Source organism: Podarcis erhardii (genome assembly GCF_964252035.2).
Source record: "Podarcis erhardii genome assembly, chromosome: 4".
Taxonomy (NCBI): domain Eukaryota; kingdom Metazoa; phylum Chordata; class Lepidosauria; order Squamata; family Lacertidae; genus Podarcis; species Podarcis erhardii.
This window is the reverse complement of record NC_138508.1, coordinates 97,949,170-98,093,348: the sequence shown is the minus strand read 5'-3', so window position 1 is coordinate 98,093,348 and position 144,179 is coordinate 97,949,170. Positions and strand designations below refer to the sequence as shown.

General features: G+C 43.5%; 1 protein-coding gene across 2 annotated transcripts; it reads right to left on the bottom strand.

The window, feature by feature from the left end:
- Positions 1 to 49,282: 49,282 nt before the first annotated feature.
- On the bottom strand, positions 49,283 to 140,685 carry TBC1D4 (TBC1 domain family member 4). 2 transcript variants are annotated; one of them, XM_081857982.1, is made up of 20 exons: positions 140,074 to 140,685; positions 100,228 to 100,824; positions 96,462 to 96,551; positions 93,254 to 93,358; positions 91,322 to 91,454; positions 88,265 to 88,356; positions 87,735 to 87,845; positions 86,115 to 86,237; positions 80,164 to 80,238; positions 78,151 to 78,377; positions 72,564 to 72,713; positions 64,934 to 65,094; positions 62,054 to 62,263; positions 60,252 to 60,410; positions 59,534 to 59,692; positions 58,027 to 58,271; positions 56,088 to 56,247; positions 55,270 to 55,439; positions 53,009 to 53,185; positions 49,283 to 51,772 (listed from the first exon to the last, which is right to left on the bottom strand). In XM_081857982.1, exons 1-20 carry the CDS (start codon positions 140,521 to 140,523, stop codon positions 51,560 to 51,562), a joined length of 3,807 nt encoding a protein of 1,268 aa, XP_081714108.1. In that variant the 5' UTR covers positions 140,524 to 140,685; the 3' UTR covers positions 49,283 to 51,559. The 2 variants fall into 2 exon arrangements, with proteins under 2 accessions (XP_081714108.1, XP_081714109.1); XM_081857983.1 differs by having other exon boundaries at positions 86,115 to 86,234.
- Positions 140,686 to 144,179: the final 3,494 nt, after the last annotated feature.

Sequence of the window (144,179 nt, the reverse complement as noted above, 5' to 3'; positions counted from 1 at the left end):
CCTTTGAAGGTGACCCAGATACTACAACTAATCCAGAATGTGGCAGCTAGACTGGGGACTGGGGGCGGCCGCTGAGACCATATAATACCGGTCTTGGTACATTGGCTCCCAGTACGTTTCCAAGCACAATTCAAAGTGTTGGTGCCTTGGCCCAGTATACCTGAAGGAGTGTCTCCACCCCATCATTCAGCCCGGACACTGAGGTCCAGCTCCGAGGGCCTTCTGGTGGTTCCCTCCCTGCGAGAAGTGAGGTTATCGGGAATCAGGTAGAGCGTCTTCTCGGTGGTGGCGCCTGTCCTGTGGAACGCCCTACCAACAGATGTCAAGGAAATAAACAACTATCTGACTTTTAGAACCTTCTGAAGGCAGCCCTGTTTACGAAAGTTTTTAATGTTTGATGTTTTATCTCTTCTTCTTCTTCTTCTTCTTCTTCTTCTTCTTCTTCTTCTTCTGTTGGAAGCCACCCAGAGTGGCTGGGGAAATCCAGCCAGATGGGCGGGGTATAAATATTATTATTATTATTATTATTATTATTATTATTATTATTATTATTATCCTCATCAGATCAATCCTGTCTTTGCATGCAGTGGGAGTCCTTAATTCACTGAGGGGTTGAGACCCATCGGCTAACCTCACCTGGTTTAGTCGGCCAGTGGAAATCATTCTTAAGTATGGCTGCTGTTGCCTGCTGACAGCTTCTAGGAGCCACAGGTGAGTGCTGATTACAGGATGGGGTCAAAAGTGGACAAACAACCCCAGAAGGATCATGACCCACCAGAGGTACTACCCCTCCCCTAACACCCCCCACACCCCCAGATCTGGAATCAAATACTTTTATCCACATTACACCAAAATTAAAAAAAGTTCCAGGTCAGGCTTGATTATTGATTTGAGCTACTAGAGGTGGCACATCATGGCCGTTAAGTCACCTCTGTCTTGCTTCAGCTCTCGCACGACTTGACGGAAGCTGCGTCTGAGTCTCTGCTTCCTGGAAGGTGAGAGGAGTCATGCGTCCCCTGGCAATTTCCACAAAAAGGCCAGCGCCATATTTTGAGAACCTTTGGGCTTCGGCCAGCTCTGTCCATGGCTCCCAAAGAGAGGATTCTAGGAAGTGTAAAACATAGGCAGCATATAAAGAAATGTATATTTCTGCGAAAAGCCAAGGAACACCTGTTATCCCTTCCTGGCCTTTACAGGATTCATGAGTCCCCAGTGCATAGCACAGAGGAAACTCAAGGTGTAAGCACAGGTTTTGCTGATGTAATAGTGATTTGGTTTAGTGTGACTGAGAAAGAGCAGAAGGAGGAGAGAGAGAGAGAGATTCAGAGACTTATTTACATGCCTTGTTTGTCGGAAGTATTATTAGAAAAGCACCTAAGAATGGGCATTAAAGGCCTAAAGGAGGAAAATCAAAACCTATCTGTAGGTAGCTGGGTAGGTAGAGATGAGCTTATATAAATTCTACAGATCAATGGGTTGGACAAATGGTCTTTAGTTAAACTTTTTCTACAGCAGTTAAGAATAAAGGGATTATCCAGCTTTGGGAAGTGGAAGACTTAGCTGAACTTTGACTTGGGAAACTTCCATAACTAGCACACACACACACACACACACACACACACACACACACACACACACTTGGGGTGCTTGACATGTAGATCAATCCAAGTATGTATGCTTAGTGTCTGGAGGCGGTTGGAGGATGGATGACAGCTAACAGATTGAAGTTGAATCCTGACAAGACAGAAGTACTGGTTTTGGGGGGTGGGCAGGTGTGGAGGACTCCCTGGTCCTGAATGGGGTAACTGTGCCCCTGAAGGACCAGGTGCGCAGCCTGGGAGTCATTCTGGACTCACAGCTGTCCATGGAGGCGCAGATCAAATCTGTGTCCAGGGCTGCTGTTTATCAGCTCCACCTGGTACGCAGGCTGAGACCCTACCTGCCCGCAGACTGTCTCGCCAGAGTGGTGCATGCTCTAGTTATCTCTCGCTTGGACTACTGCAATGCGCTGTATGTAGGGCTACCTTTGAAGGTGACCCGGAAACTACAACTAATCCAGAATGCGGCAGCTACATTGGTGACTGGGAGCGGCTGCTTGAAAGACCTACATTGGCTCCCAGTACATTTCTGAGCACAATTCAAGAGTGTTTGTGCTGACCTTTAAAGCCCTAAACGGCCTCAGCTAAGTATACCTGAAGGAGCGTCTCCACCCCCATCATTTTGCCCGGACACTGAGGTCCAGCGCCGAGGGCCTTCTGGTGGTTCCCTCGCTGTGAGAAGCCAAGTTACAGGGAACCAGGCAGAAGGCCTTCTCGGTAGTGGCACCCTCCCTGTGGAACGCCCCCCCCCCTCGATGTCAAAGATAAAAACAACTACCAGACTTTTAGAATACATCTGAAGGCAGCCCTGTTTAGGGAAGCTTTTAATGTTTGACGGACTATTGTATTTTAATATTTTGTTGGAAGCCGCCCAGAGTGGCTGGGGAATTATTATTATTATTATTATTATTATTATTCTCAAAAGCAACTCCCACTTAGTTCAGTGGGCATGATCCTGAGGAAGGGACATACCTGCTTTGAGCCAGCCTGGGGGGTGGCGTTGAATTGGGGATTGGCTGAGGCAGATTTAGGGGATCGCAACTGGTTCACCTGCAAGGGGCACGAAGCCTTGGGGATGCTGCAACTAAGCTTTAGAACGGAGTGCGAGAGGCTGGGGCACCAAATTTTGCCGTCACACAGGGGACAAGTCCCAAAATTCCACCACTGGGGTTGGATTGGGTGAAGGCTGATCTGCCAGCAGTAGTCTTCTGACATCAGGCTTGGAAGAAGGGCTACTCTGCCGCAGGATCCCAAGTCAGCCTCACTGTGGGCCTGATCGCTGCACCGGCTCAAGGCTGAACCAGCTAGGGTTGCCATATTTCAAAAAGTGTAAATCCGGAGCTTTTTGGGGGGGAGTTGTTGAAGTTTTCTGGCAAAATCGCCCCCCAAAATTTGACGTTTTTGAGCTATTTTTCAGGGAAATCGGCAAAAATGATACTGCTGACATGGGTTGCCATATGTCCAGATTTCCCTGGACTTTTTGCCAATTCCCACCCAGACACTGCTTCCGACTGCGATATTCTGGGTCGGGTGTATCCAGGAACCTTTGGACGTATGGCAACCCTAGGACCAACTATTTGCCTGCTCCCACCAGTTTGGACAGCACTTTTTGATAAATATATAGAACCATTATTTACTTGGGTGTGAGTGTCTACTGAAGGCATATGGCAGGGGTCAATAAGTAGGAAGACCTCTTCATGTTATTTCCACTATAACACATTTATTTAAAGTATAAGTCATTTATGTGATACTTTTCTTCTGTGGAATTCAAGAAAGCATGCACAGGGTTTCCAGATATCCTCTCATCCAGACGCTGAAGAGACCTAAGACTGTATAGTTTCAGAAAGATCCCAGATCATGAACCTTCAGACCATGCCTGGGAGGAAGACCACTCATAGTTTCATGGCTTTCCATTTCCACAAAAATAAGAGGTTGTACAGCGTAGTTTCTTCTGCCGGGTCTCTTCTGTGGCATTTGATATTTGTTCAACTACCCACCAGTGGGTATTGGACAATTTGCACCTCTGTAGCTCCCCACCCCTCTGTGATGGCCTGGGAATCCGATTCAGAGGCTGAACCGGAGGAATCCCAGCCTGCACAGGAGTCCCCGCCTCCAGGGCCGGCTGAACTGGGGCAGGGCCTTGATTCTGAAGCGCTGCACCTGTGCCGGATCCTCAGGAGCAGGCACCAGGTGAATCCACTCTGGCTCCAGAGGTGGTTGAGGACTCAGTGCCTACTGGTGAGTCTCCCCCTGGGTCCAGTAACCCTTCAGCCTCTCCTGAACTGCAGAGGCTCAGGGCAGAGAGGCGAAGGGAACTGGTTTCTCCCAGGAGGAGTGCTCGCCTTAATGCCAGGAGAGGTGGGTCTCCTGGGGGCCGGGACTGCCCCTGGCCTCAGAGAAGATAAAGGCCAGTCAGCCCGGTCCCAGGTTGCGGTAGCAACGTTGTTGAGCTGTTTCGGCCAGCATCCAGTCCTGTTTCCCCCAGAGTTCCTGTCCTTGCCCGGCTTCCCTCTGTGGACCCCGCTTCGCCCGAGGAGGACTGTCTGCCGACCCTCAACTCAGGTCCTGGACCTCGCCCCACGGTAACCTCCCCCCTGGACCAGCACACCCTCAAAAAAAATGGCTCCTTGTTTGTTGATGCTCCTTCTGCATTGTCAGAGCGACAGTTTCCAGTTGCTCTATTAATAGTGCTACTCAGTAGGTGGCTGTGATGCTGTCAGCAGCCGAAGACTAACGATAATCAATGAATCGTCCCAGGGATAGCTGAGAGCATTGCACAGGGATATGCACTGCAACCAGCGCCATCCATTTTAAACTCAGCAATAAAAGCAGGCAGCACCAATACTGCAATGTTTAATAATGAAAGCATTGGTGAGCCAATTGCCTCTCGATCTGGGGGCACTCGAGACGCAGCTGATGCAAGCGAAGAGGTTGGAAGGCAAGGGAACGACTCTGCAGGGAGAGGAAAGAAGTAAATTAAATGAATGGCGATGGGGGACAGAGATTTAAATCTCACCCTGGAAAGTTAATGGGGTGGATTTTGAGGGACCTGTTTTGGTGGGAAACAGATAGCATAACACAATTGGCTTGGAAGTTGATGGGATAATTTTGGGTGGGGGGTGGGGAGAAACAGCCAGATTTAATTCTTGATTGAATGAAATCTTTGAGCAGAAGAAGCAACACAAATTTATGTCATCTGAACCTGTAGAAATGAATTTGAGGGAGCTTGTTCTTGAAGGAGAAAGCATAACCTGATGAGATTTGATTGTAACAATTACAATTGATTGGATTTTGATGGGAAACAATACTGGTAGTATTAATTTGCTACTTGAGCCATGTTCCATTTCCATATTGAACACACCTAATTTTTCACCTCGGCCACATGTACTTTGATATGTGGCTCCCAGGGGGTTGGCGGCCCTCAGCCCCCAACCCCCCCCCCACGCTACATGTTGGTATAACCTGTGTTCTATGCTCTAGAACTGTGCACTGGATCCAGCCAAGCCAATTTGGGTTGCCCCATGAGTCGACTGAATTGAGCTGAGGCAGCCACAGATCACCTTGGGTCAAATCGAGACCACGCGGTGGGGGCCACTCTGACAACAAGGAGAGGAGGGAAGAAGGAGACATGCTGTCAAGGCTTCAGAGAATCCTATCCCTCCCACAGTGGAATGCCAAGAAGCAGAAAAAACAAGAAGAGTTCTTACCAAGTAGTTTATTCAATATGCACAGCAAGAGGTGAAGGAATCGGAGATAATGGCATTGCTCCAAGTAAAATTCCACCCCTTCAGTCCCTCCTTTTCTACGTCACCCTCGCCGGCTGATCTGTGCTTACTGCCTCTGAGTTTTCTGTTCTATTACTCTCAATGCACGTCTTGTTTTGGGAGGGGGGGTCAGGAATGCTTTCAAGAGACACTGAGTCTGTTAGCTGTCTCTCCCCGGGTGCTTCTTCTTCCAGCTGCTCTCCCAATATTGTTGGTGCTGACCTTTAAAGCCCAAAACGGCCTTAGCCCAGTATACCTGAAGGAGCATCTCCACCCCCATTGATCTGCCTGGACACTGAGGTCCAGTGCCGAGGGCCTTCTGGAGGTTCCCTCACTGTGAGAAGTGAAGCTACAGGGAACCATACTGAGGGCCTTCTCGATAGTGGCACCTACCCTATGGAACGCCCTCCCATCAGATGTCAAGGAAATAAGCAACTATCCTACTTTTAAAAGACATCTGAAGGCAGCCCTGTTTAGGGAAGTTTTTAATGTTTAATGTTGTATTGTATTTTTAATATTCGATTGGGATCCACCCAGAGTGGCTGGGGAAACCCAGCCAGATGGGCGGGGTATTAATAAATTATTATTATTTATTATTATTATTATTATTATTATTATTATTATTATTATTTCCCAGCTTCTCCTGTCTGCAGCCTCTGAACTAGGACCTTCTGCAAACCACCGTTCTAAATCTATACTGTCATCCTCTTCTCAGGAAGGTGCAGAAAGAGGGGATGGTGGTTCCCACCATTCCTCCTCAGTCCAGCCCCTGACACATGTAGGCAGCCTGTGTGCATCTCCCCACCCAGGAGGGAAGAATGAGATGTGTGTCCCCCTTCTGATTTCATGTTTAATTAGGGTTTTGAACCCCGATTAAAGATATGGTGGGGAGGCAGAAGAGATGCATATCTCCTCCCCTCTCCCAAGCACATGAATGTGCAGGGCCCCCAAATTGCTTCAAGGTCCAGATCCAGGTTGGTTCATCCTGGGTCACATAAAAGCCACTTCGAAGTGTGAGATCAAGGAGTGTTCACAACCCTTCTAGAAACCTATACTAACCGTGCCTAAATGTAAAGGTAAAGGGACCCCTGACCATTAGGTCCAGTTGCCGATGACTCTGGGGTTGTGGCGCTCATCTCGCTTTATTGGCTGAGGGAGCCAGCGTACAGCTTCCGGGTCATGTGGCCAGCATGACTAAGCCGCTTCTGGCGAACCAGAGCAGCGCACGGAAAGGCCGTTTACCTTCCCGCCAGAGCGGTAACTATTTATCTACTTGCACTTTGACGTGCTTTCGAACTGCTAGGTGGGCAGGAGCAGGGACCGAGCAATGGGAGCTCACCCCTTTGCGGGGATTCGAACCGCCGACCTTCTGATCAGCAAACCCTAGGCTCTGTGGTTTAACCCACAGCACCACCCATGCCTACTGGATAGCAATTAGGCTATACAAAATGTTGTAATCTTTTCACTTACGCATAGCAGTGGGACATGTCCCAATTATTATATCATGCAGCAAGAATCCCTGGACCACTGCATAAGATATATATATAGAGAGAGGGGGGGGAACGCGGGTGGCGCTGTGGGTAAAACCTCAGTGCCTAGGACTTGCCGATCGTCAGGTCGGCGGTTTGAATACTTGCGATGGGGTGAGCTCCCGTTTCTCGGTCCCAGCGCCTGCCAACCTAGCAGTTCGAAAGCACCCCCGGGTGCAAGTAGATAAATAGGGACCGCTTTATAGCGGGAAGGTAAACGGCGTTTCCGTGTGCTGAGCTGGTGCTGGCTCACCAGAGCAGCTTCGTCACACTGGCCACGTGACCCGGAAGTGTCTTTGGACAGCGCTGGCCCCCGGCCTCTTAAGTGAGATGGGCACACAAGCTTAGAGTCGGACACGACTGGCCCGTACGGGCAGGGGTACCTTTACCATATATATATATATAAACTGCTACATTCGGATGTTATTGGATGAAGTGTTAGGAATAAAAAGGGGGTGGGGGGAAACTGGAATTGTTGGGGCTTCCAGCTTCCATCTCCTCTTTCCTGCCTGTAGCGCATATATATATATATATATATATATTTATTCCTAACACTTCATCCAATAACATCCGAATGTAGCAGTTTTTCAAAGACAGATTTATTGGCTGATAACAAAAGTCTGTGAGGGTGAGACGAGCAAGAAGGCTGACAAAACCCATAAGAATTGTGTTTTTGGTTACAAATATTGCATCCATATGGAAAATGTCATTTTGCTGGATATTTTCCCCATGACTCTGAGGAGACTTGTCATTGATTTAAGAATCTGCTGGAATGAAACAAAGGGGTGTGTGGAATGGCACAACTGGATAACAGGAAAACACTTTGCTGTCGTAATTCCAATTAAGTAAATAATAATATTAATTAATTACTTCCCTTCTTAGCTCATACTGTTACAAATAGTCGCATAACTGGTATCTAGCTTCTGAAACTCACCGCCATATGATACTGTCAATGACAAGTCACTTAGATGACTTTAAAAAGGGATTAGACAAAGACATGCTAAGCCAAACCTTGTCTTACTTTCAGCATGGCAGACACAGCAGGAAAAGGGATCTGTGAGGAGCAATATGTCTCCAAGAATTTGCATGTTTGTTTGTGCAGGTCTCATTAAGCCAAGATAATGAGAGTGAGAGCGTTAGGATTTATAGAGATATAGAAAAGGAGTGTTATCAGTACTAAAATAATTTGTAATAACCTGTTTGGTTTGATTGACGGATTTTCACACGCAACAGCAAACCATCAGGCTTCTGTGTGCCCTGCAAGGATCTTGACACAGCCACAAAATAGATGGCTTGTGGGGAGGGGAATGGCCCAGAATGCAGAAAACAGCCCCATGCTCAAGAAATGGGAGAAACACTCTTCCAGGGCAGTTTTGTGATTCTGTTGCTCTTGCCGCTTCTTTTTCTTTTGCATGCTGCATCTAGAGACTTGTTTATGCTAAGTTCTCAAATATCTGGACCATTTAAACCAGGCCGGCACCGATTTATGTATAATCCAGAACAGGTACACAGAAGAACAAGGAGTAGCAAAGCTGCTCAAGATCATAGCTGCCAACCTTCCCTTTTTTTGTGGGAAATTCCCTTATTCCAGCGCCGTTTCCCGCTGCTATCCCGGATTGTTAGATATCCCATAGACTGTCCCCGGGATAGGTGAGGCTGCTGATCCCTTATTTTCAAATCTGAAAGTTGACAGCTATGGTCAAGATCATATTGCAGATATTAATATTGAGCAGTTTGAAGCAGCTGAAAGCATAAGAATCGACTCCTTGTGGAAGAAATAATTGTCCAGACCCATAAAAATATTATTCAAAGTTTACTTACAGAACTCCTCGAAAATAAAACAGAAACATCAAAAATACATTTTTAAAAATCCATACAATAGATTGTGTAGTCCAGCATCTTATAAAATATGAAGTCACCCAACAGGCCTATACTGTAAGCAAAGGTCTCTCTCTCTCTTTAACCGGCTTCCATTTCACCTGGAGCTGTTTTCCTTGAGAGCTTCATTTCCTTGAGAGTTTCATTTAGATTTTCACCCCACAGAGTCTTGAGACAAAGGACTAAAGACAACGCCCTTCAAAACGAAGAATTTGCAATTCACCCCCCCCCCCACACACACATGTTATCTAGCAGAGAACAACAATCTGTTAATTATCAATTACCGGTAGTTAAAGCTCAGAGGCAGCTCTTTTTGCTTTTCTAAAGCTTCAGTGTTCCTGTTAAACCCTTTCACCAGTACACAGGCATTCCCATTTTCAGTGTGAATTAAACCAATTATAATTAACAGATCTTGCATAGACCTGTCCTAATGGGACCTCTCAAGCAAGTAACTGTGCAATGGGAAAAACCGGATGTTTGAATTTTCACATATAGGCTTGGGCTATAAGGGAATAAGCTGTTGGTGTTGATCCAGAAAGTAATATAAAATCAATGTGCACACTTAAGGAAACACAATCATTTGGTGAGAGAATGGGAGACTACAACCTGAAGCGCCATCTATACCCATATAAGCCTACCTGTTAATTCAGATCAGCATGAAAGGCCTTGATCACCGTCCTGCCTCTAAGGCTGATTTGACTGGCAGGAGCAAAAGACAGGGGTCTTCTCAGTGGCCCCCAAGTTATGGAACTTGTTTCTCAAGGAGCAAAGTTCCAACCTGAAGCACATTTTCAAAACCTATTTATTTCAAGCTGCCTTTTCTTAAACGAGGTCTCTCAATGCTGCATGTTTTAAATCATGGGTGGAACTGTTTTGAGAATGTCACAGTACTCCTAGTATATTCCGGGGCACTGTTTTATTCATTAAAAAAAACACAGTAATAGCTGGCTGCCAGGGACTGGCTGGACAAGGAGTGGTGGAAAACTCCAGCCAGAGAACCCCTAGGGAAACCTCAGAGGAGGAAGGAGTAGTGGTGGGATACAGGTCCGAGGGTGAAGGGGGAGCAGAATGGATGGATGCCGAACAAGCAACAGGCTTGAGTGAGAAAGAGGAACCAGAGGCAGAAAGCACTGCAGATACAGGACCAGCAGCTGAGGAGGAGGGGACAGGGGATATAGTAACTTCACAGGAGCCTGCTGGTCCTACTATATTCAACTCCCCTCCTCTCTTACCTCCAAGAGCACAGAAAGCCTTTCATGTAGCAGAACAAAGAGCACAGAGAGCCTTTACCCAGTGGAGTTTAAGGCTGCTGGGAAAACATCCAGCCAAGGAGAAACCTAGGCGGAAGTGGGAGGCACAGATCCTCAGTTGTGGCAACTGCTTTACTGCGATCTAGACTTGCCCATAGGTTTCTCTCTGTGTATTCTGTTTCCTTGAATAAAGAATTAACTTTACTGCTCGTCTCTAAGTCTCTGTGCTGACCTGCAGCTGAACCAGCCCTGACACTGACCCATGTATTCAAAGATTTTATTCTGGTTTCTTTCCTGCTGGTTTTTCTTACGCAAGCCCCGTTGTGATGGACAACACCTAAAAGGCGGCCTATAAATAAGGATTTAATTACACTCATCACCACCATCTTGGGAGACTTTAGTAAGATAAATCAGCGTCAGTCTGCGGACTCAATGACTGCGATGGCAGCAAGGGGAGCTGCAAGAGTTATTGTCGCAAGGATCACTGTGAGTCTGATGATTTTCTTCTACAGAGCAAGGATATTTCTCAAGAAATGGAATTTGCCACCTGGATTGACTAGAGATTCTACAGCTTTAAATTCCATAGCAACACATAACAATTAAAGCTATGGGGACAGAAAGGTAAATCCAGAGTTGTTTACCTTCTGTGGGTGTAGACATGTTGCTATTTTATGAACAGAGAGCGGCCTCTTCGAGGCTAGCACATTTATTACAGCATAAGCTTTTGTGGCCTGCGGTTCACTTCATCAGATATACGGTGTTATCTTGCATTTCAAGTATGTACACACAGCGGTTGTGGCAGCTGCATTGTAGATGGTGAAGTCAGAGATCGCTGAAATGAAGAAAAGGACAGACCATGATCATTACATAATTAAGAGCAGGAATTCACAAAATAGCTGTTTCATTTCTTGTGGTGCTCTGCCACCATTCAGATTTTATTTTTATTATTATTATTTTTTGGCTTCTGACATCACAAAATGCAAAGGAGGTTAAGCCAATTTAGAAATAGAGTAAGTCACATGGGAGGCGTGACCATCCCAGTCGAAAATAAAGGGATACATTTACAGCACTTGGAAAATTGTTGAAGAGGAAGTTTTTCTAGTTCTGATGAAGATTTTCAGAATATGTCCTTCAGCCTATTCCCGGCTCAGCCCAAATTTAAATTATATTTCAAACGCTGGACAAATTCAGAGACAAATTCAATTTTTTGCCTGGTTTTTCTACATTGCAACTTAGTGTATATTTGGATGTTGACATGTTCTTTGCAATGTCTCACATATCAATTACATATATTTCCAAAGGCCAGATATATCATTTTACATATAGAGTCATTTTAAAGTGTGAATATCCCTGTGGTTGTAGCTTTGATTGGTGTTTCAGTAATAGGCTTACTAGATGGTCCTGGAGGGCAAATGATGTCTTCAGACTCAGTTTTCCTATCTGTAGTAATGGCCTCATTCATAAGAATGTTGCTGCACAGATCAAAGAAATTAACATCCATATTCCTCAACCAAGTGCTGTAGAGACAATAACAATGGCCACTGAAGGAAACTGGGTCAGTAAAACATAGTAACCATATTACATCTTTCAGCATGGAAGAAATTGGGACAAATCATTATGATTCACATGCGTATCTTAAGCAAACTCATTGGAATGATTCTTCTGCAGGGTCTGAAGTGCTAATTTGGCCAGATTGTTGCAAATTGAGTTATAGCTAAATCGGATCTGAAAATATCCGAATCATTATTTAAAAAAAAAAAATCCATGAAGCTAACTTCTGTCCATTCAGTCTTCTACCCAATCAGAGTCTGCTGTTTTTCCTCCTGGCATTTGAATTTAGAATCTGCAGTAATGCCTACGAAGCAATAGTTTATGCAGAATAATCCTTTTACCACAGAATTTCAAAATCTTTTATTCCTGCAGGTTCCCAGAAGCTCAGTGCTGTAAAATTGGGATATGTTCCTTATTTAAAGGATTAAAGGATTTAAAAGATGTTGAGGGAATGAAAACCACAGTGCTGTATGAAAACGTCATATATTCTCTGATGGACTATGTGTTTATTGTTTAAAGAGGAACAGCGATTCATGAATGAATGAATAATATTGCTACAGATCTGGGGTAACGGAGTTTAGAGGTGCAACGGCATCCATAACTGTTAGTGTTATAAATTAATAAATGGTAGAATTTAGTCAATATTTCGGATACTGAAGGGGAAATACAGCTTCAGCGGTTCTCCAGAAGTGTGCCAAACTTGACATTCCTGGTTTAGCCTATGCAAACTAGCCTTTCTGGCCTCAATGAATGCAAGGATCACTGAGTTGAAAATGCAGAGAGAAGAAGGTATCACCAGAGCCAGGGCCTTTTCAACACTGGCCCCGGCCTGGTGGAACGCTCTGTCTCATGAGACCAGAGCCCTGCAGGATCTGATTTCTTTCCGCAGGGCCTGTAAGACAGAGTTGTTCCACCTGGCCTTTGGCTTGGAACCAGCCTGATCCTCTCCCCCTCTTTCCTTTTCCTTCTGTGATGGAACCCCTATTTGGGGACTTCCTTGGCTTTTCTGGCCCATGTAGGGCTAGTCTGGATAGTTGGCCTTGGTGAAGATTTGACGTTTTCTCCCCCCAAACAGTTTTTTTATCTGGGCTTCCACTGAAATGAGGCTGCATTTTAAGTAGTATTTTAATCTTGTTTTTAAGTTGTATTTTAATCAATTGTTTTTATACCTGATGTTAGCCGCCCTGAGCCCGGTCTTGACCGGGGAGGGTGGGGTATAAATAAAATAAAATAAATAAATAACAGCACAAAGTCAGGCTCGCTGAATTTAGTTTATACTTCGGCCTTTCTAGTAGCTCCATGCTTCCCTGCATGCATGTTGCCTCCCCATCCTTTAAATATAGATTAAGGCAAGTAAGGTTGAAGCCCCCACCCAACCACAAAATGAAAAACTTGCTTAGGGGCCTTGAGGCAGTCACGTCTGCTCAGCCTGACCTACCTCACTGGGTTGTTGTAAGGATAAAAGAGGAGGTGGAAGAAACCACTTCCCCCTGGCTCCTTGGAGGAACAGCAGGATAAAACAGAGACGCAAATAAATTTTCTTGAGAACATGAAAAAGGAACCTGTCCTCTAAAATTTATTACAATCTAGAATGCTTTTTCCAGTGCCCAGTTCCGTTTGCTATCACTCTATCCAAAGTCTTGAAACACTGCCATGATTAAACATCTCTTAATATCGTCACATTCTTGTCACAAGGTTCAGGCAGCAATCCTATACCTTCCTACTTGGGAGTAAGCCCCAAGGAATTCACTTATTCATGTCGACAAGTGGAGGATTGTGCCGTCAGCGTTCTGAAAACTTCCCTCACTGTTGTTGATAAATTCAGAAAGACTATTTTATATCTTTTCTCCCCTCCAAGAAACTATTCATTACAGAAGTTAACGAGCACTCGCTTAGTAAACTGCCTTTAAGACAAAGCTGAGGACATGTTAATGGTGTAATGAATCAGTTGTTACATTCAATGATCAGTTTTCACAGTAAAGTACTATTGCTTTATTGACCCCCGCATCTAAAGATTTATCACAGTGGCGTTTTATAGTGGTTACAGGACACACAGTTATAAGGCAACAGGGTGCCGTTTATTTTATATGGTACTTTTTATGTTTCACTGTATTGTGAACCTGTTGCGTTCTGAAATCCCAAATAACGTTTGGCGGGAAATCATTAAGTATGTCAGGTTTCTCAATGACAATGTGGAGCTTCTGTTGCAACTAGGAAGAATCTTCTCCTCTTCCTCAACCTGTTTCAGTTCCCTAAGAAAAATGTATTGAAGTCCATTTAAATATATGGCAGATATATAACTTGAAAAAAGAAATGAAGAACAGCACTATATATATATGGCTTTTGCCAAACAGCATCTCCAAAGCGGAGCCATATATTTGGTCCCAAACCCACCATCAGACCAACTTCCTGCAAGAATTGCATATTGGAGAATTTCAAAGTGGGGTGACCCAGTTGTGTAGAACCCCTGAAGGTGAGTTGTTGCTGTTGTTTAGTCATTTAGTCGTGTCCGACTCTTCATGACCCCATGGACCAGAGCACGCCAGGCACTCCTGTCTTCTACTACCTCCCACAGTTTGGTCAAACTCATGTTAGTAGCTTCGAGAACACTGTCCAACCATCTCATCCTCTGTCATCCCCTTCTCATTGTGCCCTCAATCTTTCCCAACATCAGGGTCTTTTCCAGGGAGTCTTCTCTTCTCATGAGGTGGCCAAAGTATTGGAGTCTCAGCTTCAGGATCTGTCCTTCCAGTGAGCACTCAGGGCTGATTTCCTTAAGAATGGATAGGTTTGATCTTCTTGCAGTCCATGGGACTCTCAAGAGTGAGTTGGGTTGGGTTTTACTTTCTCTGCAGGCACAATGTACATTGCAGGGTTGTTGCCAAGGCTTCAGGGAATCCCATCCTTCCCATGGTGGCATACCAAGAAGCAGAAAAAACAAGAAGAGTTCTTACCAAGTCGTTTATTCAATATTCACAGAGAGAGACGAAGAAATGCGGTCTCTCTTCGATAATGGCATTGTTCCAAGTAAAGTCTCACCCTCTCAGTCCCTCCTATTCTACGTCACCCCTGCGCCAGCTGATCTGTGCTTTCTGCCTTTGAGTTTTCTATTACTCTCAAGGCACGCTTTGTTCTGGGAGGGAGGGGGGTCAGGAATGCTTTCTAGAGACACTGAGTCTGTTAGCTGTCTCTTCCCTGGTGCTTCTTCTTCCTGCTGCTCTCCCAATATTTCCCAGCTCCTCCTCTCTGCGGCCTCTGAACTATGCCCTTCTGCAAACCACTGTTCTAAATCTATACTGTCCTCCTCTTCTTGGGAAGGTGCAGGAAGGGGTGGCGGTCCCCACCATTCCTCCTCAGTCCAGCCCCTGACAGTTGTTCCAAGAAGACCCAGGTATATTCCCACTCTGTCATCAATGTATACCCTACCAACAATGTATCAGGTTGGCATCAGGCCAGTGAAGGATCTCACATCCAACATCTGCCTTTTCTAAAGAGGTAGGCAACCTGGGGGATGCGGGTGGCGCTGTGGGTTAAACCACAGAGCCTAGGACTTGCCGATCAGAAGGTCGGCGGTTTGAATCCCCGCGACGGGGTGAGCTCCCGTTGCTTGGTCCCTGCTCCTGCCAACCTAGCTGTTCGAAAGCACATCAAAGTGCAAGTAGATAAATAGGTACCACTCCAGCAGGAAGGTAAACGGTGTTTCCGTGCGCTGCTCTGGTTCACCAGAAGTGGCTTTTTCATGACCCGGAAGCTGTATGCCGGCTCCCTTGGCCAACAAATCGAGATGAGCACCGCAACCCCAGAGTCAGTCACGACTGGACCTAATGGCCAGGGGTCACTTTTTAGGCAATCTGGAGACAAAATATGGTAGCATGAGAATGTTTCACCACCTACTACTTTTCAACTGCGATTTCTTCCTCTCTCTTGCTGCTTTCCTCTAGGCTGTGTGGTATTCCAGACAGACATCTGGGCCGTCATGCTATGTGGTGTCAGAAGAGGCTAGCATTTGAAAATCATTGTTATTTCTTTAAACAAACCATTGTTGTTTTCTCAGCAAGCATTCTGAGTTTCACTTATACGCATGCCGTTGCAGAGCAGTTGCAAATAGAATATTTCCATAACAACCAGGAAAAGATATCTTTCCTTAAAATGAAGAGGCAAAGGGAATCACCGTGAACATCGGCTCATTGCCAAATAAATTATTTGGTGTGTTTTTTCTACTAAAGTTTGAAAAGCATGCACATAGGACTGATTAGAACACAACTAGAAAAGAACAAATATTTTGTGACATTTCATTTGTAGGAATGTTCCACGTACATTCATGCTAAAAGAGCATCTTACTATGCCAAGATACCTTCAGTCATATTTAAAAACATTATTAAAGTACTTTAAAAAGCCAAATATGGTCTCATGGAAAGTGTTGGGTACGCACCAGGATTAAATCCCTGGGAATAGGCTAGAATAAGGGTGGGTGAGAATGTCAGTTCTCATTTAAAAGTGAATTTACATAACTCCCACTTTCCGAAACAAAATGCAAACCAAAACATAATCCGTCCTTCAAAAGTCACACTTCTCTGAGTTTTGCAATGCAGTTCTCCAGTCAAATAATATATACAAAATGCATATATTGGGGTAAAGAATGGATATCAGTGTATATATTGTTGAAAATAGCATACAAGCAAGCATTAAATTAGGGGAAATTGCTTTGTAATAGTGCATTTTATTAGGGAAAATTGTGCACATCAGAAAATGTGCACATCAGAAGAAATTCATGCTAAAATGCTAGTGAATTTTCATGAGGGGGTGGTGGAAGAAGAAGCAGATGAAAGAAACCAAAACTGGCATATTAATCCATTCCTAGTTACAAGTTTCTGAAACTTAAAAATGTTGTCCTATGAATGGCTCCTCAGGATTAAGACCTACTGAATTCTACTACAGTGATACCTCATGTTGCATCCGCTTCAGGTTATGTCTTTTCAAGTTGTGTCCCATGGCAACCTGGAAGTACCAAAACAGTTACTTCCAGGTTTCGCCACTCGCGCATGTGCAGAAGCACTAAATTGTGCCGTGCGCAGGCACAGATACGGCGCTTCTGGATGTAAACACTTTGAGTTGCGGACGTACCCCCGGGACGGATTATGTCTGCAACTCGAGGTTCCACTGTATTAGAGTGAGAAACTAAAGATGAGGAAGTCTAAAGTGTGATGATAAAGTGGGCAGAAGACCTGGGACACAACAAACAAATGGAAGATTGGGAAAAATTATGGAAATTTAATTTAAAGTTTACGGATTGTATATTGTTAAAAGAGAATTTTATGAAAATGATGTATAGATGGTATATTACACCTGTGAAAATGGCAAAAATGTATAGAACAGGCTCTAAAAATGTTGGAAGTATAAAGAAAAAGAGGGTACGTTCTTACATATGTGGTGCGATTGTAAAGCAATTAAGAAATACTGGGAAATAATATATAATGAAATGAAAATGATGTTTAAGATAACTTTTGTCAAAAGTCCAGAAGCCTTTTTACTAGCCATCACAGGCCAAGATCTGCCAAAAGAGAAGAAGAAAATCTTCATGTATGCTACAACAGCGGCCAGGATACTCCTAGTCCAAAAATGGAAATGTGACGAGATACCAACTAAAGAAGAATGGCAAGATAAACTTATGGACTACGCCAAAATGGCTAAACTGACAGAGATTAAGAGATAAAGACAATAAAGACTTCAAAAAGGAGTGGGAACCATTTACAATGTACTTACAGAAATATTGTAAAGAAATGAACTCACTAGCAGGATTTGACTTCGGAAGAGAAGCTGAATTTACAGGTGTACAGTCTCAAAAATCTAAGACATAATGATGGAAGATCTTAACAGCTATGCATGAAATGGGCAGCCAGCATCAAATTGCTGGTATGAGTACACAATATTTAAATTCTAGGCTGGGGAAAAGTTGAAATGTCTATGCACCTAGGTAGCCAGGGACCTGGGATCTTTTTTGAATCTCTGCTCATTCATTTTCCCAGCCTTCCCAGACACAGCTATATATTAGACCTGATCAGAGCTTCAGCTGCGACTGAGGGGCTAAGGTTCCTGATAATAATAGTCTTTTGCAATCACAAATCAAGCAAATCGAGGCTTTCCGTAAAAATTATTAGTGAAATCCATTACGGTCAAAGGGGGTCGCAAAAATATCTGCAATAAATGTCGAAAACATATAGGGCATCATTTGATAAACTGTAGTATAATTTTGTTTGATGTTTACTTTGAAAATTGGTGGCTCTGCACAGGGTATTTTCACTACAGCATATAGTCATTTCGGTAATAGTGATTCTCCATTTCATGCCTGATGGCTTTCTGGACATAAAGGTAACATGTTTTTGCCTTCACCTATCCGTTTTTATTATTCAAAACTACCCAGAGATCGCTGAAGGGGGATAGCCTTAGTCGCAAGATTAATTTGCTTTCAGTGACGGCCTGGTTTATTTAGGATGGAGGACATAATAGAAGAAAGAAGGACAGCGTGCGTCTCTGAGCTACAGGTTGAATCTGCTTTGTAACTTAAATTTGTTTGTTTGTTTGTTTTGTATACCACATTTCATCCAAAGATGGCAGAGCAGCTCACGAGATAAAAATACAATGTGAGAACACAAAATGCATAATAGAAGAAGAACAAAAGCAAACCAATAAACGTCAGATCTACATATTAGCGAAACAAATGCTGACTCAGGCATCTGCATGAGGGCTGCTTGTCTTTTTTAACTGTTAAGGCTGAAACATGAATGTTCATGCTTTTTTCTGTTTATCTGTTATAGTATTTGGGTGGGGGGTGTAGTTAAAAAAAGAGAGGACAGAACTTGCTTTTAAAGTGCAAAATGACACTTTAAAAGAGGGAAGGTGTTTCTTACTGACATCATCTGGTGTGCACTGCACTGCTACCTCACAGAATCTGTTTGTTCCCCTGACCACAACTGTGGGAAGGAACAGACTGAAAAGGTGGGAAACTGCTGACCTAGTAGGCAAAAAATTGTGGCTGGTGGAGCTAAGTTCACCTTGGGATGCCACAAATTTTGCAGGCATGCCACACTACCGTTTATAAATAGGATCATCAGCAAGCACACAGTTTTTACATATATCTCTTTGACAATTACGAGAGAGAGGGAGAGGCCTCCTTCTCTGTTTTTTATTATTTATGTTTGGTGCCATTGATTTGTGCAATTAGGCAGATTACAGAGAATCATGGGTTCGTACATAAACAGGTGAATTTGAAATAGCCACATGCGCAGATGATTTATTATTCGTAGGCCCTAATTGTTTCTATCAGAATTAATAAAATGGATGAAAATTTTTGTTGAATTTTGGCTATAATTTTGGTGCAATTTCTAATTAGGTAAAGGGACCACTGACCATTAGGTCCAGTCGTGGCTGACTCTGGGGTTGCGGTGCTCATCTCGCTTTATTGGCTGAGGGAGCCGGCATACAGCTTCCAGGTCATGTGGCCAGCATGACTAAGCCGCTTCTGGCGAACCAGAGCAGTGCACAGAAACACCATTTACCTTCCTGCCGGAGCGGTACCTATTTATCTACTTGCACTGTGATGTGCTTTCAAACTGCTAGGTTGGCAGGAGCAGGGACCGAGGAACGGGAGCACACCCCGTCACGGGGATTTGAACCGCCGACCTTCTGATTGGCAAGTCCTAGGCTCTGTGGTTTAACCCACAACACCACCCGTGTCCAATTTCTAGTTAAACCCTGAATTAATGCCAATGAGCAGTGTAAAGTCGTCTAATTGGCAGTTTGGTTGGAGTCCAGAGGCTATAACATATTTAGGTGTTTTGGTTTCTAGACACATTTCTCAAATGATTAAATTGAACTTAAATAGACTGGTGACAGAGGTATCTATTGATTCAGAAAGATGGGCATTCCTAACAGAAAGGGCTCTGCCACACTTCAACTTGTTCTGTGCCTTGAAAGTACAGCTCTGTTTGCCTTGCCACTTTCCCCAGGAAAACCCGCTCTTTAGCACTGAATCTGAGCAAACGTCAATCTGCAGAAAACCCAGCTGACGTTTCCTCCAATTCAGTGGTTAAGATAGGGTTTTCCCAGGGGAAAGCAGTGGGGCAAGCAGAACCCTTAGTAGTGGGGGCAAAGTTAAGACACATGGGGTGTTAGGGGAAGGGTAGTACCTGTCATGGGCCAGGAGTCAGCTTCACCTGCTGAACAGCAGCCTGAAGGGGGAGAAGGCAGAGTGACTCCACCTGGAACTGATCAGCCTTCAGTTACACAGAGGAGAAGGCACTGATGAGAACCAGCTGGCTTCAGCCTTCCGAAGCAGAGCTTCCAGCAGCAGTCAGATGCTGGCAACAACACTTGTAGCTCCTGGCCTGACCTTCCTGCTTGTCCGTGCCCTTGACCCCACGATCATCAGATTCCTTGACCCCTGGACCATCTGACCACGTGAACTGCTATTCACCCAACCTTAGGACTGGACCTGGCTTTGCTTATGGACTCTGTTTCCAGGCAAGTACCCCTCTGTAACTCTACTGGTTGGCTGGCCTCTCACTCCACTGGGCTGTGCTTGTGGGTGTGCAGCACAGGACTATGGCAGTACCTCTTGTGGGAGAAATGTTGTGCTCCTTCTGGAGTAGTTTGTCCACCTTTGGTCCCCATCCTTCCCTCAAGGCTCACCTGTCACTCCTGGAAACTGTCTGTATGCGACAGTGGCCACACACCAGGAGACGGTTTCACCTGGCTGGCTAAACCAGGTGAGGGTAGCTGATGGGTCTCAAACGTTCTGTGAGTTAGGGACTTCCCCTGCATGAGAAGACAGGCTGTGGCAAATTGAGGGGACAAGACCAATCGTGGGTTCAGAAATCAAGGTGGTTTCTGCATGTGCTGTAGAGGGAAGTGAGGGGCAAATGTGATTCATCAACCTGAATGGTACATAGGCCATCTGGGAGAAGAAAAAGTCTGATTCTTAACCTCCACTGCCTTGCAGAACATCTTTGAGAAAAGAAAAGGCTACAGCAGGCATAGGCAAACTCTGCTCTCTAGATGTTTTGGGACTACAATTCCCATCATCCCTGACCACTGGTCCTGTTAGCTAGGGATGATGGGAGTTGTAGTCCCAAAACATCTGGAGGGCTGAGTTTGCCTATGCCTGGGCTAAGGAATAAACCCTGCACAAATTCATAGTGGAGTCCCTAAGATGATTGGATGGCCTGTTGTCTGCCTCCTTCCAGCAACTTCTGCAGCCAAGTTGGTGCCAAACATACTGCTCTTTAGACCAAATCATTGAAGCTGAGAGGGGGGGGTCTTTCCATCTGAGCAGCCCAGGACCTCCATACACACTGGCCAGGCTTGCACCTCAGGGTGGTTAACTTTGTCTTCACTCCCGGAGGCACACTCCATACTTTTTCGAGACAGATGGATGCCAACCATACACATAAGAGAAATATTTCTCCACATATAATTTATGTGCTTGTGGTATTCCTTTATATATTTCCTGTGTATTTTCAAAGATTTAATGCAGCATTTTGGAAGTTTTTGGGGGGAACCTCTAGACCAGGCATAGGCAAACTCGGCCCTCCAGATGTTTTGGGACTACAACTCCCATCATCCCTAGCTAACAGGACCAGTGTCAGGGATGATGGGAATTGTAGTTCCAAAACATGTGGAGGGCCGGGTTTGCCTATGCCTGCTCTAAACTTTGGTGTGTGTTTTTTTACTTTAAAAGATGCAGTTGTCAGTATTGGAAAGAGGGTTTAATTTTACAGATCTCTGACTATATCATAGGCCATGCCTTTTAGCACACAGAATTGATTGGCAAGTCTGCCTTTTTTTCGCAAATAATCCTGCCTGCGTAGTCTTGGAGATGACGTATTCGGCACCTCTCTACAAATGGATGGCGTTGGGGAAATTTCCACTTGTGATTTCAGTCATGAGGGATCTGTGGCTTATAGTGCCTTGTCAGGTACACTTTGACCCATATGCTCATGCTAAGATAACTTTATGAGGTAATCCAGATTTGAAAACAGAGACTGAGTCCTTTTTTTATGGAAGAAGCGGGTTGATAGTGGGATTTATACATTAGATCAGTTAACAGGATGGGATGGAGAACTCTCATCATTTTCAATCTCGTGGCTTCAATACCACTTACCTGCTAGTGTTGAATGGCGGTATCTTCAACTGCAGAACCTTTTAAAGATCTGTTTGCTATTTAGTGTTAGCTTTGAGGGCCTCAGTATCTCTGCTGGAGTACATAATTATTTGCAGAAAGTGAACCCTGTATTAGTTGCATATAAACATTTTTTGGAATGTAGTAGGACAGAGAGTTCCATTCAGCTCAGTCTGTTTGTAGTGCTTCTTTAGATTTAAAATTGAGATTGAATGAACAAAAAATGGATGTTCCTGGTATCTTGGGATTCTGCAACCGATTGGCTAGTTCAAATAGACGCTAGTGACTTAATGCTGAAAGTGCCTCTTTGTGTCATGGACTGGTTGGTGGGAGGCACCAATGGAACCCCCCAAAAAGATGCTCAGAGTCAGGGGATTGGTGGTGGTGGGACAGTGATGAGTGGTGCAATGGATAAGACAGAGCAGACTCAGAGGAGGAGCTGAAGAGGCAACAGGGTTTAGTGAGCAGAAAGAGGCTGTGCCAGAGAGCATTCCAGAACTAGAGGCAGAAGAGGAGGCTGGAGAGGAGGATGGGCAAGAGGCAGAGATCATGCAGGCTGCTGAAGAAGCCAGGAGGTCTCCCCCTCCTTCTGCAACCAGCTCCCCTCTCCCCTGGTCTCCCAGGACCAGAAGAGATATGAAGTGGGTGGAGCAAGGACAGAACAATGCAGCCTCAAATTCCTTGGGAAGAAACTGGGGAGGAGGAGCCTTAGGGAACTGTGGGAGCTTCAGTCTCCACAACCGCCTCATAGGGGAATTTCTACCAGGAAGAGTTGCTGTGCTCACTAGCCCTGGCCTCCTGAGTCAACCTTGTTTCCTTGAATAAAGAGTTTTCACTGAAGCAGTGTGATTTATTGCTGACCGCCTCCTGGCACCCACCCCAGTGGTGTCCTCCTCCTGGTTGTAAATTATTGCTTGCATTAACTGTGTTTCGGATAAATCCTTGCTATTTGTGGATGTTCATGGACTCTTAGATTGCAGTCCTGTGGTGTGGGGACCAACAAATGAACAGCAAAAGTGGATTCTGTTAGCCCTTTTGGTGGCAAAAGAGACCTATATTGCATTTTGTTGTTGTTGTTGGTATTTGTCTTAAGAGACCATGGAGTGGGCCTCTGTGAGGTAAAACTGCAGCATTAGCAGCACTGATACGCGGGAGCTAAAAAAGCCAATGCAATTCTGGGCTGCATCAATAGGAGTATTGCATCTAGATCAAGGGAAGTAATAGTGCCACTGTATTCTGCTCTGGTCAGACCTCACCTGGAGTACTGTGTCCAGTTCTGGGCACCACAGTTCAAGAAGGACACTGACAAACTGGAACGGGTCCAGAGGAGGGCAACCAAAATGGTCAAAGGCCTGGAAACGATGCCTTATGAGGAACGGCTAAGGGAGCTGGGCATGTTTAGCCTGGAGAAGAGAAGGTTAAGGGGTGATATGATAGCCATGTTCAAATATATAAAAGGATGTCACATAGAGGAGGGAGAAAGGTTGTTTTCTGCTGCTCCAGAGAAGCGGACACGGAGCAATGGATCCAAACTACAAGAAAAAAGATTCCACCTAAACATTAGGAAGAACTTCCTGACAGTGAGAGCTGTTCGACAGTGGAATTTGCTGCCAAGGAGTGTGGTGGAGTCTCCTTCTTTGGAGGTCTTTAAGCAGAGGCTTGACAACCATATGTCAGGAGTGCTCTGATGGTGTTTCCTGCTTGGCAGGGGGTTGGACTCGATGGCCCTTGTGGTCTCTTCCAACTCTATGATTCTATGATTTCTATGATTCTATGATACGACCTCCCTGGGGCACAAGCCTGGGCATTGTGTATGAGATCCTAGGCTCCCCAGATGACAAGGCCTCACTCTTGGCCTTGCTGGAAGGACAGATACCCACCATCCATGACTCAGTGGTCTGAACATCTCACTGCCTTTTCTATATTTTAGAACATAATTGTCAGTCTTGGTTTAGATAACTGTCTGGACATATGAAGTGCTTATATTGCTTCATACACTTAAATTAGGATTGATGGAATATTCTTATTGTTAATGTCATCTGCAGATTAAAAAATTTAAAAACAAACACACATACACACAGAGAGAAGGAGCTTTTACAAATAACTCTTTACAATTCCGGGTTAGTTGCTATCCCTAAGCATGTGTATACCTCTTGGTTATCAGCAGGAACACAGAGTCCAGCTGATAAGAGAAATCCTTGGAGTGGTGTAATAGATAACTGAAATCTTGCCATTGAAATATTGCAGGACTTTAAGGCAAAGAAAAAGTCAATTGCATTTCATCGAAAAGTTATTATTGTAATAGATTTTCTGCTGAGGTAAACTAATCCCAGGCATTAGAATTGTAATATCTCTATTTTCTCTGAGCTTTGCTACTTTGGAATCTTAAAATGAAAGGCTGCCGTGTTGTTTTCTTCCTGCCACCTCACATAATGGTTAGAACTATAAAAAGATGTTCACAGGGGACTCAAGCATAATATAGTAGTGGCAAATGTGTCGTCCCGTGTTGGCCGCCTTCTGAGAGACGGATACCTGGGGGATACTGTTGGTCTCTTCTTGCTTGAACTGAGCCCAAATCTAGATTTCGTCAGAAAATGAAATAATTTGGTGTGGTGTCAACTGTGTTTCTGGCAGGCAAAGTCTATTCCATTATCGCTTGGGGCCTCCTGGCAGCACAGTAAGCTCCCATAATCCTTGCCTACACCGAAGTTGATCGGGAAATAAAGAGGCGGCTTTTCAATGTTTACTGCAGCGTTTATAGACCTATCATTTTTAATACAACAGTGCAATAGACAGTTTCATCCATTCGAGCTTGAGTGGTGGCAACAGGTGAAATGATGAGGCGAGCCTGATTCTACTACACAGCATATACTTTTAGATGATTAATAAAAACTAACTGCCCAGTGCTCTAGGAAGAGGGCTGCTGCAAACCGGCTGTTTGCCAAATGTGGTATTATGCCAGACTGAATGGATATCACATTAACAGGACACACGGAAAAATCCTTTAGAATGGGGTGTGAATTAAAGTGGATAGATGGTAACCCCCCCCCAAAAAAAATATGTGAAAATAAGGCCTGAGGTTAAACACACAGAGACACTGCAACTTGTTTCTTGAAGACTGAGAATTTTGTCCAAGAAACTCTGTTCTACTTTCATCCATAATACATTGCCTTTTGCACAGTCTTATCAGAAGGAAGTGAAAGACAGAGGGAAATCCTATATAAGATTTCATACTATTAAACTTCTTGTTTATATTTTTACTATTGAAAAACAGGCCAACCTTTTCCCATCTAATACAAAATAATAATACTCTCACAAGAAAGCACTGAGAAAGTGAAGTTTAAAAAGAAAGTACTGGTCAAACGGAACCATACGGTTGCACTTTTACTTAAGACTTGCCTACTCATAGAAACTGTCCCAATTTAATGAAATTAATTCCTTCAAGTGAGATATAGTCAACTGCTAAATCAGATTAAGTATAGCTTGTGTCAGTTTAACAAAATTATTCTAAACCCTATGTGCCTGCATTGGTGGCTTACACCAAATTAAGACAGGAATCAATTACAGAACTGATTTAGTTAGATCAGAGCAATTTCTGTGTGGAGAGACCTGGTCACCCAGCCACTTACAGCCCAGCCCTGTGCATTTTGCTCAGAAGTAGCCACCACTTGAAATTTAATGGGACTTATTCCCAAGTAAGCACACTTAGGATTGCAGACTTTATTAGACACACTGGTAGATATACTACCTTGCTAATATAGTGAAAATTTAGGGGCATTCTTCTCCAATCACTGTTTTAATATGGAGGAAGTAATATTTAATTGTATCTTTGCACCAAGCTAAATCAATTGCTATTTATTTGCCATGTGAATTTAGACAGCCAGCTTACCATATACTATAGAAAATGTGGAGAGGTTTGCCTGTTTCATTAGGGTGTGGTGTGCTAAAGTGCAGCGACGCATGAGGCTACATACATAGATACTAACTTTGCTGTGGAGTGGAAAACCCTCTTCTACCTCGGGATGAGGGAGGAAATTTGATTTAATTCACATGTAAAGGTGATGCTCTCCAATCCACCCTTTCCAAAGCAAGGCATGTTGGGGAACAAGTGAATTGATTTTATGTATGTGCAGTTGTTGATATAAACGGTTTATATATCTTTGTAATTGCTTATATAGATGCAATTGTTTTTAACTATTTTGAGATATCTAACTGTTTTAGATATCTCATCTTAAAAAGCAGAGACATCATCTTGCCAACAAAGGTCCGTATAGTTAAAGCTATGGTTTTCCCAGTAGTGATGTATGGAAGTGAGAGCTGGACCATAAAGAAGGCTGATCGCCAAAGAATTGATGCTTTTGAATTCTGGTGCTGGAGGAGACTCTTGAGAGTCCCACGGACTGCAAGAAGATCAAACCAATCCATTCTGAAGGAAATCAGCCCTGAGTGCTCACTGGAAGGACAGATCGTGAAGTTGAGGCTCCAATACTTTGGCCACCTCATGAGAAGAGAAGACTCCCTGGAAAAGACCCTGATGTTGGGAAAGATGAAGGAGAAGGGAATGACAGAGGACGAGATGGTTGGACAGTGTTCTCAAAGCTACCAGCATGAGTTTGACCAAACTGCGGGAGGCCGTGGAAGACAGGAGTGCCTGGCATGCTCTGGTCCATGGAGTCACGAAGAGTCGGACACGACTAAACAACAACTGTTTTAGATAGGCTTTTATTGTATTGTATATTGGGTCCTCCCTTAAAGAGGGCACATGTTGCGGTGAGACCTCAATGGGGCATACCAGGAGAGGCAATCCTGTAGGTACGAGGGTCCTGAGATAGCTCCTAAGAAAGCTGAGCAGGCTGGCAAAGGAAGTTTTCCTTCAATGCTGGAAACATGGTAGGGTCCTTTGCTTTACCTGAGAGCAGCAGGCTGGCTTGACAAATGACATACACCGAACCTCGCTCCCTGCTTCTCCCCATCCTTTTGTCACTGCCATCTGATGCAGCTGCCTCACTTTTTCTAATGATAGGGCCGGACCTGGACATTTTTTCTGTCTTAACTGGTGGTTCTTGGCTCAGCTGCTACCACTGTGAATAGGCCAGGCAGGAAGAGGATTATTGTTTGAGCTAAGCTGCCAGGCTGAGAGAAGAAACACACAGAATTGCTCTCTAGGAGAATCTTGTAGCGCAGTTCAAGAAACCTGATGGGGGAACAGAGCGCTAAAGCTGTGAACGATCTGTCTTACGCTCAACCCTGAATGTGTATGTACAGTGTAAATAAAGCCTTACATAAGAAAAGCGCCATCAGGCTCCAGTGATCTTAAGTTCATGAAAACCAAGGTATGAGTAGAAACCCCTGCAACCTCCATTATGAAGCCACACGTCATGTAATTTTCAAGTATACACAATGGTGTTGGAATGAGCATGCTGATTACATAGACTAGAGTTGTTGAAAAGTTGTCACTTGATGGTCACGCAGAAGCGTAAAATGTTGCTGTGTCCTGAGGAAGATTCTCTTGTCCCGCTTGTTTCCCCTCCTTCAGTTGGATCGTCTCTCGCTCAGGGAACTCAAGACCCAGAGACAGGAATCTCTCATTTAGTTTTATTATAGTCATTAGAAAGGTTTGCTTCCCTTCACCCCTCCCACTTCAGTGTCTCTTTTTAAAATAATTTTTAAATCAATTTTCAAATATATAAACATATAACACAAAGCAATTCAAGATATCGAGATTACTCTGAATCTCCTGGCTTCCCCCCATCCATTCCAGGGGTCCTTTTGATTCTATTTTCAACTGCATATCAATACTTTTCCGTTTTTTTCATCTTCCTAAATTATCTATAAGTTGTTACATTACAAGTGTATTTATTATCCTGCTAATGTTTTGACCTGTTTACAATGATTTTGTATATACATTATAAACATTTCCCATTCTTCTTTAAATTTATTGTTGTCTTGATTCCTGAGCTTCCCAGATAGTTTTGCCGTTTGGGCATAGTCCATCAACTTGGTTTGCCAGTCTTCTCTGGTCAGGGCTGTCTCTTCCTTCCATCTCTGGGTTAGTAACATCCAGGCAGCTGTTGTAGCATACATAAACAGTTTTCTCTGGTCCTTTGGTATCTCAGTCCCTATAATCAGTGCTTTTTTCTGGGGGGACACAGGGGTATGCATACCCCTAAACATTTTGTGAATGTTTGGCCTCATTGAGGGGCAGTATTTCAATATGAGTAGGAAAATGTGGGTACCCCTAAACATTTTTTTTAGGGGGGAAAAGCATTGCCTATAATGCCTAATAAAAAAGCTTCTGGTTTTTTAACAAAAGTTATTTTGAACATTTTTTTCAATTCAGTATAAATCATTTCCCATAATTTTTTGGTTATGTTACAGATTCACCACATATGATAAAAGCACCTTCTTTTTCTTTACATTTCCAGCATATATTGGTACTTGTTCCATACATTTTTGCTAGTTTTACCAGAGTCAAATGCCAACTGGTACATCATTTTCATATAATTTTCTTTCAATAAAGAACATGCCGTAAATTTCAGATCTATTTTGCATAGCCTCTCCCAATCTGTCATTTGTGTAATATGTCCCACACCTTTCACCCCCAGTTCAGTGTCTCTCTTAAAAGGTTCCTCCCCCAATGCATCATTTGCAAGCTAGCACCTTTGGGTCTTGGCTGCATCCAGATTGTGGTGCAAGCACTACAGTACACAGGGCATAGGGGGCTTTGCAGCACAGGGGTTTTGAGCAACACACTGGATCATGCCTGAAATGAGCCCTAGGTCAGGTTAGCTAACGACAAGGTAGCTGTGAAAAGCTTCTGGCCTGCATAAGATCCAGCCAATTAATAGTGACTTGTAGCACGCCATCACTAACCTAAGCAACTGACGTTTCTCCCCACAACTTCTGTGGGCTGAGATGGTTGTAGCAATGGGCCTTTGCTGTTGTGTCTTATGAACATTTTCCCTCGAGCCCAGAGGGAACGAGTGAGCGTGGAAAAGCAATTTGCCTGTTTTAGGATGGGGGAATTCAGTTCAGACCTCCACCATTTCCCTAACCTCTTACATAACGGGTGATTTTTCTTTGCTCCCTCCCTTGCCCTTACGGCCAGCAAGCGCCAGGTATAAGTCACCCCGGTATTCCGGTTGCATCCTGCAGTATAGGCCCTTGCCAGAGAGACATTTACCACACAGAACGACAGCCTCACCGAAGTCCTGAAGTGGCCAATCCCTCAGCAGGGTTTGTGGGAGTAATTTCTTCTGTTCTTTCCCTAGTGCAACTGGCCATCATTGCACGATGAAAGCCAGTATGTTGCCTAGTAACAGAAGTCCCTTTTCCATCCTTCCCAGAGCCAACGACACGGGTGGCTGACACAGAGATAAATGGCTGCCAAAGATCTCTTAGCTGCAGGACCCAGCCCAGAACAGATGCCCCACCCAGGCTGCAAGGCAATAAGGAGAGGACATGCAATCCATTTCCAAGGGTTTAAACAATGCTCCAATTTATTAGCTTTGCCTCAGTTTCCAGTTTCTGCGACATACATATTTAAACAGGCCATTTTTGCTGCAGAATTGAGCAGCCTCTGCCTTTTGTTTTCAAGCTCTGGAATTACTAAAAGCCTAATTTGTATGCAATTTCTTCCAGGACAGTGTTATAATACTCAAAGAATAGTGTCAGGTCTGCCTTCCTTCTGTCATCTATTGAGCTATGATTTTGCTCATTCGATATTCCCTTTTTTTATAACTATGCTGAGTCTTGTTCAACAAATTAGTAAGCTGTGTCATATTGTACTGCTGCTTAATTATGCATGTGAGCATTCATTTTATCAGAGCTCTACCTTTCTTGCGCAGGTGGCAGAAAACCAAGTTATGGTTAAAATTAAACATGAACTGATGTCTTGTTTGGAAGCAATGCCTTTGCTTATTCATGCGAGCTGATAGCCTGTGGGTTTCTGAAGAACCATCATTTGGTCATTTTTAAGAGCCACGGGAGACGAGATTCTGCTGGAATGCCCATGTGGGCTTCTCCTCATGTGAAAAATTGCCAGGAAATTTCATGAGAAGTCAAGCCCAGGGTAACTGAGCTTGTTTTGAACTTGGTGAAAACAAATGTGGAGGTTCTTCTCAAGGTGCAATATTTGAGGGTGGTGGTCCACTTAGATGGTTATTTCCAGAGGGCGATGCTTGGAGAGTGCTCTTTGACCTTGTGAAGCCTTCAGTGTGGGGTTCCTCAGGCTTCAGTGTTATCCCCCATGCTGTTTAACATTACATTAAACCACTGAGTGGGGTCACCTGCAGTTTTGGAGTACAGTGGTGCCTCACAAGATGAAATTAATCCGTTCCGCGAGTCTCTTCGTGTAGCGGTTTTTTCGTCTTGCCAAGCAAGCCCATTGACGGCTTAGCAGTTTAGCGGCTTTTAGCGGCTTATCGGCTTAGCGGATAAGCAGATAAGTGGCTTAGCAGCATAGAAAAAGGGGGGGAGGAAAAAAACCCCGCAGGAACTCGCAAGACATTTTCGTCTTGCGAAGCAAGCCCATAGGAAATTCGTTTTGCGAAGCGCCTCCAAAATGGAAAACCCTTTCGTCTAGCGGGTTTTCCATCTTGCAAGGCATTCGTCTTGCGGGGCACCACTGTACGTTGTCAGCAATATGCTGATGAGAGACTGCTCTACTTCTTTACATCTGCAGGTGAGGCAGTGGGTGTGTAGGACCATTGTATTGGTTATCGACCAGATGAGAGCCAATAAACTGAAGCTCAGTTCAGATAAGACTGAGACACTGTTAGTGGGTGGTTCCCTGGACCGGATGGTTGGGAGGTTCCTAGCTCTTGATGGGGTTATACTTCCTCTGGAGGAGCAGGTTTGTAGCTTGGGGGTAATCCTGGATCCTTTGCTGTCGCTTGAAGCTCAGGTGGCCTCAGTGGTGTGGAGTGCCTTCCATCAGCTGCACCTCTATGTGGACAGGGATAGCCTAACTTCTGTCATCTATGCTCTGATTATTGCAATGTGTTCTACATGGTGCTGCCTCTGAAGATGTTTGGATACTTCAGCTGGTGCAGAATGCAGCAGCCAGGTTACTCACTGGGACAAGACAATTTGAGCATATAACACCAATCCTGGACAACCATGGGGCCATCATGGAAAAGGCCCTACCATTGTTGCCTGCCGGAATAAGTTCCCTCCTTCATGGGCATGGAAGTAGAGCCTTTTAAATCTTAAATAAAGCTCTTTGGAACCCAGAGGCGGAGCTAGCTGCTCCGGCACCTGGGGGCGGGCGAACGGCGAGCGTCCCAGGGGGGCGGGCTGGCAATGTCAGCCCTCCCTCAGGGATGACACGCAGGGCGGACCGCACCTACTGCACCCCCTTCCTCCGCCAGCGCTGTAACCTTAGCTATTCTGGATGCATAATAACACAGCCTGTGATCATTGCAAAGGTTGTTTTTTCCATCAAATAGCATTTAAACATTGTTGGTATTCTTGCCGGTTTTGCCATATGAACTTTGCTATCAGTTTCTACCATGTCTGTATTATGTTCCAGAGGGATACTGGTAGATAAAATAATAATAAACTCTTTACAGAGTGCACCCTGTTATCTTTCAAAGCCAAGTTTGATCAAAAGAACCCTACTTATTTCTGAAGGTAATGTATTATGAGGATTACATAGATATATCCTTGTGGGATTAGATCCCCAGGTATTGAACTGGAGTCCGTTTAAATCACTAATTTAAACTACCTGCATATGTGAACGTTACTTTGAATGACGGACAAGAGACAGTTAACACTGTTATTATAGTTTCTAGGCAATGCCTACAAGTTGCTGTTTTCTACACCCATTGTAATGTGGGCTTCAACCACTCTTAAGTGCTCTGAGGTGTACATAACCTGCAAAGTACAATCTTGAGAAAAGTTCCTACTAAAATATCGTTAGTAGACTGATGTGTTAAGGGACCACCTAACTTTCCCAAACTGGAATTCCAGAAGTTTGTAGTGCACAAATTATCTGCGTCCATATAGCATTAGCTAGGAGGGAGAAGGCATCTCCTCTTAATATCTGTGCCATAAACAATCACTTTTGTAATGATCGCAGTTATTTGATCTTTCATTTTAACTGCATCATAAAAACCTATTTATTATCCAAGCAGCCTGGTTTATGAGATCAGCCCTATGATAGACTTGGCCTATTCAAAGGGACCTTGCAGCACATTTTACTAATTTGTTCAGTGCGCTCTGGGAATACGGAGCAAAAAAAACCCCACCCTGCCTCAAACCACCCCCCCCCCCAAAAAAAACCCCCACCTTAAAGCCAAGACAGCTCTGTAAGCAAGTTGCCTTGAAGAAAGGCCTCGCCCACTGGCAGCGAGAGAAAGAGGGAGAGCTGCAGAGGCTGGAAAGAAAGGAACAAAGAAAGATAGAAATGTACATCGTAATCTAATGGAGCCGAGGCAACAACTAGACTGTCAATTTACTGAGCTGGAGAGGCAAGAGCAGGCTGGGGCTTTTCAATTCTGCTGTCTCCTCCCTGGGGTTAGAATCGAGACTGGTTGCCATGGATATCCTGGATTCCTGCAGCTAATGGGAGGGAGTTCTGAAGCCGTGGTATCCTGGGGACTGTCTAGGGCGGAAGATGAAATGGAGGCCTGTGGGTGTGGTGGTGCGGCACCGGGGAAAAGGAGGTCAAAGGGTCGGCTTCCAACCGCGTTAAAGCTGAAATTTCATTTCAAGTCACATTCATCCGGCAATCTCCGTGTCAGACCTCGTTTGTCCTCTTCTCCTCTCTGTCCTTTTCCAAGGCTGCCAACATTGTTGCCTTAAAACGGCTATTATCAAAGCACTTAATATTGCACATAATTGGATGCATGCCGACAGTTCGGGGGATTTCCATCCCCTCCCCTCCCTCACACACCACATACCTCCAGTATTTGTATAATTTGAGCCGGACTGGGATTTAAAACCTGAATTTCCAATTTCTAAACATGAGGCAGTAGCAGTGCTATCTGGATTTACATCTGCTACGAACACAGAAGATTATTTTTTTTAAACAAAAAACAAAAAACCCACACCACACCATCTGGAGTTTCTGGGTGTTTTCACTTTATAATGATGTATCGGTCGACTTTTGCAGAGTTTCGTCTGCGAGAGTTTTTTGTTCATGGCTATCCGTAAAGAGGAAGGCCATCTGTGGGCGTGTCATTATATTTTGCCAGTATATTTCTCCTCTCCTTTGATCTGTGACAACATTACTGCGTCAACCTTTCCCCCCTCTGGATTTCTCTTCAGGAAAAGGGCACTCTTCCATTGGGTAGAATTAAAGGAATCTCTTCCAGTCCCATAAGGCATCCGATATACCTGAGGAAACAGGCTTTGATGCGCACAACCCTAGTTAGCCTGGATGGGGAGTTGTGCGAGGCAGTTCTGCACGTGATTCAGCAGCATAACTTGTGCACAGAACAATTTTTTAAAAAGAAGTTTTTCTTCCTTCCCTTTCAGTAAATCAGCTGGTTCAGGAGAGGAAGCAAGGGCTAGATTCATTCCTCCTTTTCCACTATTTCCACTTTTCGCAGCTGTCCGGCAGGACCACAGCTGCCCAAAATGGCTACATGCACTCAGCCCTACCTGTGCCACAGGTGCTCTGTTGGGGCAGAATCGCAATGATGTCTTTTTAAAAAATTTAAAAATACTGATTTTCCTTCTTAAGACACCACCATGGGATTAAAATCAATCACAAGGAAACTTTTCCATGATGAATTTGCACATAGACATCCGACAATGTAGTTTTCCTAATAGGTAAAGGACCCGTAGACGGTAAATTCCAGTCAAAGGTGACTATGCGGTTGCGGCGCTCATCTCACTTTCAGGCCGAGGGAACCAGAGTTTGTCCACAGACAGCTTTCCGGATCATGTGGCCAGCAGGACTAAACCGCTTCTGGTGCAATGGAATACCGTGACGGAAAGCAGAGCGCACGGAAATGCTGTTTACCTTCCCGCCGCAGTGGTACCTATTTATCTACTTTCACTGGCGTGCTTTCAAATTGCTAGGTTGGCAGGAGCTGGGAGCAACGGGAGCTCACCCTGTCGCACGGATTCAAACCCCCAACCTTTCGATCTGCAAGCCCAAGAGGCTCAATGGTTTAGACCACAGCGCCACCCGCACCCACACAGTTTTCCGAATAGATTATCACCTGCAGAGTAGTAAGCAAATGTCCCTGAATTTTAACCCCATACCAGATAGGGTTTTCTTCCTGAATATAAAAGAGCCTAGGCAATATAAGCTGATCAGTGCCCTTCTTTTGATGCTACAAGCATGGCTTTGTTGGGGACATATGACTACCCTGGGATACATTGGAAATTGCCTTGGGGTAGTAAAATGTTTTTTTTAAATTGCTTATGTCAGCTTCTGACATGAGGCTGTGATGACACTTTCATTTACCTCCATGCCCTCTTAGCTTCAGCAGTTCTACAAGGTGTATGAAGTGCTCCTAGCTAATTCAATAAGCCCATACTCATTAGAAGTTACCTGTGGACGTTACCCTAAATGACTGTAGGATGGTAGTTTGGGATGCTTCATATTAGGCAAACCTGAAAGCATGTTCAGAGTTGTTTATTCCAATATCTGCCTCAGGACTTGCATAGACAATGTCTGCTCGTGGTATCCTTCTGGAAATCGCTGATATTATAAAAAATACTGTACATTGCACATTCATATTATTACCAATTATTATTAATAATAATAACTGAGGAAGCTCTACAGAGACTCATCAAACCTTTCCCCCAAGCCTGCATGGAGTTTCGCCTCGCCATCCGTTCTACCAACATATTGGGTCAGGATGTTGCCAGCACTTCATGTATTGTCATGGTGACCACACGCGTGAGGGTAGTAGACACTTTTGCCTTCCTAGGTTCCACCATAACTAGCAACCTTTCCATCACCACGAAGCTTGAGAAGCGTATTGGTGCGACAGCTACGGCAATGGCTCGCCTCCCCAAAAGGGTATGAATGCCAACAACTAATACCAAGATCTACCAGATTTGCATATTAAGTACACTGCTTTATGGTAGTGAGACGTGAGCATCTTACACCAGCCAGGAGCGACACCTTAATGCCTTCCATGTGAGCTGCATGGGGAAGATTTTGGGCATCAGATGGCAGGATAGTCTCAAACAAAGATGTGCTCCTTCAAGTCAACTTTCCCAGCATGTTTGCACTTCTGTCTCAGCAACATCTAAGCTGGCTTCGTCATGTCCACAGAAGATGGCAAGATCTCCAAAGATGTGTGCTTTATGGGGAACTGGCTTCAGGTACCAGGCCTGTTGGCAGACCAACTCTACAATATAAAGATGTCTGCAAACTTGACATGAAGGCTGGCAATGTTAACCCCACTGTGTAGAAATCCCTTGCAGACAACCACAGTGTCTAGAGACAGGTTGTGTATCCACAACAGTGACCAGAGGAGAAATGACCACTGGGAAGAGGAAGAAGAGGAAGAGGAAGATGATGAAGAAGAAGAGGAGGAGGAGTTTGGACTTGATATCCTGCTTTATCACTACCCGAAGGAGTCTCAAAGTGGCTAACATTCTCCTTTCCCTTCCTCCCCCCACAACACTCTGTGAGGTGTGTGAGGCTGAGAGACTTCAAAGAAGTGTGACTGGCCCAAGGTCACCCAGCAGCTGCATGTGGAGGAGCGGAGACGCGAACCCGGTTCACCAGATTACGAATCTACTGCTCTTAACCACTACACCACACTGGCTTGCATCTGTAACAGTGAAATTGCATGCCTTCGTCTGCCCCAACTGGAATAAAACATGTCCCTCCCGTATCAGACTACAGCAGGCTCTGAAACTTTCCAACAGTTTGACTTTACTCTTGATACCACTGTCTCTCAAGACTGACGTATGCCAACAATAAAGAAATACCGTACATTGCACATTCATCTTATTAATTATTATTACACAGTCTAGTTTAAGCAGAGACCTGCTTAAACAAGGCAAAATTTCCCATGCTGCTTGCAGCGGAGCAGGAAAGCTAAGTTGGTGTGTAGCCCCTTTAGGAATGACAAGCCATAGAAATATGGTTGCAGGCTGTTTCTCTGGAGAAAGCCACTCCCCGAGGGTCAGTGAGCACCAAGCAGGCAGGCACAACAGAAATAAATGTTCCCTTCTCTTTCCTTAACAGGAAAATGGAGAGTTGTGATTTACCTATTCACAAAAGAGAAGCGGCAAGATTTCATGAATTCAGCCTTCCAGTTGAAACACTGCTCACACACATAGATACCTCACACAAACAATTATTGACAGGGGCACGACAGCTGCAGCTACATCTGGAGAGAGTTTTCTGAAGGAGAATTTGCTTTGGCCCCGTGGGATCTGGACACTTCCTTATGGAAGTTGTTGGCCAAAGCAGCTGGAGGACAGTGGGCCACCCACACCCATTTACCACCCCAGGCCTGTGACACTCCCGGACCAGATGAGAACTGGACTTCAGAGGCTCTTCAGCTGTACATCCCTCCGCAAGGACACCCAGGATCCATGGCTATGATCCGCCGAAGACATTTTGGCACCTGAGGCGAAATGCAAAATGGCATCTCTCCTCACCAGGGAAGAAGGGGTGAGTGAAGATCTACATCAGGAAAGAGGAGGGAATGAAGATCTATCTCAAGAACAAGGCAGGACTGGAGACCTACATGGGGAAATCAATCAACTGTACCCATAATAGGGGGGAAAGGGGCATGCCCTGAATCATGTAGGATGGGTGCAGAACCCAGGGGCTCCCAGGAGGCAGCCCCCCACCATTTCCTCCCTCAGCCAGCAGCACCTCCTGAAAGGATGCTGTGGAGCTGGTTTGAGGCAGGGGCTGTGGAGAAGGAGGCACATCTTGGCCTCCAAGGACCACACGGCAGTCACTGCTGCTGCAAGGGCAGCAAATAATGTGTTTCCTCAAGGCTAGATCTGCCGCCCCTGTAGATTCTGCCACCAGAGGCAGTAATATTCCTGGGGATGTTGTTCTAGGGTTTCACAAATGCTACAATAATTACTGCGAACAAAATTTGCCAAGCGATTTAGGAAAGCTTCTATATATAAGTTAATTAACCAATCACTTAATTGAGTAAAATGCTCAATATCGCTGAGTCTCAATAGACCCCCCAGGAGCTTCCTGCTGTAAAGACACAAAACCCCAGAGAATTTGTTCCTCTCTGCTCCTCCAGTCCTAAACAAATTCCCACCTTTCCATGCAGACAGACACACAACCAGTCTGCAGTCTGGATTACAATATTCCTGCAGCATCTAAGCATGAAATGCAAAGTGCCAGATGCCCCTGACCTTAGTGTTTGTTTTTTGCTTTTACATTTTATTATAATGTTTTTAAACTGTGCATGCGTATAAGAAAATAATTACAACGGCATATGACATATATCACCCCGTGGTCAGTGTCAGACCACTTCCTTGAGAATTTTGGACTTAAGTGTTCGATTCTGCAATCAGGGATGGTGGACTAAATATCTGCCCTAGGAAACAAATGGAATCCAATGGATTTCTGAATGCTCTTGGTTTCTTTCCCAGTGGATAGAACAGGTGACCCTATTGAAGCCCACACTGCAGAATACAGTGGTACCTTGGCTCTCAAACTTAATCTGTTCCAAAAGTCTGTTCCAAAACCAAAGCGTTCCAAAACCAAGGCATGCTTTCCCATAGAAAGTAATGCAAAATGGATTAATCCGTTCCAGACTTTTAATAACAACCCCTAAAACAGCAATTTAACATGAATTTTACTATCTGACGAGACCATTAATTCATAAAATGAAAGCAATAAACGATGAACTGCAGTCACACAATCAATCAATCAATCAATCAATCAATAGCTGAACTGGGTTCCACACAGTCACCAAACAAAACAAAAAAACAAGAAAGCAAAATAAATAGCAAAAAGAGACTGACCTCAGCATAACACTCAAAACGGAAGTGTGGCACTCAAACCGGAAGCGTAAGACTCAAAACAGAGCACGTTTGACTTCTGAAAAAAGTTTGCAAACCGAAACACTTACTTCCAGGTTTGCAGTGTTTTGGGTTCCAAGTTGTTTGAGTACCAAGGGGTTTGAGAAGCAAGGTACCACTGTACTGAGACGCTTTGAGCTCTTAGCAGCACCCTTGAGCACCCTCTCCAGCACAGTGGAACACATTCTGCATTTTGGTGCACCATAGAACTAAGGGTGATTAAACATACCAGAGAATGGCTAGAACCCATGTGGTAAATGAGGCACTGAAAAGTCTGCTGAGCAGGAGGGAGAGCTCACCATCATGCCTGCTGCATGACCTCAAGGGTGGCAAAGAAGACTGCCTGCTCTCCCTGCCTCATATCCTTAAATAGCCATCCTTTCGTATTGTCCCAAGTCTGTTAACAATGGTGTTTTAGACCCTTTGGAAGCCCATGGAGATGTATTTGCAAGGCATTTTGAGGGTAAGATTGCTTGCTTCCATCGCAGTCTTGACCCTAAATCCACGTTCACTTCCGTCTCTTGTGAGGTGCCCAGTACGTCTGCTGCAACATTGTGGGATCAGTTTCAATGGATGTGTCTTGATAATGGGGCGAAAGTGCTTGCGACAATGTGGCCAACAAGGTGTTCTCCTTGGTTCATTAAAGCTGACAGACGGGGTGCAATCAGGTGCATTTAGGGTGTGACATATACACCCCGTTCCAAAACATGGCAGCAATTCTTCTTCGGAAATAGGGGAAAAACTTTAGTCAGGCTAATTGCAGGACAACCTCAGCAGCAAGGTCCATAAGTTCAGATTCCAAGGTTCTTGAGCAAGGCAAGAGATTCAGAACTCGATGGAAGCTACATAGGAAGATGTCCCAACACTTGGACATACCCTTCCTGCCAAGCTTCTAAAGATGGGGAGGGGCAAGCTCTCCTGCCCTACAAGTCTCCTGCAATTAATCAAAGGCATCTACAAGAAAGATACCTTTGACACGATCTGCTCTCCCTTTTTATCTTTTATTAAAGAACAGGATATTTCAATGCCACCATCATCACCACAGAGGTGTCTATGGAGGGGATATATTGGTTGAAAATGTCAAGCTAACCAGATTGCTAGTTGGGTTCTTATTGAGGATATTCGGCCAGCCAAGATGACAGTGATGTGGGGTTGAGGATTATGGAAAGGATTATGAACAAAGCTGTATTGTAACTTTTGAACACACACACACACACGTGTCCCCTGTATGTGCACACACATGCGTACTCCAGCTGGCCCAGGTGCATTAGATCCCATGTATGTAGGCGGTGCCAGTTTCTAAGCAACATCATCTCTTGATTCAGCAAATCACGGTGCAGTTAAATCCATACCTGGCTGGTCTTTATTCTGGCCCTTGATAAGTTCTTACTAGGGAGAGGAGAGTGTGGCTTTCACAGTAACCACTTACTTTCTTCTTTTATATAATTCTGCTTTGTATGATAGAATTGTAAAGTTGGGAAGGACCCCGAGGGTCCTCTAGCCCAACCCCCTGTCACTGAAATCATGTTTTTACAAGCCTACAGCCTGTTGCCATGCTAATAATTGAAATGTCATAAATTCACCATGGAAATGTTCCTCAAAAACAAAGGAGGAGAAAACGACAAGTGTACTGGAGCGAAACAAATAAGTTGTGAAGTATGGAGAGAACTTTGCTAGATAATCAGACAAACGCCCATCCCAAAGGGAGCAAAATAGTTATGGAGATTTACCAATGATGCACATTCTCTCCGCTGAGGGAAGCGGGACATTGGCACTCATGTGGAAAACCAACCCAAGGCTTCTTTCACACATGTGGGTGACATGGCTGCTCCCATTTGCTGTTGGGAATGTATTGGAAACTTCCGCCCACATGGCTGAGCTTCCACTCGGATACATAACACAGAAGCTATGTTACAGGGACGCGGGTGGCGCTGTGGGTTAAACCACAGAGCCTAGGACTTGCCTATCAGAAGGTTGGCAGTTCGAATCCCCACGATGGGGTGAACTCCCATTACTCAGTCCCTGCTCCTGCCAACCTAGCAGTTCGAAAGCACGTCAAAGTGCAAGTAGATAAATAGGTACCACTCTGGCGGGAAGGTAAACGGCGTTTCCGTGCACTGCTCTGGTTTGCCAGAAGCGGCTTAGTCATGCTGGCCACATGACCCGGAAGCTGTATGCCGGCCCCCTCGGGCAATAAAGCGAGATGAGCGCCGCAACCCCAGAGTCGGTCACGGTTGAACCTAATGGTCAGGGGTTCCTTACCTTTACCTATGTTACAGTGGTGTAAATGCACGAGGAAGCCCAGCCATCTGGGTAGACATTTTATATGATGCCGTGTTGGGGCAAATGCGTTAACATCTGTGTTGCCCCAGAGCGTGCAAGAGGCTGTGGCGGTATTATTTGAGGACCAACCAAATGCTCATATCCACAAGGAAGACTTGCGCTGTGCACATACAGTACAACTAAAGCACATTTAAAGTACCTGGCTTCCCCCAAGGAATCATGGGAACCGCCCCTCAATGAGCTACCATCCCTGGACTTCTAGCAAATTACAGTTCCCAAGGTAGTTTGGAGAAATCTTTAAATGGCACGGAATGAAAAGTCTTTATTCTCTTCGGTTTCAGTGCAACTACGAGAAGCTTCTGAACTGAAGGGGATCTCTTGTATCATGTCTTCTTTGATCTTCAGACGCAAAATTAAAAAAAACACACAAGGATCTTTAAATGTGACTGTTGTCTGTGCAAAGCACTTAAATGGCGTTTTATTCTATGATAATCACCTGCAAACCAAACCTGCCTCAGGAATTAGCCTGTAGTCTACTCCTCTGGCCAATAGTCTCAATGAAACTATTCGTACAGTAATAACTCAATAGCCTTTCTCAAGGGACATGTCCTGCATTTACAGAGAGATTGCCACAGTCTTAGAGAGTTTTTCCTGGAATCATCTCTCTCTCTGTCTCAAGAACTCTCTAGTATGTTAACCTTTCCCCCTCTTTTTTTTAGAACACCCGCCTTAAAAAAAAAAATCAGCTTGAAAAGGTGCATTTTTCTATAATCAGGAGGGTGGGGGGGAGGGGGGTCTGCTCAGAAGAACCAGAAGACAATAGAAGAGGATGCAATAAAATAGATGAGGAATTTCACTTGATTTGATTGCCTGCTACTGCTTGGGAATCTAGCGAAGGAATGCCTGAGCTGAGAAGGTGACCAAGGTGATAATAAGAGCAATGTGCTATCCCTCTTCCCCCGCCCAGCAATTATTTTGTGCAAGAGAATTCAAAGGTCCAGGGGAGATGGTCCATGGAAGACCTCATTCTGTAATATCTGGAACAAAGCCAGCAATCAACCACACCCCTGCAGGGCTCACATGCTTTTCGAAAGAATTATTTCTCCTGCGCTTGTGCAATGTTTACATCTTTACAGAGCGATAATCTGAAAAATCACCTTGGGAAACAAGTTGCCTTGGGAATCCTCTGTATCAGGCTAGGAGCATTAGTCGCCTGGAAATTCTTCTTCGGAGATGGGGCGCCATCTAGTGGCATCTCTGCAAAACACAAGATTAAGGTGGCTTTTTTTAGAAGGGTGGGCTTGCTGAAATATGGATTATCTAGCCCAGGTTTCTGTTCACACAGTGGCCAACCAGGTGCCAATGGGGAGAGCGCTTTCCCCACTTGTTTCCCCCAACAACTGGCATTCAGAAGCATGCTGCCTCCAACAGTGAAGGCAGCACATAATCTAGCAATATCAATGTCTATGAAGTGCTTTTGTCTGTCCTGAATTTTCTCACCCCTTCTCACCCCTTGCTTTTTCCTGTAAGACCTATTGCAGTCGTTAAGAGTCGTCAACAGGCTCATCACAGCTATCTGCCAATCAGCCAATCCCACCACCCTTCCGAGTAATACCCCACCTTCTCACTATATAGAAGGGTCTAGTGACTTCAGTGTATCTGAAGAAGTGTGCATGCACACAAAAGCTCATACCAAGAACTAACTTAGTTGGTCTTTAAGGTGCTACTGGAAGGAATTTTTTTATTTTGTTTTGACTATGGCAGACCAACACGGCTACCTATCTGTAACTGAATTTTCTGACATTCAGCTTCACTGAATAGCCGTGAGCCCGAATAACCCTGTACATTGTCTTGAGGAAAGGGGCATAACATATTTCTTTCCAGAGATGGAAAGAAGAATCTGTACAAACTTAGGAGGAGTGGCAGACTAAACTAATGGACTATGTCGAAATTGCAAAACTTACGGAAGCAATCAGTAACCAAGAGGGAAACAGACTTTGTCAAAGACTGGGGGAAATTTGTGGATTACCTGAAATGTTATTGCACACATATAAGTTCATTAGCAGGGTCAACTTAAACCAAGCAGTTAAATTAATGCTAAAAGAATTAATAATTGGAGTAATGAAGGAAATTAAGTGTTACAAATTGAAAAGTATGAAGCTCCGCCACTGGTCAAAATATGTATGTTTATTGGGGAAATATTGGGCTTTTCTTTCTGTTAAAATTCCTTTTTTAAAAAGCTGAAAAATAAAATTTATAAATAAAAAGAGAAAAGGCGCATAACCAGCACTTCCACATAGACCTTTTCCATCTATTGGGGCACTTGCAATGTATCAGGACATCCGCATTTTTAAAACCCAGCTTGATAAAACAAGACAATGACCGCTTTCTATTTTGTAGACAAATTTGTCTGTTTTTCTCATCCAGCAACACTTAGGTGTGCTCAAGTAAATCACAGCTAATGCCTATGGAGAGCAAAATTAAGGGGAGATTTTCCAGCGCTGGGTAGTTATCGTACAGCTGTATAGAACTGAACAATCAAGTAGAAAATCTCTACAGGTAGCTGGAAAAAAGAAAGAAAAAGGAAGAGCAAGAAAAAGGAACCACAGCCAGATTCTGTGTGCAGGAAAGGCTTGTAAGTCACATCAGTGTCTTTAGAGGTGGGGTTTTGAAACAGGGTTTGTAGTGAATTTACTTTTCTCCATAGGAGTGAATTTTTACCTCTTACTTATTTGGGATAATGTAAAGGGGTTCACTTGGAAGTACTATATAGCATGAAGGCGAAATCCAATTTTTGCCCTTGGTGAGCCCAGCAGCTGAGCTTTGTTTCTTCGCTGCACAAAGTGTGATGAAATATTGGTGATGAAATCCAACCGGCCAGCTATAGAACATGCTGGAATGCCTGCAGATTTTATTCATTTGGCATCAAAAAGACATCAAAAGTGGGCAAAAGATTTACATTCCATGCACAGGGTACCCCAACCTTCTACCTGGGTACCATACACCTATATTTAATGGCAGGCAGGCCTACAGAAAAGCTTCAGATGACTTGGAGTTTGTGGGTGTAAAGTTGTTTTTATTAAGTTGTCTAAATTTCACACATGCATTTCAATACATAATAAAATCATCTTCTTTTTTAAGACTTCCCATCCCCTTTTCCATGATGTTTCTGTTTCTCTCTGCGTCACCATCTTCTCTCTCTTAAACCTTAACAAAACTATTCTAATCTTTAGTCCCTTCTGTTGCTCATAGTTCAAATCCTGCTAGGGTGTTTGTCATACAATAATATCTCTTTAAATAATTCGGAAAGGGTTCTTCCAAAAAAACCTTCGTCATTAGGTTCTCTTCTTCTTTTTTGTTGTTGTTTAGTCATTTAGTCGTGTCTGACTCTTTGTGACCCCCTGGACCAGAGCATGCCAGGCACTCCTGTCTTCCACTGCCTCCCGCAGTTTGGTCAAACCCATGTTTGTAGCTTCGAGAACACTGTCCGACCATCTCGTCCTCTGTCGTCCCCTTCTCCTTGTGCCCTCCATCTTTCCCAGCATCAGGGTCTTTTCCAGGGAGTCTTGTCTTCTCATGAGGTGGCCAAAGTCTTGGAGCCTCAGCTTCAGGATCTGTCCTTCCAGTGAGCACTCAGGGCTGATCTCTTTAAGAAAGGAGAAGTTTGATCTTTTTGCAGTCCATGGGACTCTCAAGAGTCTTCTCCAGCACCATAATTCAAAAGCATCAATTCTTCGGCGATCAGCCTTCTTTATGGTCCAGCTCTCACTTCCATACATCACTACTGGGCAAACCATAGCTTTAACAATACGGACCTTTGTTGGCAAGGTGATGTCTCTGCTTTTTAAGATGCTGTCTAGGTTTGTCATTGCTTTTCTCCCAAGGAGCAGGCGTCTTTTAATTTCGTGACTGCTGTCACCATCTGCAGTGATCATGAAGCCCAAGAAAGTAAAATCTCTTAACTTTGTCAGTTCTGCATGATCCATCGCTTTGCTTATCGATTCTTCTTCAGTGGCTATTTCTGCTTCTTTCCATTTTGTGTGTGTAGAGAATCCTAGCTGCAGTTGTAACGTACATAAATAACTCAATCATCTTTTGGGGGACTTCTGTCTCTATAATTCCTAAAAGAAAAGCTTCAGGTTTGTCGTCGTCGTTGGTATAGATTCCTGAAAGCAATTTGTGCAATCTTCTAACCCAACCCAATCCCTTTTCAGGGCCCGGTTTTCCAGCATGGTCCAGCTCGAAAGTCTAAGCCCCCCCCCCACATTTAAATCTCATGCTCTCTCATGCCATGTACCCAGACCCCACCTGGGCAGGTGCACTGTTGAGGGGGAAGGGAGCCAGCCACTACGAACCATCCCGTCGTTTTACGAAATCGCTAACCTCCATTAGGGCAAGACCATAGAGATGGGCCAGTCCCAAGCCATAGAGGCTGCTGTAACTCATATACACGAGAGGATGGCTGCATAAAAGAGCTCCCACTTGGAACGACTCAAAAACATTGTCCTGGTTTTCTACAGGGCTTAGGAATTGCTCCCTTTTGTGGAGTGAAGCTTCTGTGGGGAATGGAGGAGACAGCAGCGAGCTCTTGGGGCTAGCCCTGCGGGGGGGGGGGGGAGAGAACAGCCTATTTTAAGCTTGCTTGAAAACCTCTCCCAGCATTATGTGCTCCAACTTCACGGAAGAACGGTTTAATCTCCGTTGCCATCATTAATTTTTGACGGAGGGCACCGCTCAACATCCTGTTTACAGCCCACTAAATCTCCATTTTGAAGCTCCGGCTTTGCAGAAAGAGGAACCCTATGAAGGGCTGCGTTAACTTTTACGATTGCATTCCAACTCTGAAACGCACAAAGGAAGGGGATTAAAATTGCCGCGATTTCTTTCTGGGGGTGGGGAAAACAGCAGCCACACTTTGGGATACAGCAAGAGAGATTATGAGCACGCTGTTCATCATTATTGTCACAGTTGCCATGGTTACTGTATGCTCTACGACTGCCAGGAAGGAGCTGGTGGCGCTGTGGTCTAAACCACTGAGCCTCTTGGGCTTGCTGATCAGGAGGTCGGCCGTTCAAATCCCCACTAGTGAGCTCCCATTGCTCTGTCCCAGCTCCTGCCAGCCTAGCAGTTCGAAAGCATGCCAGTGTAGTAGATAAATAGGTACCACTGCAGTAGGAAGGTAAATGGTGTTTTCATCCGCTCTGGTTTCCGTCACGGTATTCTGTTGCACCAGAAGCGGTTTAGTCCTGCTGGCCACACGACACAGAAAGCTGTCTGCAGACAAATGCTGGCTCCCTCGGCCTGAAAGCGAGATGAGCGCCGCAACCCCATAGCCGCCTTTGACTGGACTTAACTATCCAGGGGTCCTTTACCTTTTCTATGCTCCACTACTGCCAGGCTCTGGCAGAGCAGCAGCAGCAGTCACCCAGCCCCCAATGAACCAGCTGGGTCTGGTGTAACTTTACTCTGGCTTAATTTACTTGCTTTATGCCTGTTTCTTGTGCATAGATAGCTCCCTTAATAAGTATGAAACTATCAGAGAAAGAAAGGTGTTTGAATGCCACATATGGCAACACATCTATGCTAAGTTAAGATGCACTGCTGTGGTGTTACGTTGGTCACACAAAAAACGCTGCATGTAAAACATATTACAGTGATACCTCGGGTTACATATGCTTCAGGTTACATACGCTTCAGGTTACAGACTCTGCTAACCCAGAAATAGTACCTCGGGTTAAGAATTTTGCTTCAGGATGAGAACAGAAATCGTGCTCCGGCGGTGCGGCAGCAGCAGGAGGCCCCATTAGCTAAAGTGGTGCTTCAGGTTAAGAACAGTTTCAGGTTAGGAATGGACCTCTGGAACGAATTAAGTACTTAACCCGAGGTACCACTGTAGTTAATATAGCACCACATTTTCTTAATACTATGAACCTCAAAGAATAGAAGGTTAAAACATATAGATTTGTTTTTTTTGGGGGGGGGCACTAAGTGTTTCTGTGACTAACGTAACACACTTAAGCAATGAAGTTTTAGTGCCGTAATATTGACTCCATATTGGTTCAGTAATCACAATGCTGGTGAATATGTATTAACACTTCCAGTGAGAAGGGAAATGTCTAGGAAATTTCACTAGGGTATATGAAAGGTACAGGGCCATCTAGCGGCTAATACAGAGCGAAGAAGAAATTGTTTTAACCCCCTGTGTGCCAGGAGCTCCATACCAAAGGCAGATTTTCAGAGAAATATCTGCAGATATTCATTTTTTCCACTCAAACCAGTTTTGCAAAAATCTCCATCTCTTGTCCACAGTATGGACAGTTTTTCAGGTACTTACAATCAAGTTATCATGTAAGCTATCATTTCCCCCACAAGCAGCCAGTCTTCTTATGTGGTGTACAGCAGTTGGTCCTTTCAGAAATGTGAATCAGAGAAACCCCAGAGGTCCTGACTGAACAAATTAAGTCAACAATTCCCAAGAAGAGATTTTTGGCAGAGATTTGAGGCTGAAACCTATAATTGTATGTTGCTTTGAGACATTCCTGTCGTGAGCAATGAATAAATGCAATAAAAATAATAGCAGTAATAATTACAGATAAGGTTAGATTTGGAGAAAATTCCATCCAACTGTCTAAAACAATGGAACCATGTACATAGGTGAGATCAATGAAAGTTTGTTCCAAAGAATATGTGTGTGCTTAATAATGCTGATTTTCTGGACATAATTTCTTCATGTTGTGGAGTACACAAAGCAATAACCATTGTTTATCTTTTTTAAAAAATATTTTACTGTATTTTATTTTATTTTTAAAGTGTAGCTTTCATAACACAGTCTCTAGTCTAACCTAGTTAATGTTGAGTATTGACTTACTTTCTTTTTAATGGCTGAAGGAGCTTACATGTTTTTTCTACAAGATTCAGTTAGAAAATTTAAACTTCTTTTTACTCCCAGAGACTCCTAACAGCTCATAATTTATCTTAATGCAGAAGACAATTGCCTAGATGAATGTTTTGAAACTTTTGCTGGTGCCCAGTGTATATTCATAGTACATTTCTCCTTTCAGAGACCCTGCTGTCAGCATTTCCTGCTTTTTGAGATTTTGATCTTTTGTATTATTATAGTTTACTAACTAAGGCATAGTTTTTATTTTTCAGTGCAGTAATTTTTGGTTCACATTAAGAACATAAGGGCATCTCCCCTGGATTAAGTCAACAGTCCACCTATTTTTTACCCCCCCCCCAAATTTTTCAGAAACAGTTTGACATAAATACAATCCAATATTTTCCAACTAATATATGTATTTTGAACTCCCCCCCACTCCTTTTGGGGTTTCTTATATTTTTAAATTTATAACACAGCATCTCCTTCACTACTCCCATTATTAACTGCTTCCTAGTTATCTTTTAACATTAAATACAACTGGTTGGTTTAAATTAATCCTTCTAATGAACTGATATGTGTACAGTAACATTTCAGATAATCCACAAATTTTCCCTAGTCTTTTATAAAGCTCCCCCTGTCCCACGGTCTCTTGGTTCCTTATTGCTTCTGTACGTTTTGCCATTTTGGCACAGTCTGCAACGACTACTTGGCTAGTACTGAATCTTCTTTCCATTCCTGAGCATAAATTATCCTGGTTGCGGTCGTAGCATACATAAACGGTTTCTTTTTTAAACATATTTTGGTAACTCTGTACCAATTAGCCTAAAAGAAAAGCTTCTGGGTGTGTTTTTTTAGTAAAAGTTATTTTAAACATTTTCTTCAATTCATTATAATTTCGCAGAAAGCTTACACTGGTACCTTGGTTCTCAAACATCTTGGTACTCAAATGCCTTGGTTCTCAAACGCCGAAAATCCAGAACTAAGTGTTCCAGTTTTCAAACGTTTTTCAGAAGCCGAACATCCGATGCGGCTGTCAGCTATTGTTTCTGGGGCTCCTGCACCAATCAGAAGTTTCTTAGTTTCTGAACATTTCGGAAGTCAAACGGACTTCCGGAATAGATTAAGTTTGGCGCTTTTGTTTTTGCTATTTAATTTTTGTTTTTGAGACCTTTTCGGTTAATTTGTTTTTGTGACTGTGTGGAACCCAGTTCAGCTACTGATTGATTGTGTGACTGCATAAATGGATAAAAGCCCCCCATCCAAACAATGACTATCATCAGTGCAGGTAAGAAAAAAAATATTTTTAATTTTTATCATCTAGAATGCTGTCTTATTTATTTTATTTTATAGTACAGTACATTGATTATTGCTTTCATTTTATGGATCAATGGCCTTGTTAGAAAGCAAAATTCAAGTTAAATTGCTGTTTTAGGGGTTTTTTTAAAAGTCTGGAACAGATTAATCCGTTTTGCATAACTTTCTATGGGAAAGTGTACCTTGGTTTTGGAACACTTTGGTTTTGGAACGGACTTCCAGAATGGGTTAAGTTTGAGAACCAAGGTACCACTGTACACTCTTACAAGACCACCACATATGGTAAAAGTACCTTCTTTCTCCTTAAATTTCCAACATATATTTGATTTTGAGGTCAAGGGTCCATCTAGTTCAGCATTCTGTTTCCCAGAGCAGCCAGGCGGTCAGGTGTCCTGAGGATGTTCATATACCAGCCAGGAGGTTGGCTTGTTTATAGCCACTGCTACAGAGAGGTCTACTGCCTTTTAATATGGAGACTCCATTTAGCCAACAAATTTAGCCGCCAATTTCTTCCATGGATGTGTCAAATCTAAGCCACTCCCTTTTGGCAGCTAATTCCATAACTTTTTCCGTTAAAAAGCAGTTTGAATACAGTGGTGCCTCGCAAGACGAAAAGAATCCGTTCCGCGATTCTCTTCGTCTAGCGGTGTTTTCGTCTTGCGAAGCAAGCCCATTGACGGCTTAGCGGATTAGCGCTATTAGCGGTCTAGCGGCTTTTAGCGATCAGCTGTTAAGCGGCTTATCAGCGGAACAGCTGATAAGCGGCTTAGTGGCTTAGGAAAGGGGGGGGGAGCGAAAAAAACCCCATGGGAACTCGCAACCCCATAGAGAAATTCGTTTTGCGAAGCGCCTCCAAAACGGAAAACCCTTTCATCTTGCGGGTTTTCCGTCTTGCGAGGTGTTCGTCTTGCAGGGCACCACTGTAGATGCTCTCTTTTGCCAGTCCTGAGCTTACTGCCAGTTAATTTAATTGGGTAACCCCCCCAAGTATGAGTTTTGCTGATACACAAGAGGAACAGGAATTCCTCTTTTCACATGCAAAAGATCTGTATCGCGAATGAAAACAACCAGAGCAAATGCAGCAAGGACATTTATTGGAAATTCTCCAAATGATACATGTGAATAAGTCCAACTTAGGGTGAAACTTTCTCTGCCTCTAAAAAAAAAAAAAGTTCTGAAAAAAATTGCAAATGTGCGCCTTAACAAGTTGATCAATGCAGTACACAGTTCAACGGTTCTATGGGACGGGTTCTGTATGCACAATATTGCTTTAAGTGAAATTGCAAAAAAGAAAGAATTACTTTCCCTCTTCCATCTGGGAAAATGCAATTATTAGTATGATTTCACCGGATTCCATGTGAGTTTATTCATTTGGGTAAGAGGCAACAGCTGCAAGAAAATAATGCTAGGCACAATCTATTAGAAATCTGTCTTCCACAGTGGAATTTCCTACAATGTCACCTATTTGTTTCATCCACTCCTGCTAGACTGTGCCCCGTGATGATCACACCATTGTTATCAACTAACAAGAAAAGACTGATACTGCCGTTTTAAATCAGCAAACCAACTTTGTTGTTCCTCGGATTTGCTTGTCGCTTGCATTATGCATTTTACAAAGGAAACATTGGCACTCTCTCTGGCTCACCCCACACCTATGAGTAAGACACTTGGCTGAATTTGGCACTTGGCTTATTATTATTTTTTTAAAAAAAACAATACCTGGAAAAATATAACAAATAAATCCCCACTGGATGTTACGATAATTCGATTCAAGCATGTTCCCACAAATGCAAATTTCCTGCGCATGATTAACTGCTATTTTCAGAGCTCCCTCAGATCAAAGACTGACTTCAGGGTCGTGTCTACAAGACAGAAATGGCTTCCAGAAACGACAGATCTTCAGCGCTGTGCAAAAGCAGAGACTGATAAAAGAATGGAAAAAGCCTGGAAAAAGCATTGAACTGTGTCTATTGGTATTGAATCCTGCTTCTAAACAAAACGAGAAAAGGTATGCTACAGAACAGATATCGTAAGCTGAAATGTACTAACCACTAGATTTGGACGACGAATTCCCTGCTTCTCTGAGGCAAGGGCATTTTTGAGGCATCGTAATAGTCTACATAGAGAATCCTGAAGGTTTGTCAGTGCCCATATCCCAATAAGGGAAAAAATCTGGACGGGTCATTGGCCCTCTGCACAGAGAGAGGTTGGGGACTCTTACAAGGTTTATTTAGCTCGTTGAAACCATGTATTCATCACATATTAAACTGCAAGAAGCAGCATTCAAATCAAAGGTTATCTTATGTGCCAGCAGGCAGGCAGGAACTCCATGTAACGTATCTGTTGGTGTGCCTAATGTGAGAAAATGGGTGAGAAACAAAAACTTTGATTCTTTCCCCCCATAAAATAATTCCTACACCTACAGAGCTAGTGCGTCATAGGGAAAAGCTACCTTGGAAACACGTGCTAGTTCTGTATATGAAGGGAGTGGTTTATTTCAGGGAACGTTCACACATTTCACAGCCAACCGGCTATTCATCATGGTGTATTTCCATCGAGATACATCATGCGAGATTTCCAAGAGCCTGTTTCGGCTCTTAATTTCACACCACAGTGAACGGGGGAAGAGGAACGGCTTCCGACCTTTGCTTTTCCTGCCTCCGTTGGGGAGAATAAGGCATGGCCAGTTCTCTACATGCAGGAGAAACATGGCCCCGTTGAACTCTCCTCAACAGCTGAGCCGCAAAATGACAGCCGGTCAGGGTTATTCTTGGACGTATGTGGAAGTCAGCAGAATGAACTGCAGGCACGTAAGAGCTTACAGGGTATGTCCTCCACAAAAATGGCCAGACACACACACACACAGAGAAAAAAACCTTACACGAAACACAAAAGAAATCCCCAACTAAAATGGAAAACATGCTGTTCTTTGGAGGGGAACAATTACATTCTTGTTTTCTTTTCAAGTATTGATCAATGTATATAAAGACAACAACATGTTCCTTTCACTAGATCCAGAGAACATATTGAAGTTGACATTTAAGTTACCAGCGGTCCAAAAGGGTGGACTTTCATCTCTTTCCCTTTACACCAATCCTAAATATACATCTAATTGTCTTCTTTAGATCCAATCTTCTTTTGCTTTCCTTTTTTTTGCATTGCTATTTATGTACACCCATTATTAAAAACATTTAACCTGGGATTTGCATATCAAGATTTTAAAAGGCCTCTCCGCTGCTAGAAGAATCCCAGTACCCGTGTGTGATTATGCAGATACCTTCTATGTTTGTCATTTTCCCTTTTCTTTATTGTTCGAAACCGTGTTGCCTGCAACGCTTCACTTATGGCTTATTTCTAAATTTTGCTTGGGTTACAGTTTGCTTCCTTTAGCAGCTGTTCACAGTCAGGCAGCACCTCTTCTGGCAAGTATTTACAGATTTTCTCAATAGTCTTTCTATAGAGTGCCTTCTCTTCTTCCAGAGACTGAATTAAGCTCTTCATCTTGCTCTCCCTTTCCAAGACGTCTTCCAGGTTCGATTCCACACTCTGGATTTTAGCATGGGCTGCCTAATCGGAAAGCAGGAAAAGGATTTTTTAAAACGAGTGTCCTTGAGAGCAGAAACACACAGCAACTACCTGCATAAATTGCTTGCAAATACGTTATACAAATTGCTCACTGTTCCCTTCAGGTGCATTGGGGATAAAGCATTTCCTGTTTGCTCGCTGTAGTTCTTGTGATACAGGCATATCTAATTTCCAGCTTACTGAAAAGAACTAGTTGCACAAAGCTATTTTATTGTGGATCTTAACTTCTAGTCATAGTCTACTGCACTTTGGCAACAGCCATTCCAAAACTGTGTGCTGGGGTACCAGTGTCTAAAGGTAAAGGGACTCCTGACCATTAGGTCCAGTCGTGACTGACTCTGGGTTTGCAGCGCTCATCTCGTTTTATTGGCCGAGGGAGCCGGCATACAGCTTCTGGGTCATATGTCCAGCATGACTAAGCCGCTTCTGGCGAACCAGAGCAGTGCACGGAAACGCCGTTTACCTTCCCACCGGAGTGGTACCTATTTATCTACTTGCACTTTGTGCTTTCGAACTGCTAGGTTGGCAGGAGCAGGGACCAAACAACGGGGATTCGAACCACCAACCTTCTGATCGGCAAGTCCTAGGCTCTGTGGTTTAACCCACAGCGCCACCCGCCTCCCTACTACCACAGTGTCTACCCAGCTCCATATTGTCTACACTGACTGGAAGCATTTCTCCAGGGTTTCAGGCAGAAATAAGTTCCTCTCAGCCCTCCCTGGGGATGAACCTGGGACCTTCTGCACACAAAGCAAATGCTCTCCCACTGGGCTATGGCCCTTCTACTCTGGCATGGATGGATACAACCTGGTGTGTTTTCCTATCCTACCTCAATGAACCTGAAGACCAAACGAAGCTTTCACCATCAGATCTAGATGTTTGACAAATGTGTAAAAAAAAACGGGAGAGGATGGAATTTGAAGAGAACTGTTAGCAGGAGCGGCTCACTCTTCCTCCATAATCCTCTTCCGCAGCCACCAAACAAAGGACTGGGAGTTTTCCTCTGAGGAAGAGAGGCTGGAATTTAGGAGGGCGTCAAGTACCCGCTCCTGATGTTTCTCCTTTTGTTTAGCCCAGACCCAGGTCTTCTGCTAAACATTTAGAGAATCAGAGAGCCTGAACAGACCTATTAGGTTTCCTAGGCCAACCCCATGTGCCACACTGGTTCTACAATGCAGGATAAAGTCACAACATGCAGCTTGTTCCTTGGTAGTTTACCTGTAGTTTCTCCAGGAGGTCCATATTCTGCCTCTTCAGCTGATTGTTTGCCCTTTCGAGTTTCTCGGGAGCCTCCCCATCATCGCAGAGATTTGAGTTCTCTTGCAGTTCATCTTGCAGAACGTGGTACTCCACCTCATAGGCGTGCAGCTGTTTGGAAATATCCATCTCAAAGACCTACCGACAGAAGAGAAAATATTTGGAGAATATTTAAGGATTATATGAGATCATATTGTACCAAGCACACCATATTAGCAGAACTTGAGTGATACTTGTAAACACAACGAATACCGTTTGTGGAGTAGATGGGAACAATATTAAAGAATATAAAACTGTGCGGGGAAAACGACGGTATAAACAGTACAATGAGAATGATTGGAAGACTTATTTAAGTGCTTATTTAAGCATTAATTAGGAAGATTAAGTTTTTTTATGCACATAAATCTGCTTTTTCTTCTTTCTTTTTTCTGTATTGACTTCTTTTCTTTATTGTTTTTTCTTTAATTTTCTTTTTGCAGTATGAGATTGTAAATTCTTTGTATATGTGTGTAATTTGTAATGTGTGTAAAAAAGAAAAGAAAACCAGTTTCCTTATGAGAGGTCTCACCGTGTTTAATTCAGGCAAATAGGACCATATGAACTAAACAAAGCATGCCTAGGAGGATGCCTCATCCAAGTGGTTACATGAGTCAAGGAGGTGTTTGCACTTCTCCCCCAGAAGGGATGACTCTCAAGACTAGAAGCTGCTTCTGGATAATGAGCCTGAAAGATGGCAATCTTGAGGAATCAGCAGCATGCATGTTCCAAACTGAAGTTTGGTGGAACCTGTGCAACTTGGGTTGATGTGGCTACATTAACACACTTTCTGGACAGGCCAATGAATAGATGAATCTTACCAGAGGCAGAGACTAACATCAGTAAGATAGCTGGGGAATTTTCTTGACCTTTTGCCAACATGCTAACTCAAAGAAGTTTCAAGGATTAGCAGCTAAGTACAGGGACTGGGGTGGCGCTGTGGGTTAAACCACAAAGCCTAAGGCTTGCTGAACAGAAGGTCGGCAGTTTGAATCCCGGCGACGGGGTGAGCTCCTGTTTCTTGGTCCCAGCTCCTGCCCACCTAGCAGTTTGAAAGCACGTCAAAGTGCAAGTAGATAAATAGGTGCTGCACTGGTGGGAAGGTAAACAGTGTTTCCGTGCGCGGCTCTGGTTCGCCAGAAGCGGCTTAGTCATGCTGGCCACATGACCCAGAAGCTGTCAGCTGTCTGCGGACAAATGCTGGCTCCCTCGGCCTATAGAGCGAGATGAGCGCCGCAAACCCAGAGTTGTCCAAACACCCACCCAACCAACCACACACACATTTGTAATTGCACATGTACATTTTTTAAAACGCACACACATTTGTGATATATTCCGATGACATTTGGAATGTGTGCATTTGTTTGTTTAAAATGTATTTTGCTGTTAACCTTTGACATTTGTAAAACATTTATACAAAATACAGCAGGCTAAAAATATACATGTATGTATTCGGATGATAATAATAATGCCTATACATTAGATAGGCATATATGTAATTGGAATTGCTCACTTCTATAATGATATAGTATACCTTTTCTTTTATCCTGTTCAGTTAAAATGTTCTTTAAATATTAATTTAAAAAATACCTCGAATATGGCAATATCTTGAAACTGCAAGATAAAGTTATAGCACTGACCCACAGAGAGTGCTCTTTTCAGTTAGTCCTTCACAGAACAGAGTTTTCAGTCTCCTCCATTCACCCAGATATAAGCTAACCAGCCAACTCCTTAAAGATGGCTTCACACCAGAGCTTTGCACTCCCAGGATGGTGTCAAAGGCACTAACAGCTTGTACATGATATGGCTCACAGCAAGCACCCAGTCTGCTGGCTTGAGGTGGAAACTGAAAGAGCCAGGGTATGAGCAATATGACTCACAGCGTTGGGATTACAACCTAATATTTCTCATTAGAACAACAGTGAACTTTACAGAGTGCTTCCTGTACATCAGCTCAGTAATCCTTACAAGAAAACCCTGTAAGGAAGGCCAGATATTATTCCCTGTATCCTAGACAGCGGCTTCCCTCAAGCCACCTGGTGAATTTATGGGAGAAGCGAGGTTCAAGCCAGGGCCTTCTGGTTCACAGCTCAGTTCTTTAGGCACTATCATATAACTGAATGGCCAAGTGGTGCATTATCAATGCATTATACTGTTTGTGTGGGGGTGGAACAGACTATTATTACCTGCATCATAATCTTTTCCATTTGGAGCTTTGTCATGTCTGGTAGAGTGTTTTTCAGAAACTCGACGATGCTTTCAAAAGCCTCACACATCATGATGTGTTCCTCTTGGCTGCTTAGCAAACTTAATGCTACTTTAAATATGACTTCTGTTCCCTGAAGAAATATAATGTCTAGGGCAGAGAACAAAACATAGATTAGATCGTGTTTCCCATTTAAAACATTGTTTTCTATACATATTTATGTTGAAGATTCAAGGGGATAAAAAAGTCATTTTTTGTGTTCTTACACTTATCTGTTAAAAACATGTTTTATAATTAACATATACATCACAAATGCTTTAGTATTCCAAGTCAAGAAAACGTGTCGTGTCTTCTCAAGTAAAATCCAAGCACAAAACATGGCTTGGTTAGCATCAGTGAACCATCACCATGGCCCAAGATCTAATGAAATGTAGATTATGTTCCTGCAATACACTTTTAAAAAATTCCTGCAGAAGGATTAGTTTCAGGAAAAAAGAAGTCTTAAACAATTGTTCTAGTGCAGAAGGAGTGCCCAAACCACTCAAAAGGATGTTTTGTTACCTACACACACGAATTAGGGAACTGTTCTTACACATGAGAAGCTGATGTCAAATAAGCCAATGTATGTTAGCCAGCGTAAAGCAGAATAAAATGTGGCTGGTCTGGTATAAATCTGTCACTAAAGGCACTATGATTATGTCAAAGGCATGTTGCGGAATAGGACCCCCCCCATCAAACCACCAATTTGGAGGGGCCTATTATTGATCTGCCCAACCAATACAAGGAAAAGCTTCCTACCGAACACTCTGGCTACAAATCCCAATGGAAACTGCGAAGCAAATAAAGTCAGAAACCAGGGGGCAGCATAAAGGCTGGGGCTGATCTCGTTCTCTTCAAGGTGGTTGTAGAGGTCTCTGTGATAATCATGCAGTAGCCTCGACAGCTGGTACATCTGGATCTGTATTAAAATATGGGAGAGTGAAGAAGAAGAGGAGGAGGAGGAAGAAGAAGAAAAGGAGGAAGAAGAAGAAGAGGAGGAGGAGTTTGGATTTGATATCCCGCTTTATCACTACCCGAAGGAGTCTCAAAGCGGCTAACAATCTCCTTTCCCTTCCTCCCCCACAACAAACACTCTGTGAGGTGAGTGGGGCCGAGAGATATCAGAGAAGTTTGACTGGCCCAAGGTCACCCAGCAGCTGCATGTGGAGAAGCGGAGACACGAACCCGGTTCACCAGATTACGAGTCCACCGCTCTTAACCACTACACCACACTGGCTCAGATTAAGAATTTCTCTGACTTCTTGTGCAATTCGTACCTGCTATCACAGTTTCCCCAGGGGGAAACCCTGAGGCTGTTTGGATCCCCTCTCCCTGTGGCTGCTGTTCACATGATGCTTGGTCTGTCCAGAAGGTGTGGCCACATGTGTATATGCGCATAGCTAGCATTCACTGCCATAAGATGTGGTCACAGTCACTAATGCAGGCAGCTTTTCAGATTCGCAGCACCCAAGGTTGTATTTCAGGTTGGTTTTTCTAAGCTAGAAAATGATCACAGATCTCCCAAATAATGTGTTGTTTGTCCCTTACTCTAACTGATAAACTATGTTGAAACAGAGTACTCTCCTGTGAACTAGCACTCTGGAATTTGTCTTAGGAATTCCAAACAGAGGAGGGAGGGATCTGCACAACTGTCCCTCAAAATTGAGAAATGAAAAGCAGGGAGATATTGATCAGCTGCCACGTCTTATTACATTGCCAACAGAGGTTTACACTTAAAGAAAGACACTATTTCTGAGGGAGGGAATAGTTTGCTACATCAGCAGCTCGGCTCTATGCATGCTTTTTGACTTTATAAGCTGCTTCCTGGGATCCAAGTTTCTAACTGCAGGCCTCTCACTTTGCCGCTGCAACAAGTTGAGCGAGGATGAAACCCGGCCAAGAAGTGAGCTAGCTTCTAACACCGTGTTCCTCTCATTCATCGCTTCCACTGAAGGTACCTAATAAAGTCATGGAGCAGCACAATATTTGGCAGCAGAGTATGCGGTGAATAGTAGTGTATGTAGGAATGATCGCTGGGTGTGGAGCAACCTCCCCGCCCGCAGGCAGCCTCAGCTGCCTGCACGCATTACCTTGGGGTGCGGGGCACACTCCCCCTCACAGATAAAGTCATAGCTGTTTGAACATCTTGCCCTCTGTCTAACCTTTTGCGATCTCAGTAGTTTGCCGTGTCCTGTCTGAAACCTTTGTCTCCTTCGTCATACATTGTGCAAGGGGAAAATGACACGGTGGAAACAGGCTCCAAAATAACTTTGTACCACCCCACGATCTCGGGACCGGAAGATGTGTAAAGGTCACAGCCCAAAATGTATCTACCTGGGTTTGCATATTGTGTCAATAAAAGGAGCCTCCACAGAGCTGGCCGGCAGCTTGCTTGCAGCTGACCTGTGCGCAGCTCACCTGCATTATCAACTCCTGCCTTATGTCCTTCACTTCAGTGTAAACTGCTGAGGTGGTTGAGAAAAACATAGGGAAAGGAGATGCCCAAGAAGCCAATGGGAACTTTTAAGGGACAATACAGGAAACAGTGGTAAGAGAGGTTGTTCTGAGTACGACGAGAGATCAGAAACCAAAGGGAACCAGGTGGCAGCCCAGATTTAGTTCATGAGCCTTCTGCAGTGCTGCCCCCAACTCCCAGTGTAACATCTTTCTCCCAAGCGGAAGCCTATTTCTGCCTTACCTGTAGCGACATCATGTCCGGCCTGTACTGCTTCCGGAAGCCGAGATCGTACATGAGGAATTTGAGCATTTCAAAGGCTTGTTCTTCACTCATGTGGAGGAGCAGCACCCCAGCTACAAAGCTGATACCTTGGCAGTAGCCCACCTCCTTGTCCAGCAAGGAATAAGCTTTCAGAAGATTGAAGAGGGAGAGTTGCCCTGCTCCTAATTGAGCAGAGAAGTAAGGATGTGTTGGGAAGGTCCTCCCTGGTGCAAAGAAAGAAAGAGAGAAAGAGAGAGAGAGAGAGAGAGAGAGAGAGAGAGAGAGAGAGTTGTCATCTGGAATGAAGAACTCACAGGACACTCAGTCAGAATAAAAATCATCAGAAGTTCTATTACCAGTGTATGTTATCATTTGGGAAGCAAGCCATGACTAGCTTCCAAAGTGATTGCTTACACACACATACACAGATATAAACCTTGTTATATACACTTCCTAACCGTGGGCATTAGTCAATAATAATAATAATAATAATATTGGGCAGCCCCCAACAAAATATCAAAACACAGTAATGCATCAAACATTAAAAGCTTCCCTAAACAGGGCTGCCTTCAGATGTCTTCTAAAAGTCTGGTAGTTGTTCTTCTCTTTGACATCTGGTGGGAGGGCGTTCCACAGGGCAGGTGCCACCACCGAGAAGGCCCTCTGCCTGGTTCCCTGTAACTTGGCTTCTCGCAGGGAGGGAAGCGCCAGAAGGCCCTCGGTGCTGGACCTCAGTGTCTGGGTAGTTTTACTCACAGCAAACCCATTGAAATCAATGGACCTAACTTAATCATGTTTGTTATTTTCAATGGGTCTACTCTGAGTAAACCTTCATTGACTACCACCCCATTATCCAATAGCAACAGAATGTTAAACTTCTCTTTCGTCTCTTGGCAGGAGTAGGAAGCCTCCCTCTCTCTTGGTTCCTTACACTGTGCTTCTACTCCTGAGCCCATGATCATGAGAAGTGTGAACATCAACCATCCTAAGTAAATGAAAAACGGGGTGCTTATTACTGGGGGCAGTTTCTAAGCATAACAACTGGCAGCCATAAAACAATAAATGTAAGCAGGCTGCAAGATTTGGGTGGCACAGAAGAAGTACAGAACTGAACACTAGGCACAAAATTCAGGTTCCCAAAAAACCTCTTTTCTTTGTTGAACGTCAGATTTCTAAGCCTCGTGGCTAAAATATGCATGTTTACAGATAGTGCCACCTAACGTTCCAGAAACCAGAGCGGGTGGCTGAATAAGACTTCAATAGAGAAAAAGTAAGTCTTCAGTGCTCACATCGTTCTTTACCCAGTGGCTAGCAAAACGAAAATGAATTTATACAAAATAAAGAGGTGTTACCCTGGTACTTGTACAATTTATACAAATCTGCAGAACCAGATTAACTTGGAACAAGTCTCCTCCCCCGCCCCACACATACCTCCACCTCCAACCTGTTCATGACCTAAAGTCCTGACTATGGGGAAAAAAGTTACCTAGGTCTACAAGGATCGCATGTTGCTGAGCTGTCAACTGTTTCAGGAGTTCTTTGTAAGAGATGTCAGGGGGTTGCTGTTTATTTGGTAGCCGGTGCCTTACGCGATGCTGCACAGCAAGAAATTGCCATATTTCTCCACGGCGACTTTTGGGAACACCTGAACACACGAAGATATAAAACAAAATTATTCAGGGGATTGTGGGGTGATTTAATAGAGTTCACTACAAATATAAAGATTACCCATTTCTAATTTATAACCATTAGGGTCATAATTTTGAACTTCTACACACTCTGTTCCACATGAACACTTTCAACATCTCATTTATTGCAGCCTCGTAATGGGGCAAAAAAATTGGATCCATTTGCTGGCCCAGTGACATTCTCCAGGAGCCTCAGAATTTTCAGACCTATTTTCTGAGCTTTGGTTTACTTTCCCACCCAAATTCAAGCGGAGCACTCCCTTTCTCTAGATACTGTACAGCCCAGAAATCTTTATTTGTCAGCCAATCCTTTCCCAAAACTCAAAGGGACTATAATTTCCCAGTTTTCAACTGGAAATGCAAGGCAACAGAAGCGAGGGAAAATCACCAGAAAAAATGTTATTGCTTTGCATCAGGCTCATTCCCTGCCTATGGTGGTGTTCAAACAGATGAAAAATGCAAGGTCTCAAACAAAACAAAACAAAACAAAACAAAAAAAAAACCACTCAAAATTACCATCTTTCAGAGTTGCATGGATATCTTCCATATCGCATCTGATTTTGGCTCTGCAATTCAACAGCTTCTTATCCCAGATATTGATAGCGTCTTTCTGACAAGTACCAACTTCCTCATAGTCCAGCTTAACCTTTCTGGACTGGAGCTCATCTCTGCTTGCTGCAAGAGAGAACACAAGGCACAGACCATTTCAGATGATGGACCACAGACCAGCAGTTAATGCCATGTAGGCCACATATCAGGTTATGTCCAGTCAACCATCCTACAAGCCGAGGTTTAGGAAGGCATGTTTGGGGCAGTTACCCATAGTAGTTTTCTCTTACTGTGCAAAAGCTCTGCACACTTACAGCCTTGTACAACCAGCTCTTAAACTAAAGCTGCAGAAAGTTCGGTAAGACTCAAGAATAAATAGCAGAAGACTTTCTTAAAACCTGTGGGAAGGTGAGAACATGCGCTCAGCTGTCTCCCCTGAGCCAGCCTGGTACACAAGCTCCTTCTGCGGATGATCTGAATTCCACTGTATGGTTCACAATGTGATTATCCTGTCCTAAAGCTAATCACTAGATTTGGTGGAGTTGCAAAGAACATGGCGGTTGAATAGATGGAAGCAGCACATGCAAGACGTAAAGCTACAATTCCATCACTCAAACTGCGAAAGATTTAGTGCTATTCTACTATCTGCAGTGCTTCCAATAGTGAGTTACATATAAGGAGGGGAAGAAAACATTTTCCTTACGTGCATCTTACCTTCTATAAAAGAAAATATAATTCAAGCTTCCTCGACAGCATTAAGAAGAATAGGAAGTATTTTTATTAGTATTTTGTCAACAAATTTCATCTGATGATGAGTAAGCAAAGAGGGTGTACGGGCAGGAATAAATTGCACAAAGGCAGGAGTGGAATCTGCTGCAACTTGCTTTATCAACTTAACTCTCTGTGCATGGGAAGGTGAGGAAGAAGGGAGGCAGGTTTATACGTTGTCTCAGCCATCGGACGATGCAACGTTAAATGCTGTGTGATATAGCAAAGAATTTAAAGCTGATGCAAATCAGCCAGCTGAAACAGACTGATTAGAAACTTCCACTCAAGCAGAATTCCCACTGCCACAATTTGTTTTCTCATTTTCACCACTTCATAATTCAACGTTATTATGGAAGAAAGAGAAAGAAGTGTTTGCTTCATGCTTTTTTAAACCCACAAAGCTATGAAAAATGGATTACAAGGCACTTCTGTCTACAATTTCTTCACAAGCATCTCTGCTAAATGGTGTATGATGCAAATGCCCATATGCACCTACCAGACAGTTCAAATAAGCTAAAAATAAATAAACAAACAAAATCCAAAATCTGTGGTATTGTTTGAAAAGTTGAGTGTCCCATTTAAGGGCCTGCTTATCCCTCAGCCACCTCATTAGAGCTGAAGATATGTGAGTGACTGAGTGAGGGCTGTGAAGCTGGAGGCAAAACTGGAAGCAGGAACTGCCTATCATCTTACACATAAAGGAAAATAAACATAGTTTTAAGGTGCTGAACTGCAACAGGGATCGCAGGTCCATCCAGACCCAAAAGCCATCCAGGATGGGCTTCTCATTTGCTTAAACAGTTTTTTCTTAATTTTGTGACACATACCAAAAACCTTTATACTGAAGGACAAAATGTAAGCCCATGAAATATGGCAGTCGCACAACACCATTTCATTAGCTACTTCTGCTTCAAATCCACAGGGAATTCGTTAACTAATTCCTGGGACGTCCAAGCCCGGAAGGCAGAGCAACCATTCTTTATCTTATAACCTTCACTAACCTTCCAATTTCTGGTTTTCCTTTTCCATTCGAAGTAGCAGTATTTGCTGATGGATGGCTTTTCTCCACAGACTCTGCAGCTCTTCAGAGTTCTTTTTCTCCCCAGTTTTATCTTGAAGATCATCGTTTTGCAATAAGGAAACAAGGGGGTCTTCATCAAAAGATCGTGCAAGAGGAGACAGCGGCAACAATTCATTTACATCACCTCCATCTGCAAAATATTGCTGCATTAGACTTGGATTTATTACATACTATTTGAGAGTTCTAGTATGGTGGCAGAAATATGCATGAACATCCATCATTAGGGTTTTATTTATTATATTACTGTATATGCTCACATTCACCCATCTCCCTTGTCTCTCCTCTTAGGAGAGAGACCTGGGTTACTGGGGTTTTGGTTTTTTTGCTTATTCCGCAGAACTGCCATGCACATTGATGACACTCTATAAATAATAACAGTAGTACGTAGTATTTTTAGTCTGTGCTCCAGCACTCAGTAACATATATACTACCCTAATTGAAGGGACACGGGTGGTGCTGTGGGTTAAACCACAGAGCCTAGGACTTGCCAGTCAGAATGTTGGTGGTTCGAATCCCCACAACGGGGTGAGCTCCCGTTGTTCAGTCCCTGCTCCTGCCAACCTAGCAGTTTGAAAGCACGTCAAAGTGCAAGTAGATAAATAGGTAACGCTCTGGTGGGAAGGTAAACAGCATTTCTGTGCGCTGCTCTGGTTCGCCAGAAGTGGCTTAGTCATGATGGCCACATGACCCGGAAGCTGTACGCCGGCTCCCTCAGCCAAGCGAGATGAGCGCCGCAGCCCCAGAGTCGGCCACGACTGGACCTAATGGTCAGGGGTCCCTTTCCCTTTACCCTAACTGAAGCCCATGGACCTAAGGACATGTTGCTACAAGCCCAACTATACCCTCATAAGAAAGCAAGATGGAACTTTTATAATGTCACCCTAATACAGCCTAACTCTGGGATTATTATCTCATCCAATACTGCTTCTTCACACACCAGTCAGCAAATTTGTTTTAAGATTCTTTGCATCCACAGTTTGCCCTGCTTGACAGACAGACAAGCCATTCTATAACAGTGTCACCTATTGCGTGTAATTTTGGAAATCAAGTGCTAATGAACATTCATCTTCTGTGGTTCTGCTGAATATAACAATCGAGTCAGAAAGTGCAAGCAGACATACATAATTATGCAAGTTTTGTTCTCGAGAGTAAAGTGCCAAGGCTATATATTCCCTTATGAGCTGCAGACTGGCTTTAGGGAAAGACAAAAGTTTAAATGCGTGAACCCTTTCTTTCTGGCCTATGGCCTCCCTTGAATAAATACCTCCTAACTGCTAATTGCCAGATGTAATTAGTGTTCCTTTTGATTTAGCATCCAGAACTGTTTCTAGAGCACTCTCCTAGCAGCAGAGCCTGTCAATATGTTAAGTGGATGTTATCCAACTTAGGCATTGAAAGCAGTACTGCAGCGAACTTGCAATTAGCAGAAAGTTTCCTCCAGGGGTGAAACTTTGCCAATCTTAACCAAGAGTTGATCTGGCTTTGCCCAGTTGGCCTTCATTACCTGAGACAGATCTGGTGATCTGGCACACACCCAACATCTGCCTTTTCCTATGCTAGGAATTTGTATTAAACAGGACACAAAGTATCTCTAACATATTCGTTTAAAACCAAGGAAAGATGGTCCATATCATCTGCATCACATCTGATTCATAGCATCTGAAAGGTGTTATGATACAGGCCCAAATGATGCAAGGTGGTTGACAAGCACGGGGTGAAGAAAGAGGAGAGAGAAGTTTCTGTCCCTCCCTTTTGTCCCTTCCTTTCATCCAGTTTAACTGGCTGGCAGGAGATTCAGAAGAGGTAAAAGGAAGGGATATGATCATTTGCCTCGATGGTCTTAATGCAGACTGGCAAATTCATGGAGGACAGGGCTACATGTAACAATATTAACTCTGATTGTCAGCTGCTGAGAAGCAATGACATAATGCAGGCGTGGCCAAACTTGGCCCTCCAGATGTTTTGGGACTACAGCTCCCATCATCCCTAGCTAACAGGACCAGTGGTCAGGGATGTTGGGAACTGTAGTCCCAACACATCTGGAGGGCCACGTTTGGTCATGCCTGACATAATGAATTTACTTCAGATGCACCTTTCCAGATGCACCTGTGCATAAGGACGATATTGGGCTAGATCAGGAATTCCCTCCAGCTATTTTTGGACTACAACTCCCATCATCCCTAGCTAGCAAGACCAGTGGTCAGGGTGATGGGAACTGTAGTCCAACAACAGCTGGAGACCCAAGTTTGGGAAACCCTGGACTACATGAACATTGGATCAGATCCTGCAGGACTCTTCTTATGTTCATTAGCCTGTTGCCACCAGACATCTTCTCTTGCACCACCCCATACAACTTCCTTAGCTGTAACTTGAGGTCAAGGCAGTGTTGGCGACAAAGATACGTTGCATAATATAGTTGTTAACCAAGTGTTACCAGGGAGGTCAGAAGGAAACATGATTCGGAAACAGATAGGAGGAGATGTGGCCATGTGTTTCTGGAGACAACTGAAGTGGTTACTCTTAGAACAACATGTTGAAAGATACAGGGATAGTCAATCATAGACTTGACTCAGACTTCTATAGCATACTGCCACAAAAAGGCCAACTACCTGAAAAAAAACACATCCATTTGGAACCTTAAAACGAAACATGCACCTAACAAGCATATCAAGTATTCAAACTTGGGTCTTGCAGAACTTTCCCACTTCTTTTAAGAGAGGACTGGAAACTGCCACTCTTAAACAGAGAAATGAAATCGAATTGTCGTGGCATAAACTGCCGCCTCAAAATGAAAACTGACCTTGAAGTTGCATTGCTGAGGGCGATTTCTTCATGGGCGATGCCACCCTTAGGAAGATTCTCTGCCGCCAGGAAATCCGGCGGGGGGTAAGAGTAATTCCGCCAGCATTTAGAGAGTCATTGCTGCACACAGAGGAGGTCCTTTTTCTTCTTTCCCCATCACTGCAGGATCAGGAGGAAAAGACAACAGCCCAAGTCAGCATCAAGGAAGACTGACAGAAGCCTAGGCATGGCCATGCAAAGCCAGCGGAACAGCCTTGAACACACAAAGGATTACATCATTCCAATGTAATCGCCATATAGCGAGGCTTCCCAGATCTTTTCATTAAGGACACCGGCCTCATCTGGGCCCAAGTACTCGCCGTATTTTTGTCCTAGACACTGTCCTGTTTCTACAACCAGAAACCTGGAAGTTTATCCACAAATCTCCAACAAGTTTTTTGTAAGTCCCATACAATTTTGGAATCTACGAATATTTAGAGTTGCGGCAAACTATATTGCACATTGCATATTTATTAGAAGAAAGAAAACTGTATTTAACAGAACCCTCATTATCAAAATTGGGAATAGACCCTGTGTGTGTGTTTTTCCCTCATGTCCATATATCTGTAATCTAAGCTAAAAATGCTATTGATCTCAACTTCTAGGTTACCTGAAGATTAACAATTGCCTTAGGCTTACTGGATAGATAAGGCTAAACAACACAAGGAACTTGACGTGAAGGTCCAAACAAGCGTATTAAGTCTCTCTTTTTCAAATTGCATCCACATTCCATGAGGCTTGTATGTGCATGAAAGCAAATGAAGTATCAAAATTTTACTTCTTCTGAAGGATCAGAATTTGTTCTGTTTGCAGCTGCGATGTCAAAAGTTTTCGTAGATGAGATAAAGCATGGTAAAGATGACACTGTTATCTCTCAGAAGTGGAGAAGCCCCTGCCATAACTTCTTTCTATTTTATTTGCACCCAAATTTGTATCACCACAAAATGGACAAAAAGGGAAACGCACAACAAGGGTGCATGATCAGGAATGGTTTCTTTGTCCAACTCCTTTGAAGAGAAACTTTAAAAATAATTTTTATAGCATCAATACACATGGAGGCGCAGGTTGCAGCCACAGCAAAGGTGGTATTTTTCCGTCTCCACTGTATTAAGCAGTTGGTCCCTTACCTTTCTCACCCTGATCTGGCCACAGTGATCCATGTGACGATGTAACTCGCTCTATGCGGGGCTGCCCTTGAAGCTGACCCGGAAACTCCAGCGGATGCAGAATGCTGTGGCAAGGCTCCTTACGGGGTCCTTGCCGCAGGATTACATTCACCCAGTGCTTTACCAACTGCACTGGCTCCCGGTGGAGTACAGGGTCAGGTTTAAGGTGCTGGTTTTGACCTTTAAAGCCCTATGCGGCCTAGGACTCTCGTACCTATGGAACCGCCTCTCCTGATATGCCCCGCGGAGGACCTTAAGTTCCATAAATAATAACACTTTCGAGGTCCCAAGCCTCAAGGAGGTTAGATTGGTTTCAACTACAGCCAGGGCCTTTTTAGCACTGGCCCTGACGTGGTGGAACGCTCTGTCACAAGAGACTAGGGCCCTGCGGGACTTGACATCTTTCCGAAGGGCCTGCTAGACAGAGCTGTTCCGCCTGGCCTTTGGTTTGGACTCGGTCTGACCCTTATGTTTCCCTCCCCTTATGGTCTTGATTTATCAGCTACTTTAAAACGAGGCTGCATTTTAAATTGCATTTTAACCTGTATTTTAAATTGGTTTTCCCCCCTATTATGTTTTTACTGTAATTTTACTGGTGTTAGCTGCCCTGAGCCCAGCTCTGGCCGGGGAGGGCGGGGTATAAATAAAATTATTATTATTATTATTATTATTATTATTATTGACATACAGACCAATTTCCTACGTGCATCAATTTCACAGGCTTCCAGTTTGTTTCTGAGCCTAATTTAGACTGCTCACTGCCTTTTCTAAAGCCTTAGATGCAGTGTGGGCTTTTTTTCAGGGGGTACTTAAGGGCATGCAGTACTGGCACCTCTTTTTGCTGTTGTTAAAAAGTGTAGCACTTAATGTAATAACTTCATGGTGAGTATTGGCATCTATTGTTCTAGGGGAAAAAGCACTGCCTATATGGGCTTTGGTCCAGGATATCTGAAGGACCATCTTCTCCCCTAACAAACTTGCCTGCTCATTAAGGTCTTCCTTCTGCATGCTGCCAACATCCAAGTTCCAACTGGTAGGAACATGAGACAGGGCTTTCTCTGGGGCCAAGTCCCGGCTTTGGAACTCACTGCAGAAGGAGGCTTTCCTTGAAGACCTTCACATTATTGCACAAAGACCTTCTGTTTCCTACTGGAATTTGACTTGCAACGCTGTTCATCTCCCTGGCATTTCATCTGTGGAGTTTTCAATGTATTTTAACTGCTGATATGAATGGTTTTTATTTTGTTGAATTTTGCTGTCCTTCTGCTTAGCCACACTGAGGATATTTTTTAATGAAACGGAATCACCAACACTGGAATACTGGACTCAAAGAGAGAAACAACTACCAGACTTTTAGAAGACATCTGAAGGCAGCCCTGTTTAGGGAAGCTTTTAATGCTTAATAGACTATTGTATTTTAATATTCTGTTGGAAGCTGCCCAGAGTGGCTGGGGAAACCCAAGCAGATGGGCGGGGTATAAATAAATAAATAAATAAATAAATAAATAAATAAATAAAAATAAAGGACATACAGACCTAGCAACTGAAGCAAAAAAAGGGTGTAAATAGATACATTATAGGTCCAGTGAATGGGTTAGAAAGCAGTTTTTCTTCATCGTGAAGTTGACCAGAACAGTCTCCAATTGTTAAATTCTTAATTCCTGGGCTTTTGTGTGTGCTTTAAAGAATCATGACTGAAATATTCTAGAACCTGAAATTCGCAGACAAGAAAGAGCTTCAGGAGATGATTTTGTACCGCATACAAAGCAGTGAAACACCATGAGAAAGAATGAAATTGAATAAAATTTCCCATCATATTAAATGAAAGAAAGAAAGATGTCTAGAGACCTTTGCTCTCTATCTAAGCACTAGCCAAGGACCAAAGAGTATTTTCTGCCAGCACCTCAAAAAGGATCTTTAATGGGTCTCATTTCTAAGCTAAACAGAATATGCAAGTATTTTTTTAACCTCCACTAATCCTTTAATGTAATATTACATTAATATTCTACTTAATATTTAAAGCTAACAGTACAAGATCAGTACATAAAAGCAATGCAGATATAATTAAAAGAGTTTGGCTGCTGTGATAGAGTTAAAAATCAGACTGATGTATTCTATACTAATGAAGAGTGAATATAGTCAAACACAGAATTACAAAGACTGAATTACAAAAGAGGAAGAAACTAGAGCCATAAAAAGGAGAAACACATGGATTTTCAGAGAAAACCCTCTACTCTCTCTCAAAATGCATTGCATTATTGTGACGAATCAAAAGTATGTAGAATGCCCTTATTTGACAATCTGAAATATTTTACATACATAGCAAGTGGACGTGAGATAGCTTTTATATAAATAATGCACCAAGAAAGAACTATTTTGACCTCTTTTGTGGCCCCCACACTCATCACTAAAATGTTGATTTCTAAACAGGCTAGCCATAGATGCTCCCTACTTTAGTTGTGCAACAACTGAGCTCAGATCAATGAATCCTGTGCAATTATGTCTTCCCATTGCCCTTTAATTTTTCTGATCCCAAGTAACCTAGTTTTCCAAGCAGGTAGCAAATACAAGTCTAGGGGTTTTTTTTTTAATGATTTCAACCAGAAATGGCAAAATCCCCTAGAACTTAGCAAGAGCAGTTTCTGGGGGGTAAGTAATAGCAGCAGCTTTAGAGTGAAGCAAATGCAACTAAGACTGCCTTCTGAAAGTGAAATGTGTTTATTGTTTCCCTACATTTTAATTAAAAAAAAAAACCCTACATTGAAGCTCCAACCTAGTCCTTTTACTTTATAGATTGCTCTCACAAGCATACATCACAGTTCCCACACAAATAAAAAGGTCTTCCATTAACCCATACTAAACCCATCTAAGTTTTAATGCACCTTCTGAGAGACAAAGCAGGATAAAAGGAACCAAATCAAAACTGCAAAGAAAACCAAAGTTCAGTTTCTCACTTTGTATTTTCACTCTTAAGCTGCTGCTAAGTTGTGAAACATCAGAAAGAAATTAGCAAAACACTTAAAACTACCTGGTTGGCCATGAACCCAGTCTCCTATTAGCCAGCTGTGAGATCCTGTGAAGTTTGCCTCTACTTTTGCAAACTTTTACAGGAAAAAGAGGTGCTTTTAGAACGATCTGGTTCCAAAACCACACTGTAATTACAAAAGCCCTTTTCTATTCCTTCTTCCAGTTTCATCAGCATAAGCATTGAGCTTCTCCAAATAAATGCAGGGGATTTCCTAAGTGACAAGAGCAACAAGCTCTAGATTTCTTGGTAGCACAGTTCCCTTATTTTGTTCACAAATGGAGCGTTTTTGAATTTTAACCCGCAACCCGTAACTCACCCAAAAGTAAATCTTTAGGGCTGCAGCATATGAAAAATCTGCATTGTCTCCCAGCTTTGCTTTCAGTTCAACTTCTCCTTTCCTTTGAAGGAAAGCAGAAAACTAAAAGGGAAATTCACGCCTCAGCCTGTGTATGTACTCACTGATGTTAGCTGAAAATGAAAACACACCCACCCCATGAATAGAAAAGAGCAGCTCAGATGCTTACGCCTTTAACTAATGTGTCCTAAGGCTGAAAGATTCCTATCAGTTTTAATCCTCTGATGGGTTGACTATGATGTTGCTTATCTCTCTCTGTATTACTCTGAATTACACAAGACCACACATCCAATTTTCCTGGTTGCCCTAAAAGTGCAAGAAGAAAAACCTAAGCCCTAGATGATAGATAGATAGATAGATAGATAGATAGATAGATAGATAGACAGACAGACAGACAGACAGACAGACAGATTTGCTACTGATGAAATGTCTGAAATATTAAGAAACTCAACAGCTTTACAATTACATATGTAACTTGTAAATAAGATGGCCAGTCAATGAATTGGAGTGCTCATGACTTAAGTCTGTCACTAACGGTTTTTGTGTTTTGTGTATTGTTATTTTTCGGTATTTTTCGTGTTGTTGTTGTGTGGAAAATACTATTAAAATTTATATTAATTTTTTTAAAAAGTCAGCCACTAACAGTGATAACCTGTTATGCATGGTAGGAGCAATAAGGGGCCATAGAATAACAGAAATGTGGAGCTGGAAGGGACCACAAGAGTTATCTAGTCTAACCCAATGCAATGCAGGAATCTTTTGCTCAACGTGGCACTCGAACCCATGACCCTAGAGTAAGAGTCTCGTGCTCTGCCGACTAAGCTAGGAAGATGAGGCCAAGATGTTCCTCCCCACAGAAATATTTAGGAAAAAGAGGCCAAGATCAGGATGAGAACGGTAAAAGGTTTCCTCTGCCAGGTAGGCAGATTTTAGCTGATAGTTATAGGATAACACAGATAAAAAGAGAACCTATTAAAAGTAGGGCTATAGCCAGATTAAAGAAGCCTTAGTCCACTAATTTAGCAGATACAGTTGATCAATTAAATCTGCATATAGTTGCCTACAGTAAATTTTAAAGAAAGACACATGCACGATATGTGTTATCTTATAAGAGGCATTCCTCACACAGAAAAGAATGCTTTTCTTTTGCCTGTGGCATTTAAGCACTTCCATTAGAAAGGTAGTTTTCATAGTCCTGCTGCCTCCTTCAGCCATCGACAGTGCTTTAACTGCTTAAAATCAGGAACAACACTCCTGCTCCTATTAAAATCTGTATCAACCAGAATGCTAACACCCACTTATTGTTTTCAAAGCTCATTGCGATTTTAAACTTGCAAAATAAAGAGATACGAGCAACAGTTTGTTATTGAAGTCGCCACAGCTGAAAAATCTTGAGATGGGAGTTTGAAAGCAAATGACCTTGGTGTGAAAGAGATGCTGGCTAGATGTACTCCAGATTTAATCACATTTTAAGTTATAATATGGTTAAATAATAATTTTTCGTTGCATCAGACAAACGCTGTCACTCTAATAAGATGGTCTGCAGGGTGACATTTGGGTTCAGCAGGAAAGAAAGACACATCCCCGTGATATTTCTCAACTACAGTTATCGCTGTTCTTCGCTGAAAATCCTGCTAAGCCAATTAATTCCGTGTGAATCAGTGTGCACCACCAGCCTCCTCGACTCTTTGGGTCCAGGCCCAAAGTTTCTTGCATACTCACAAGCCAGTTTGGCAAGGAACGGTACCTGAGACAGAAGGCCACAGGCTGGGGCCAGTGGACACTCTGCTAGGTCTGTAGACCTCCAGTTAAATAGAACATTGCTTTGGTTCAGTGAAAATAAAATCCAAACAGAGACATTACAAGTAGACCGGAGCACAATATCCTCCACATCAGGGTCCGCAGACTGCCTACACTTTCTCGAGCAGCAAAAGTGGTGAAATCACAATTCTGAAACCATTCAAGGGCATCACCAAAGAAATGTACCACTGTTACTTTTTGATGCTTTCCTCATGCACTGAGGCTTCACAAAACCTTCATCGCCATGCTCAGAAAGTGGAGGGAAATTCACACTTGCCGTATAGTATGTGTCATTGTGTACTGGAATCTAAACATAGCTGCAGCGGTTGAATCATATCAGTGACTGGGTGCCTTCAAAATGCAAATATCCAGGTTGGCCAAAGGGAGGTCAGTTCACACAGCCTATAACAAGCCTCCCTGATAGCAGGCACTAGCAGCCCAGTGCAAATTATATTCCTCATTTAAAGCATTAAAAACAACAAAAGCATGCCAATGTTAGTCACACACGGGCAGCCTTCACATTGCCCCTGCCACACAGCACACAATTAAGCAGCTAATTAGTATAATACCAACTAATATCATCAACATTGCCATTTTTCTCTCTCCTTTTTTTAAAGTGCCTGGGTTATTTTCTTTACAATAAAGGTCGTTTATTTTTTTAAATCTGAGACACTTCAAAGTGTGTAGTGTAAAATGCCCTGCTTGTTATCATCTCCTCAAACGAACTTTACAACCATTCTGTGTTGCAGAACAAGATTGTTCCCATTTCTATGGATGGGGTGTTGAGGATAACAGAAAATCCGTTTTATTCGAGCAATAAAAGTGTTTACACATCCAAGTCTTGTACTAGACTACACTAGGGAGACATGCAGAGATTGTCCAGAGGAATAATTTAAAGTCATATACAGATTTATGCAGGTTTTTTTTTTAAAAAAATCCCATCTGGGGAAAAACAACAATCAGTATATTTAGAAACCTTATGATTTTTCACTTACTGGGTTTGGCAATGTTGATCTTTTTTTTCACATTATTTTGGCATTAGTCAGAAAACAGTGTAGTAGTTATGCAAGATCTCTGTGCTGTAACCCTCAGCAGGCATTTCCAAAGAACGCTCCGTTCACAGGTTTCCACGAAACAAGTGAAGTATCTCACTTAGAAGCGAGTGGCAAAAATTCCTTATTGCAAGCCGGCTGCATAGGAAGTGCAAAATTGCAGGCCAGGCAAAAACCAGTGTTCTCACCTCTGGGGGAGCTCATTTTCAGACTGAGGAGATGGTTTTCCTGAGCTCTGGTAAAAGCTTTTCAGGAAAGATGGGGCAGAGAAGGAAGAAGGGAGACTCGACGGCGCAGATGATTCACTCTCACTGCGAGCGCGTCGGGCAATTGTCAGCCTGACAGCAGGCGATAAGAAAAAGCGTAGCAAATGAGATTCAGTACAACATTTTAAAGCGTTCCCACACTCCATACTCACCATGTAAGAGGTTCAGTCAAGACCTGAATTGTAATTGCCATTATTACAGTAACAGTGTGAAAATTTGATGCACTTTATGTTTAATGCACCACAAAATTTTGCTGAAGTTGAGTTGGGGGGCATTTAAAGAAACCGAAAAGCTGATTCATGTACTTGGCTTCACATTCCCTCAACCTGCACATCTAGTCAAGGTAAACTACCCCCTCCTCCCCCTTTCAGGGATATACAGTGGTACCTCGGGTTACATACGCTTCAGGTTACAGACGCTTCAGGTTACAGACTCCGCTAACCCAGAAATAGTACCTCAGGTTAACAACTTTGCTTCAGGATGAGAACAGAAACCGTGCTCCGGTGGCGCAGCAGCAGAAGGAGGTCTCATGAGCTAAAGTGGTGCTTCAGGTTAAGAACAGTTTCAGGTTAAGAACAGACCTCCGGAACGAATTAAGGTACCACTGTAGGGACGTGGGTGGCGCTGTGGGTTAAACCACAGAGCCTAGGACTTGCCAATCAGAAGGTCGGCGGTTCGAATCCCCGCGACTGGGTGAGCTCCCGTTGCTTGGTCCCTGCTCCTGCCAACCTAGCAGTTCAAAGGCACGTCAAAGTGCAAGTAGATAAAGAGGTACCGCTCCATCGAGAAGGGAAATGGCGTTTCCGTGTGCTGCTCTGGTTTGCCAGAAGCGGCTTAGTCATGCTGGCCACATGACCCGGAAGCTGTACGCCAGCTCCCTCGGCCAGTAAAGCGAGATGAGCATCGCAACCGCAGAGTCGTCCACGACTGGACCTAATGGTCATGGCTCCCTTTAGCTTTACCTTACCACTGTACTAGACCCTAAAGGTTCAGCTTTCTTTAAAACTTAAGAAGTTGCAAGTCTTGTGACCTACTGGGAACTAAGAAAAACCATGCGAGCAGTAATTCCAGCAGGAAGGTTAGGTGGCACTGAAGAAAAGATCCTGATAAAAAACACCAGCACCACACCTTAACTCATCCTTCTCCTCCTATAATGTCGCATAGAATTTACCCATTGCCTGACACTAGAACATTCGGAGAAGAAGGAAATTCTGCTACGTGTTACAAGGGGGCGTGGGAGCTGCTGGATGCAGGTCTGCCATTTCTGGTGGCAACTGCTTATACAGTACTTCAGCCTACAGCATCTCAACTATTAACACAAAACAGGAAAGGGAAAGTTTCTCAGTTTTAGGTCGCCTGCCCTGCATGCAAAAGGTCGCAGGTCTAACAATCAGCATCTCTAGGCTAAGGCAGCATAAAGGGGCTCCCTATGTCCCTAGCACAACTGCCCGTTTTTTATTTTCTCTTATTCAAACTCACCGTATTGGCCTGAATATAAGCCACACTTCCCCACCCCCCAAATCCCGACTATGAAAAGTGTGGCTTAAATTCACAACCTTACAAAACCCAGCTTTTATCATATCGCTGCTGAAACAGACATATGGTAAAACGGAACAAAAAAAATGTTTTATTGCTGATTTGCAAGTTTGAGACTGTTGTGCAATTAATTCTAATGTCATTCGTCGCTTTCACCGTATTTTACAGTGCAGTATTGATTTTTTATTTGCATTTATGGTGTCACAGATTTTCTTCTACATTTGTCATTTACGGGTGTGAGTGTCTGCAGAATTTTAAGGGAGCGGCTTATATTCGGGTATTGTCTCCCCCCGCCTTGAATTTTAAAGGTGTGGCTTATATTCGGGTGTAGCTTATATTCGGGCCAATACGATAATAGATTCACGGTTACTAGTTTGCTTATGATCAGGCTTCTATCAACTCATATTGACTTACGATTTCCCCTTCTGCAATGTACCTGCAAAGTGCTACACTGCCACCTTGTTTTTAGGTACAGGCTTGCTTTCAACAAAAAAACCCACAACATTTCACCAGAAGATTATTTGGAGTGGGCAGAAAGATGCTACTGGGGGGGGGGAGGGGGAGAGACATACAAAAGCATGCAGTTATTTTACAGTGATAGACTCCAAAATGATGGAGTCGATCAAAATAAACGTGTTCTAGAGTTGGTGGAAAAACTTAAGTATCCTCAGAATTATTTCAGGCTGTTAGAAGGTGAATCATTACAAGCCTCCGCCATCAAATATTTCTGGGGCGATCGTTTTTGAGTCTACACACATGCACAAAAGCAACTTATGATCAAACTGTTGAAGAGTTGCTGTTTTGGCTAGAAAACTTGCTGAGCAAGAAAAAAGACAACAGCTCTGCAGCAATGGGCAAAGAAATGTTGTCAGCAAGTCTAACACAATTATTGTTCAAGTTTCCTGTTTCACCGCAGCATCGTAATGATTAGGGTCTGAGGGTGGCGGGAGCAACCTAACACGAAATTTATCGGCAAAAGACAAGGTCACTTTGCTGACAAGCTACAAACTGCCAGAAGAGGGTGTTGAGAGGTGTCAACTAACCATGGACACAGAAGGGAGGATTAGCAACAGATACTCCTGCCGGCAAGCAGAGTTACTACTAGGGACAATTCATTGGAAAGTTTGGAAAGTGGTTACTACACAGAACTGCAGCAACCTGCTTAACAGGGCAAGATTGATACCAGTCTTTTAGGGATGAAACAACTTGACTGGCTTCAATCGCACTGCAATCCATTGTGGATCCGGTCACAAACACTGGATGCAGGGAAGCTCAACTTGGCGATCGTGTTAATTAGCACTAACTGGGAAAAATGGATTACCTATCTCTAGAAGAAAGGATCTCAACCGCAAGGGCTGCTGTTACAACTGGTCTGGCTGTGGGGCTGACTGTACAATTAGAAATAAATGAATAAATGGTCGTCTCAGTCATTTCAACAGAGAAATACAGTACAAAAAGGCTTGGTACATTAAACACTTGGAAAATGCTTGCTTTCTCTACCCTAGATGTTGGGGGGGGGGAATCTCAGCTAGAGGTGTCCTGTACCTAGATCATTCTTTGCATGAATCCTCTCATCTCAATAAATTTTAAAAGTGACTTGGTATTAAGGCTACTGTCACGGCTAAAATGGCCGCTGTTTCTTTAATGTGAATAAAGCTGGGTCAGCATGACTCAGTGGCTTGCAGCAGGTTGTATATATATAGTGAGAAATGTTAGTTTGGTGCTGAGGCTGGTGTTTTGGTTGGTTGTTGCTGGTGTGTATTCTTATTCAGTCGTGTTTTGCACAAAGACTTTTAAGAATAAAACTCTGCAAGGATATTCTCGTGGACTCTTTTATGCAGACAAGGGTCCGAGGACCAGGCTGAAGAGACAAAGGGAGGTCAGAACCCTTTCCTTTTTTTTTTTTTTTTTTTTTTGCTTTTTACAAACACTGACAGCTACATGGTTCGGGGGTGGGGTTATGGGAGTATTTGGAATCCAAGCCTTCATCTTACCCTCCTAAGAGTTAAAATGGCACCACCATGTATCTCCTCAGCAAGCCTGACAGAGTGGGTGTCAGAAAATATTGTATTGCGATTCCTTGAAATTGCATGGCCACTGTCTGCAATGGAGGCTCATGAAGACCGCAGTTCACCTCTGCACATTGTTCTATGAAGGTACGGTGTTCTGCAGTTTCAAGGGGAAGTTTTGCTTAGGATTACGAACAAAACCACCTAAATTAACTGAACTTATTATGTTACTAGTTTTGAAGGCATTTAAGGATACTTAAGGTGCAATCCTTTACATGTTCAATGAGACTTACTTCGAAGTACTGGACCACATCTTAAACACTGCAGCTGTTGCATAGGAATTAATCAATATCTGGATGGCGACACTGCCTACTAGTCAAAATGTACTGAGGCTCTGGCTGTTGTCTTACATGCCTTGGCCACATCCATGTTCAACGGCAGCAATGCACTGTGTGTGGACTGCTTTGGCCAAGTGTGCAAAAGCTGCAGCCATTGAATAAGGCAGTGGCCAGAGAGAATGAAAGGGGGTGCCTTTTTTGCGAACATGTCACTCAGAAATTATTTGATACTTCCAGCTTGTTTTGAAGCCTGATCCAAAAGTTCTGGTAATAAATTATACAGTGGTGCCTCGCAAGACGAAATTAATCCGTTCCGCGAGTCTCTTCATCTAGCGGTTTTTTCATCTTGCGAAGCAAGACCATTGACGGCTTAGCGGCTTAGCGGCTTAGCGCTATTAGCGGCTTAGCGGCTTATCGGCTAAGCAGATAAGCGGCTTAGCGGCTTAGCAAAAGGGGGGGGAGGAAAAAAAACCCACAGGAACTCGCAAGCCATTTTCGTCTTGCGAAGCAAGCCCATAGGAAATTCGTTTTGCGAAGCGCCTCCAAAACGGAAAACCCTTTCGTCTAGCGGGTTTTCCGTCTTGCGAGGCGTTCGTCTTGCGGGGCACCACTGTAACTCCCTAAACAGATTGGGAATGAAGTTAAAGAACCACCTGCTCCCATATTATCCTCCCTTTGTCCCACCATTTTTAGAAGTGCAGTTGTTGGGAATTCCTCTTCCTCCAGTATCAAAAGACTACACTTAGTCTATGTCCTTTTGAGATTAGGTGGGCTATGTCTCTGCTCCCCTCTCCTGGCTGAGAGGTGCCAGAACAGTTCTGTTGCTGATTCTGCTTTTGCATTGCTTAAAATCCTCATTGTTCAATGTTTGCTTCTTCTTACATAATAATATTTTTCTCCAAGATAATTCAAAGTATATTTTTTCTACGGTGCTTTGAGAGTTATTTTGGGAAAGAAAAGCACCCTCAAAATGTCAGTCTGAAATAAAACCATTGTATTGTAAATCCCTGAATGGTGGAAAGAGAAAGGGATCTGTACTGCACCAAAGCACAAGACTTGAACCACTCTAGAAAAAACAAGGCAGATCTTCTTTTAAACAAAACTGTTACTTTACTTTATACAAAGCACGAAAGGCCTTAAAGATTTACATAAATAAAGTGCACGAATCAGTCGGTCCAATCGCTTTTGTGCATCTTCCATTCATTTCAAGAGGTTTGTGCAGAAGAGTGAGCCACGTCCAAAAAGCAGATCTTTATATACCCATATTTGTATTGGCTGGCTATAGCTGCTTTCTGATTTATATAATGTAGACCATCATCATTACAAGCACCTAATTGCTTCAGATACTTTACAGCCGTCGAATGAAAGTGTTTTTATTAACAACAACAACAGCAACAACTCAATCTCTATTTGTAGTATGCAAAGCCCTAAACAGGAGGAAGTCTCACCAAACTCACTGGAACTTACCGTAAACTGTTACTCTCCGGTTGCCTGAGATAGAATGAAAAACCCGGGCAACTATTCCAATATTCTTATCCTTGTTCCATCAAAAAAATTAATGGGGAAATAAAAGATATCCAGACAAGCCTACAAGATTCCTATGCAGTTGCTTGGCTCAAAACTCACCTGCTATGCTCCACAGAGTTCTGTCTCAGGAGAGGAGACTTGACACTTTGAGACCTTCCGTCTTGGAAAGTAATCCTCTTTTTGGCGCTGGACGGTGGGTGGCTAAAGGTATGAGCTCGTCTCCTGAACTGGGGAGAATCGGAATCCTCTTCGGGGAATGGCTGCCAAGCCGAGGATATGGGAGAAGCGGGGGGCGTTGTGGAAGGAGATTCCCCAGAAGAGCATTCCTGGAAGAAGTCAGCCACAGTCAGGAATGAGGTTGCCCCTTTTACACCCTATAGCTACTCAGTGAATGTCAGAGTAATCCCTGCAAGTTAACAAGAGACGAGATGAAACTGAGCCTCCTCCTCCTGGGCAGGAAAAAAAATGAAAGCAAACCCATTGTATGCTAATTAAAACTATGCCAAACATCCTTTGCCCCTGGAATTGCCATGACCTCTCGCGAACAATACCGCAAAAAGAATCTGAATACTTTACTGGCACTGTTACTACATTTTCAAGCCTGGGTTCCAATCAAAACTGGCTTCTTTTCTCGGCCTATCGTGTACAGATTTCCTGTCCTGTCAGAGCTCTTTCCTGGAAGAGGGATCTGCTAATAAAAAGTTGCATTAAGAGCAACAGGAAAATTAGAAGTCAAAAGAACCGCTCTGTTTCCACATCTCTCGGAGGAGAAATAATAATAATAATAATAATAATAATAATGTGTGTGTGTGTGTGTGTGTGTGTGTGTGGAATTGCTATGTAAAAGAGGAAATAAATGGAAAATGTACAAGGAGCTGTTTACACATGCTGCACAGGCAGGCTAACGGCAAAGGATGACAGATTTAAAATGTCATTGTTTAAGAGACATGTATCAACTGGGATAAACAAGGGCTTTCAGGTTTTTTTCTTCTTTGCATGCTTACTTCCCCTAAGTAGGTTTCATTTCAATTGGCAATGAGTTATTATGTTTACACTCATAAAAGCAAGTAGGATTTTAGAATTGATGGAAAGGTTCTTGAGAGTCATCTAGTCCAACGCCCAGCAATGCAGGAATATGCAGGAGGCTTGAACCCACAACCGTGGCGTTATCAGCACCACGCTCTAACCAACTCAGCTAACTAAAGATCCTCTTACACTAGTGGTGTGGAACCTGAGGCCCAAGGGCCAAACGGAGCCCTCTTTCCAGGCCACCCCCTCCACTGGCCTTGCATTTCAAGCCCAAATATTTTTGTCCCATGGAAGGTGGGCCAGTTCCCCACCTCTGCGCCCTAGAGAATGACCCAATTCAGACTTCTGTTTTACTTATATTTACTAAACAAAGCTTAAAAACTTTTGTTGTTGTTTAGTCGTGTCCGACTCTTCGTGACCCCATGGACCAGAGCACGCCAGGCACTTCTGTCTTCCACTGTCTTCTGCAGTTTGGTCAAACTCATGCTGGTAGCTTCAAGAACACTATCCACATGAGTTTGACCAAACTGCGGGAGGCAGTGGAAGACAGGAGTGCCTGGAGTGCTCTGGTCCAGGGGGTCACGAAGAGTCGGACACGACTAAACAACAACAAAAGTTTTTAAGTTTTTTAAAAAGTTTTTAAGCTTAAAAACTTAGCCTTTCCTAATATGTATTTGCAGTTGGCACCCATTGTTTTTGACTAATGAATTTATGAAACAGAATGTTTTTCCACCAAGAAATAAAATATCGGCCCTGGATCACTGCTCTTTGTTTTTCCCCCAAGCCATCTAGTTACCACAAATATCTCTTCCAATTTAGACCTTCTCCCCTGCTGGTTTGCCAGGCAGTGACTCTAACCAGCCATAAGCTTACAAGGTAAGGGGCAGTTTTCAAGCACTATTAGGCTACTTATTGTTTTGTTTTGCCTGTAAAAGTAAATAGCCAGCAAACCATAATTTTATCAGAAAGTGAGCTTCTCACAAGTTTTTTTTTTTAAAAAGGAAAACCCGAATAAACTCCTATATCTAGCATAATTTTGCACTTTTTTCCCCACCCCCCACGTGCGCGAAGCCCGTTACTTACTTTGTCAGAAGTGAGGTTGTTGCACCTTTCAAAGCTGTCCATGCTCCCCAACCGGCCGCGCATTCGGTTAGCTCCCTACGGAATAACAACAAAGAATCCCACCGGATAAGATCCCATTCTCCACTCTCTGCAATTCACAAACAGTAGCTTACTTTCGGCTACAAGGGAGCAAAGCCAGGAAAACAATTCACAAAAGGATTTCGCCTGGAGTGTTAACGGCTCAGCGACAGCCTGATGAGGCCAGAAGCAGCCTGTGGACCCCTCTGAATTTGGGAACTTTCCCATTTTGTAGTTCCTTTGAGGAAGCTGGCAAGGATAGTATAGAGTGCTTGAATGTGCTGTGGTGCTTGAATGTGCTTCTAGCACTATCTGTACCAATATAGCTGTCAAGGGCTGAAAGGCAAGCCATTTAATTCCATGCTGAAGAAATATCCTTGATAAAGAAATCCCAAGTTGGAACGTGCTGTGAACCAACCCCAAATTGGCACACTTACTTGAAAACTGAAATCCTGTGCAACTTACATGTCCGTTTATTAAGCTCTAGTGCATTCATGTGTCAAGAAAGGATACAGTCTCGAATCCTCTGATCCCATAAGCAGAAATCTGTTCATGGGATTCTCCCGCTGGAGAACAGATAGGAAGGCAATTTTCATTGACTCCCCCTTTCCTGTCACTAAACCCCTGAAATTCTATGTCACAGGGTTAGGGAGCCATCCAGACAGTGTTCGAAATTAGCTGGGCACCAGGCGCATTTTGCACCTGGCTTTTAACCACTTGTACCAGGATTGTGCCCGGTATCTCCACCACCTGGGGATCATTGGATCTGGACTGTTTTCAAACACAAATACCCCATATTATAGAATTCTATCAGTTATATTTTATCTATACAATCAGAATGAATCTCAGTAACCAAAATGTTTTTTCTGTGCAGCCTGAGCAACAGCAGCAGTCACCATTAAGAAAAAGAGGTTGGAAATAGCCTATCTATCTATCTATCTATCTATCTATCTATCTATCTATCTATGTGTGTGTGTGGACTGTCCCTGGATCAAGTGACTTTTCTTCTTTAAGTTCTCAGAACTCAAGGTTGTAATCTGCACTAGCCAGATGTTTAAATGAGAATTATTCACAGTAATGCTCATCATTTGAAAGCTAAGACTTCAGAACCGCTTTGCCCCCAAATGGCAAGTAGACATTCCATTTTGGCGACTGCAACCCTGGCTTAAGGAGCAGGTGTGGAGGACTCCCTGGACCTGAATGGGGTAACTGTGCCCCTGAAGGACTAGGTATGCAGCCTGGAAGCCATTTTGGACTCACAGCTGTCCATGGAGGCACAGGTCAATTCTGTGTCCAGGGCAGCTGTTTACCAGCTTCATCTGGTATGCAGGCTGAGACCCTACCTGCCCGCAGGCTGTCTCACCAGAGTGGTGCATGCTCTAGTTATCTCTCGCTTGGACTACTGCAATGCGCTCTATGTGGGGCTACCTTTCAAGGTGACCCGGAAACTACAACTAATCCAGAATGCGGCAGCTAGACTGGTGACTGGGAGTGGCCGCCGGGACCACATAACACCGATCTTGAAATATCTACATTGGCTCCCAGTAGGTTTCCGAGCACAATTCAAAGTGTTGGTGCTGACCTTTAAAGCCTTAAATGGCCTCGGCCCAGTATACCTGAAGGAGTGTCTCCACCCCCATCGTTCTACCCGGACACTGAGGTCCAGCACCGAGGGCCTTCTGGCGGTTCCCTCATTGCGAGAAGCCAAGTTACAGGGAACCAGGCAGAGGGCCTACTTGGTAGTGCCGCCCAACCTGTGGAACGCCCTCCCACCAGATGTCAAAGAGAAGAACAACTACCATAGAATCATAAAATCATAGAATTGGAAGAGACCACAAGGGCCATCGAGTCCAACCCCCTGCCAAGCAGGAAATGCCATCAGAGTACTCCTGACATATGGTCGTCAAGCCTCTGCTTAAAGACCTCCAAAGAAGGAGACTCCACCACACTCCTTGGCAGCAAATTCCACTGTCGAACAGCTCTTACTGTCAGAAAGTTCTTCCTAATGTTTAGGTGGAATCTTTTTTCTTGTAGTTTGGAACCATTGCTCCGTGTCCGCTTCTCTGGAGCAGCAGAAAACAACCTTTCTCCCTCCTCTATGTGACATGCTTTTATATATTTGAACATGGCTATCATATCACCCCTTAACCTCCTCTTCTCCAGGCTAAACATGCCCAGCTCCCTTAGCCGTTCCTCATAAGGCGTCGTTTCCAGGCCTTTGACCATTTTGGTTGCCCTCCTCTGGACACGTTCCAGTTTGTCAGTGTCTTTCTTGAACTGTGGTGCCCAGAACTGGACACAGTACTCCAGGTGAGGTCTGACCAGAGCAGAATACAGTGGCACTATTACTTCCCTTGATCTAGATGCTATACTCCTATTGATGCAGCCCAGAATTGCATTGGCTTTTTTAGCTGCCGCGTCACACTGTTGGCTCATGTCAAGTTTGTGGTCAACCAAGACTCCTAGATCCTTTTCACATGTACTGCTCTCAAGCCAGGTGTCACCCATCTTGTATTTGTGCCTCTCATTTTTTTTGCCCAAGTGCAATACTTTACATTTCTCCAGACTTTTAGAAGGCATCTGAAGGCAGCCCTGTTTAGGGAAGCTTTTAATGTTTAACAGACCATTATATTTTAATATTTGTTGGAAGCTGCCCAGAGTGGCTGGGGAAACCTAGCCAGATGGGCGGGGTATAAGTTATTATTATTATTATTATTATTATTATTATTATTATTAGGTGCCTAGTTAATAGATCTGAGTTTCTAACACTACATGCAGAACAGCATAGATGGTGCAGGAAGAGTAATTAATGAAGCTGCCTTCTCTCTTTTTGCCAGCGGGATCCTATTGGCTCAAAAGCCCCCCTGTGGATGGGAGTGAAGCACAGGATCCAAGCCATGGGGCTTAGTACAGAGGGCTGCGTGAATTTCAGTAGGCAATCAGGAACATCTGGGTAGGAATGGTAGGAACATCTGGGACACATGCAAATCCCACCCTCCACAGCCATGTGTGCGAACTTGGATGCCATTGTGCTTTCATCCCAAAATTGAGTTTGATTGTTAGACATATCAGAAGTGGCCCTTAACGATGACACCTCCATTTGTCATTAACCTTGCAAGGTAACTGAGCGTTGGTGCTATACCTACTAAGGCCTGTTGAACAGAACTCTTGTTAAGGGAAGCAAATATTTATCTGGCAGCAAAACAGCAGGAGATACAAATGAAATTCTTAAGAGGCTCAGGATTTTGCTTCAGGAAAGCATCAAGATTTCCTTTCAATGTTCAAAAAAATGTGCTGACTGTTCATAAGCTACCCTAAACAGAGTATGGCATGCTTTGAAGACAAGAGAAATATGCTATACTTATGAAACCTGGAGTTTAATAGGTTGTATTTATTCAGTCAACTGGAAACAATTTTTGCCAGACAACCCCTTCCCTCTCATATCTCAGCTCTTGAGATATGAGCTTGCAACTGTGGAAGCCTCAACTTTTGTTTATTTTTGAAACTAAATACATTTTGGGTGTCTCATTGCATGGTAGCTCTGTCTGTTGTTCATCTTCTACCACTTTTAATCTCTTCACAAAATGGCACTTCTGCAAAGCTAGTTGCTGCCCAGGGCCATATATTGCTTATTAAACAACAAATCTAAAATTCAGGGTCAACCCTGCCTTTCGGTTTGATTTCCATGTTATATTTACTGAACTGCAACATACATGCTTGCCGTCAATTAATCAAAAGTTCTAGTTTGAGTGAGACTGTCCTTCACCAATCAAAACGCACCCCCAATTTCTGCTCTTGAGGTTTCCTCATGTTTGTTGCTTTCAATAACCTGCTATCTTCTCCCAAGGTGCCTAATTAAGTAAGCAAGAGAGGGAATCTGAATGCAAGGCTCTAAGACTATGTGACCCATCAGCAACCACGTTCGGAAGCAACAGAATTCCAGAAGGCACTGTGCCGAGTTAATTTTAACTTTCAAATCTGACCCACATATGAAGTGATTTACTGTCCAAGCTACTCATGTTAAAATATGCAGCTTCAAGCCATGCATTATACAACTTATGCCACTAAACCTCCTAAAAATTCTTAATACCTATTTGATAATAATATCAAAACATGCAGATGTTAAATGACACACTCAATACGTGCTCTATGAGGGACTTCCTTGTCTTGATCCAGAAGATGCAGTTAAAGCAGAGTGCTGCCTCTGTATAACTCAATTAGTTAGAGCATGGTGCTGACTGCTGACAGGAGTGAGCCCTTGTTTGCATAGAATAAAGGTAAAGGTACCCCCTGACTGTTAGGTCCAGTCACGGACGACTCTGGGGCTGCGCGCTCATCTTGCTCTATAGGCCAAGGGAGCCGGCGTTTGTCCACAGACAGTTTTTCCAGGTCATGTGGCCAGCATGACTAAGCTGCTTCTGGCAAACCAGTGCAGCGCACGGAAACACCATTTACCTTCCCACCGGAGTGGTACCTATTTATCTACTTGTACTTGATGTGCTTTTGAAATGCTAGGTGGGCAGGAGCAGGGACCGAGCAATGGGAGCTCACCCCTTCGCGGGGATTCGAACTGACGACTTTCCCTAGGCTCTGTGGTTTAGACCACAGCACCACCCGTGTCCCTTTGCATAGAATACCCATGTTCAATTGGCTACCAGGCCAAGTTCAAGGCCCAGTTAGTATTTAAAGTTAGCATTTAAAGCCATTAACAACTTTGGACTTGTGTACCTATGAGATTGCCTTACCCCTTATGTGCCCTACTCAATCGCTTCAACTGGCAGAATTAGCACTGCTACAAGTGCCCCGTAGCACCCATTCCACATTTGTTAGAACCCAATCCTTTAGTGTGGCAGCACCTACACTTTGGAACTCCCTGCCTATTGATATCAAGCAGGCAGCTTCACTGAACTCTTTTCTGAATCCACTAAAAACATTCTTGTTTAGTCAAGTCGAATCTCTAGTGACTTCTGGTTGAGATGGCGTCAGCTCAGAAAGTTGGCTCCAGAGCTCTGCAGATCACATGATTTTAACCAAGTTTTAATTGGTATTAACTTGTGCCAAGCCAATTATTTTATCAACCTTTTTATAACTTGGAAGTTTAGTCAAGTCTAAGTGGTTACCAGCTGTAATGCAAAGGCTGAGTAATAAGCTAAAATAATTCCATATTAAGTTACAATAAGAATTTGCTGAATTAAGATTTGATTTGGAATACAAAAGGGGGAGGTGAGAGGAGGTTCGAGACATAAGGTAACGGAAATAAGTGATTGGAATTATATTTGTTTTATTTTGTTTAAAATTGTGTGTTTTTGATGTTTTTGTATTTTCTTTTTTGTGATATTTATGTTTGTATTAAATTGGAAACCTTAATAAATATTTATATATATATATAAAAAGTCTACCCAGATGCTTAGAAAAGCTGGTGCGAATTTTAATCTGTTTTAGCATTTAAACTTCTTGCAAGTTTAATGTATTGTAAAAAAAAATCTGATCTATTAGTTTTATCTTTTTGTAAACCACTTTTTTTAAAAAAAGCTACCAAGTAATGTATAAATTTTGTGATATAAATAAATAAATAAATAAATAAATAAATAAGCATGTTCCTGTAGGTCACAATACATTCACAACAGGCAAAATACCAGCACTCCCAACAGACCACCATTTGCCATACTGAAATTAATTCTTATTTCTGTAGTAGTTGTTGCAAGGACAACTTAATGATTTATTGGTGATCTGTACAATTCAACACAAATTTCAGTTTTCAAGAGAGGGGTGCAAAAAAGAATAGGCCCAAAAAGGTAGAATTTGCCACCGAAGAAGGTAATCAAATATCTAAAAGGTTACAATGATCTTATGGACAATTACATCCCAGAAGTCCTTGCTCCTGAGCAACTTACCCTTGAGAAAATGTTTTCCAGAGAGCTGGTCAAAGATTTCTTGGCCTTGTTTTTCAGAATGTCAAGTTTGAATCTGCCACCACTAGCTGCGTTCTCTGGAACTGTCGTGTTGGAGGCATTCTGCTGAAACAAAAAGGCAAGTTTTATCATCAATGTTGCCTATAGAAGACAACCCAAAGCCTACAGAAGACAACCCTGCCAAACTGACCCACAGATATACAAAGCGCAAAACAGAAAAAGTGCACTTATCTCATGTTGCCTTTTAAAATTTTCAGGGTGCCGTTACATTAAGTTTTTCTACATGCTACACTTTGGCTTTTAGTGCAACGTAAGGAAACACGGGTAGGGACGCAGGTGGCGCTGTGATCTAAACCACAGAGCCTAGGACTTGCCAATCAGAAGGTAGGCAGTTCAAATCCCCGTGACGGGGTGAGCTCCCGTTGCTCGATCCCTGCTCCTGCCAACCTAGCAGTTCGAAAGCACGTCAAAGTGCAAGTAGATAAATAGGTACCACTCCGGCGGGAAGGTAAACGGTGTTTCTGTGCACTGGTTTGCCAGAAGCGGCTTAGTCATGCTGGCCACATGTTCCAGAAGCTGTACGCCGGCTCCCTCGGCCAATAAAGTGAGATGAGTACCACAACCCCAGCGTGGTCCACGACTGGACCTAATGGTCGGGGTCCCTTTACCTTTAATAAGGTTTAAGCAGGACTTAAATACAAGTCAGGTCAGAAAGAAATGTTAGCAAACTGCAGAAAGCACAGGAATTTCACGGCAGATGTATGTATGTGTGTGTGCCAGGGTTTCAGATTCCAGGAAGTCTCAATGCATGAATATGAAGGCTCGTGCTCCCTTGCTAAAGGCGTTCACATTAAAAACATTTTTTGGGGAAGTTGTAGGTGGGACGTCTGTCAACACAGGAGCAAAGAATATTGAATAGGGCTTAAACTCAGGCTTCCTCAACCTCGGCCCTCCAGATGTTTTTGGCCTACAACTCCCATGATCCCTAGCTAGCAGGACCAGTGGGCAGGGATGCTGGGAACTGTAGTCTCAAAACATCTGGAGGACCAAGGCTGAGGAAGCCTGGTTTAACTGCTCTGGCATAGTTAACTTTTGCTGGGTTTTATAACCAAGTTTTGTTTCATAGTAGTTTTTAACTTAACTGCTGCCTTAACAATATTTCAATCAAGAGGCGGTTTATCATTAAAGGAAGCTATTCTTGTGATGCTCAACATGGTCGCTCAATAATTTCTACACTATGGTACTTATCATTCACCGTCTTCCTTATTCTGAAAACGAAATCAACTTGCAATTCCCACCCCAAGGCTAGAGTTTCCCACCTCTCTCACAAGGCTAGAGCTTGGGGTCACCCAATGAAACTGATTGGCACAACACATAATTGCCCTTTGGAAACCACTGCCACAAAGTGCCATAGTTTACTAGCCTGACTATACATTAACTCAGAGGGATTTCATTGGGACTAAGCTAAATGTATGCTCAGATGTATGCTGCAGCCCCGGAGAAGGAGCTAAGATGGGAAACCATGCAACAGAAGCACTTGGGTTCATATTCTAAGATGTCTTCCGCCATCACTAAACGACAAAACAGGATAAAGAGCCTTACCATTGGGGCCTCTCCAATATGCACGTGAGCCTTTTGTTTAGCTTCACACAGTTGTCGCAAGTGTAAGATCACCAGCTCATTGTCTTCCTGGTCGGTAACGGGCTTCATTTTCTGTTAGGTGGGAAATAAGCAATATATTTTTGGAAATTTGATACCTGCAATTCTGGTTCAACTTGCTTTTTATAGAACAATAGACAATTCATTCTTCTAGAAATAAAGTATCAAAATAAATTCATTTCATTACAGAATAATAAATAAATAAATAAATAAATAAAATAATAATAATAATACTAATAATACTAATACTAATACTAATACTAATAATAATAATAATAATAATAATGTTTATACCCTGCCCATCTGACTGGGTTTTCCCAGTCATTCTTGGCAGCTTACAGCAGTTTAACAATAGCCTACAGAGTACAGTATACATTTGTGAATGTACTTTTGATTTTTGGTGTCTCTGAGCTAACAACTTTATCCTGTAGTCCCGTTCCAGAGAATGAATGCCAACCGGTTAGGTTTATTACCTGCACACGCTCAAAGATGTCAGCTTGCTCATTGTCACTGAGAGAGGACAGATGTTTCTGAATCACAAGTTTAGCTCTTGGTGGATAAAGACCTTAAAAAACAACAGAGAGGCAGGCAGACATTGATGAGCTAAGTTATATTTATTTGACAAACCATCTCACCATACTTGTTGTAGAACATTAACACTGAATAATGTGCAGTATATTAAGTCATGACAATGTCAAGAAAACCCAGATTTTATGCTAAAAACAAAAGTTTCTGCTCCACAACTTTTACAAATTCAGTCTTATTGCATTCTTAATTTATGGAAAGGGAGAGGTGGGGCTCAAACAAGCAAGCGGGTAAATAGAGCCACCATCAGTGATGTGATTATGTGGGTTTGGGGACTGGACTTAAAGATCTTATGGGGGCCCTCCTTTTTAGATGCAAGAGAAGATGGCCTTTGCCATGTGCCAAGTGAGATCCATCTTCTCAGATGCACTGCCTTGCCTCAGAGGATTCAAGAGGGAGTTGATATGACACCAGGGACAATATTAGGATGGCAGTCAGAATTGCCACCTTCATACGAGCACCATGTGATTTCTGTTTGTGTGCCACATTTTAATAGAGATTTTGTTTGAGAAACTTTTTCTCGGCTGCTCCGAGAGCCTCTTGGCACTATGAAGTGGGCCTTTCCCTTCACTGGTACCCGATATTTAACAAAACAAGCATACCACCAGGTCTGGCACCTTCTTTCACCTGGAATGCCTCTATCGACCGAAGCACAGTCTTCCAAGATATAGCAGTTCTTTTTTTAAATAAATAAATAAATACCCACCCACCACATGTGATAGAAATCTTCTTTAAGCTGCTGGCGTAGCTAAATCAATGCAAAGTTGTTGTTGTTTTGCGTGCATTTTTCTTGCTCGAGGGCAGAATCGTAACTCAGCAGTGGGGTTTCCCCCCCTCCTCTCTCTTAAGGCCAAGGAAGGACGTACCTCTTTCAAAACGCAGGCCTCCCGCAGGATTTCAGTTTGAGCGTTCAATCAGTCAGTCATTCTCCAGAGAGGTGATTATAGGTCCTACATACACCCTTCCAGAACCTGCCACCCCCCCCCCCCGCCCCAGACAAAGCTCTTTCTTTTCTTGAAGAAAGCATCAGCTTAAGTCATGGGCTGCACTTGCGCAGACTTGTAACTCTTCTCTGTCCACCAGAGGGAGCTGACAACTAAATATGTACTTCTGCTATAAACACATGCCAGCATAGAAGAAAGTAAGCTTTATTTTGGGCTGGGGGTAGGGGGGAGTACCATGTGGGTAGCCTTGTCATGCTGTCAGTATAGTGACTAGCTTCCAACGGCCTCCATTTTGAATAAGGTTTCCACATCGCGTTCTTAAAATGTGCGAGTCATCCTTTTGATGGAAAATGTTGCCCAGGATGAGTTAGGGCTCATTTAGACTTCCTTTTGCTCTGCACTTTCCAGGCACAGGGTCCATGTTGTGCTTCCCCCGGAGAAACCCGTGTTTCGCCGTTTACTCTAATGGCGACAGGGTTGCCCACTGGCTGCCATTTGCCCTGATTCGGTGGTATGTATGCTGGCACCTGCCTGTTCACGAGACCATATATAAGTGCGCCTTTGGGGGTGGTCAAACCATTGGAGTTACAGCACTGTAGAGACCGATACGGGAGAGACAGGTTTTGTTGCAGGCGGGGCTGAGGAAGGTGCCCAGTTTTGCTGTTATGGGTGCACCGGGGCATTTTTTCTCTCAGTGTTAAAATGAGGGTTTTCCTGGGGAAAGCACCAAGACAAAAACAACAATACTAGAACCGTGCCTAGAAACACAGCACAAAAGGAAGTATGGATGAGCCTTTATAGACATCAAACAAATATATAGGAAAATAGCACTGTTCAGGTGGAATGACCAGCCAGGGTAGAATACCAAATACAGTTGTACCTTGGAACCTGAATGCCTTGCGAGTCCAACGTTTTGGCTCCCAAATGCCGCAAACCCGGAAGTGAGTGTTCCGGTTTGCGAACGTTCCAATCAGAAGCCATGCCTTGGTTTCCAAACGTTTTGGAAGTTGAACGGACTCCGGAACGGATTCCGTTTGACTTCTGAGGCACCACTGGGTGGTCTGTAGGGAACAAGCTGTTGTCTTCATTAACTGTTGTGTGGGTTTTGCAAAATAACCTCTCTAGCCACCAATGGAAACACAATTACTGAACGGATTCGCTAGACCTTGCTCTGATTTTGCAGAGCTCTTCTTCTGGATAGGGTTCAAATAGTTCAAGGTATCCCCTCTTCCTTTCCTTTAAAAGGCGACAATCTGGCACATGCCCTATTTATGGCTGTGTCAGGAATCCTATAACCTTATAACAGGAAGGGGGCCTATAATAGGTGGGTGGGCCTTCTTGATACAGAACCAAATATCCACAAGAAAAGTTGTTGTTGTTGTTGTTGTTGTTGTTGTTGTTGTTGTTGTTGTTGTTGTTGTTGTTTGAATTTATAAACTGCCCTATACCCGGAAGTCTCAGGGTGGTTCACAGAATATAATCAAGACATAAAACCACAAAATACATAATAAAAATAAAAACAACAACCCAATAGTGGCCCCCTCAAAAAAACACATTTTAAAAGGCCATTGGGTGTAAATCAGATCATCCAAAGGCCTGGTTAAAAAGGAAGGTTTGTGCCTGGCGCCTAAAGGTGTGTAATGAAGGCGCCAGGTGAACTTCTCTGGGGAGAGCATTCCACAGATGGGGAGCCACTGCAGAGAAGGCCCCGTTCTCGTGTTGCCACTCTCTGGATGTGTCGCGGAGGATGCACATGAAGGAGGGCCTCAGAAGATGATCTCAGGGTCCGGGTAGTTAAGTTATATTCCCTCACAGTTATTGTATACGCAAGGCAATCTAACATAAGTTACAGCCTTAACCAGGCGTTTATGGACACTGGAAGACTTAGCATGGCACCCTAAGCAAACAAGCTTGACTTACTGCAAAACAAAGCCCCGTGGCACCTTTGTGTGCAAAGCACAATGCTCCAGATTCAGAAAGCAAGCAAGGGCTCACAACTACCTTCAATCCTTTCGCAGAGCTTGTGCAGAGAGTGCATTGGGCAGGCCTCGCAGAGCTTAATCTGAGTCTTGGCACTCTGGAGGGCTGCAGCCGTGCTGAACGCTTGTTTCAGAGTTAGCATTACTTCATCCACCTGAAAAGGGAAATTAAAATCCAATGAATCTTATGTGTGCATTTTAATACCAGTTACATAAAAATACATACATACATATTTAAACCAGACACTAGATTTTCAATCTAGTTAGCAAACCACTGAGTTACCATTAGAAATAAAAAAGCACAGCAAACTGAGGTGATGCTCCTTCAGAAATGAACGCGAGTTACACAATGGCTAAGAACCCTTTCATTTCACTACAGCGTCTGTGGAAGAATCTGCCAGTGTCCTGTGTCCTATTTTCATTTAAATGGGTTGTTAAAATTAGACTGATTTTGCAGGCTCTGTTTCACATTTGGGTTGCTGTTGTTGTTTTTTAAACAAGTGTCGTTTTTCTTGTTTGTTTTTTAACACAGCTGAATTGTTTGATAATAGGGATCGGAAACTTAACTTTTCCAATAAGCATAATGAAGTTATTAAATCCTACTCCTGGATCGAATTTAATTTAGAGAACTGGGCCTTTATGTAGTGGGACTAAAAGGAGCTGAAGACAAGCTACCAACTTATTAGTAACCAACTGAACAGCTCGCCAGCCTTTATTGTTTCCAGACGGCAGTCTGGGCTGTGCTCCCCCACCCCCCGACACAATCGCAAATAGAGGCAAGCGAATTTCCCACACTCTCCCACGTTAGAGGGGGGCAAACTTTACATTCTCTGTCAGGAAAAGGGTCAGAGGTTACAAGGCTTCCCCTCAAGTGTTATAGAGATTCAAATCCATTTTCATGCCCTGCAAAGAAGCTTTTCAGTATCTCCTTTCGCTTCCTATATTTTATGTTGTGCCGTTTAAGAAAGCCAGACCTCAAGTCTGGAAAAATCTGGAACAAGATTCGCTTTTTACAGTAGCTTCTAGTTTGCTTTGACCTTCTTCTTTTTTGCATTTGGACACGGTTCCACAGCTTTCTTGTGAAGAATATTTGCCAGGCAAGGAAAGTGAGGCCCTTGTCTATGGATTGTTGCTTAGCAGAGTATTTGGTGGCTGTGCAGTTTTCTCTTTCCAAAGATCACATCATCTTTATCATTTAGATCCTAACTCAGAGCCTTATATGGCACAGGAGCCTAGGCAGAGATTTCTGTTTTGACTCTTCTGTCAAAACAGCTTTTAGTTACAATTGGAGCCATTCTCAACACCTGAAATTACAGAATAAAATTCTGTCCTGCCGGTATAGAAGCTCCGAAGGCAGTTGTGCATGCATAAACTAGTGTACTAAGTTATTTGTGAGGCATGTAGGAAGCAATGTCAATCAGGCATCAGAACAAGCGATACCCTTTTTGCAACTATGGGTGTTGGTCGTGGGGGGAGGCAGCTATTATAATCTTTTAGGATTATAGTACTTTGGGTGGGTACTGTTGGGTTTTTCCTGGGATTTCCCCTGCTACTGCAGCATCATAGACTCTTGAATCCCAGGGTCTCTTTCCTCCTGGCCTTGTGATGATGTTGCTGCCCATATCTTGGTGAAGAGATAAGGGAGATGTGTCACGCTTCATTACCCTGCTCAAAATGGGTATGAAATATCTGCCGAATGTGCCCTGGCACATGAAATTACTGCCATAGGATGTGGGAAGGAAAACAAAGACTAGAAGCGAGTGCTGCTTTCCCCCCCACTGTCCAGAACTAAGAGTCACAAGGAGATCACGCTATGGACTTGGCCTGGGTCCAAAAAAAGAAAAAGAAAAAAGGAACACAAATATCTTACCACATTTTTGAAGTTTTATAGCTCTTGAGATACAAATCACTAGATGAACGGAAGAATACAGTACAGTAAACAGTAGTGACTTACCAGAGATTCGCTTGCACACTGGAACACATAGCAAACATACTGATTGATCCCAGGTTCCGCAGATTCCCGACAAATAAAACCAAAGTGATCTATGTGTCTTATGCCCTGGAGAGAAATAAAACGAAAAGCTGAACATACAGTAAAAAATTAATTAATGCTCATCAACTACTGATCATTAGGACTCTAGCATTTTTTAAAAAAATCAGGAGTAACTAAACCTACTTTTCCTGTATAGTGCTTCCCAATCATATAGATAGAAAAACCATGATCCTTTTGTGGTTTTAAAGAGAGCGTATAAATATATACAAACATTTCTGAATATGTGATGCTCCTTGCTCCAACACACATCTCCAAAAACAAAACAAAGCAAACAGATCACTATTTTGAATTACTACCCAGAAGAGTCAGGATCATTTTTCTGACTTTTGTTTCTGCTTCCACTGCCTATTCCTCCTCTCAGTATACATTTATGACACTGCCCCAAAGCCCTGTGAATCAAGAAGGACCCCAAAATTATTTGTGTCCTTTCTTTCTGAAGGGAGCATGAGAAGATCCGAAATAGTTAAGTCTCTACTTGGCATAGCTCCTGACTTCTAGGCCCCAGCATACAAAATGAAAATGGCGGCAGCCTCAGCCTGAGTTGAAACGGGTCACACGCAGTGTTTATTTGTGTACACTGGTACATGTATAAAATTTGTATGCTCATCTGGTACGTCGGCCGAGACTGCAACACGCTCTACCCGGGGCTACCTTTGAAGGTGGCTCAGAAGCTACAACTAATCCAGAATGTGGCAGCTAGACTGGTGACTGGGGGCGGCCGCTGAGACCACATAACACTGGTCTTGGTACACTGGCTCCCAGTATGTTTCTGAGCACAATTCAAAGTGTTGGTTGTTGTTTAGTCATTTAGTTGTGTCCGACTCTTCATCACCACATGGACCAGAGCACGCCAGGCACTCCTGTCTTCCACTTGCTCCCGTAGTTTGGATAGCTTCGAGAAAAAACTGTCCAACCACCTCATCCTCTGTCGTCCCCTTCTCCTTGTGCCCTCAATCTTTCCCAACATCAGGGTCTTTTCCAGGGAGTCTTCTCTTCTCATGAGGTGGCCAAAGTACTGGCGCCTCAGCTTCAGGATCTGTCCTTCCAGTGAGCACTCAGAGCTGATTTCCTTCAGAATGGATAAGTCTGATCTTCTTGCAGTCCATGGGACTCTCAAGAGTCTCCTCCAGCACCAGAATTCAAAAGCATCATTCTTCAGCGATCAGCCTTCTTTATGGTCCAGTGTTGGTACTTTAAAGCTCTACAGCAGGCACCCCCAACTTGCGGCCCTCCAGATGTTTTGGCCTACAACTCCCATGATCCCTAGCTAACAGGACCAGGGGTCAGGGGTGATGGGAATTGTGGTCCAAAACATCTGGAGGGCCAAAGGTTAGGGATGCCTGCTCTAAACGGCCTTGGCCCTGCATACCTGAAGGAGTGTCTCCACCCCCATCGTTCAGCCAGGACACTGAGGTCCAGCTCCAAGGGCCTTCTGGCCTTCCTCACTGCGAGAAGTGAGGTTACAGGAAACCAGGCAGAGGGCCTTCTTGGTAGTAGCGCCCGCCCTGTGGAACGTCCTCCCATCAGATGTCAAGGAGATGTAGTTTTGTAGTAAAATGGAAAACATGAAAAATAAAGTGATTTTAAGAAACCAAGAACAGCACTGACCACACTAAACAGTTTAAAGGAGGAAGGTATTCATTCTGCAATCCTATGCATGCCTATCTGTGAGTTAAGTCCTACTGAACTCAGTGGGGGTTATGGCTGAGTAAACATGTAAAGGTTTTTGCCAGCAGTTTACAACCCTCCATGTGCTGGTGGTCTATAGCTCTCCCCATACATTATCACCGGTCATGCTGACCAGAGCAGTTGGGAGTTGTAGTCCAACACCATCTTGTGGATCCCCCTTGGTTATATCATAAAGTCCTTGCAGAAGAGAAGTTCAAGGACTTCAGACCTCAACAGAAATGGAGCAGAAATTCATACTGAATCAAAAGCAAGCAGACGATTCTCTTTCCTTCACCAGCACTAAGGGAGTGAAAGTAACCACAGGGTTGCTCCTTACCACAATACAGTAAGTGAGACAACTGTGTGTAAGGGGGAAAACCCTAAAACTTAAAACTGGTGTGACTGTCAGTTAGGTTCTCTCCTCTTAGTTCTTCCCTAGGGAGGTTTTTAAACATCCCAAGAACAACAGGTGAGTTTCTTTTATTGTTCTCAGTACAGGGAAACTCTCACAGCTGCTTCTGACAAGCAACGCCATACTAATATGTTTTGATATTTGTGATCTGCTTGTACAAGTTCAATGCATGCAACCTTCCTGCAAAATTGTCAGTCACTAGAAAACAGCCGGTTGGAAGTGACGTTGCTATTTTAGTCCAAGAGAATGCATGCTTGAGAACTCTAAAACCGGTGATGATAAAACTAAGAACGCAGTAACCGCCTCGAAAGATGATGACGCGATGAAGGTATTTGCCTGCAAGTCTTGCTGGAAAATAGTGGCTGCAACCGAGCAACTGAGAATTGCAAGCAGAAACTGCCTTCCATACACAAAGCCCACAGAAGCATGTATCTCACTATCTCTATCACAAAGCACATTCACTGGTCAGGTCTATCTGTTTTGCACATGTAACAGGATTAGCTGTCACGACGAGACCCCATTTTGGGGGGCAGGGGAATGATCAAGAAATATCCCAGCGCGCTATTTCATCATTTATCTCTCTGATACTTTTAATTTTAGATGTGAATAACAGTTTTCACCTGCAATTACCTTAATAAAGAGAATGAACTGAAACTTCTCTTTCAATAAGTAGGCAAAGCGTCATGTCAAAAGTACCCACTGATCACTCAATTTTATTTTATTTTTAATTTCAAATTGTTGTTCTAAATGTTCTAAGAAAAATTTATTACCACAAGGAGGAGTGGAAATGAGAAATCAGCAGCAAACAGCATGAAACTTAACAGATGTCTCTGTTGTTGGTACTGCAGGATAATTCTCTGGAATTCCCTTAATTCTACAGTGAAAAGCAGGAACAACTAAGCAGATGTTAACAAATAGTTCCTCCCACCTCAGTCCTTCTGCTTACACTTAATTTTCCAAACCTGTTTTTATTCTGAAGATGCCCAGCTTGTTTTATTCAAATACTATTAACCTAGCTTGGGTACCCACCTGAGAACATGAGGAGATATCTTTAAAGTTCTTCTCAAACACAACCGATTTAGTATCTGGACTGATGAGGTTAATTTCAAATCGACCAACCTTGAAAAGAGAGAAAACAACAACAACAACAACATGTTAAGGCACTCAGAACATCGTGGACAAATAGCTATCCTTGAGACTTGAGGCGCCAGAAATTTTTACTCGTGCCTGTTTATCAAAGGGAAGAGTATCAAAAACTGATGTTATACCAACAGTAATGATTAAGGACAGGGTGACAGTTCTGCTAAGCCACCTGAAAGCAATTGGAATAGAGAAAGAGGAACAGGCATATAATATACTCAGTCTCACTAGTGCTTTGCTTTTGTTTTATTCAGGATTCCATTTTATCTATGGGATGAGTAGTCAGTCATGCAAGCTCCCACAGAAGACACAGGCTTGAAGTCTCAGTAACAAGAAGTCTCTCAAATGTTCCAAAAAGTCAAGGCAACTGGAAATATTCAGAATAAAACTAGGTGACAGAAGATGAATAATGGGAATTATAAGATACAGAAAAATAGTCAAGAGGAACCAGGAAGAGCATCAGCATGCAGTTTAAGAATACACATTGATGAATTTGCTCTAAATAAACTTGCCTGCAAATATTTTCAATTTAAGGGATCTTGAAGATCATCTTAACCAGTCATCCAGAAGCTAATCTCACATGTTTACAGATTTAACAAACACCAAAAGCAGAAAGTAAGTGTGAACAGGACAGGTCACAAGGAATTTTATCAGAAGTACTGTACATCAAATTGTTGGCTGAACATGTACATGTACAGTATCTTTTTCAGTATATAATTAGCTTTGGTATGCTTTTAAGGTGGTGGTCAACCAAACAAAAACATAATTTAGAGATACTGCTCCATTATTTAGAGTCATTGCTTCCTCAGTGCTCCAAACTACAATCCTGGCTTCACAGGTCAAAACCTACCAACCATCACATATTCCTATCAAAATTTGTATTTCATTTTGTGAAGTTTTCTCCTCTCGCTCCATTTGCTGAACATATTATTACTTTTTTTACCATTTATAATCTGCATACTGGGCCAGGAGAACCTATACAGCTTATGTTACAGACAGCTCTCTGATTTGCAGCAGCCTATGGCAATGCTAAGGGATGTGGGTGGCGCTGTGGGTTAAACCACAGAGCCGAGGACTTGCCAATCAGAAGGTCGGCGGTTCGAATCCCCGCGACGGGGTGAGCTCCCATTGCTCGGTCCCTGCTCCTGCCAACCTAGCAGTTCGAAAGCACATCAAAGTGCAAGTAGATCAATAGGTACCGATCCGGCGGGAAGGTAAACGGCGTTTCTGTGCGCTGCTCTGGTTCGCCAGAAGCAGCTTAGTCATGCTGGCCACATGACCCGGAAGCTGTACACTGGCTCCCTTGGCGAATAAAGCGAGATGAGCGCCGCAACCCCAGAGTCGGCCACGACTGGACCTAATGGTCAGGGGTCCCTTTACCTTTACCTTTATGGCAATGCTAGCCCCAGACTGAGGCTAGATCTACACTGACCTGTAAAAACGCTTTTTAAAAAGTAATATAACTCTCAATGCAATTTTACATTGGCGATGGATCAGTGCTCTATAGCACCCTCTGATGTCAAAGGTTTATAATGCATTTATAATGTTTTAACTGACCACTGTGGATGAATCCTTAGTAAAAAGGTAACAAAAGGGAGAGGGGAGAGGCCTGAGAATAAATTGAAGGAGCAAGTTATTTGTAAGGAAAGATGAAAAAATATCTAGGGGAGGAACAGAAGCAGTAAAGGAAGGGCTGAAATGGCTTTGAGCAGCATGGATCAGCGTGGATGACTACAGTCTCCGCTCGCGCGCGCGCTCTCTCGCTCTCTCTCTCTCATGTATGTGAATGCCCAGCCAGGCTAAACTGGTGCGGAGCAGAGCGGGGACCGCCTTCCACGACACTGGCTGGCTTCCAATTGGCTGCAGGAAGCTCCACTAGCCAATGGGAAGCTGCGTACGCCTCCTCTGCACTGAAAGGAGCACCAGAAATAGTGTTTGTGCATGCGTGTGTGCGCGCACTCTGGCCCACTGCGGGACCGTGAACTGGCCCAAACCACAAAAGCTTTGCTGACCCCAGATATAAACTATTGCCTGCAAATTCTGGAATAGCATTCATGTTGGCCATAGTCCTATACACACTTGTTAGGGGAAAGTTCCATTTAACTCAACCGGGCTCACTTCTGTAAGGCACTGCGCTGTTTCGTAATAAAAACAAGGAGCCTTGCAGCATCTGAAGATTGTGAACTGATGGCAGAAGTTTTTGTGGACTACAGTCTGCAATGTTAAGTGGAATTTTTAATTTTAAAATCTCTTAACAGATTTGCCTGCCAAAAATAGTTGCCAGGGCTGTTTAATATCTCTGGGTTTGTACACGTGCAAATGTATGTATGTGTTTGTGTGTGTGTGTGTGTGTGTGTGTGTATATATATATATACATATATATGTAAAAATATTGTTTTATTAAAAGAACAATTAAAGGCTATAGCCCTAATAATAAACTGGGGAGGAAGTCACATTGGAAATTTGTTTCTGAGTAAATATGAACAGGGTTATACTGTAAACAAAGCTGTGTTTGTTTTATAGGTACCGCCTTAAGTTCCATCATGGAACTCAAAGCTGTGTCATTTGAGTTCCCTGACAGTCTCCTATCCATGCACTAAACAGATCCAGACCTGTTTATCTTCTGCAAAGATCCTGCATCAGATACTGGCAACAGCTGCATCAAAACCTAAAGGGTAATTTACCCGGTCAGCAGAAAATTTAATAGTCCTGTGGAAAAAGAATAGTTTTACCCTGCCTGCTAAACTTAGGAGTGATGGCACAGCCTTTAAGGCCTCTTCGGGAAAGGTATACCGAGGTGTGGCATCACCACAGATCCCCACTAATTGTAAAAGATAATGAGCGCTTGGGAAGCTATTGGGTGACTGAACAAATAACATAAAATGAAAGCAGAAGAACTCTTAACACAGCACTGACCACTCATCAGAAGTTGGGAACCTTGTCTTTCAACCTATTGCACAATTTCAGCCTCTTATTCTGTTCGCCTTATGACTGAAAACCATGGTTGTACCACTAAACACTGATGTTAAGATTCATTTTGTTTTACTGATGAGAGCCAGTGTGGTGTAGTGGTTAAGAGCGGTAGTCTTGTAATCTGGTGAACTGGGTTTGCGTCTCCGCTCCTCCACATGCAGCTGCTGAGTGACCTTGGGCTAGTCATACTTCTCTGAAGTCTCTCAGCCCCACTCACCTCACAGAGTGTTTGTTGTGGGAGAAGAAGGGAAAGGAGAATGTTAGCCGCTTTGAGACTCCTTAAAGGGAGTGAAAGGCGGGATATCAAATCCAAACTTTTCTTCCTCTTCTTCTTTAGGTGCAAACACAATTTGGATAAGAGAGCTTATTGTCTGAGAGCAAGTTCAAGCTGCAGCTTGCAAGAAGTTTAGAGCAGCTATCGCTGGTGCTTTGCGACCAACAGTACATCTCCAACTTTGATGCGTTGACTAGGAGTCTGTTTGGACTAATAAGTGTAAGGATCTTTCCCTGCTAGCTTGTGTTGTTTGTCAGTGATCAGATTCCAAGCATGTTTGTACAAAAGGACTCCAACTTAAAGATATGAAGTAAAGATACAGTAGTATGTAAATTTGTCTACCTCAATCCATTCCCATTCACTCCACCCTCCCGGCTGCGAATATACTGGATTATACACAGAGCATACCTGAAAGAGCATTGTCCTGTTCATTTTGGAGTCAGAAGGCTGGACGTGGCTTGGGGCACTTGCGTGACGTCTCCGGGATTGTGTTTTCAAACTATTGTCATGAACCTTCCTTTGCATGACACCTGTAACACTGCTGCACCGGGATCGGAACTCCTGCTGCTCATCAAACCCTGAATCCTCCAAAATGCGCTCGGGGAAAGAGATGCGGGAGCTGGCCAAGCTGGCCAGGTTGGGCTGGCTTCCAACTATGAACATCCCGGGGCTACCACCATTTAGGCCATCCACCTCCTCAAACGGACTGTCCGAGGGAGAAGAGGGCAGTTCTCCATCGCACTCCATAAGATCTGTGATAGATTCCGCATTCCTCTGCTCGCTCAAGAGTTTCAGGCGCTGGCGCTCGTGCAGGTTGAACTTCTCGATGCAGTCGTCAATCAGGCTGGAAGGTGCCTTTTTGTGTGCCACCATCACTTTGCCACAGTACAGGACCTCAAATTTTTGAGAGTTGTAGAAGGCATCTTCGCTGTCTTTGTTAGGCTTGGCGTCCTCTTTCAGGGCTGCTTTGCAAACCTGTCTTATGCTGCTGATGACATCTGGAACCTTTAGAAAAGGAGAAAGAGAAACATCATTAACAAAATGAAAACAGAAAACTTTTTAACAAAAAGATAGGCGCTTCTTTTAAGAGAAGGGTGCTGTCTCTGGAGTGGAGGTTTGCCTTACCTTGGATGGGCGTCCAGAAAAAGGGATAACCCAGTCCTTACACATAAGGAAGATCTTATGGAAGATTCAAACAATTACCTATAAAATGACCTGATTACCTGGACTGGAGAATGTGAGGTTTAGGGACTGTATGCTCGCTCTGTTTTTGCATTGATTCTAAATAGAATTCAGATATGCCTCTGTAGTTATCAATTGCTCCATGCATTCATGAACAGGACACACTGAAAATTCTAAGAAAAACCAAGACAGAGAGTGCATCTCTGTTATCACCTCCCCCCCCCCCCCAAAGACACACACTTCAGTTTGGGCAGGGGACAATGACATCTACTAGAGAAGTATTGGCCAGTACTGCAAGCTTGGAGAAGAGGGTTAAGAGCACAAATTTTCTAACTGTGGTCCATGGACCACTAGAACTCCACAAACTTCATTCTGGTAGTCTGCAGCATGTTTACATTGATTACAATTGTACTTGACTGCTTCTTTTATTTCTTATATTACATTGTATTGATTTGCAATCTGAATTCGATGGAATGCAAACTGAAATATAATAAACTACAGTAAAAGAAATGAAAGAAGTAATAAAATATAATTAAAAACCATACAGCACCTAGCAGAGCACATTACAATTACTATAACAGGCAGAAAAATGGCTAACTGGTTTGCCAAGAACAGTTTAAGCAATTCTACCAAAACTTCTAATCACAAGTGTTCAAGCCCTAGAATCCTCAGAAACCACATTCTCCATCATGACTATTAAGCATAAAAAGCATCCTTTCTTACGACAGTAGAATTTTTTGCAACAATTTCAAATTTCAAAGACTTGAGTATGGATAAGAAATTTGTTCATTATAAAGGTGACTTTCTACTTGAACTTCAACATCAGCTTGATCTCACAGGTTTAGAAAAAATACAACCCAATAGTTCATTTATTTACTTTTAGCATTGACCTATCAAAGGAAAATATGGCATGCTCCCGTAATATAAAAATTCTCCATTTGGAGTTTGAATACATACAATTTTTGGAGAATTCAAGCGACCATGGTAGGTGGTGGTGGGAATGGACAAGGTAGGGCAGCCAATTTTCATTTGATGGGATATGCTTTACAGCAGCACAAAACCACCACGGGATGCAAGCTCACGTTGACCACCATATCCATTTTGGATACGGAAAATGGGAAATACATAGCAATACAATACTTCAAGTGAAGAAGGCTGTGAATAGTATTACTTCTGCCACACATCTCACATATAAAAAGCTGAAGCTATTCTGCTAGTAAATTTCCCCTGAAAGATGAAACGCTGTACACATAACACACTAGCTGCATGAATATTTTCTTTATGAATTTTTTAGGTAAGCGCTTAAGATTTAGTAAGCTAGAAGCTTCTCCTATTCCATATGTAACAAAGTGGTACCTTGTTAGCATTTCAGCAGAACAGTGAAGGCATTCTCAAAGTTCTACAGAACTCCAGAAACAGAAAGAGGACTGTATTTAGAAAGACTTTCTTCCTCTGCAAGGAAAAAAAGTCTCTCTTGCTACAGAATTGGCAGCTATTTCACGGCATTTCCTTAGACACTCTGTTCACAGCAACAGTTGCATGGTTTTTCAAGGAACACTCATTACAGATTCAAAAGCAGAGTGTTTCCTGATATTTAAAACACAGGAAGCACATATGCTGTCAAGCATTTAACTATCTACAGGCCCTTTTAGTTGCATTCTTAAAGCTATATAATTAAAACTAAACTAAAGGAGTCTGACTCACATAGGCAGACTAAAGTTTAAGTATTTTGCAGGTATAAACATGGATGGATTGTAAACTATGGGTAATATATTGTATCATGCACACAGATGTTTAAAATTCTCCTTAAATTGTTCACATGTGAGTATCTCTGAAATACATAAACCCAAGTGTTATTACTTTATTTTTGTTTACACTCAAGTAAACACTGGAGAATGGTGCTAACTGATGCAAAGAGCCCTCACTTCGGATTATATGATTTTATAAACATTAACTCAAATTTCAGCTTAAAAGCATTATCCAACCGTGACTCTGCTTCCAAGATCAAAGTGGAAAGTCTGCCATCTACTCATTAAGTGTTATTATATTGATCATAAAGATGCACATAAAGTAGGTAAAACATATTCTTATTTCTGTGAGCAAGGATAACAAGCTTTGTATCTAAAGGAGCAGGTTTATTGATTGCTCAAGACTGCAGTTGCCAAGGGATGTATTACTTTGCTCTACGAAGAGACAGGTGCAATTTATAAGATTTTGAATTCAAAGCTACTGGGGCACCGAGCTTGTTTAGCAGCCTCTATTTATTGAGAGCACCACCTGTAGGAGATAGCAGGCTGGAGAGAGAGAGAGAAGCAAAAAAATCAATGGTATTGATGCATCAGGTTTGGACCAAATGGATTTTTGGTATGACATCAGCTTTGCTTAGGAGACCAGGGAAGAAAGATCAAGAAATATCCATACATAAAGGCTCTTCCTTTTGCTAGGGCAAACTTGACTCACATTGATGATGTAGACATAAGAGGAATATTTTCATTGACCAAGCTGATCTCTAAAAAGAGGGGCAGTTGCTGGAGGGAGGCAAACCAAGAAGCAGGAATTACAACAGACACATGCAGACCAACTGCAAACTGTGAACACACAAGCAACGCTCAAACATGGCAGAAGCATTCTGAACATACATTCTTGACCTTGTATGTTTAGTGCAGAGTGTGCAAGTTCCATAAATTTATGCCAAATTTCCAGTCACATCTATTCCTATTTATAAGGGTTGGGGTGGCGGCAAACAATTATTCTCCATTGGCTCTTCTTAACTTCTCATCACCTTTAGCTAGAGTAAATCACAATTGTCTTGTCTTGAACCCTCTGTCCCATTACATGAGCACTGGTGTTTGTCCTGATCTGTGTACAAAACACTCAACAACTTTATTCTGTCAATCCCTTTTCACACCGAAGTGTTTCGATGCAATTTACGTAACAGAACCAGAAACAACAACAACAAAATACCTCTTAAAACCAAATAAAAAAGAGCAGTGAAAGAGGACCTAAAGTGCTCATCCAAAATATATATATGAAAGGGATGATACACATAAATATGGAAGAAGAAAAGAGATAAATATAATCAAACATTAAAGGGAAGGAGAAGGTAGAAGGGGGGCAATATTACAAAACTCTCCTGCAGTTTTATTCTAACTTGTCTGCCAACATTACAAGTGAAGCAGATAATATAACTCTTATAGTCAGTCTAGGACTTGTTGCAGCTGTGATGGATTTCCACCCTTCATTCTTCCCACCAAAGGATGGAATCCAGATGGAAATGACTATCAATAGGGCATCTTTGTAACTCCAACTGCAATGTTGAAGCACAATACTATGCCAACCTGAAGGAATGAGATCATTGCAACCAACTAAATCTTGCTGTCAGATACTGCCACAATAACCATCCTTGCATGTATTTCTTCCACCAAATCAAATCCTAGCTTTTATATTTATTTATTGCACCCGTGGCAAGTATGTTCAAGTTTACTTCAGCAACATAAAGCCCCAACTCTCGATGAAGTGCTAAACCAGTCTAGGATGGACCACATCCGACAGCAGCTGGGCACTAAATAAAAATTTTTAAAAATCCCTTTGCATACTAATTCAGTGCCAGGGAAAAGGGATTTAGCCTAGCCTTCCTCCTGGCATGCTTAATAACCACGTGCAGGGAATTGCTCCAGAGGTAGTTTTATGGGGTGCAGTGTGGTTTTAGTGGGGTGGATATATTGTGGATAATAAGAATAATATTAACTTGCATGCAACTCTCCCAGGTGCCTCAGACTGCACCTCCAGGCAAACAGGCTCTTTTCAAGATATGTCAGAACAGTGAGCAACATATACTGGGAAGTGAAATATCTCCAGAGCAGGAATCTAGGTCAAAGATAGGAATTGCCATGCCTGTATTTACTCAGTTAAGCTTCAATAAATACCTGGAATCATGTGAAACACAGAAACACCCACAAACTCATAACAGCACAAGTATATACAATTACGTAAGGATATCACCCCCAACCTCAAGATCTTTCTTGAAGTGTGAATGTTTGTGGCACAATGTGCAAAGGTCCCGTCCCCATGTAGCCTTATCGTGATAAATAGCAAATTTATCCTTCACCATTAACAAATGAACTACACATCTCTAGCACAGATTCTCTATCAGCCGTTATTCTCCACAAAACCACATTCCAGAATGTCTATGCTGAAAACATTTCTGCTTCTGTTTAGGAGGAAAATAGGCCAGCCTCAGCTTTTGCAATCAATATTACTTCTCATTTTCTGAGCTCTGCATCTATATTTGAAAACTTAATGTTCCACTACCACATCAACACAGACTTCCTCCCTCATAATGATCTTTTGAAGAGGCTGGTATATTACAACACACAACCCTGAACACCTGCTAGAAATCTATTAAAATTATGCTTGTGTTGGCAGCAATTATTGAAGACAAGATGTAAGAAGTAAAGGCAGAAGAACTTCATGCCCAAAATATAACTGAGTGACAAAGCATAACCCTCACGAAACCAAGATAATCCAAAACATTTGCTTCCTTTATGGGCATATAACCTCTTTTGCTTCCACACCAACCCCTGATATTGTCATCCTGTTCACTCATTTTTAAAGAGGACTCCTCAAAACACAACTGGTGCATTTTAATTCTGAGTATTTTAATTCTGAGGTAGATTTCTTCATCTTAAATTCAATAAACAAGCAGGCCAGAGTTAAGACACACACAAGCCCTCCAGGCGAGCACAGTCCCTGGTACAGTTTCCTGTTTATTTCAGCTTTATTTCCGAACCCAGTCCTAGCAATATGAAAACTACTCTTAAACCGCTGGGCAAAGCATTTCTGTTTACCTAGCAATTTGTGTCTGACGTACTTTAAAACGCTGCCCTCTGCATAACCCAAAGTAGGAATGTGGGCATAGCCATCTACAGAGTTAGGTCTGCAAGAACTTGTCTTGCACACATTTTAATAAAGGTGATTTTATCTGTGGCCTTGAAAGACTGGCTGTTCTGGCTCGTCTCCAGATTTAAAAAAAAATACAGGTATGTGCAGTGGAACTTCAATTAATGGATCCTAAAGGAATGCAGGTTGTTTCCAGTTCCAAGAGGTTCCTGCCTACAAAAGGTTTTTCCTGCATAAACCCCCTGGCAGCTCGTGGTGTCCTTCAGTGAATCCCAAATTTTGCCACCAACTTGCCGCCCCAAGCAATTCAATTGCAAGATACGGCCACTGACCAATTGAAGGTTTACTAACTACCGGTATATGGAATAATCACTTCCCAGCTGAAGAATGATCAGGGATCTCATACATTTAAGCCCCACCAGAGCATAACTTAGGCCCATTCAGTTCAGAGATGAGTTTTCAGGAAAAGTAGAAAAGGCTTTGCAGAGAAACTAGCATGTAGGGATTGGGGATAGTAAGTTCACATTTAAAGACAAACCTAGCAGATTTGCATTTTCCAAAAAAAAATATTGTGAACTGAAGCACAGTCACATCTTTATAAATATGCACTTCACTGAATTTTGCAATGCAGTTCTCCAGTCACGTAATATGTATGAAAAGGCATATACTTGGGCAGCATGGTGCCCTCCAGATGTTTCGGACTACAAATCCCATCATCCCCAAGCAGTGGCTGTGCTGGCCGGGGCTGATAGGAGTTGTAGTTCACGACCGCCACCATGTTGGGTACCCTTGTATAAGATTGCATACATTGGTGAAATGTTAGTGAAAAATCACAAGAAAATGTATTATGTTAGGAAAACAGCATTCTAAAAATGACTCTATTAAGAAAAACAACAAATAATGTGTTCGTCAGGAGAAATTCACACTGAAAGGCACGAGTTTGCATCAGGATTTTTATTTTTTAAGCCAGATTTCCTGTAGTAGTGCTAAGAACTGATTTTAAGATTGAGAAATTGGGAGTGGCTGGGGCAACCCAGCCAGATGGGCGAGGTACAAATAAAAAAAAATATTATTATTAAATTATTAAAGGGACTCCAAGCAGGGCTTGCAGTCAGAAGTGGTACACACTGGGCATGGGTTTATTATCACGGGGGAAACTAGGCCAAGTACTTGCTCTCTGCACTACCTGGATCAGAGATGGGTACTCTCTTCCATTTGCAGGATTGGGCCTGATCCAAAAACCTCACTAAGAGCTTTAGTGAACTGAATGCTCCCAAAGGAACAGGAGGGTCCTTAAGAAAATAAAAATGATATTTCTGCAAGTGAAACAATGCATTCCACCGAAAGCGAGCGTAGGACTTACAGAAGGTATTATGAAGAATTCATTATCACAGCTGCATGCTGCAATTTAAGTCAGAACCAAATACCACAGCAAAACAGCATATCTCTCTCTCTCTCTCTCTCTCTCTGTGTGTGTGTGTGTGTGTGTGAGACACACCTCCATGCTGCAAGGTGTCACTGCTCATCACTTATAAGAACAGGAAACTAGTCAAGACATATTATTATGTCTTGTGGTGTAGTGGTTAAGAGCGGTAGTCTCCTAATCTGGGGAACCGGGTTCGCGTCTCCGCTCCTCCACATGCAGCTGCTGGGTGACCTTGGGCCAGTCACACTTCTGTCTCTCAGCCCCACTCACCTCACAGAGTGTTTGTTGTGGGGGAGGAAGGGAAAGGAGAATGTTAGCCGCTTTGAGACTCCTTAAAGGGAGTGAAAGGCGGGATATCAAATCCAAACTCTTCTTCTTCTTCTTCTTATTAGAGTAAGACAGAACAAACAGACATAAAGCTGCTGTTTTCTGCTGCAGCTATACAGCGGTACCTTGGTTCTCAAACTTAATCCATGCCGGAAGTCCGTTCCAAAACCAAAGTGTTCCGAAACCAAGGTGCACTTTTCCATATAAAGTAATGCAAAATGGATTGATCCATTCCAGACTTTTAAAAACAACCCCTAAAGCAGCAATTTAATATGAATTTTACTATCTAACGAGACAATTGATCCATAAAATGAAAGCAATAAACAATGGACTGCAGTCACACAATCAATCAATCAATCAATCAATCAGTAGCTGAACTGGGTTCCACACAGTCACAAAAACAACAACAAAAAGAGCCACAAAAACAAAAATACAAAATAAATACCAAAAACAGACAGATCTCAGTGTAACACTCAAAACAGAAGTGTGGTACTCAAAACAGAAGCGTAAGACTCAAAACGGAGCATGTTCGGCTTCTGAAAAAAGTTTGCAAACCGGAACACTTACTTCCAGGTTTGCAGTGTTTGGGTTCCAAGTCGTTTGAGTACCAAGGCGTTTGAGAACCAAGGTACCACTGTACATCCGAAAAGGTCTAATTCAAGCAGTAGTAAGCAGTGAATCAGAGCTGTGTGTTTTTCTGCTGCTCATTTTCTCGTGGCAATTATCCTTTGCACATTTATGGAACAGTGAAACCTCCTCCTTCTTTTTTGCATCCATGTAACACGTGTTGCACATTTAATAAGTTAATGTTTTCAAGCTTTGTGAGGCTTGAAGAGGAAAGAACCTAAATCGGAACATGGAACTGACTAAAACGACCAGCTCCGACTATTGCTCCGCTGCCTAATTCTGTCTGAAACCAAAACAAAAAATTCCTTCCAGTAGCACCTTAAAGACCAACTAAGTTAGTTCTAGGTATGAGCTTTCGTGTGCATGCACACTTCTTCAGATACACAGATACACAGATACTTCAGATACACAGTGTGCATGCACACGAAAGCTCATACCTAGAACTAACTTAGTTGGTCTTTAAGGTGCTACTCGAAGGAATTTTTTGTTTTGACTATGGCAGACCAACACGGCTACCTATCTGTAACTGTCTGAAACCAAGAGATCTATTCTGAGTGCCTAATAGGACTCAAGGCTTGAATTTGGCCAATTTTTTTTGGTCCTCTTTGCCACTGAACAAACTGCTTTAGGAACCAAGGCAAATTTTGAAGGCTTTTGCAAAATGGGATTGCAGGTTACTGTGAAAAAACAATGCAAAATCCTACTGCGCATGTCAAAGCTCTTGGGCACGCCTAATGCAACTGTTTGGATCCCAGCCATTACATTTAATCCATCTTGCAAATACAGAAAGCACCCCGCTTCTTAACTTATGAAGCCAACTTTCAACGAAGTTACTCATACAATTCCCACATCCAGATGATTTCGTTCTTGGCCTCAAATGCCTGCATCCAGCAGGATAATTAATCTGATTTATTGCTCTTCGGAGTCTTAACATTTTCTCCTACTAACAAGAACTGAACTATATAAGGTTAATTAGTTTTCCCATCAACAGCCTTTTAACTTCCATCAATCACTTCCTTTTTTTTTTTTTTAAAGCAACATCACTTCTGGGAAAAGAACTGTAAAAGACAACTTCTAGGGCAAAAGGCAACGGAATCCTGACATTTTTGAATGACCAAGTGGAAAACTGACCGTTAAACTCTGAAGGCCAAATATTCCTCAAGTGTTTTCTTTGTCAGAACAGTAACCAGGATTAAAGTTTCGTTGCTTGTACACAACATTTCATACTAACATCTCCCACTTCAACACTAGCTGCTATGCTTATACAATCACCCAGATTTTGCTTTTGAAACATCCTGCTCTCAACCAGGGCTGTACAAAAACCCAAAAAACCAATGACATCTAGTTTCAATTTTACTCAATAGCATAGCAATCTGGTAGGGTAGAACCAGGGCTTTTTTTCTGACCGGGACTCAGTTTTGGCAGCTCTCAGGTGGGCGCCATTACCATTACAGTGGTGCCCCGCAAGACGAATGCCTTGCAAGACGAAAAACCCGCTAGACGAAAGGGTTTTCTGTTTTTCGAGGCGCTTTGCAAGACGAATTTCCCTATGGGCTTGCTTCGCGAGTCTTGCGAGTTTTTTTCCTTTTTTTCCTCCCTTTTTCTAAGCCGCTAATAGCCGCTAAGCGCGCTAATCCGCTGAGCCGCTAATAGGGGTGCTTCGCAAGACGAAAAAACCGCAAGACGAAGAGACTCGCGGAACGAATTATTTTCGTCTTGCGAGGCACCACTGTATAAGAGAACAAGGGTTTGTTCCTGCCTCTTTTTTCTAGAAAAATAGCACTTGATAGAACTATTTCCTTAAGCACAGCTTTTTTTCAGTCCTGTTTGGTGCCATTGCTTCTACTGGTTGTAGCTCTGATATCATGAGTTTTCAACACAAAGTGCTGAACTAATCACAGAGTGATTGCAGCCAAACGGGGATCACACAGATATATAATTAAATTTACATGGGTTACATCACTGAGGCTAATGAAGTCAATTGTGCAAAAGGGAAAGGGAAGATCAAAATGTTCCTTTCCTTAGCAAGGAATATAAAAACACACACCAGTTGTTTTTTTCTTTCACACATCGTTACAGCATTAACAAGGAATATATTAAACATAAGCAAAATAAGCTGTTAACCCCCCCAAAAAAACTTACCAAAAAGATAAATCTAGTAAGTCAGAAAAATGTCAAGCCATAAAAAGACACATATATTGTTATATACAGTACAGAACTTTGTCAACGTGAAGTTCATAAACTGACAATGTCAACTCCGTAATTCCTGAATTAACAATTTAATACTAAACTTGGCCTTCAATATGAAGTGTTTCAAAGCAGTTTCAAGAGAAACTACTTGAAAACACACTTCAAAGCTGTGTTAGAAACTCAGATATAGAAGCTAATCGCCAAATGGCACCTTAAACCTTGGTTACGGTTGCCACAAAGGAAGGTCTAGGTGGCAGTGTTGTAATCATGAAATTTATTCTTATTACAGTGGTACCTTGGTTTTTGTACGTCTTGGAAGCTGGATGTTTTGGTTTTCGAACGCCGAAAACCCAGAAGTAAATGCTTCCATTTTCCAACGCGCCTTAGGAGTCGAACGGCGTCTGCTGCGTGTACCTGTTATTTTTTTCCAGTTTTCTGCAGGTCGCCCTTCGCACCTCTGTTTTCGAACGTTTCAGAATTCAAACGGTTTTCTGGAATGGATTACGTTCAAAAACCAAGGTACCACTGTATTATTATTATTTTCATTCCTATACCACTTTACAGTGGTGCCCCGCAAGACGAACGCCTCGCAAGACGGAAAACCCGCTAGACGAAAGGGTTTTCCGTTTTGGAGGCGCTTCGCAAAACGAATTTCTCTATGTGGTTGCTAAGCAAGACGAAAAAATCTTGCGAGTTCCCGCGGGTTTTTTCCGCTCCCCCCCTTTTCCTAAGCGCTAAGCTGCTTAACAGCTGATCCACTGATAAGCCGCTTAACAGCTGATCGCTAAAAGCCGCTAGACCGCTAATAGCGCTAATCCGCTAAGCTGTCAATGGGCTTGCTTTGCAAGACGAAAAAACCGCTAGACGAAGAGAATCGCGGAACGGATTCTTTTCGTCTTGCGAGGCACCACTGTATATTTTAAGGGGGGTGGAATCTCTCCGTGTTTTACAACACATTAAAACATCAAGTAAAACAATCCAGAATAAAACAAATTCAAGCTTCAAGGCAAATATTTCAGATGGAGTCAGTCACAGCCTCTTAACCTCCCTGACAGGGTCATTGTAGGGATAAACTGAGGAGGGGATGAACCATGTAGTTCTTGGAGGAAAAGCTGGAATTTAAATGCAGTAAATGAGCTCTTCTGCTTACCTGCTTAAGAAAGCTGGAGGGGCCAGCCAGGTGGAGATCTCATTGCAATCTTGGCATCCAGAGATCTCCATGTGGTTAAACTGGACCAGCACCAGCTGTAAAACAGGCCTAATGCCTGGGGAATTTCTAGCACTGGCTGAGAGACATCGCCTTTGAAACTAGGAAAATGCTCTTCAAAGTGAAGGCTGCACCTATACAGTGGTGCCTCGCAAGACGAAAAGAATCCGTTCCGCGATTCTCTTCGTCTAGCGGTTTTTTCGTCTTGCGAAGCAAGCCCATTGACGGCTTAGCGGATTAGCACTATTAGCGGTTTAGCGGCTTTTAGCGATCAGTTGTTAAGCGGCTTATCAGCGGAACAGCTGATAAGCGGCTTAGGAAAGGGGGGGAAAAGCGAAAAAAAAAACGCGGGAACTCGCAAGATTTTTTCGTCTTGCGAAGCAACCCCATAGAGAAATTCGTTTTGCGAAGCGCCTCCAAAACGGAAAACCCTTTCGTCTAGCAGGTTTTCCGTCTTGCGAGGCGTTCGTCTTGCGGGGCACCACTGTACCTGCCTCCCACCCAATGTCTTATGTGATGTCAAGGATGTGGTACGGATCCACGGTTGGGAAGAAACAGACTCACAGGTCAAATGGGGACGTCTGCTGGGCCAACTTATGCCTGCGGGCTGTGGCTTCCTCACCCTTGTACAAAAGAGATGTTTTGATAATTATATCCCACCATTTTCAGTAAAGCTTAAGAGCTTATTAGTGCCTTTCCTTAAGGTCACTCCAATGTCAGTGCTGAGGAGCCGCTATTTTGCCGCACGTCAAAACGAGTTATTCTTGGAAATTAACATATTGCAAGAAACTGCACTGTAAACACTGTAAGTCCGTTCATTCCCTGAAGAAAAGAGTTCCTTCCCAAGTAAAGTTACGAGGCTTAATAAACCAACAGCGTTTTGCAATTATGTGGTCTACTTTCCTTCCTCATCTGGACCACAAGCAATAAAACACTCAGGTTTACATAATAACTGAACATATATTTTCATATATGGCAGTAAAATGGAAGAGGAGAAGACGAGGACAAAACCGATCTGACCAGCTTTAGACTGCGGCTACAGCAAAGTGTCAACGTTTATTCAGAACATTCTCATCTGCATCAAAGTAGTATTATTTAGTTTAGACGGGGTGAACTATTTATTTTCAAGAAAATTGGTCCTTGCAGAGAATGGATGCTCTATCAAGTACACAGGGCTTGTGTTAACAACTTGCTAAAACTTGTCTTTAATAGCAGCCTGGTGTACAGAATTAAGCAAGCAAAACTTTTTGTTAGTACTTTGGTCTTGATCGAAGAGCTACTCGTGACACTCCTCAGCTTTACCTAACGTCCGCCATTTTGAATAGATGGTTCTCCAGTTTACAGAGTGAAGTGCTTCAATTAATTCTCTCGAGTCCCATAAGTGGTCCATGCTGCATAGGATTGGGAGTGGGGTAGGGGTGGAGAACATGAGGTTGCTTGAGAAGAAGTCATCCAAAACCTCCTGAGGCAGGCAGAGTTCCTTGGCACACTCCTTGGATCCTGGCATTTGCCCATGCCAGGAATAACAAAGTGTTGCAGCAGCTCAAGACTAAGCAAGTGTATTATGGGCTGCGATCCACTGCCTTAGGTATGTGCCAAGAAGAACATCAGCTTCTTTATTTCTAGAACAGTTTTGATGGATCTTCAAGACTGTAGGGGCGTTGGCTTAGATGGGTCAGTCCTCTCACATTGTTGGGACAGAGAGCATCCATATTGATCGCAGATTTTTTTATTTTAAAGAAATCACATTTGTGAAATAAAGAAACCAGCAAGGCCAAGCAATTCAACAGATCGTATCGTAATGTGACGTGCCTACTACTAAACACAAACAAAAACAGGTTCAAACCAAGATGTAGCCAAGATTCGGTCAGCGTGGGTGACCCATTCCAGATCCACTAGTGGGAAATAAGTATAGCAAAGTGAATAGTTTAATATGCTTTAAGAGTCACGATTACTTTCAGTAGAGGCCATTTCTAGTCTCTGTTCAAACCAAGAACCACAGGGCCTATCCGCTGAGGAAGTCTGACTTAGTAACTTTAGAAACTTTTGGCAATTTTAAAGTCTGCTACAGAAGCGGCCTGGGATACTGAAATGCTCCCCTACTGCTTTCAAATATTTTCAGTGCCTGATTTACGCCATGGTATATTTGTTAGGCTTTGACCTCAAATCTCTGTTTTTGTTGGGTGGGGGGGGGGGGAAATATCCAGTCTGCTCTGTCTGAAGCCACCTGACTGATTATACTAAAGTTTCTTCAGGTGAGCCCCCTCAAGATTGGGGGGGGGGACTCTGCTCCTTCCTCACATGCTTTGGGGGGGGGGTATAAGCTGCCCTCAGTCCCACAGAGTTGGTGCGTATGGTGCCAATCTGCTTGTTCTCAAGTCTTCCCAATCTGCTTCTCCTCGTCTTCCAACTGTGGCTGCTAAACCATGTCTGGTCGTAGATCCTGATGGAACCAAGGGTGCCATGACAGTAATTCGTGAACAATACACAATCTCACCACTGATTTACCTACTTGCAGCTACACACTAGGTTTATTTCCTCCACCTACACACCCCTTATCAATTTCAGCTTGGTCCTTGGCTGAAGCATCAACATAAGACTTATTATACGCACAGAATTCCATTGAACTCAAGAGATCTGCAGAGGCTTTAACTACTTACAAAACTTAGACCTTTTGCATGAAGGGGTTATTGCCAGGGTACAGAACACATAATTCAAGGAGTGCCCATCAGGGTGGCGTACAGATTCCAATTAGTGCTACAGCTATAGAACAAACACTGGGCTACACAGCAGACTTGAACATGCTGCCTGCAACGATTAGGCATAAAATCCATTAACGCTTGCACGTTACCCTAGAGTAATGCTACTGACATGAAAGTGTCACCAGAAGCCCATTAAGCTGCCTGTTTTCACATTTCTTCCCTTCCCCAGTAACTAAACAGGGAAAAGAATGATGAACAGCTACTGCATGCTTTGATAAATCCTAGATCTCTGCTGTTCGGAGACTTGGTGGCTCGCAAAATCTTGCTTACCATATTAGTATATGTTTGAAGATTGCTGCAGTTTAGAACAGCGGTGCTCAAGGCATATTCAGAGGAAGATTTTCATTGAGAAGCCTCGGATAGGACCATCAGCACCAGATAAAGTTCTGCAAGGCACAGCTTTGTTACAGATCTTCCCCCTACAACACATCGCTCCCACAGGTCATGCAATGTGATAGACAGCCCCAACAAGCCAGGACAATGCACTGCATAAACTGAGTTGCATTTCAAACTAGGGTTACCAGACGTCCCCGTTTCCCGGGAACAGTCCCCGGATTTACAAATCTGTCCCCGGACAAAATCCATCCCTGGATTTCATTTAATGTCCCTGGATTTATATTTTAAGTGTTGTAGATGTAGATTTATTAGTAGGGAATGGATGTTGGTTCAGCGGCACAAGACACATTGTATGGGGACTTCCAGCGAGGCAAAATGGCGGGCGCCACAGCAGCGAACCGCTCTCGTAATCTGGTGAACCAGGTTCGCTTCCCCGCTCCTCCGCATGCAGCTGCTGGGTGACCTTGGGCCAGTCACACTTCTCTGAAGTCTCTCAGCCCCACTCACCTCACAGAGTGTTGATTGTGGGGGAGGAAGGGAAAGGAGATTGTTAGCCGCTTTGAGACTCCTGAAGGGGAGTGATAAAGCGGGATATCAAATCCAAACTCTTCTTCTTCTTCTTCTTCCTGAAGCTAGCCAGAGACAACTGCGCTACCAGGCTGGCTCTGGGCTGCTGAGACTGCTGCTGCCACTGCCACTGCCGAGGGGAAACTGGGGGTGCCTGGTGCGTCAACTGGGGGAACCGCTGACCCCCCCCGCGACCCAAATCGAGCTGGGAGTGAGAGCGTCCGGCCAACTGCCCAGCGGTGCTCCAGCGCCAGGAAAACCCTGGAGTTGACGCAGGGAGGAGGAGGAGTGGGGAAGGAAGAGAGAGAAAGAGGAAGGAGAAAAAAGAGGGGAGCCCCGAACTTGTCGTGTCACCGCCACTGAGGAGGAGAGGCAGGAGAGCACCGGGAAGGCAAGGACACGTGGCCGAGCCCAAGAGAGCAGGCCAGGGCCCAGAGGAAGGCCACGCAACAGAGACCACAGAAGAGAAGATATTACTACTACTTTTTTTAATAACTTCTCTCTCTCTCTCTCTTTTTAAAAAAAGTGTTCCCAGATTCTTTGGAAAAAATCTGGTAACCTGACTTCAAACACTTCCTAGAATCCAAAGCAAGATGTGCAAGCTTGGTCCCTGGGGCCAGGTTCCTCGTGAGACAAGTTTATATACGAAGGGTTCCCCAAAAGTTTCTGAAGCCAGCACCGCTCCAAAACAAGAGCACCATATAAAAGGGATGGCTAAATTTAAATGTTTTTTTTTCTTTACCTGCCATTAACAGGGGCTATAACAGCATTAAACATGGCACTTGCAATGACACCAACTCCAAACGTAAGATGCAGTTATGTACTCTCAGAGTGAGAAAGAGTTGCCATTGAAGCAGCTGTATTTCTATCACTAAAAAGGAAGAAACTGGACATTGCAAAACTTGCTTTGATTTCACCCATTTACACAAGGAAAACAGAAAAGCTTAGCTTTATTTTATTCCCTTTCAGGTTTGTTCATACTAATGTTACTTCCTGAAAAGCCAGTACTAGTTAAATATTGCCAGAATTGAGACCCAAACCTTGACATTACTCCCAATCACATAAAAGAAAATGTACAAGGCCCCTTTTCTATATTTATTACAAACAAGGATATCTAACTACAAGTTTCCAGAAATGTGAAAAGTTGCATTTGCCTCTTTAAATGTGCCCTCGGTTAGACTTATTTATGATAAATCATTCCAAGGCTGCAGAAAAAGAACCAGAGCTATGAATACTTACTTTAGCTAAACATTTTATTCTGTATCTGGTTACAAACTGAAATACAGCACAAGCTTCCATGGTAAAAAAAGCCAGAAAGCAAAGGATGTTGTATCCGAAGTAGAGTAAGGCAGAACACATTTCAGAGTTGCTATTTTAAGGATACTACTATAGGATGGAGACTACAGACAGAAAAAGTATTTAAACCATATGGGAAGTTTTCTAGTTCAGCTCTTAAGCAGCAAGATGACTGAAGCAACTAAGCTACCCAACATACAGGGGTGGCCAAATGATTCAGTAAACAAGGCCAGCTGCTCAAGTGCTTCTGTAAGCAATGAGATATCCAGAAATCAGCAGGTCAACGTTTTCTCTGTACGGAATGAAACATCATCACCAAATAATTTCTGCACATGAAGCTGTTGTTGAAGGTACAGCCACAAATAAGAATCAGCTAATTCTATTAACCCGCTCCCACTCTGGCAACTCAGCCTTACGCATGTTGAATCAAAAGAAACCCCTAATGAGTTCAGCAGGACTTACTCGCAAGTATGTATGCAGAGGACTGCATTTTCTTTTTCAGCAAATTAAGTTGACTACATCCTAAACAGAACCAACACTAACATAAACCACTGATTCTTAACTTGACTTGCAGACATTCCACAATTAATCACCATTTTATTTTTTTGCTTCAAATATATGGCAGAGCAGCTTTGCTGTAAAGTTGGACAGTGTATTTCCACCTTTTAAAAACAGATCCCACATTGATTTCCCCCTCCTAAAATACACAGTCTATCCAGGGCTACAACACTGCACATTGTATCCTGCCTGGATCCTTGAAATACAGAAGCCCTCTGTTCTTCACACTATTGTTTCTACATGCCAATCATTGACTTAATTAGTACTGCCAAGAGAAAGTTAATTCTTAATCCCAATGGGCCCATTAAATCCCATTACATCACCATGACTTTCAGTTGTCCCTCAAAGCAAGGTTGATCCTACACAGTCTGCAAGCTATCACAGCTTTTCTCCCTGTTTTTGCACCACTGCGTATCCACTTGCTTTATCAGTTCAAGATGTGCCACTCCAAATTGTGGGGTATCATTCACCACTAGAAGTATCTTTTACATAACACCAGTCTTGAAAGACCTACATTGGCTCCCAGTACGTTTCCAAGCACAATTCAAAGTGTTGGTGCTGACCTTTAAAGCCCTAAACAGCCTCGGTCCAGGATACCTGAAGGAGCATCTCCACCACAATCGTTCTGCCTGGACACTGAGGTCCAGCGCCGAGGGCCTTCTGGTGGTTCCCTCACTGCGAGAAGCCAAGTTACAGGGAAACAGGCAGAGGGCCTTCTCGGTAGTGGCACCCGCCCTGTGGAACGCCCTCCCACCAGATGTCAAAGAGAACAACAACTACCAGACTTTTAGAAGACATCTGAAGGCAGCCCTGTTTAGGAAAGCTTTTAATGTTTCATAGACTATTGTATTTTAATATTTTGTTGGAAGGTGCCCAGAGTGGCTAGGGAAACCCAGACAGATGGGCGGGGTATAAATAATAAATAAATAATACATTATTATTATTATTAAATCTAAAAACAACCACCCCCACCAAACTATCTCAGAACAAAAGACTAAATTATAGAGACGTAAATTCAAATCCTTACTCACTCAAGTTAAGGTTGGAAGAAATCCAGTTTCTGAAACAGGAGGGCGCCTGCATGCAGAACGAAGGGCGTGCCTCTTAGAAAACACTTTTTTATTGCGAACATTTTTGTTAACAAAACAAATAACAATACACTAGATATACATGAACAGCTACATCAGGCAATGTCATCAAAAGACGTGCATACTTTGTCCAAGAGCATTTCAGATTGTTCCATGTGTGGACATGCCTTCCACGTAGTCTCATGATATGGACATTTTTATTGGCATCCTGCTTTATTTTGCAACGGCATGGCTCTTTTCAAAAAGCTCAGAAGTAGCAGGCGTACGTAATTCGTACTCTAGTATGTAAGTCACTTGAGAAAGACCAGGTGGAAGAGTGTAATGGAAGCTGATTTATGTATAGAGATGTCATCAGAGGCACATAATTCAATCGCAGAGGGGAGTACCATTTCAAACATTTCGCAAGGACTACCAAGAAGGAATCCCAATAGCAAAGATCTGGGTCAAGCCATCAGGGAAGCAGATAGGCCAACCAATGGATTTTACAAACACTGGGCCTAGACCAGGGTTTCCCAAACTTGGGTCTCCAGCTGTTGTTGGACTACAACTCCCATCATGCCTAGCTGGCAGGACCAGTGGTCAGAGGATCTTTGACCCTCCAGATGCTGAACTACAACTCCCAACAGCCCCAACAAGCATGGCCAATGGCTAGGAATGATAGAGTTTGTATTTCAGCAACATCAAGAGAGCCAAGGGTTGGTTCCCAACATCTGATCTACAGGGAGAGGGGGAATCTAGGCTGGCCATACGGAAAAGAGGGCAAGATGTAATTGTCGTGAGATGTACCCTTGCTGAAATTCCCTCTTTTCCACACTGCCAAAGGTATGAGGGGCCCGTTTTCCTTCTTTTAACCAGACACTATATATTAGGCTCCCTACAGACATGGAGAAAACTGTACCTTTAAGTGGTGTGGAAAGGGATACAGACACTTAATACAGTGGTACCTCAGATTAAGTACTTAATTCGTTCCAGAGGTCCGTTCTTAACCTGAAACTGTTCTTAACCTGAAGCACCACTTTAGCTAATGGGGCCTCCAGCTGCTGCTGTGCCGCCGGAGCTCGATTTCTGTTCTCATCCTGAAGCAAAGTTCTTAACCTGAAGCACTATTTCCGGGTTAGTGGAGTCTGTAACCTGAAGTGTATGTAACCTGAAGCGTATGTAACCTGAGGTACCACTGTAAAAGGGACACACAAATGGAATAACTTCTAGTGCTGAGCTGCGGACTCTGTTTTCAGCAAGCTAACTCATGCATGCCCATTTCTAATTAAAGCAAATAGGCTACTTGGAAGTATGCATTTCTGGCCTACTTTTTTTTTAAAGAACAAGTATTAGGGTGATAGAGCTGGGGTGTCGAGTGTCATCTCATCTTGTGGCTCTAAATAGGACTTTAAGCAGCAGTAGCAGCAACTAAAGATAGCCACAGTTGCAGTATAAATATCATCAATGGAATTATTTTACCAGAGTCATCTTGCAGGCTGGGGCGAACTTGTTGATGTAAGAGTTGTTTTGGAAAAGAAAATTCAGGTCACTCCGACATTTACGCTTAGGAGCGTAGCATTCACTTGATTCGCTGGTTAATCAATTAAGGCTTCGATCCAATGCACATTTACCTAGGAGTAAGCCCTCTTGGATTTTGGAATAAATATATTCGTAAGGTTGCTACTTGACAAAAATCCAATTGTCCTGATTATTTGAGTTGCTGATTTCTATATAAATAAATCATTCTGCTTATATAAACTGAAGGTGGCAAGTACCATCTTAAAAACTGTTTCCTCTCTCCTTCCACACAAAAGGTTAGTCAGATGCAAAGGGAGAAAGCATATATGCACTTTTTGTAGCTGCTTGAAAACCTCACCTGCTCAAATTCTTGCTTCTACACCATTATTAAAGCTGCAGGAGCTTTTTCCTCCATTGCAACTGGTTATCCTCCACAAAGAAGGAATGCTTTTTCTGATAATGCCTGTTATAGCAACGTGCAAATAAAAATAAAGATTGTTTTTCTTGCTGCAAAAATTCTGTTTTTACTTATATGTATTCAAACTGACCAATTAACGCACTAAAATTTGCACAATATAATCCTCAGCACTCGGACCTGGGAATGAGCCCAATTAAACTCAATGGAGTTTACTTCCAAGTAGACACCCATAGGATTGTGCTGCACCTCTTCTGTAACAAGCTAGCAACCCTACTGATTTCCTAATATAAAAAGCTGTGTAGTGGAAAATATTTAACAGGAGGGTTTGAGAGATCGTTCAGAAATTTGGAATAATTCAAAAGCTATTTTGATTATCAACGGTGTTTGTTTTTTGCCTCTGGCTCTCGTGCCGTGTGCCAGGGAAATCTGGGATTCCTCTGTGAGATCAATAGCGGCATGGGAGCATTGCTGAAAGGCATCTTGGCCACAGTTTCTGATCTCACTTTGCAACATAAAGCCCCAGGCAAGTGCTGACAAACAGGCTTGGGCAATGCTCTCCATGAGCAAAGAGCACACCCTGAAAACATGGACCAGAATATTCTGAAATGTGCAGAGTCCTGGGGTTTTTCATAAGACAAGACACACTGGGAATGGCTCTCTGAAGGTAGAAAGCTAGAAAATGATGGACTATAGTGGTACTTAATTTGTTCCAGAGGTCTGTTCTTAACCTGAAACTGTTCTTAACCTGAAGCACCACTTTAGCTAATGGGGCCTCCTGCTGCCGCCGCGCAGCCAAAGCACGATTTCTGTTCTCATCCTGAAGCAAAGGTCTTAACCTGAAGCACTATTTCTGGGTTAGCAGAGTCTGTAACCTGAAGCGTATGTAACCTGAAGCGTATGTAACCTGAAGTACCACTGTACTCCAATGTTAAACACTAATTAAACTTGTTGTTGTTGTTGTTACAGTGGTACCTCAGTTTCTGAACATCTTGGAAGCTGAATGTTTCAGTTTCTGAATGCCGAAAACCCGGAAGTAAATGCTTCCGTTTTCAAACACACCTCAGAAGTCAAACGGCTTCTGCTGCATGTACAGTCATACCTCATGTTACGTTTGCTTCATCTTATGTTCTTTCAGGTTACGTCCCGCGGAGACCTGGAAGTACCGGAAAGGGTTACTTCCGGGTTTTGCTGGCTGCGCATGCGCAGATGTGCAAAATGACGTCACACGCATGTACAGAAGCGGCAAATCACAACCCACGCGTGTGCAGACACACTGCTGCGGGTTGCGCTCTTTTCATGTTGCGAACGGGCCTCCGGAACGGATCCCGTTCGCAACCAGAGGTACCACTGTACATGTGGTTTTTTTCAGTTTTCTGTGGACTGCCCTTTGCGCCTTGGTTTTTTAACGTTTTGGAAGTCGAACGGTCTTCCAGAACGGATTATGTTCAAAAACCAAGGTACCACTGTATTGTTATTCATACTCCATCCATCCAGCTGGGTTTCTCCAGCCACTCCGGGTGGCTTCCAGCAAAATACAAAAACATGATAAAACATCAAACATTAAAAACTTCCCAATACCTTGCAGGCTGTATGACAGAAAAGGGAAAATTAGACTGCAATCCTATGCACATTTACCTAGGAACAAGCTGATAGGGCTTACTTTGAGGACACAAGAATACACGATAATTTGCAAGATGAATCTGTACATTTTTACTGAAAAGCAAGTTGTCGCTTATTTAAGGCAGGTGCAGTGTTCCCTAAATTTGGTTCCTCCTTTCTCCCCACAACTGCCGGCCAGCTTTAAAGTTATGCACTGGCATTTAGATTCAAGCTTGAAACGCACTAATATCAGTTTTATTGGCGCCACCATCGCCTCTCGGCTTGGACTAATTCCTTTTGGAATTGTTTCTTCTGCGTCCAGAGCTGGTTTTGGAAGAAGAGTACATACGGCAATGACCGCAGTCCATGTGTATCCTGTATTTTGAGGATGTTTTCCCCAAACCAGCTTTGAGCTGAATTCAGGGGGGAAAGGAGCCAGCTATGATTTAAGCCAGTAATGTGTACATGGCTTAAGTGTCTGCACATGTGCAATATTTGAATCTTGCTGTTTAAAGTAAACTTGCAAACAAGTCTGCAAAGCAATGTTTACAAGAATCTCATTAAATAAAGGCTGTGCATTTCTGGTTTTTCTCTTGAGCACACAGTTTGGCATTTTTGAATATTTTTTATCTTCAGCATTACAGTCATAAGAGCAAACTCCTAGGCTTGAAAAACACTTAGCACAAGTAATAATAATAATAAATAATAAAATGGGCGGCTTCCAACAAAACACTAAAATACAATAATCTATTAAACATTAAAAGCTTCCCTAAACAGGGCTGCCTTCAGATCTCTTCTAAAAGTCAGATAGTTGTCTATTTCCTTGACATCTGATGGGAGGGCATTCCACAGGGTGGGTGCCACTACCGAGAAGGCCCTCTGCCTGGTTCTCTGTAACCTCACCTCTCACAGTGAGGGAACCGCCAGAAGGCCCTCAGAGCTGGACCTCAGTGTCTGGGCTGGATGATAGGGGTGGAGATGCTCCTTCAGGTATACTGGGCTGAGGCCGTTTTAGGGCTTTAAAGGTCAACACCAACACTTTGAAGTGTGCTCGGAAACATACTGTGAGCCACTGTAGGTCTTTCAAGACCGGTGTTATATGGTCTCGGTGGCCGCTCCCAAAGGTAGCCCCACATAGAGCGCATTGCAGTAGTCGAAGCGAGAGATAACTAGAGCATGTACCACTCTAGCCAGACAGTCTGTGGGCAGGTAGGGTCTCAGCCTGCGTACTTTGATAATCAATCAAGGGATCATTCAAAGTTGTTGTTTTTTAATGCAAGTCAGGGAAAAGGGGCATGAGGATATCTGGAAAGCAATGTCCTGCTTTTCCCCAGGTGGGTTATCCCTGTGTTACTTACAACAGAAGTGACAACTTGCTACTGGCCAGAGGCTTTCTACGCTAGGGTTATTTATACAAGAACTTTAATCCTGCCCTTCTATCATGCAAATATTACTCAGGAAAGCTTACAATGGTTAAGATCACAATTTCAAAGCAAAACAGCAACAATAAGTAGAGACAAGCATAACATAAAAACAGTGGGTAAAAGGTAGATTATAAAACTAACCCCCCCAAAAGCTTTCTATAACTGGTGCTAGAGACACAAGTAGGACCACCTCCACCCTAATAATAATAATAATAATAATAATAACAACAACAACAACCCCATCCTAATAATACTAATACTAATAATGGGAAGACAACACAAGTTTTCATCTGTTTTAGTGTCTCTTAGGCAGATCTATGATTAAGATTTCCCGGACGTAGCCGGGATTCGGCCGTCACAAACAGTGTCCGGGGAGAATTTGCTGAAGTGTCCGGGAAAATCCGGATGCAGAGCAACCCATGTTGGAAGTGCAGATTTTTGGCAAATTTCCTTAAAAATAGCTCAAAAACTTACATTTTTAAAAGAGATTTTGCAATGAAATCCCAACAGCTTTGCCCAAAAAAGCTCAGCAACTCTTTTTGTCCAGATTTTCACTTTTTGAAATGTGGCAAACCTACTACCATGGTTTCTCTTACTTTCCATGCTGTGCTGTTGGCAGTAAAGAGCTCTCTCTTCCCATGGTAAAGTGTGGACCAGAAATAGGAAAGCAAAATAGTAGAGGATCCCTTGGTAATGCTAACTGCTGGATTAATGGTCCAGTTGGGCAATAAGGTGGCCTCTGTTTTCCACAAATATAGGCTCCCTAACCAGTGCCCGTGGGGAAGCAATATCCACTACATAAAGTATTATTAATATTATTATTACTTATTAAATTTTTATACAGCCCAATAACCACAGGTCTCAGGGCCGTTTGCAACATAAAAATCACAATATAAAATCACAAAATACATAATAAAAACAAGAGTAACCCAATATCCCCCCCAAAAAAACACACACACCATGTTTTAAAACGGCATTGGAATTGCCATTATGCTTTTTCAGGTCTCAAAAACAGCAAGGTTACCCTTTGCCACGTGGGATGGATTCATCCCTGCCATTTCTGAGAGGAAAGAGTCTTTTACTGACCTTGTGGGACAAACAGCAACACACAGAGAACAGCTGCTGTTTCAAGGCTGCAATTGTGCCCATGCTTTAATTCCATCAAATGGTATTTTTGGCATAGCAAAGTTGCAAAGGGGAAGGGGGAAAAACCACACCTCACCCTGCTTATTTTTACCTAGCATTTGGTACTACCAAAAGTGACATAATTGTCCTCTAGTCCAAAATTATCCTTTTGAAAAGCCCTTCCTGTCTGGTAATGCCAACTGTATTAAAAGAAATTACTCGTGTGTGTGTGTGTGGAGTTTGGAGGGTGGAGTCCCAACTGCACGGGCTCCCAGATTACTGTCTGAAAAACAGAGTGCTACATACCTACAAAATATAGAAAGTGGCGATTTCTGCCCTGAAGGCCTTCTGGTGGTTCCTTCACTGCAGAAAGTTAAGTTACAGGGAACTAAGGAGAGGGCCTTCTTGGTGGTGGCGCCTGCCCTGTAGAATGCCCTCCCATCAGATGTCAAGGAGATAAGTACAGTGGTACCTTGGTTCTCAAACTTAATCCGTGCCGGAAGTCCGTTCCAAAACCAAAGCGTTCCAAAACCAAGGCACGCCTTCCCATAGAAAGTAATGTGAAATGGATCAATCCATTCCAGACTTTTAAAAACAACCCCTAAAACAGCAATTTAACATGAAGACCATTGATACATAAAATGAAAACGATAAACAATGGACGGCAGTCACTCACTCAATCAATCAATCAATCAGTAGCTGAACTGCGTTCCACACAGTCACAGTGACAAAAACAAAAAAGAGCCACAAAAACAAAAATGCAAAATACGTAAATAGCAAAGACAGACAGACAGACCTCAGCATAATACTCAAATCGGCACCAGATTTGACTTCGAAAAATTTCGCAAACCGGAACACTTACTTCCAGGTTTGCAGTGTTTGGGTTCCAAGTTGTTTGGGTACCAAGGCGTTTGAGAACCAAGGTTTACAACTTTTAAACAACATCTGAAGGCAGCCCTGTATGGAAAGGTTTAAAATGTTTGATGTTTTATTATGCTTTTATGTTTGTTGGAAGCTGCCCAGAGTGGCTGAGGCAACCCAGATGGGTGCAGTTTGAATAAAATAATAATAATAATAATAATAATAATAATAATAATAGTAATAATACAGAATGAGTGGACTAACTGCAGTGGGCAGGACCTTTGAAAGGGGTCGAGGCTTGGTGGAAAGACTGCAAACGCCTAGTACAGGGGTCAGGAATCCGGATTTTGAAGGCGATTGGGCCGGATCCGGCCCCCGGGCCTTAGGCTGCCTACCCATGAGCTAGTTCTCTCCTATGAGCCACCCGTTTCCTTCCCCCATGCTAAACTATACAGCCATGCAGTGTACCTGGACACAGAATCATAAGAGTTGGATTGGACCCAGAGGTTCAACCCCCTGCAATGCAGGAATATGCAGCTGTCCCTTGCAGGAATCGAACCTGCAACCTTGCTGTTATCTGCACCACTAAGCTATCCACACAGAGCAAAAACCTTCTTAGGATGCAGCCTGCCAACACTGCCCTGACAAGTGCAGTAACACAAACAAACTTATTAAAATAACATGGACGGATTTGGTTTGGGTTGTGAGTGTCACCCCATCGCATTTCTCAGAAAGTAGAGCTACACTGTGGATTTCGGAAACCACGAAGAATAAAGCTCTCTTACAATCAGCTTGAAACTTATATTTCATATGACCAGAGAATTTGCGCTTGTCCATTGGGGGATATAGGAAGCCCAGAACACATATTTTTTAGATGTCCCTTTAACGATGAGGCACATAGAGAAAACATTGACCCCCTGCTGGTGAGGCTTACTGACCTCCCGGTAAAGCAAAAATTTGATCTTCTCCTGTTAGGCAATGTTACGGTAAAATCTGGGTGCAAGGCTGCTCTGCCACCCAGCTCGTCGGACTAAGTCCGCGGGTCCCTGCGGAGGAAAATGAGCTCAGCCGGAGACAGGAGCAAGCTGCAGAAGATCCAAGTTTATTGCGCAACAGGTTCAAGGCGAGATTGAACAGCGAGAAAGGGGTGACATGAACTTTTGAAACTTCCCTCCATGTCCCAGAATACAGTGGTGCCCCACAAGACGAATGCCTCGCAAGACGAAAAACTCGCTAGACGAAAGAGTTTTCCGTCTTTTGAGGTGCTTCGCAAGACGAATTTCCCAATGGGCTTGCTTCGCAAGATGAAACGTCTTGCGTGTTCTTGCGAGTTTTTTCCCTCCCCCCCCGCTTTTTCTAAGCCGCTAATAGCCGCTAAGCCGCTAATAACGCTAATCCGCTAAGCCGCTAATAGCCGTGCTTCGCAAGACGAAAAAACCGCAAGATGAAGAGACTCGCGGAACGGATTAATTTCGTCTTGCGAGGCACCACTGTACAGTGCAAAATACATCCCAGTTACATCATGAATACATTAAGAAGAGGTTGGGTTACACAGATTACATCATGAATACATTAAGAAGAGGTTGGGTTACACAGGATTAACATATGGAGGAGGGAGGGGGGAATATGCAGAGCTGGAGATATGCGCAGATAAGTACATCCTGAGTACCGGTGATGAGAAGACAATGGTCCATGTACTGGCATTGCCCAGAGGAAAGGCTTGGCAGAGTGATTTGACAGGATTAGGGTCTTGACACCTTGCTTGAGGGATTATGGAGGACAGGGGAGGTGTCATGGAGTCCTAGAGAAATTGAGCAAATTGGCACGTTGAGTTTCTATGAATTTTATAGATTTTAGTCCCTTTTGACATTGACAATTGGAAATAAATGGATATATTGTAGCGAAGAAGAAGGTGAAGAAGACATGCCCCCCCCTCCGTATCAGCAAAGACCACAAGACGACTCAGATTGTCGCCAGATTCTGCGCACAGATCTGTAGGCACAGACCATCCCCCAATTCAATCTAGTTTGTTAAGAAAATCTCCAAACCCAGATCCATGGGCAAGACTGGGCCATTTCTCTAAGACAGTCTGTTTTAAAGTTTTTATGTGTTTATATGCCTATTGCACTTTTAAACTTAAAATATATTGTTGTATATTGTTTTAAATGTTTGTTTTGCTATTGGGATTTTGGTTCCATTTGTGTTTCTCAAGCTGGTCTCTGACCGTAATAAATTTCATGTTTCATACGCTGCTGTGCAATCTATCCTTGGCTGCGCTAGAAATAATATTGTGAAGGATAAAGATAAGATCACAACACTGCTGTAGACTGATTGCTATTTAATGACACCAAGGAGAATTTCTGAGCGATTTAGGACATTTTTCAAGGGCACATTTCAAGCGCACCGGACAAGAATTATTATTGGTGGTATTTTATCTCAAACACTGACATTAGGGATATCAGAAACTGGCGCTCTTTGGCAGTCAAATTTGGGAAGCTGAATCATGTTGCCTTCAGCCCATGTAGCTAAATCAATTATAGCTAAATCAATTAAAATTTCCAAAGAAGTCCAATTTGTCTGCAACACTACAGAACTAGAAGAAAACTAGAGTAGGGTGTTTAAAAAGAGCCCAAAGCACACGGAGTTCACTATTAACAGAACATCCATATTTACCACCTGCAAAAAAACAATCCTGTTGTTACATTGTTCTATTCCGCTGAATGGGAGTAATTTTAAATCTTACAAGTACAGTACGTTCTCAGCTATGTCAACAAAAAGAAAGCCATCATCACTGAGCTTTTGCTTCGTTACACCAGAGTCCATTTGGGAGAAATAAAAGGCTTTTCTTATCTAAGTGGGATAATATTGACTTTACAACAATCAAGTTTAACTTAACACTTCAGAAAAACGGGACACAGCATGTGATTCAATATGCCAGCTTAGAAGGTCCATATGGCTGGTGTTCTCGAAATTCACCGTTATCATGTTAAATTAGCTTGAAAAACACTTAGCACAAGTACTTTGATAATCAATCAAGGGATCGTTCAAAGTATTTTTTTTTAATGCAAGTCAGGGAAAAGGGACATGAGGATATCTGGAAAGCAATGTCCCGCTTTTCCCCAGGTGGGTTATCCCTGTGATACTTACAGCAGAAGCGACAACTTGCTACTGTCCAGAGGCTTTCTACGCTAGGGTTATTTATACAAGAACTTTAATCCTGCCCTTCTATCATGCAAATATTACTCAGGAAAGCTTACAATGGTTAAGATCACAATTTCAAAGCAAAACAACAACAATAAGTACAGACAAGCATAACATAAAAACAGTGGGTAAAAGGTAGATTATAAAACTACCCCCCCAAAAGCTTTCTATAACTGGTGCTAGAGACACAAGTAGGACCACCCCCACTCCAATAATAATAATAATAATAATAATAAAGGTAAAGGGACCTCTGACCATTAGGTCCAGTCGTGGCCAACTCTGGGGTTGCAGCGCTCATCTCGCTTCATTAGCTGAGGGAGCCGGCGTACAGCTTCCGGGTCATGTGGCCAGCATGACTAAGCCGCTTCTGGCGAACCAGATCAGTGCACGGAAACACCGTTTACCTTCCTGCCAGAGCGGTACCTATTTATCTACTTGCACTTTGACTTGCTTTCAAACTGCTAGGTTGGCAGGAGCAGGGACTGAGCAACGGGAGCTCACCCCATCGCAGGGATTCGAACCGCTGACCTTCTGATCAGCAAGTCCTAGGCTCTGTGGTTTAACCCACAGCGCCACCTGCGTCCCACAATAATAATAATTATATAATAATAATGATAACCCCATCCTAATAATATTAATATGAATCATAATGGGAAGACAACACAAGTTTTCATCTGTTTTACTGTCTCTTAGGCAGATCTATGATTAAAATATGTGGGTTGCAGGTTTTTTGTTTTTGTTTTTTGAAGAAAGTTACTGATTCTTCCTTTCTTTTCACTAACCCCCGTCATTATTTCGCTGCGGCCTCCCTCTTCTCTCGCACCTTGAACAGTCCCTTTTGACAGCGACTGGTCTGTAGAGCGGGGGCCCCAATGTGACCTCCCAGACCTGCTTTGGACCACAACTCCCATCAGAACCAGCCAGCTTGGCTAATGACTAGAGAGGATGAGAACTGTAGCCCACCAGCATCCGCGCAGCCTCCACTCAGCTCACACAAGGCAGTCGTCAGCTTTGGCGGGTTGCACTTGTGCGGAAAATGCCGTTGTCTGCATTCAACAAAACACCCAACACCCTGCTGGGAGATGAGCATCGGAGGGAGAAGGATGGTAATGGCGGACAAGTCCTTGTTCAAGGAAGTTGGTCTGTCCTCACTGGTCTTCTCTTTAGGGTCGCCTTGGGCAGAGCTTGCAAATCCAGTGGTACCTTGGTTCTCAAACGCCTTGGTTCTCAAACACCGAAAACCCAGAAGTAAGTGTTCTGGTTTTCGAACATTTTTCAGAAGCCGAACGTCCTATTGGCTATTGTTTCTGGGGCACCTGCACCAATCAGGAGCTGCGCCTTGGTTTTCGAACATTTCGGAAGTCCGACGGACTTCCGGAACATATTAAGTTTGCCGCTTTTGTTTTTGCTATTTATTTTGCGTATTTGTTTTTGAGGCTTTTTCGGTTCATTTGTTTTTGTGACTGTGTGGAACCCAGTTCAGCTACTGATTGATTGATTGATTGTGTGGCTGCGGAAATGGATAAAAGCCCCCCATCCAAACAATGACTATCATCAGTGCAGGTAAGAAAAAATATTAATTTTAATTTCTATCATCTACAATACTGTCTTATTTATTTTACAGTACAGCACATTGATTATTGCTTTCATTTTATGGATCAATGGTCTCGTTAGATAATAAAAATTCATGTTAAATTGCTGTTTAGGGGTTGTTTTTAAAAGTCCGGAATGGATTAATCCGTTTTGCATTACTTTCTATGGGAAAGTGTGCCTTGGTTTTGGAATGGACTTCTGGAACGGATTAAGTTTGAGAACCAAGGTACCACTGTAATGGCTTATGGCAATGGCCCATTGCCCTATGACTCAAGTTATCCTTGTGGTGCAGCTTCACTCATGCAAGTGACGTCATTGCCCAAGACTGACTTCCCAGGATGCACCTCTTCTCTCTGATTCCAACCACCTTCCTCTGTAAATTTTGCTGTTTCCTAACCTTCCTGGGACACGGGTGGCGCTGTGGTCTAAACCACAGAGCCTAGGGCTTGCTGATCAGAAGGTTGGTGGTTTGAATACCAATTACAGGGTGAGCTCCCGATGTTCAGTCCCTGCTCCTGCCAACCTAGCAGTTCAAAAGCACACCAGTGCAAGTAGATAAATAGGTACCGCTATGGTAGGAAGGTAAACGGCGTTTCCGTTCGCTGCTGTGTTTCACCAGAAGCGGCTTAGTCATGCTGGCCACATGACCTGGAAGCTGTCTGTGGACAAACGCTGGCTCCCTCAGCCTATAGAGCGAGATGAGCGCGTAAACCCAGAGTTGTCCATGACTGGACCTGATGGTCAGGGGTACCTTTAAGCTTGCTGATACCACTTTCATGGGCTTAGATGGTGCTGTTTTTGGCTACAAAAAGATCCACACTCAGAGTTTGCTATTTTTATATACAATTCCAGGATTAATAATTTTTTTAATGCATGCATATCAGGCAAATCCAGTGTCCTTTAAAATCCTACGACGTTGGCAGCCAGCTATCTTTCTTTGCAGTATTAAGTAGGTTATGCTGACTCACCGACGCAAGGTGCCTAAAATATATGCAAAGGTTCTGTCGTCCAAGAGGAAGATGAAAAACTAGATAGAAGAAGCTACTGCACAGTTTCACAACTAAGGTTCCTTGGGTTGTTTCTTTTCATATACTCCTGGGGAAACAGAGGCCTAGCGCTGAGGGCACTTTTGAACTCAGAACTTTCTAGACAGGCTACTTGCAATACCGGCTGGTTATGTCCAGAATCCATAACATGTGATTGATTACTAAAAAAAGTTAGTTTGCAAAAATGAACTGCTTCCTTTGTGAGCGAGCCCCCAATTTGTCAGAGCCAATCTGTTTTTTTGTTTTTCTCAATTTATTTGTTTCATTTGGACAAACTATCCTATTTGTGATACACACTCTGTACATTCAGATCCCCAAAGACTGAAAATTGAAATCATCATCTTCGATAAATAATGCCCTACGCATAATGATAAACATTGGCAACCCTAAGGAAGGCGATTCTGCAATTCACATTCAATTAAGATATATTGCTAAATCTGCATACCATATACTCTCAGCTTTAGACTCTAATACAGAAAATATAAGCCAGGAATCAGAAGAATACAGATTAGCTACTGCAGGTCCCATGGCCAAATCTGATTACCTGCTGGCTCCTCTGTTGCAATTTCAGAAACAGGAGGGGTGTGTGGAAGTAATGTTATCCCTGATAAATGGAGCTTGCTAGCAGTCTACTTAGGATGGCCAGAGCCCAAACACATTTATCTCCCTCAGTGCAGATCAGGAACGAAAGAAAAATAATCTTTAGAAAACTGTTCTTTAATATTTAAGTTTTAGATTACAACTTGCCATTTGAATTTTTCTTATGCTTTTTATGGTAGCATCCTACAATGGCTTGTATTAGAACTTGTCCCAATTTTTATTCCAGCTTCCTCCTACAGTATTCCAGGAATCATCTTATAGGAAAGTTGCACAAAATGGCTATCCAGTAGCCATTTCCCTCCCACGATGTCCAAAATAAGTAAAATTTTTATTACAAGGAATAAAAAAACCCATAAATTTCATTCTTTGTCGAGAAAGAACTTGTCTTTGCAATAATTGTCAACATCAAAAAATTTTGGTTACATCATGCCCACATGCTGTAAATTAAGGTTTTCTAAACCTAGTTTTTCTGCCAAAAAAACTAGGCTACAAGTGCATTTATAAAAAAAAAAATTAGGCATTTATAAGATCTTTTGAGTGCTGGTGTATTTTTTTTCTGAAATCCTCACCATTTTTATTGAGCTCTGTGTAAAATTTCAAAGAGATCTGATCATTGGTTATGGAGAAAAAAATACAGTGGTACCTCGGGTTAAGTACTTAATTCGTTCCAGAGGTCCGTTCTTAACCTGAAACTGTTCTTAACCTGAAGCACCACTTTAGCTAATGGGGCCTCCTGCTGCTGACGCGCCGCTAGAGCACGATTTCTGTTCTCATCCTGAAGCAAAGTTCTTAACCGAAGGTACTATTTCTGGGTTAGCAGAGTCTGTAACCTGAAGCGTATGTAACCTGAAGCATATGTAACCCGAGGTACCATTGTAAAATGTACACAAGGGTATCTCGTGCCGAGGGTCTCAAGAGGGACAGACAACGCAGATTTAACAAAACTTCGAAGTGCTATAAAATTAAAACCATTTGAGATAGAGGAGGGAGATTTAAGGGGGTTTCTTTCAACCATAAGGGAAGGTTGTACACCAAATTTCATCAACATCCAAGAAGGAGGGTGACCTCATCTTCTTGAAACAACATGGAATGACCCGCTAAATACTGAATGTACAACTCTTCTGAGAATTAACTGCCCCTGATTCCACCCTGAGTCACAGTGCCATGCACAGCCAATTCTTTAGCTTCTCCATAGCCCAATGCAGATAATGAGATGCTGAGCTAGAAAATGCAACTCTACCCAAATATTTTTGTTTGGAAAGACAAGAAGATACCATGGACCAGAACTATCTATTTTGTCCCCTTAATGCTGATTTTTTCAGAAGGAAGAAAATTACTAGTACAATTAACAAAACAAGATCAGATTTAATGTTCACCCTTAAAGGGGAAAAAGAGTGAAATACAAAGTCACACGTCTCTTTATTGTGAAGTCTTACACAAGAATTTTAACTTGCTCTCTTTACAGTCTTCTTCAGTCAGAAAAATAAAAAATAGAAATTACAGTTTTGTGAGAGCTTTTTAATGTGTGGTTAAAAGGAGTAACTCTTTCCACTTACAAATCATAACCTCTATAAGGAAAGCTATTCTAAAGCCATAAATTAAACCAAGCATTGCCAAGCTAAAATTACGCTCACTTTGAAGTTTCCCGCTTGCTAATATAAAGACTTTTCAGGCCCTACGAACAGACTCCTGGAAACTACAGCGCTGAAATTTAAGGGAACGACCCTCAGCTTTGCTATCACATATAACCCAAAACAGTCCAATTGCTTGTGAAACCTCAAAAACAGGGCAATTGTTCTTCTCTAGCTCAAGGATAGGATATATAATAAAATGTAACCCAAAATTGTTAAGGTACCCTCCAGAACGCCTCAATCTGAGTGTATGTACAATTTAGGAACATACAGAGGAGGGGAATCTGGCCCTCCAGATGTTCTTGGACTACAACTTCCATCATCCTTCATGCTGGCTGGGACTGATGGGAATTGGAGTCCAATAACTATTAGCTACATCTTCCCCATCCCTGAGCTACTGCGGGGATCCACATTTTTGGGATGCCCTTTGCGCTGAGACAAAATCTATGGTTACCATCAGCCAGCCCTGTGTTTCCTCTGACTCAGGGTATCGCCTAGCATCGTGCTGAGCTTTCAAATCACTCAGAAGCAGCAACATTTCTTGCTATTTTCCAAATAATCTCACAGTCTGGTGAGGGGAGAGACAACTACCCTCACCTGTGTCTTCCAAGGCTCAAGATGTGCATTTGAGGACCCTTTGGTGCCAAAATACAACATGGGCGAGAACACGGTGGATAAAAATCAAAGATTTTTTTTAAAAAAATGATTTTTTAAAATTTTAATTGGATTTTTAAAATAAAATGATTTTGGAGGGGAAATCTTTCTAAAGATAGTTTTCTATTTAAGTTACATTATAATCTAAAGGCTATTAATCAGAAAATAAGGATTTGTTTTAAGTTTTTCATGTGTGCTAAAACTCAGTCTAAGTTTTTTTTTTTAATAGTTTAACCACACCAGTTAACAAACATGGATACATATGCTATAATGTTATTGTTTTAGTTAAACAAATTGTTAGTAAGGAAATGATTATTTTTCTCCCTCCAATAAAGTACAGCAGAAAAGTGGTCCACATATAAACAGTTAACTTAGTAAACCTCACATTAATTTCATAATTATCGATCTATGAATTTCTAATAGTATAACCAAATCAGTAATTTTTGATAGAACTGTAAAAGCTACTCTGAACATTTATTATTCCAAAAACGAAACCTTCATCTGGCTGTATATATTAAGATTATAGCAGCAAGAATGAATCTTTTGGTAAAAAAAAGATTTAAACCAAGTCTTACTGACTAGTGATTTAAACCCAGTCTTACTGGCTAGTGATTTAAATCATGATTTTAAACAATTCAATTTAAATCAAATTCACCCTGGCCGGGAACGAGGCATCAAAATGTGGGCTGCAAAAATCACTTCACAATAAAGTAGCGTTCCAAGACAGAGCGACACTCATGGACTCAAATATTGAGACACAGGAAGTCCATTGCTACTTTGGGCTTTGATCTGGAAGTGGGGCTTCCAGTAGCTACCCGGAACTATATCTGGAAAAGCAAAGTTCATCTGCTTTTACACACACACACACACACACACACACACACACACACACAAATATTCTGTGTCTGTATTGCTAGTTAATTCTGATCAACTACTGAAAATTGTTGCTCCCATTCCCCCTATGACATGGCTGAAACAAGAGGTCAAAACTCGTACCCAGTACATCCTAATAAAGAAGCATTCAGAACACAGTTCCCTCCCAGGCTCCTGGCAGAGTTCCAGGAAACTGATGTGATGCGCAGTCTGGCAGATCTCAGTCCTACACAAAGCCTTTCTGCCATCAAGCTGATTTATTCCAGCAGAACCTTGCAGAAGTCTCTTAGCCTCCATCACAAGTGCTCAGGCTGAAGTTTTCTAAATGTGCTTTTGACTCTCAGGTCATGCAGCAGAAAAAAAACAAGTTGTTCGTAATGTTTTGTTCTTTCGGAACAATGCTGCATTTTTTGTCATTTAGGGGTAGCTACGTGGAGAAATGAGCTAGAACACAGCAAAGCCTAGGGCACATCTATAAAGTACTTTGTTCCTTTAACATATCAGGCAATTTCCATGCATATATTTCTGAAAACATTTTCAGAATGTTTTTATATGTTGCTACGTTAAACGTTGGAAACCTCCCTTAATTTTAAGGCGGCCAGGGCAGTGTTAGAAACTGTGATAGAAAAGCTATTTGCCACAAGGCTCCTGGGTTGTAAGTGCCAAAACAAAGTGTATAGTTGCGTGCATATATTGAGCAACACTTTATACTTTTTGAAAAGCATGAACTAAAATGTGCCTATTTTGGTGCTGCGCTACTCTGCAGATCAGCTGATTTGTGCAGCAGCGCAGCACCAAAAGACATGCAAACCAGCTGATTCATGGGGCAGCGCAGCACAAAAAAAAATACACATGGCAACCATTGGCAACCATAAAGTATAATTTGGCCACAGGAAGACACTATACAACGCCTGAAAATAGAAGGGGCAGTTTTAAAGTAATAGCTTCTGCAGCCAAACATTTATCATCACTTTTATGAGCGTGCACACACACACATACACATCTTCTCTTACTACACCAGTACAGTGAATAATTCTACTAAGAACTATTTTGGTGACTGATCACAAACTATGCACTAAGATCTCCCAGGTTAACTTACTATTTAAAAAGCCAACTTTTGACAGACCTGCCCGTAGCTACAATGTATAGTCCAGTCCTGCATCTTAATAGGTCAGGCAGGTAGCATGAATGTTTGCTTGACACAAAACATCCTTCACAGGAGAAATGTGCAGATGTGATGCTGCATGCTGGGCAAGTTAATATTCTGCACAAGGACATTTATTTCATACTTCCTGGAAGTCACAATGAAGAAAGAGGAGCTTCGGCTTAAGTAGTTCTGTGATGGAATAAATCCAAATGACTGAGCTAACTCATAGCAAATCCTCAATCACAGTGATCTCTTTAAACCATTTCTGGTGAAGCTGAACCTGTAGAATGCACTTGCTTTAGCACAAGCTTGAGACTCACTTCCCAGATCTGTGAAGCAGAGACCCCATGCATGAAAAGAGCAGACTTTTAGATAAACCTCCTATCCATTGTGCATCTAAAAGGTAAAGGTACCCCTGCCCGTACGGGCCAGTCTTGCCAGACTCTAGGGTTGTGCGCTCATCTCACTCTAGAGGCCGGGAGCCAGCGCTGTCCGCAGACACTTCCGGGTCACGTGGCCAGCGTGACAAGCTGCATCTGGCGAGCCAGCGCAGCACACGGAACGCCGTTTACCTTCCCGCTAGTAAGCGGTCCCTATTTATCTACTTGCACCCGAGGGTGCTTTCGAACTGCTAGGTTGGCAGGCGCTGGGACCGAGCGACGGGAGCGCACCCCGCCGCGGGGATTCGAACCGCCGACCTTTCGATCGGCAAGTCCTGGGCGCTGAGGCTTTAACCCACAGCGCGACCCGCGTCCCATAGTGCATCTACTATATGGCTAAAGCGAGATGCTCTATAAGAGGCGTATATAACTTCAAAACTAACGTGGGGCTTGGTCCTCAGCTTTCCATCCCATAGTTTAGCACAGTGATGAAGACTGTGTTACCTGTGTTCTCTTGAGCATTCCACACAGGAGTGGTCACCTAGCTGTGCAGCAAGACTTTTCAAACAAGTTGGCTTTCAATCCTTGTGAGGCAAAACAAAGCACCCAGCCATTCTTAGAAAACAGATTCTTTTTTTAAAAAAAATATCCTGCTTCCTGTGCCTTATTTCCCTTTAAGCTTTGTCGGAAGCGGGTTGTTTTGGCATTTCAACTATTTAGCTGAGTAAGGGTAATTGTGGGTCACATTGAATCAGAACCGGGAAAAAGTTCGAAATTCATCCCATTTTGATTACAATGTGCCTCAAACAACTCAGCTTATTCTAACAGCAGTTATCTTAGAATCATAGCCCTTTAACTTGCTGAAAAGTGTTAAACTTGAGATAGATTTGTGCTCCAAGATATTCTGCAGAAAACTCATCCTAGTTTAACCGAAACAGAGCATCTATACCAAGAGAACTCGCCATTTCATTCCATGTTTCTGTCCCTGCCTGCCCTAAATAGAACAGATTGCAGGCAGCTGCGATTGCAAAACTGCTGCAGGCCACATGAACGGAGAGGCATTAATAAAAGCTTGTAAAGATCTCCAGAACTTTATAGAGCCAACCAAGTCTTCTAGGCAACAGATGTGACCTCAAAAGCAGCCCTGGTAAAAGTCACCAGAGCCAAGCTTTTAGTGGCTACTGAGTACAGTGGTGCCCCGCAAGACGAACACCTCGCAAGACGGAAAACCTGCTAGATGAAAGGGTTTTCCGTTTTGGAGGCGCTTCGCTAAACAAATTTCTCTATGGGGTTGCTTCGCAAGACGAAAAAATCTTGCGAGTTCCCGCGGTTTTTTTTTGCTTTTTTCGCCCTTTCCCTAAGCGCTAAGCCGCTTAACAGCTGATCTGCTGATAAGCCGTTTCTCAGCTGATCGCTAAAAGCCGCTAGACCAATAATAGCGCTAATCCGCTAAGCTGTCAATGGGCTTGCTTTGCAAGACGAAAAAACCGCTAGACGAAGAGAATCGCGGGACGGATTCTTTTCGTCTTGCGAGGCACCACTGTATCTGATACCCCAAACCCACACTTCTCTCAAGAAGCTCAGAGTCTCTTACACCTGGTTCCCAGATAATCTCATATATACGGTGAGGCCAGAGCAAGCCAAGACCAGGTGCTCAGCTTCAGCCACAAAGCTGCATCGTGAGCCTTCAGGGTATTCCAGATAAGGTGCAGCTGGTGTTTTATTACGGCACAGAAGCAACCCGGACAGATTGCATATCGCTAGGATAGTACATACTGGCAAGCAGCAGCACTATGAGCCAGCAACACAAATGAAGTTAGTTCTTTGTCGTCGTCCTGTAACTGCACGTGCCAAGCCAAGAAACTGCGCATTTGGTTGCACCTTGAAGCACCCGCCATAGCTGAAGATTCGGGAACGATGGGGTTTTTCCCATTAAAAATGAAGAAAACGCATGTCCAAGAAACAAGGTCATAGAGAGAGCACCGGAAGATCAAACCATCTACAGTAGACCCGCATCCTGTTGTCACAATGGGCAACTGGATGCCTGTGATAAACAGGGGAGACCTCATGGTCTCCAAACCATGGACCTATCTCCTCCATTGCATCTGAAGGCATTTTGTCTTAAGAATTAGCATACTCCTGCATAGCAAACACAACTTGGTATCTTCACATCTCCTGTGTGTGTTTCCTTCCTCCTCTCCAGTCACCTGAAGCAGCGGTTACAGAGGTTTCATCACTCAAAAGGAACATCTGAGCTAGATTTGGGTCCTGATTTCAAAGATACTAATTCTCAGTATCTATGCATAGTCTTTTTTAAAAAAATCCCCTTAGCTAGAGTTGTCTAAAGCTAATGCAATGAGAGCGTGGTGGGATATAACATGGGGGAGAGCTCTAGGGAAAGTTAACTGAAAATACCCAACAATACCATGGGTAGCAGAAGGAATGAACCAAGATTAAGCACAGCAAGGCCAAAATGTGTCCTACTGGAAATAGAACGATTTGGAAGGGAAGGTTTAGTGGCAAAGATAGATACTCCTGCTATTAGCATTTAAGTGACAGTTACCCAGCATAAATACTGAGGCTCTTACATATACATTTATTCCCAGGAGTGGGGATTTTCTTCTAAGTAAACATGCATTGTGCAATACTCAGAAAATCAAATCATATTATTTCCCCCTTACAGCTGCTGCTACTGCACCAAAATTTGTTTTTTATTTAGGTGCAATGAAAGCACAGGTGTGTTTTGCATCCAGGTGGCATATTTTTAGGGTTTAATTAGGAACACATCAGGACCTGCATATAGTTTACTGCTCCACCCGCTACTGCCCTATTTTGACTCTTGGCTCAGAGAAGAGCCTGGTTAGAGTCTCCTTCATGAATGCAGTCACTTGTGGGACTCCTTCTGTATAGGAGACAGAAGTCAAGGGAAGTAGAGGCTGCCCTTTTTCCAGAGTTCCACTGCCATCCCCAGCACCACACCCACCTAAGTGAAATATGTCACCTGGCTATACATTGACAGGAATATACACCTCTCCAAATCTGGAAACCCACCATGATTCACCAGAAAGTTACTTTCCCTTCTGCATGTAACCACAGGGCAGAGCAGACTCTGCAAAGACACAACACAACTCTCCTGGAATATTAGCTAGGTGCCCACAGCTTCAGAAAGGTGTGCCGACCTAGCTGTCCATCACAGCCTTTGAGCATTACAGTTGCAGCCCAATTCTAAGCAAGTTTCCTCCGAAGCTCAAGTGAGTTCAGCGATGCTTTCTCTCAAGTTACCGTGCACCTTGCCTTCAGATCATTTTCACCAGAATGCCAGTCTGCTTTAGGAGACTAGACGAAAGCACATTCTCTCAATCTGGGAATTCATTCCACTTTGGGGCGATCCGGGTGTTTCCCCAAGTCTGGTGCAAGAACCCTTGGAGCTGGGTTCAAATTCCACTTTGAGTTACAGACCTTTGCGGCGGCCCTAGCCTGGACCACTGCAAGGATACCAATGCGGTTTGTTTGCACACCCGGAGGGGCAACACCCCGCGCGTGGCCTTCCTTCGGGGGAGGGCGGAGGAGGAAGAGGCGCGCGCGACATTGCAGAGGCGGGCCGAGGAAGCCGCTGCGCCGCCTGGCGCGGGCCGCTTCTTCATCATCGCTTGCGCGCCCGCGGCCAAAGCGCGCAAGCGGCGCAGCCCATGGCTCGACCCCAGCCCTCCCTCCCCGCCCCGTCCCGTCCCTGGACTTGCCTGGCTGGGGTCGGTGGCCTTGAAGACGTGGCAAGCCATCGGGGACTCGGGGTCGTCGGGCTGCGCCTTGATCAGGTAGGCGAAGTAGGTGAGGTCGTGGCTGTTGTGGATGAAGCGCGCGATGTGCTGCGCCTTGTGCTCGAAGATGAAGACGGCCGGGTTGGCGGCGCTGCTGGCCGACGGGATGCAGCGCAGGTTGGGCGAGCCCAGCAGCAGCAGCACTTCGCGGGCGGGCACCGCGCTGGGCTCCTGCTTCTGGCTGCGCCGACGGATCTCGGCCACCAGCCAGGGCAGCATGGGCAGCGTGGTGCGCCGGTCCAGGCACGACCAGCCCACGTACCACAGCCGGAAGCGCTTCTCCCCCGACGGCGCCTGGCCGACGCCTTGCAGCGGGTCGGCGGGGGGCTCCAGGGGGTGAGAGAACGCCCCGTCCGAGCTCGCCTTCTCCATGAGGCCGGCAGGAGCCCCCGCCAACGGCGTCCTCGGTTTCCTTTGCGGCGTCCGAAGAAGGAGCGCAGCCTTGCGCGGCGGCCCTCGGAAAGCAGGTCACCTGCAGCTCAGCGCGGCTCCCGGGCGAGGAAACGGGCCGCAAGGGGACATCTCATGCCCTTCGCGCCTGGATCCCGGTGCCGCGATCCCTCGGGGTGCTGCAGGGCTCCGCGGCGCGACCCTCTCCCAGCACCCGCCGCGCTCCTGCGGGTCTCCGTCCGCGCCCGCCTCCTGCGCCCGCCCACCCCGCCGGGCAGCGCCAGTGAGGCGGCCGCGAGGGCTGCCTCCTCCCGCCTCCTCGGAGCGAGGGGTGGCGCACGGAAAGGCGACGCGCCTGGGAGGCGGGCGGGACGGCTTGGCCCGCCCTCCCCTGCAGTTTGCCCGCAAAGGAGACTGACTCGCCGCGTCGTTTCCCGACGGCCAAAACGAAACGGGATGCGCCTCCCTCCCTCCCTCCCGGAGGCTCCCCGTCCCCGCCTCGACGCGGCTGCAGAAGCCGATCCGGGCTCCAGCCAGCCTAGGCGAAGCGACCGTCCTCTCGCCGTCTGCGCATCCTCCGCGCCCGGCGCGCATGTGTGCGCGTCGGGCCGCCCATGCCCAGCAGCAGCAGAAGGGGAGGAAGGAGCGGGGTCGGCGGCTTCATGCACGCCCCCTGCGCGGACCGCGGGCTGCCGCAGGTCGGATCTAGCGGCGAGATCCGGCAGAGGGGTCGCAAGCGCGATCCTGAGCGGGTCAACTTGGAAGTTTAAGCGCGGGCTTCAGTGGCGTCTTTTGCGCCCGGGTTGCGCGCCTGACTTCTTGCTTGGTAGTCGCCGCCGTCGAACCAGCGCAACTTACGCGTCAAGGCTCTAACTTAGGTGGGGGGGGGTTGGTAGAGGAAACAAAGGGGGGAGGGGCTGGTGTACGGAGGGATTTATTGTGACATAAGCCACAATAACGCCACAAGGGGCGTAATTCCCAGCCCTGTCGTAATGCAATGAGCGTTGCTGGATATTACTCCCTGAGGTGCTATGAGGTGAAAGAAAAACACCCAAGATTCAATATTAAAAATAAATGAAGCTGGCAGAGTGGTGCAGAGCTAACAACTTGCTCATAAATACAAGGGAGACAAAGGAGCTTGTGGTGGACTTCAGGAGACAGAAGAGCAATGTCCAGCCACTTTTGATTGATGGGGTCTGTGTGGAGAGGGTAACAACGTTCAGATTTTTGGGTATTGAATTACAAGAGGATCTGTCCTGGAGTGCCAACACAAGGGGGCTTGTGAAGAAGGCGCAGCAGAGACTGTACTTTTTGAGAATCCTAAGGAAAAACCATCTTCCGCAGAAACTGCTGCTTGCCTTCTATCACTGCGCCATTGAGAGCGTGCTCACTTATGGCTTATGTGTGTGGTACGGAAGCTGTACTACCCAGGACAGGATGGGGTTGTGCAGAGTTGTGAAGGCAGCAGAGAGCGTTGTTGGCTGCCCACTCTCCACCTTAGAGCAGATTTATGCCACAAGGTGCCATAGGAAGGCACTGGACATAGTAAAAGATCCATCGCATCCTGGTCACTGTCTCTTCGAGCTCCTGCCGTCGGGACGGAGATACGGGACGATGAAGACAAGAACGAGCCGTCTCAAGAACAGCTTGTTCTCCAGAGCGATCTCGGCCCTGAATGGGAAACCTGGACTTTGAAAGTCATCTAATCTTCCTTGCTGTATTATACTGTATTGTTTTAATTAGTGTTTTTATAGTTGTTCTGATTTTGAGTGGAGTGCCCTACCTGGGTGGATGGAGCAGCCAAGTAATTTCGTTGTCCCCGAGAGGGGGCAATGACAATAAAGATATTATTATTATTATTATTATTATTATTATTATTATTATTAGCGTTCCCTGCATGTGAAGACAGGCTCCAATGGATTGAGCAGATGAGACCATTAGCGAGTCCAAAGGTGGAAAAGATGGTTTCTGCTCGTGCTGTAGAGGGAAGTGAGGGGCAGATGGGGCTTGTCCACCTGGGAAGGGAGCCCATCTAGGAGAAGAAAAACCCTGACCCTAAACCTCCGCTGCCTTGCCGAATTTTTCCACGAGAGATTAAAGAGTAAACCCAACACCCATCCCCGAGATGGCTGGGTGGGGGTCTCGTACGCCGCCTTTCGGCAACTCCCGCTCTGCTTTCCTCTGGACGGGGGTCCCAGGCCCTGTGGAGGTGCTGCTAAGAAAGAATGGTGACCTGGTATTCTGAAGTCAGAGGGACTTCATATGAAACAAGCCCACTTAGGGGGGTCTTGCAGCAGGTCAAGTTCAGGGCATAAGAAGCCCCATGGAGCTCTGCCTGGTGTGTCATGCTTGCGCCCAAGGCCAGAACATGGATTGTCTGAGGCGCAGTGGTGGCTGGTGCCCATTGGAACCGCAGAGCCAGTGTCAATTATTTCTAGTTTTGGCCTCCGTGCTGAGTTGTCTGAGGACAACGCTGAGGAAAACTGAAAGCAGGCAGGTGGGGACTGGCTGGCTGGCCGCTGATTGAGGCTGGTGCCCAATTTGCCCTAAACCATCCTGCTCTGTAGGGGTGTTGTTTTAATCATTCATACCTAGGAAGAGATGGGTCTCTGTCCATCTCAAACCCCCCCCCCAAGTCCACATTTTAAGGTTTTATAGGCTATATGGTACACTTCCTCCAAAATACTATAGATTTCCAAGAGGTAGTGTTGTATTTGATTTGTAGGTTAGGGGCTGGCGCCTTAAAGACTACGGCTGCACATCTTATAGACTAGACCAGTGGTTCCCAAACCCTCGCCTTCCCCTTATAAAACAATTAAAGGCTGCTACTGAAGCCTGTTTATTTGAAAGCAAGAACTACTGAAACCAGCAGCCTTTTTTTGAGGGTAAATACAAAACGGCACTCCCTCTCTCCTGTCTCATGATCCGGTGATCCATTCACATCAACCCATCCCATAATCCCCCCTCATCTCCTGACAGGCTTATCCACTTATTTCATCATTTGGCGTCTTATCCCTTAATCCGCCTACCATTTGTTATCCTCAAAGCCCTGCAATGGCTCAATACTTGGGAGAAAGTGTTTCAATGGCATTTTGCTCATGGAAGTCAGTGTTTAGGGTTCATATTTGGGTATGCTAGGTTGCGATCATGACTGTTAAAACACAAGCGCACACACATACACACACAGATTGGCTGTGCAGCTCTGCAGCTAGTTTAGTAATCTTCAAACTATCCTCAGATCCAGTTCCCAGGGGAGGCTGCTGGTGCAGCATCTAGAATCTGAACTCAAATGCAGAAAGTTGCAACACTAGAACAGCACCCATCATCCTAGGAGACTGCAGGTAGGAACTTCTGCATCAGAGCTTGTGCTGGCTCCTTGCTGAATGTGATGGAGCCCAAGGATTACTTATTAGTCATTATTGTCACCACAGCTTGAGATACAGATCTTCCTCCTACTCCATGGGTAGGCAAACTAAGGTCCGGGGGCTGGATCTAGCCCAATCGCCTTCTAAATCGCCTGCGGATGGTCCGGGAATCAGTGTGTTTTTACATGAGTAGAATGTGCTCTTTTATTTAAAATGCATGTCTGGATTATTTGTGGAGCATAGGAATTCGTTCATTATTTTTTTTCAAAATAT

Bases quoted from the DNA above. Each gene is read 5' to 3' on its own strand.
- TBC1D4 (XM_081857982.1), bottom strand. From the start codon at position 140,523: ATGGAGAAGGCGAGCTCGGACGGGGCGTTCTCTCACCCCCTGGAGCCC. The intron at 100,825-140,073 runs GCAAGTCCAGGG...CCTTTTCTAAAG, and splicing joins AGGCCACCGACCCCAGCCAG to GTTCCAGATGTCATCAGCAG. The intron at 88,357-91,321 runs GTAGTTGTGAGC...TTGTTTTTTAAG, and splicing joins GCTCTGCGAAAGGATTGAAG to GTCTTTATCCACCAAGAGCT.